The sequence below is a fragment of the Podarcis muralis genome, chromosome 10 (assembly GCF_964188315.1).
Source record: "Podarcis muralis chromosome 10, rPodMur119.hap1.1, whole genome shotgun sequence".
NCBI lineage: Eukaryota > Metazoa > Chordata > Lepidosauria > Squamata > Lacertidae > Podarcis > Podarcis muralis.
In genome coordinates this window covers 48,458,733-48,587,867 of record NC_135664.1, presented here as the reverse complement: position 1 = coordinate 48,587,867, position 129,135 = coordinate 48,458,733, and the positions used below count along the sequence as shown (strand labels likewise).

General features: G+C 45.7%; 2 protein-coding genes across 7 annotated transcripts; both read right to left on the bottom strand.

Annotated features, from left to right (window-relative positions):
- Positions 1-7,857: 7,857 nt before the first annotated feature.
- Positions 7,858-41,090, bottom strand: MFNG (MFNG O-fucosylpeptide 3-beta-N-acetylglucosaminyltransferase). 2 transcript variants are annotated; one of them, XM_028746910.2, is made up of 8 exons: positions 40,028-41,090; positions 29,883-29,931; positions 23,602-23,704; positions 22,720-22,873; positions 22,337-22,422; positions 13,614-13,779; positions 11,420-11,505; positions 7,858-10,928 (listed from the first exon to the last, which is right to left on the bottom strand). In XM_028746910.2, exons 1-8 carry the CDS (start codon positions 40,487-40,489, stop codon positions 10,862-10,864), a joined length of 1,173 nt encoding a protein of 390 aa, XP_028602743.2. In that variant the 5' UTR covers positions 40,490-41,090; the 3' UTR covers positions 7,858-10,861. The 2 variants fall into 2 exon arrangements, with proteins under 2 accessions (XP_028602743.2, XP_028602744.2); XM_028746911.2 differs by lacking the exons at positions 29,883-29,931; positions 40,028-41,090 and adding an exon at positions 28,219-29,035.
- An 11,424-nt stretch (positions 41,091-52,514) lies between these two features.
- CARD10 (caspase recruitment domain family member 10) lies at positions 52,515-101,561 on the bottom strand. 5 transcript variants are annotated; one of them, XM_028746153.2, is made up of 22 exons: positions 101,433-101,561; positions 99,753-99,889; positions 93,490-93,702; positions 92,608-92,745; positions 90,508-90,833; positions 85,196-85,378; positions 82,993-83,148; positions 82,012-82,137; positions 80,876-81,073; positions 79,726-79,872; positions 77,872-77,987; positions 76,717-76,757; positions 75,311-75,431; positions 74,599-74,779; positions 66,030-66,153; positions 63,605-63,845; positions 60,681-60,750; positions 59,187-59,280; positions 57,241-57,393; positions 55,667-55,788; positions 54,809-54,924; positions 52,515-53,212 (listed from the first exon to the last, which is right to left on the bottom strand). In XM_028746153.2, exons 2-22 carry the CDS (start codon positions 99,757-99,759, stop codon positions 53,005-53,007), a joined length of 3,081 nt encoding a protein of 1,026 aa, XP_028601986.2. In that variant the 5' UTR covers positions 99,760-99,889; positions 101,433-101,561; the 3' UTR covers positions 52,515-53,004. The 5 variants fall into 5 exon arrangements, with proteins under 5 accessions (XP_028601986.2, XP_028601983.2, XP_028601982.2 ...); XM_028746150.2 differs by lacking the exon at positions 101,433-101,561 and adding an exon at positions 101,044-101,426; XM_028746149.2 differs by lacking the exons at positions 99,753-99,889; positions 101,433-101,561 and adding an exon at positions 101,044-101,426.
- Between the last annotated feature and the right edge of the window lie 27,574 nt (positions 101,562-129,135).

The window sequence follows — 129,135 nt, the reverse complement described above, 5'->3', positions numbered from 1 at the left end:
TTACATAGGAAAGGTCCCAGGTTCAGTTCTTAGAATCTCCTGGTAGGACTGAGAAAGATGCCCTGAAAGTTCACTGCTTGACAGTGTAGTTAGTTACTGGGCTAGCTGGATGGACCAATGACCTGCCTTAGGTAGAGGAATCTGCCTTATACCATGTCCATGCCATACTCCCTCCCAGAAGGTCTATATTAATCTCTGATTTGAGTCCCTACCAGAGAAGAATGGTAGATTAAGTTGATGGACTATGCCAAATTGGCAAAAATGACCGGAAGAATCAGAAACCAGGAAGACCAAAATTTTAATAAGGAATGGGGAAAATATATAATTTACCTTAAAAACCATTTTAAACAATTAAAATTATTAGTAGGTTGGGAATAACACTTGTAGTTTAATGTTGAATTCTGGGTATAATGGAGATTTAAAAGATTCAGATTAATAGATAAGATGCAGGAGGGAAAGGTTAAAATAAGGACCCACAAAGGGGAGAAGTTCAGGAGATTCTTCGGAATTCTCTTTTTATGCTGATTGCTGGTGTCTCCTGGTAGGGCTGGAAGAAACTCCTTCTTCAAACCCTGGAGAGCCACTACCAGGCAATGTGGACAATACTGAGCTATATGTTCCTATATTCCTTTTACATCAGGCTGCTTGTGTTGCCATGTTGGCTGTAGAGGAGCTTCCTCTCCACCTAGCTACTAGCCTCTTAGCAGGCTAGTAAAATGATAATACTTTGCAGGCTAGTAACATCTGTGAGCTTATTTGCAAGGCTTGTACAGAGGCAGAGGCACCTGTTTATGTGAAAGTCAACAGAGGCAATCTATGCCTCAGAAACTGGAGCTAAATTTGCAAAGGTGTAAAGAGGCATTGTAAAGAGGCATTGGCCCTACTCAGATGGATGTTATCTGGATAACATGGGACACTCCCCATGTACACCAACCTGAAGTCCTTGGGGGCAGGGAAGGGAGGTTTCAATGTGAGAAAAGAGAAATTTCACCAATGCAAAATAGAGCCTCTAAGCTTAGGGTGTAAGTTTCCCACTGTGGTGATGGAATTGATGGGGCATGGAGAGAAACCCGGGGTAATGGCTCCTATCAAGCCTCTCCTGGGTGAACAGAACCCCATCTTTCCATTTGGAGAAAGAACCGAATCACACGGATTGGAGCTTTCCCCACCTCTGCTTGGCTTGCTCTTGGACTGGGCGATCCATCTTTGCGCGCCGGTTATGGTGCTCCTCTCGGGAGCTGTGGCAATAACGGAGCTAAGCTGATGGGTGTCGATACAGCGCAAGGCGTACGTGCTTTATCGAGCACAGCCATCCCTTCCCTGCTGCGAGACACACAGCCATTGCTGGGAAGGGGAATGTAAATAATGACAGCTCCAGCATGCGCAATTGCTCCCCAGAGCAAGAGAAACACAACATAAATCAGGCAGAGTGCAGGCCCAAGCGAGTAACCCAGCCCATGAGGAAGGAAGGAATCCAACTCGATGTGCCAAAGGAGAGCGGAGCATGGAAGCATTTTCTGGCCCCCGTGTCTGGCCAGGCCTCTCTTTTTCATGCCGTTCCCTGCTGCTTTCATACAGGAGAGGTTTGTGAAAGTGGGACCTACCTTCATCTAAGCTGAAGAAGGGAGCTGTTACATCCTTGCTGGCAAACAACATAGAAACAAAGGAACCGATCCACCAAATCAGCATTGCCTGCACTGTCCATGCCATACCCTTCAAGTGTCTCGATTTCCCCAGGACAGTCCCAGAATTACAGAAGCCATCCCAGCTTCTGATTTGATCCCAGAATGTCCCGTTTTACCTCTCCAGCACCGCCACCACAGAGCACATGTCAGGGACTGGACTGAAGGGGACGAGCTTGAGGAGGAATGGTGGAGATCGCCCCACCCCCCAGAAGCTTCCAGAGAAGAGGAAGGCAGTATTGAATTACAGCAGTGGTTTGAGGAAGGCCACAGCTCAGAGACAGGCGAACAGAAGAGTTGGGAGAAGAGAAGGCAGAGACAGAGCAGCCAGCTGACATGTTATCACTGGAGAGTAGTTCCGATCCCCCTTCTCCCAGAACACAGCATTCATTGAGGGTGCAAGAGCAAAGGACTCAGAGACAATTAGCCCCTGGCGGCCACTGTAAGGGGAAGTGCTGTACTAGGAAGGGAAGGGGGAGGAGCTCACTTGGAGCAGTGCCATTAAAGGGAGCCAGTGTGGTGTAGTGGTTAAGAGCGGGGGACTCGTAATCTGGGGAACCGGGTTCGCGTCTCCGCTCCTCCACATGCAGCTGCTGGGTGACCTTGGGCTAGTCACACTTCTCTGAAGTCTCTCAGCCCCACTCACCTCACAGAGTGTTTGTTGTGGGGGAGGAAGGGAAAGGAGATTGTTAGCCGCTTTGAGACTCCTTAGGGTAGTGATAAAGCGGGATATCAAATCCAAACTCCTCCTCCTCCTCCTCTTCTTCTTCTTCTTCTTCTTCTTCTTCTTCTTCTTCATCTCTCACTGTGATGATTGAATAAACTAATTAGTAAGAACTCTTCCTTGTTTTTCTCTGCTCCTTGCTGCCACCGAGGGAAGGGATGGACTTCCCTGAAGCCTAACAGCACAGGAGGAGGATGAGCCGCCATTTGCAGCCAGCACTTGTGCTTGCAGTGGAACCCTTGTGCGCTGGAGAGGCAGTTCCTGTGGCGGACATGCGCAGCACTCTTGCTGGCCCCTCTCTGCCACAGCCATAGCTGCCACCCTTGTCATAACAGCATGAGATGTGGGGTGGGCAGAGAAAGCGAGCGGGGAGGGAAGGGAGCATGCAGCTGCCAGGTAGGGGCTGTGGCACCGAAAGACCCACGATTTCCCAAATTCCATTTCAAGAATGTTGGAAGGTAAGATGTTCTGCTTCTGCCTTATGCTGAGGCCCACCTAGCTCAGCAGTGTCAGATTCAAACATTACGTTTCATGGGGACAAAGGTTCCAATGTGTGTGGAGCTCATCGCCAGTTACGGGAGGAACTAAGCTAGTCAACTTTATTGAAAGGGGTGAGTGGTGAAGACACCTTTGGGGCTTGGTGGATTAAACAATGGCTGCTCAGCTCAAAAGCTGCAGCATCTGGCGGGATGAGGAGGACCGTGTCTTACAGCTGCAAGAAAAGGTGAATGCTGCTGGGCCTTGGATGCAGCCAGAAGAGTTAATGCAGACACATGCTTCTCCTTTCCCAAGGTCTATTGCCGTAGAGACGTCAGTGTTCCAGCAGAAATAGAGGCAAGTTGTAAGAAGTCATGAACAAGACATTCAACTTAATTTGCCCAGAGAGTTTGTTAAATAACAAGCATCTGGTTGAAGAAGCACAAAATGATGTTTTACTGTGTTCAGTCTAAATATTTGACTAACTTCCATGACCTTGTTAAGTCCTGGGAAGCAATTTAAACATCAGAGATCAGCAGCTCAACAGACCTCAGGTCAGTAATTAATAACGCATCGTCTCAAACATGGAAATAAATTAGTTTTTTTGTAGGAGATTTCCCCTCCCTCCTGTCACTTGCAGGGGAGCGGGGCTGCGACAGGAACAGCCTTAAAGAGGCTCTGCTTATTTAGAACCACAATCCAGTTTTGAAAATATAAACTTGGCCTGCAGGGACTTGCACCTGAAAGTGCAGAAGGGAACCCACAAGTGAAAAAGATTGACAAAGGACAACAACACCTAGGCAGACAAGAAATGGGTGTCCAAAAAGACCAAGCAGCTGTAGGAACTACCCTATGAGGACAGGGGGCTTTCTAGTTTAGAAAACAATCAAATAAGGTGGAGGTGGAGGAGTATAAAAATGTGGTTGAGATTATTCAATGGCTGGCTGGGTGGTTGGATGCCTAAACAGCAGCACTCCATGCTGCAACATTTAGTTGCAGGTCCTAAATGGAACTTCGCATATAGCTCCCAGAGAATTCTTAATGGAAGTTCATAAGAAGTTATCACCACCTGTTGGATACTGATGGAATCGGCAGGCTATGTGCTTAATGAGCAACAGAGGGGCCTGTCACATCTCTACCCTCAAAGTGAAGATTAAAAACCTCTCCCATGGAGCATTGAAGCACTTTTGCCATAGATGACTTGCAACCATAAAGATCCCTTGCCTTTCCCCCCTGCATTATAAGAATACACTTCCCTTAACAATATTCATCTTTAAAACTAAAACGACTTGGTACTTTTACTGCAAGGATAAGGCCTGGGATTTGAACTCCTAAATATTCTTGAAATTCCCTTTTTTGAAGGCTGGCCAACTGGCCTAAAGGTAAACTAATTAGTTTCTGCTACCTGTACTTAAATCTGTACCTACCCAAGGACTTTAAAATCCTTCAGGGAGTGTGTTCATAATAAACCTGTGTTGTTGTTTTCGCAAAGAGAATTTATAACGGATGTGATTAAGTAAAGTTTGAGAACCTTGGCATTTCTGTAATTGCAGACTGTGTTGTTCTTGTATTTTAGGAACCACATTATTTCATGTACATGTTTTTGTAGCCTGATAATATTCACATTACCTTTATAATCCTTTTATTAAGCAAACATGTATATTTTTGATATTGAGCATCCGTCCATAGGTTTCCTGGCAATATGAAACAAATCTGTAAAGAACCCCTTCTGTGCAAAATAGCAGGACACTAATCTGGTTTTCCCAAATCTAGTTTGTTGACTTAAGGCTATATAACAACTGACGCCCAAGACATTGTCCTTTATTTATTACATCACTTCAACTTCAAAACCTTCCATGTCCTTGCCTGCTCACTTTATCTCTCCACCCTTATATCCTGACACATGACCTTCATTTGTTTTAACTTCACCATCTTTCTGCTTCCACAAGCAACTCCATCCTTTCTCCCTTGCTCCCCATTAGGCCTCAAGCAACCTTCCACAACCCCGTGAGGCAAACACCCTTACGTTCTTCTGACCTCTCCTCAAAACCCACCATGATAAGGACCCCTGGACGGTTACGGCCAGTCAAAGGCGACTAAGGAGTTGCAGCGCTCATCTCACTTTCAGGCCGAGGGAGCTGGCATTTGGCCAGACAGCTTTCCGAGTCATGTGGCCAGCGATGGAACACTGTGATGGAAACCAGAGTGCATGGAAACACTGTTTACCTTCCCGCCACAATGGTATCTATTTATCTACTTGCACTGGTATGCTTTTGAACTGCTGGGTTGGCAGAAGCTGGGACAGAGCAATGGGAGCTCACTCTGTCGTGGGGATTTGAACCGCCAACCTTCTGATCAGCAAGCCCAAGAGGCTCAGTAGTTTAAACCACAGTGTCACCTGCATGCGACCCCCACGCCATGTGTTGGACCGCCCAGCTCTAGTACTTCCAAGCTGAGGTCTTCTGAGTCAGAGGAGGGCTATAGAATGTCTTCAGGCTGGCGGGGGTGGGGGTGGGGAATGATGCCACAAGCTCTTGTTGTGGTTAGATGATTCTGAGGCTGGCCCTGAGAGCACTTCCCTCTCATGGCCTGAATCCCCAGCTTTATTCTCTAAGGAAGGGACAACTGTGTCCAGGGTCATTGCCTTTAGCTTGAACACAGCTGCTATACCACATGCTTGGAAATCATGCCCTGAGGGCGTAATTGGCACCCTGCCATAATCTTGGTGGCCAGGGGGTGCTCCAGCAGCTGTGGAGGGAAAGAAGAGGCGTATGAGCCCTAGCCCACAAACATGACCCCTGTTTTACTCAGAGAAACCAAGGTAGAATCTAGTGTCTCGTTCAATACCCAGAGCAGGAGATGAAAAATGCCCTCTGATAAGTCATTGTCTTGAGGGCTATGGCAAAGTCTTTTGGCTTCTTCTGTAACCAACACTTCTCTTTATTCATCTCCTCGTGTATTGGCATGAATCTACTGCTGCAACTGCTGCTAACTCACTCCTCAACCCTCAATCTTCATAGTCCCTGCTACCTCTTGGTCATGCTGGAAGATAGCCATGAGATGATTTGGCATATTTCATAGATAGATAGATAGATAGATAGATAGATAGATAGATAGTGAGATACTTAGGATTCTGAACAGGCTACCATATTCTGCAGCAAATTCTATATGCACGGAATAACCCAAGACAACCAATCTGGTCTACAGTGCTGGTACTTCCAATTAATTTGATCTTATCTTTCCCTCAGTGGACAACCGGGTGTTCTACATCATCTTTATGGTAGCATTTTAAAACCTGGTGAATGTTATATTCCCCATTTAATTTTCTTTTTCAAAGCCAAGTAATTTTCTAAGCCCAGATATTTTTTTCTATCTCTCTCCCTCCTACCTCATGCATTACAGACATTTTATACCCTCTTCTCAGGCTTTGCTACAATCAAGCCCTTCAGAATAGTTTTTTGGTCCTTATTCACAGCAAACGTTGTATTTCTAAGTCTTGTTCTGCTTATGATCTAAGTACAACATCCCCAAATCCTTCTTAATGGAAATATGTTTAGACAGTTATCCCCAACTGAGCTCTCTAGCTGGTTTGGAAATATCTTAACTATTTGGGGATACATGTTGAAAACATCATTAATGGGGAGCGGGGGTTCAGATTGGGGCAAATCAATGTTTTGCAATGGTGCAGTCGCCTTTTAGTTGAAATGGGACTATTATTGGTGTTCAATTGGCATGGTTATGTATTGTTTCTATGTCGAATTGCAACGATGAGAATTGAATCATTAGTGTTGTCCTAATGATGGGGCGGACGCGGGTGGCGCTGTGGGTAAAACCTCAGTGCCTAGGACTTGCTGATCGTATGGTCGGCGGTTCGAATCCCCGCGGCGGGGTAAGCTCCCGTCGTTCTGTCCCAGCTCTTGCCCACCTAGCAGTTCGAAAGCACCCCTAAGTGCAAGTAGATAAATAGGTACCGCTTTATAGCGGGAAGGTAAACGGCGTTTCCATGCGCTGCGCTGGTGCTGGCTCGCCAGAGCAGCTTTGTCACGCTGGCCACGTGACCCGGAAGTGTCTTCGGACGGCGCTGGCTCCCGGCCTCTTAAGCGAGATGAGCGTGCAACCCCAGAGTCAGCCACGACTGGCCCGTACGGGCAGGGGTACCTTTACCTTTACCTAATGATGGGGCATCTACATGATGCCCTCCCCATCCCAGCATCACCCCAGACCTTTCCTTTTAATTGCAGGGCTTCTCAATGCTTGGAAAATTCAGAATGACCAGGATTGGGAAAACCTACATTTAAAGGATGGGAGCGGGGCAGGGGGAGGTCCAGGACAACACTAAGATAAGGAAGACTTGCAGATGCACCCCCGCCTACATTAATGGGGAGACGGGCAGGTGCAAATCCACATTTTGCTTCAGTGTAGATAAGCCCCAAATGTAATCTATTATTGAGTTTGCCTAACCCAGTCCTAGTCCCTCGGGTAAGAGCCTTTTCATGTCAAACTTCAAGGAGAGATGCTGCCTTAAAGCTCAGCACAAAAATAATTCTTCCCAAATTATACAAATTTGAGAAAGACTACATTTAGCTGAAATGGAGTATTACTGGTATTTCATAGTAATTGGCATGTTTGTTTGTGTGGTATATTGCAGATACAATTTCTTGTTCTTTTCATTCTTGTGCATACGGACTTTCACTGTGGGCAGGTTGGTGGTCATTGATCTCCTTATCCTCAGTGCATGTCTTTTAGGGGGGAAATAGGTGCTGGTACTGCATACCCCTGAGTACCCCCATAAGAAAGGACTGCTTATCCTTCTTTTTGTTCTTCAGATAGAATGGTTCTTCTTAAAGTTTTGGAGCTCAAAGCATTGGACAGACTAAAGACAGGGACCTCCTTTTGAAGACTGTGGATTATTCTACAGAAGGTCTTAAGTTTCTGTCCTGATCAAAAAATAAAAAATGAATTCTCCACCATCCATTCACTCAAATTTATTTATTTATTTAAAAGGTTCATTTCGCACCAAGAGCTTCAGAACACACACTGATTCACATTTCATTGAAGTGCAGGCTTCGTTTTCCCAGGGCTTTTGATCAGTGCCCTGTTATTTGATTCACAAGCCTCTGTGTACTCAGAGGGAGGAATAGCTGGAAGTTACAAGGCCAGGATTGTCGCCAGGAACTTCTCAGATGAAAGAACAGGCTCCTTAGAGACAAAATGTTAAGGTGTAGAGTCACGTAGAATGTTAGAGTAAGGGCAGCCCTTTAAAAATCTGCTGCTTGAGAAGTTGGTAGGAAATGCCAAAGTTCCAGATCCCTAGAAAGTGGTTTAACAAAATCATCAGATTTGATTCACAAAGAGGCAGAGCTAGCCCTAAACAATCTGGTGCCTGAGGTGCAAAATCCAAATGGCACTAGTGTGGTTATGTCATTAAGGTGTCAAGTTCAAATTCTGGCAGAGTAATAATGCTCATTTTGGCCAGTTACCATCTCTCAGCCTAACCCTACCCCACGCAAAATTATAATTAATTATTGTTGCTACCAGTATTATTATTACTACCCCTAACTTTGCTTCTGCCAAAACCCAGTTCAGGATTTCTGAAGGATACTCAGACTTTAGCCTGATCCATCAGGCTTTCCATACGTCCTTGTGGCTTTATAAGTCAAGGCCAGAACCTTGAATTGTGCTATGTTGGGCACACGTGGACGTAACTGAGAAGGCTGCCTTAATTGGTAGAGAAACAAAAGTGCCTCCCATTACTTTTGCTACTGCAGATACAGCTAAGGGTGCCTTTTCAGATTTCAGTGAGAAGAGAATCATTCTTGGACATTTTATGTATTGATTAATTTTGCTCATCCGACACCTTCAACAAGTGTGCATTCCCAGAGTGACTCACAATAAAAACGGAACAATACAATCAAACATTAAATGCAATAATATTTGAACATCCAGTGAAAGATAAAAAGAGTAAAAACGTAGCAGATGAAAACACAACTTTCTCAGTGCCTTACAATGTCTGGCAAAGCCTAGGAAAACAAAGCTGGGTACCGGAATGGCAGGTGCGTTTCCATGGGGAGAGCATTCCAAAGGTGGGCACTGCAATATAGTGAGTCGACAGTGATGCTCCAAGGATTCAGACAGAAGTCTTTCTCAGGGCCTCCTGGAGATGTTGGGGATTGAACCTGGGACCTTCTGCATGTAAAGCAGAAGCTCTTCCACTGGCCTATGGCCCCAGAGACTCTCTCTAGTCACAACCTGCCTTAGGTCACCAGGAGGAAAGCAAAAATAGAGGACAACTGCACAAGAGACATGGTTCACATCTTTTTTTGCTCTTGGATTTTTCTTTGACTGTTATCAATCTTTGCAATTTGTACACCCAGAGAAGTCTCTGATGGTTATCTCAATGACAAGCAGGAGAGAGGGTGGTGGGGTGGTAACCACCCATCAGTCACATCATTGCTGCTTCCTGAGAGGCAGAGGAGGAGGGGCAAGTTGGCAGCAAAGTCCATGCAGTGCAAATGTTCTGGCACACCTGCTGGTGCATCTGCACTGCCCCAATCTCCCCACTGCCTCACATGTCCATCCCTGTAGGCTACAGTGGCACAACTGATGCTGTCAATGTCAGGGTAGAATGCCAATCTGACAAGACCCTAGTCCCTAAAGCATACAGAACAGTGTTCTTGAACCTTGGGTACCCACATACCACAGCCAGCTCAGCCAATGTCCATGGATGAAGGGATTTGTAGTCTGGCAACATCTGTGAACCCAAAGTTCAAAAGCAGTGGTGTGACACTTTCAGGAAAAACACCAGGCTTGCGTATTTCAACATATCTTCAGGCACACGTAGAGCATCACATGTGATGAACCAGGTCATCAGTGTGATACATCCATCAAAATGAAAAGCGATAGCATAGGCAAGGCATATGAACTGAGTCCCACATGAAAGTACATGTGGCATGTAAGGAGATATGATTCACAGCAGATGTTATGTGAGTTGGCCCAAGGGCAGTCACATTTGCAGTCTACTACCTCATTTGACCCTCTTCATGGATCACTGCCTTGCCATGGCGAAGGGGCTTGAATAACTCAGAGAAGCTATGAACAACACCGAGCAGGGCACCCAAGATGGACAGGTCATAGTGGAGAGTTTTGACCAAACGTGATCCACCTGGAGCAGGAACCGGCAAGCCACTCCAGTATCCCTGCCAAGAAAACTCCATGGACAAAGACAACAGACATATAAAAGTTATGACACTGGAAGATGAGCCCCTCAGGTCGGAAGGCGTCCAACATGCTACTGAGGAAGAGCGGAGGACAAGTACAAGTAGATTCAGAGCTGATGAAGCGGCTGGGCCAAAGCCGAAAGGTCGCTCAGTTGCGGATATGCATGGAAGCAAAAGGAAAGTCCAATGCTGTAAAGAAAAATATTGCATAGGAACCTGGAATGTAAGAACTACCAAACTGCGGGAGGCAGCGGAAGACAGGAGTGCCTGACTGTGCTCTGGGCCATGGGGTCACGAAGAGTCGGACACGACTAAACGACTAAACAACAACACCTCATTTGACATAACTTGAAGAGCAGCTCTCAATCCATCCTCTTGCCACACACTTTAACGTATCTCCCCTCTTGCCTTAGCTCTTCCTTCAGTAATCAATAAAGCCCTCAGCTAAGTCAACACACAGCTACTGTGGTCTCTGTTGAACAGGGATTTGGAATACTTGACAGCTTTACAGGGGGAATAAACAAATTTGTGACGGATGAGGCTATCAAGAGGTCCTAGCCATGATGGCTGTGAACTGCCTCATGCATCTCCATCAGTTGATGGAGATCAGGAGCAGTAGAGTTCTGTTTCATTGATGTCCTGCTTGTGGCCAGCCCCTGGGCCCCTTGGCCACTGTGAGAACAGAAGGCTGGGCTAGGTAAATCTTTGGTCTGGTCCAGCAGGGCTCTTCTCGTGTTCTTCTCCACCATTCTGAGCAGTTTTCACAGGATGACTGGCTGTGGACACCAGGAAGTGTCTGGATAAAGAAGGCAGTGAAGCGATCGAAACCTAGAAAGGAGGGGGGAGAGAGAGAAGGAATGTAAAGAGACGGCTCTTGCTGCAGATGGGGAAAGGGCTGCATGTGAGGAGTACATGCTCCCCAGTGCCCCATCCAACACCAGATGCTCTCACACTGCACTGCAGCGAAATGTCTAGATGGATGCTTCTCACCCTCTAATCCTGTGTAGATTTAATAGGCGCCTCAGCCAAAGTACGCCCTGCCCATCCCCTTGGGGCTGAATAACCTTGAATGTTTGGCTTCGGTTCCAGACTTTGCAATAAAGGCTGAGCTTAAAGGGTGATAAAAGAGAGCAAACCATGAGCAGCAGAAATGCTCGGCTCAGCTCTGGCCGTAGGACTGCAGGCTTCTGCTCCTCATCAGCATCGTCCCCACCCAAAGCTCTGCTGGTACCCCCGGTTTGGCTCTATTTTTTCCTTGTCCTTCAAGCCCTCTTAACATTGCCAGCATGTTGTGAAAGATCTGCTCTCATGGGAGATACCTGGAAGGGTCATCTTGTGGAGAAAAAGGACCAGAAAGCTTGATGACATTGAGCTTCTTCTCAAAAATGCCGTAGCTGAGAGTGACCTACAAGGAAATACCAGAAAGGAAGAAAGATGACTGAGGAATATACATGCCCTGTGGGCAACAAACTCCTTTTACGCATCACAGCCAAAGATACTTCTCAGCCGTACAAGTCTCCTGCCCTCTCCAATTTATTACACACACATGCATTCTGCTACCTGAAAACTATTCAAAGCCAAATTACAATGCCTGGGTAGTTTCTAGTAACCTCTGTTTTCTCCAGGTGCTCCAGACGTGTTGGAAACACAGGTTTAGCCATATTTCCCCAAGCTCTTCGCATCTCTTCTGCCTTCGAGCAACTGCCATGCAAGGGATCAGATTAAAGAGCTGAAGGACATAACCAGCAGAATCACATGGGGGCAGTTCTAGTTGGGATGGAGTACAAGTGGTGCCCCGCAAGACAAATGCCTCGCAAGACGAAAAACTCGCTAGACGAAAGGGTTTTCTGTTTTTTGAGTTGTTCCGCAAGACGAATTTCCCTATGGGCTTGCTTCGCAAGACGAAACGTCTTGCGAGTTCTTGCGAGTTTGTTTCCTTTTTCTTAAAGCCGCTAAGCCGTTAATAGCTGCTAAGCCGCTAAGCCGCTAATAGCCGTGCTTCGCAAGACGAAAAAAACGCAAGACGAAGAGACTCGCGGAACGGATTAATTTCGTCTTGCAAGGCACCACTGTATTCAAGATGAAACCTCTCTGCCGCCACCCCCCCCCAATGCTGTTGGTGTTTGGTTTTTTAAAAAACCAACATAGAAACCACTATACCAGGTATAATGGGGCACTTCTGAGAGAGTGTGTACTTAGCTTGTGCTAGAAACTGGGCTTTTAGTATCACAGCTCCAGCCCTCTGGAATCAATCACCTACCAAAATTAGACAGGTGCCTAATGTTTTGGTACTTACTGAACACGTTTTTGTTTAAGGTTTCCCGAAGGTCTGACCCAGTCATTTATGGAATATTAACAGCATAGTGGCAGAAATGGCTATGTTGTTGTATTGTTTTGTTTTATTGCTTTCAGAATTTGTTGCAATTATTTCATTGTTTTTAAGGCTTGCATTTTTGTGTTATTTTCTATCTTTATCTTATACAGTGCTTCAATGGCTTCATGCTATGAAGCAACTTATACATTTTTTAACAACAGCAACAACAGTAGAAGTGTTCCAACTTACCAAGCCTTTTCATTGGCTGCTAGGTGCTCCTCCCTTCACCTTTGACTATTGGCTGTGCTGAGGGGGACCAATAGGAACTGGAGTCCAACAACATCTGGAGGGCCACAAGTTCCCCGCCCCTGAACCATGTGGCCTACCCTCTGCATTCTAAACTGGTACAGTCCAGCAAGAGTTTCACTCTGTGATTCTGCTGATTGGGTCACACTGCCCTCATGGGAGAAGAGGGCAAGTTATTGGCACTAGGACTTCTATTCTTGAGTGGAAGGAGTTGCCTTTTCTTGGACTTTGACTGGCAGAAGTTTTATTGGCTAGTTAATTGCTTTTCCATCCCCTTGCCTATTATTGCAGAGAAGTGTCTGGGGAAGCATTTGTCAGGAAAGCCTCCTCTAAATAATGCATGATTGATTCAATCAGTGTCACAATTACTGAGGAGATGATGTGAATGACTGCTTTCCTGCCTGCTCCTCTCTCCTTCTCCTGACTCTCCTTCCCTCCCTCCCTCCCTCTCTCTCTCTCTCTCCCTCCCCCCCCCTCTCTCTCTCTCTTATCCAGACAACCCCAGCCGCATTTTGATAGTCTTGCGAATCCCCATTCAAAGACAATAGCAGGCTATCTGGTCACACATAATGGATGGGGAGATATCATGCCACAGGCGGTAGCGAAAAGTGTAAGGCTGGCCCCAGCAATCTCAGTAGCAATGGATGAGTTCATCTGGGGAAAGAATTATGTTACCCCCAGGTACAAAATACAACACATCCCAATTCGACTGAGAAAATGCTATATCACGGCGACCAATGTGCAACTTCAAGAGGAGATGATTGGATTCTGGGCAACAAATGCATAGCGGAGGGGCAATTTCATGCATCTGAACTGTCATTCAAAAACAGTTCATTTGGAAAGTGCCCACTCTCTCCAACAAGGGCAAGATGGTGTTTCCTGCATCATCTCACCTGCTTAGTAAGTTGGGGACCCTGGATGACGTGCAAGTTCTCCAGGTGAGAGTGGAACAGGTCACTAGGGACCAAGTGACCGGCTAGCTTACATTCAATGATATAGCCCACGGTGCAGTCATCAGGGAGGTGGATGAGCTCAGAGGTGATCAGGAAGTTGTTGCCACTGGAAAACAAAGCAGGCCAGATCCATTCATTTCATAAAATTAAGGAAAGGAATCTGACAGTGGGGAGGGTGGAAGACCCATGTTTCCCCAGGGAATGTGAATTATATCATGGTGGGCAGGTAGGGCTGAGAGGTGGCACACATACATAAACACCTGTGTAATTGTGGCTCAAGTTGTATGGCACTACAATCATAGCCATTTTCTTGGGTTTAAATACTATTTTTAATTAGCATCGCAGAATGATAATTGTGCACAACTCTGTTATTGAATTTCTTGAATGCAGTGGGTGAGAACAAGCCACTCCTGTGGTCCCCTACCTCCACCACACATTCTTCAAAGCCCTGCCAGCCCCTGGCACAGTCAGATGTCCTCCTGCATGGCTGCTCAAAGAGAAAGGGAAGGAATAGAAACACTTCTTTGATTCTTCCCACTCAAGAGAGGAGGGGGAAATGACATCACACAGAGCCCTCTCTACCAATTACATTTCTATGGTCTGAGTCTCTGCCTATCAGCAATACAGCTCTGGGGTCATTAGCTCCTAAGCTCACCAAGTAACAAGAATATGCACTGTTGGATTTGACAGCAATTTTCCCCAGGTAGAGCACTGCTTTTCATGCAGAGGGTTCCAGGTTCAATCCCCAGCATCTCCAGGTAGGATTGGGAGAAACCCCCATCGAAAATCCTGGATGGCTGCTGCCAGGCAGTGTAGACAATGCCTAGCTAGATAGACCAATGTCTGCCTCAGTACTAGTAATAATAAAGTGCCTACATTCCTGGCAGTAATATATAGCCATCATGACTTGGAGGTCAAGCTTTGTTCAATTCTTGTACATCTGCTAGTTTTGGCCCATCAGTGTTTGCTCAGAGAATCAAAGAGGAGGAAGCTTCTAGCTCAGGTTCTTAATAGTTGTTCTCTGGGATTAAAAAGGCTTCCCTTGTATTTATGCACACATCAATCCATTAGGGGGGAACTCTTGCAAAGCTACATAGCCCACCAACATGTGGAGGGCACCAGTCTGGGGAAAGCCAATGAATGATGCTAGCTTTGTAGTCCTCTAAACTGCAACCAGTTAATGGCCGAGCCTCTAGATTCAGCTGTCTTTTCACTCTTAGAATGCGTGCTCAACAAATCCACCCTATTCCTTTTGAACCCCGTTTGCCTGCAAATCAGATGTCTGAATCAATACTCTGTGTAAAGGAGACAAATGTGCTAATAAGTTCCTCAACAGGGCAGCTTCCTTTTCCTGGCCCACTTCCTGTGTAATATGAAAATTAATGAGTTCATTATTTGGTTTAAAACTTCAAAAAGAGAAGGGAAGCTGCTGGGGTTTTTTTCCCCTGCAAGAAATCCATATTTAGAAGTGGGAGGGATGGTAACTGAATGCAGAGAGAGAGAGAGAGAGAGAGAGAGAGGTAGCTGTGCTGAAAACTACTGTGGGGTAATACATTTATTGGGGGTAACTAAAATATCACAAATAGTAAGCAAAGTTTTGACTTCTCCAGAATGTCTCAGGCTGGATGTTCAGCAAAATGGGATGAGGGAGAGAAAGGAGGGAAAGTCCTGGCATGGCCATTGCTATTGGAGTTCAAAAATATGTAGTTTGTAATAGTCTTGGGTTGCAATCCTATGCACCTTTACCTGGGAGTAAGCACCACTGAATACAATGGGGCTCCTGAGAAAACACAAGCAGGCTTGCACTGTTAAGGCAGAGGTCAACAGAAGTTAGGCAGGCTGACAACACCATCATCTACATCAAGGTTAGCCAATGTGGTGCTCTTCAGATGTTGCTGGACTAGAACACTCATCATCTCTCACCATTGGCCTGAAATGAGCTGGGATCTGACAACATCTGGAGGCCCACAATTCAGTTCATTGGCCAACAGATGTTGGAGTGAAGTGTTATTATTCCAGAGTTTTGGAAAAGGTGACCCTCCAATTGTTGTTGGACTCCAACTCCCATCAGCCCCAGCCAACATGGCCAATGGACAGGGATGATAGGAGCTGAAGTCCAGAAACATCTGAAGGGCTGCAGGTTCCCCAACTCTGCTATATACTCTTTATTCAGAAACTGAATTCAATAAGTTGGTAGGTTAAGACTGCAACCTTAATTTCTTTGTTTTTTTGTTTGCTTATAACCTGGCCCTTTGTCTTGGTGGACCCCAGGGATTAGTTTCTGCTAGACACAAAAGAGATTGTCAGTGGCCCTGTATATTTTGGAAATACTGAATCTACAAAGTGCCTAAATCTGTCCCCAGTGCTGTTCATAACCAATTAACATGAAAGTTAGGAGCCATTTTTGCAGCCTGTTTTATTTAAAAAGGAGAGTAGCAATTGTTAAAAATACATGTCAAATTGGTCTTTTTTAAAAAAAGAAAAGAAATTATATTATTTTGCATATGAGAATAGACAATTTGTGAAAGGCACATATGTAGTAGATCAAAACAGCACCTTAGGATGCATTTATATATATAATTGTTGGTACAAAGGAGAGAGAGGGAATCCAGGACTGTTTCAATGCCTGCAAAATTTTGTTGAGGGCAAGATGATTGTAGGAAGGGATTGTAGTGGACTCTAGTTAGATAAATCCATTGAGTTTGGACAAATCAAGATGTGGTCTCTCTGGTTGGAATGTTTCCAGAAGTATTATGAAGAATCTAGACTCGAGAGCTTTTTTTAGCCTATTGATTCATGGAGGTGTTGTTATCCATTGACCTGAGACTGCATTACTCACATGTATATATTCATTTTGTCTCTTCACAGCGGGTGTTTTAGCACAAACAGTAGATGTTAAGGTAAGAGTCTCAGCTTTATGCAGATCTTGCGCCAATAACCATGTAATTGAAAGATGGACATACCATTTCGTTTCAGTCTTGGAAATTAAATACTCTATTGCTTAAGAATGTTACCAAGGGAAAAATTCAGCAGTATTTTAAACTAACACACATACAGACTATGGGTCATATCGTTATTTGGGATGGAGAGAAGTCAGTGGTGACAGGGCAGTTAATTAAACTTTCAGCTTATTTAAATAAACAAAAAAAAGAAATCAGCAAGCAGAAGGTTTGGTGTTTGTTGTTTTTTTTTAAAGAGAGCAAAAAGCTTGGGAAAATGTGTAGGAACTGATCCATTTAAAATAGGCATGATTCTCATAAGAGAACAGAATCACAGAGCCTTCAACAATCTGCAGAGATAGCGCAGGATAGTGTGCACCCCGGAAATGATCTCTTTCAGCTTCTGCCTTCTGGAAGAAGGTACGGGGTTATAAAGACTAGGACTAGCCACCTGAGAAACAGTTTCTACCCAAATGCGATTTTGGTTTTAAATGCAATATAAGGAGTCTCTATGGGAGTATATTGGGGACGCGGGTGGCGCTGTGGGTAAAAGTCTCAGCGCCTAGGACTTGCTGATCGCATGGTCGGCGGTTCGAATCCCTGCGGCGGGGTGCGCTCCCGTCGTTCGGTCCCAGCACCTGCCAACCTAACAGTTCGAAAGCACCCCCGGGTGCAAGTAGATAAATAGGGACCGCTTACCAGCGGGAAGGTAAACGGCGTTCTGTGTGCTGCGCTGGCTCGCCAGAGCAGCGATGTCACGCTGGCCACGTGACCCAGAAGTGTCTGTGGACAGCACTGGCTCCCGGCCTATAGAGTGAGATAAGCGCACAACCCTAGAATCTGGCAAGAATGGCCCGTACGGGCAGGGGTACCTTTACCTTTACCTTTTTTATGGGAGTATATTGTATTTAAAAATGGGGTATCAGAGTTTTTAGTGGGCTAACCAGGTTGGGATAGCTGGGATAGCAGGCTTGTTGGTTTTTGAATGTCTTATGTAGATTTTTCAATTTCGTTGTTCTGTATGGGACAATGACAATAAAGATCACCGTATCATATCATAATCTGATATGCTTCAGATGTTTTGAACCACAACTCCCATCAGCCCCAGCCAGCTGACTGGGGCTGATGCAAGTTGTAGTCTAAAACATCTGGAGAATACCCAGTTGGCAAAAACTGGTGTAGTATAGCCACACCATGGGAAAAGCTTTGAATGTATTGCAACAGAAGTGATTTTGGGTCAGTGTCCTTCACACAATTGTGATCACATGGAGGGAGAGAGTGGGGCTGTGCCACTGTCCTCTTGTCGTACCCCCCTCCCCCAACTGCTCACGAGTGAGGGAAGAAGCTGTAGAGGAGAGCCTATAGTATGTGCATAGGGTCTTTCTATGTTATGGGGTCCTCAATCATTGGAAGATTGGCTGTACGGAATTTGAGAAAGGCTGGCAAAAATCCTGGCAATCAAAGTAGCAAAGGAAATGACTCCTCGTCATGCAAACATGGAGAGGCTGTATGTGCAACATATCTGAAGCATTTGTTGAGGCTGCAATCCCAACCCAATTTAGCGGGAGAAAGCCCCATTTGTTTCAATAAGACTTACTTCTTAATAGGCTTGTTTAGACTTGTGCTCATAGTCTTCTAGACAATATATATGATATTTTAAGTAAAGTATTTCATTCCTGAAAATGCAATAGAACCAGAAGTCATTATTTACTAGAGGGAAAGTGATGAAAAATGCTAAAATTAATAAATCCTATGGACTGGACTGGATGGACTTTACTAGAGGAATGAAAATTCATTACAGTAACTTTGTCTGCTACTTCTTTCAATGAAGTATCTTGTTATAAGATCAGGGGTTTTTAAACCAAAATTCTGGTATTAAACACAGAGAAACAAATGAAAGTTGAAGCTCACCTCCTTTCTGAAATTTCCTGGAAAACCTATGTCATTAAATACCTGGAATATAGTCTTCCGATTGCTTGAATAGATTGTTTGAGGATAATTATGTTAACGTGGTTAAGGAAATGCAGAAGTTTCTGTTACGGGCTAATTTAAAGATTTAATGGTTTGGAACAATCTGTACAGTAAAGATAATAATTTTGTCAAACCATTATTTATGGTTCTTCCTATCTATACTGATAACTGTAAAGACCTGGCAACAATATATTACTAAGTTCATTCGGGCTAGAGGCAAAAAATGAGAATGAAACTGGCATGCGTCTTTGCCACATACAGTAGAGTTGGGAGCAGGCAATTAGCTGTATCAAATCTTTTTCTTTGCTACCTTTCATCACCCTTAGCAGCAGCAAGGGAATGTTTGGTACTGATAAAAGCACAGAATTGGGACACTAGGATGTAAAAATTCCCTTCCCCTGAACTATTTATTATATTATGCCATAAGACAGAATAGATTTTAAAGGAAATACACTGTCCTTTAGTACATATTAGTTGTATGGGAGACATGGAAGATTTATAAACCTAAACTGAGTCAAATGTCTCACCATTAGCATCTGTTCAATATTTATAAGGTCCTGCCTGATTTAGGACTGTTAGGAAATTTTAAATTGTTGAAGTGGTATAATTTAATTAGGAAGAATTGTGTATAATGGAAATGCACTGCCATAAAAAGAACATCTAGTGTAAGATCTTCTGGCTTTCCTCACCCCAGGATTTCCAGATATGGTATTTGTTAAGCACACAGCATTTTAGAGGGGCAAGCCATCAAACCAGTTTGAAGGAGGGATAAACCATCAAATCAATTTGTGGGAGGAAGTACATGGCAAGAGAAGCCCTGACTGCCTGACCTGGACATCGTTATCTTCTATTTTTCCTTTAGTGGGGAGGACTTCCTGAAGGACTTCCTCTTTAGTATGCATACCAGTGAGCCATAGCAAAGGGCAACACAAAAGGGCCTTGACCCTCTGACATTGTCTTCTAGTGTAGATATCAGGCATAGGGTGTGCAAGACTCTTAGTTTGCTCTGCAGTGGGAAAGGTAAATATCTCCTACTGAGACTAAAAACAAGTATTTGGTCATATATGATGAGGATGTTGATGATGAATATTTCTGTACTGCCCAACATCCAAGGATCAAAGGGTGGTTTACCAAATAGAAAGCAAAAATACATACCATAGTAAGTAAGAAAAACAGTACCCTCACAGACACAGTTTAAAAGGCTATAGATTGTTTAATTAGCCAAAGGCCTGGAAGAAGAGGAATGTTTTCTCTTGACACCTAAAGAAATGTAATGAAGGTGCCAGGCAAGCCTTCCTGGGGAGAGCATTCCACAAATGGGGAGCCACTGCAGAAAAGGCCCATTCTCGTGTTGCTCCTCACGTGGAGGGGGCAAACAGAGAAGGGTTCAAATGTTGATCATGGGGTCTGGGTTGGTTCATATGGGAAGAGGAAGGGAGAGTTGGTCCTTGAAGTATTGTGATCCAGAGCCATTTTAAGGCTTTATAGATCAAAACCAGCACTTTGAATTGGGCCCAGAAACAAACTGGTAGCCAGTGCAGTCGGGGCCATGATCGGTGTTGGATGTTAATCAAAACAAAATTCAGTGGTACCAAAAAAAATAGGGGAAAGATTTAAACATTCATAGAAAATGCATGGAATTAGATTTGGGACAATGTTCCTTCAAAATTATTTTCTGTGAACTTGAGAGAAAATGTATATAAAATTAAGGATCAGTGCAATCAAATCCTTTTTGAGCTACTTTAGGGTGTGTTTGTGTATCTGTGTGTTTTAGATTTCTAGTGGAGTGATTCCGCTCCAGCTGATTTTATTCATAATTGGTCATGTTGCCCCAAAATACAAATATATTGGCAGACAAGCAATAATTTAGGATAGTAAAATATGTTATAGATTACCAATTACCATTTGATTCACAAACGATTCTATCTTTTGTGATATACCTAGAAAGGTTGGGACACGTGATCTTGAATTTATTATTAACCTTTTGTGCACAATCAAGATTAATTTGGCAGCTAAGAAGAAAAGTGCAACCGCTTCCAAGTTTAACGACTATGAGGAAAAGATTGGGCAAATAGCCAAAATGACTGAACTGACATATTATATAAGGGTTTGGGAAAGATGCCAGTTAGATAACAAGTTTGTAGAACACTGGGCATTGTTTATTCATTACTGGAATGAAAAATTTAATGATAATGTTCAACCATATGTTTTGTTTTTGTAACTTTTTTGTTGTTGAAACAGCTGGTTTTATTTCTCCTTGGTATATTCCCTGCTTTCGTCTCCTATATATTTTGTCGATTTTTCTTCATCTTATGTAAACATTGTGCTTTGAGATCAAAAAGTAGTAATGCTAATACTACTAATAGCACAACTTTCAAATTACAGTGGAGATTGACCCATGTGCATTAATATCACTCTGCATCAGAGACTGAGACCCTTGGCTCTCCAAATCATTATTGGGATTTAACTCCCATCATACTTGACCACTGGCCATGCCGGCTGGGGTTAATGGAAGCTGGAGTCCAGCAACAACAACTTATAGGTCCACACGTGCCCCATCCCTGCCCTACAACAAATGACTTCTTCCCTAAATATATGGTTTTCAAACAAAGGTTGTCATCACCTTTGGCTGACCAACGTCATGCATATTCATTTGCCATTTAGAAAGTCTGCACCTGTTTTCAAATCAGTTTCCTTCTCTTTTTTTAACCACTGGAGAGTTCTAAGATAGTGCCAAAGGCCCAAAACATGTCATTCCTATTGTAACAGTCATAGAATCATAGAATTGTAGAGCTGGAAAGGACCCCAAGGTTCAACCGTCTGCAATGCAGGAATCTCAGCTGAAGCATCCATAACAGATGGCCATCCAACCTCTGCTTAAAAACATACAAGGAAGGAAAGTCCACAGTCTCATGAGGGAGACCATTCCACTGCCTAACAGCTCTTCCTGCCAGAAATTTCATCCTAATGTTTAGTCTGGGGGAGTACTCATTGATCCACCACTATCCCTAGAGGCCCAAGTGACCTCTGAGTCCAGGAGTGCTTTTGTAAGTTCTGGCTGGTACGCCATTTGCGACTAGTCCTGGACCACGACAGCCTGATCGCAGTCACCCATCCATTGGTGGCCTCAAAATGTGATTACTGTGAGACGCTTTATGTGGGGCTGCCCTTGTGTCTGGTCTAGCAGTAGCAAGGATTACAGAAGACAGCAGCCAACCTGCTCACAGGAACAGACTACCAACAGCCTGTTACTCTACTACTGAGAGACCTGCACTGGTTGCTGATTTGCCACAGGGCCAGGTTCAAGATTCTTGTGTTAATTCACAAGGCCCTAAGCAATTTGGGTCCAAAGTACCTTAAGGACTGTCTGATCCCTACAGCGTGCACATGCAAATGCCTTTGAAAGATACAGTGAGTGCACACTTCAGCAAATGTTCATCTTCATTTACATCTATTAGCCTCCCATCCAGGAGCATTGTTAAGGGATGGCTCAGGGGGTTAATTGTTAAAACTTCACTTGCAGAGCAGCTTTCCCTCAGACAGTTGGCTCAATGTGCCTCCATACATATAAATCAGCAGATGCAAACTTTACGCAAATCTGTATTGTCCCTGACCGCTGGCCATTCTGGCTGGAGCTGATGGGAGCTGGAGTTCAACAACATCTGGAGGGCCACAGGTTCCCCACCCCAGCCATTGCAGGAAGATGTGAAATGAGAGACATTCATACAAGATCTTTTAGTGGTCACTGCTCACCTTGCCCAGGGAGCCATCTTTCGGGCCAGCTTCCTGCTGATACAGAATCCAGCACCTCCAGTGGCAAACCAAAAATACACTGACTTCTGAAAGAAGGAAAAGTGGAGATGTTGGGTATTCAGCATACATGCTCTACCACTGAGCTATGCAGTCCCTTCCCTTATAGGCTAAGGGTGGAATGCAGAGGAGATTCAATGTTTTGTTGAAATTTATGATAGGAACCCAACATTTGCTCCTGAGATCAGCCTGGTATACATTCTTCTCTCTCCTCAAAGCAATTGTCCAGATGTTGTTATTGTTTGGGGTGCAGAAGCTCACCTAGCTGCCCTTAGAATTCCCAGCCAACCTGCTGTTTACTCCTGAAGTAAAGGGGTTGGACTTACTGTCTGATTTTTAGGCAAAGCTTCTGAGGCACGAATTGGCCTGTTCAAGCTGGGCTTCCCAATATACACATCTTGGTCCGGAGAATAGGAAGACAAGAGCTTGAGCAGAGCTTGTGGGTTCAGGTAGTTGTCATCATCAAGGTGGCAAAACCAGCTGGAGAAGGAGGAGAAATGCACAGCCGGCAGATTCAAGAGGAGAATATAATTTCAACTTGATTCCATAACAATGGTGGTTGCTGCCCATTGGGACTGGTAGGGTGGAAGGCAGGGAGAACAACAGTGAGTGGAGCCACAGCCAATAAGAGGCACCGGCGTGCAAGCACACACTCACACAAATTGTAAGAAAGAAGACAAGCAGTTGGTGGATGGCTGAGCACAGACTGAGTTGCTTGGGTTGTGTCCCATTTGCCCTAATGGACCAGACTGCCCCGTCAGTTAGCTGTTGAACAGTTTTTTGGCCTCTATCCCACCAGTTAAATCCAGGCGCCACTTGATTCATAGTTGGTATAACTGCACTTCTGTCACTGAGTCATTGTCGTACACAGTTTAATTTACTAACCTTGGCATTCACCACCTGGAGCAAGCAGACAATTGCTCTGTAGTGCATGTTGATCAGAGGCAGCTGACTCCTTATGCTACCTATGCTAAATGCCGTTTGCATTTCCTGAGTGATCTCAGATGGCTCCAATTAGTGGCTCCCTCCTAGGACAATTTTGCAGAGGCAAACTACAGTTTGAATGGAGCTTTGGATAACTAGACCACAAAAAGCCAACTATGGAGAACAAGTGTTTGCTTTTATTGACAATAAATAATCTCACTAAACTTGGACAGAAATGGACTCCATCCCATGTCACATCTCCCAACTCAAGTCCATTTGCTCACCTTAGGCCGCTAACCAAAAAAGCATCAAACTCCGCCGCCATTTTGCAAGAAAGTGCTGGATGACTGTACTCTGCAGAGCAGTTCGTGATGATCACGCGGTCACCTAATGGGAAAAGGAGAAACGCTTTCTGGATGGGTTCCTGGACCTGTTTTGATTTATTTAAAGCAACTTCAAACACAGACAAGCTTACACCCTCAACAAGACAAAGATGGGAGACCTTTCCCCAGTGCAAAGGGCATCTTTGTGCAGTACATCTCCAAGTCTTCCGTACCACAGCAATGCTCTGCAGCAGTTCAGTGTAGTGACCAGAGTGCCGGAAGAGAACTGAAGGAGACCTAGGTTCAAATCCCCACTCAGCCATGAAAGCTCCCCGGGTGACATTCAGCCTGTCACTTTCTCTCAGCTATCTACCTCACAGAGTCATTGTGCAGGGGTGGGGATGATATAATTAGAATAAGCCGGTCTGTATATTATTTTCATTAACCCACATTTCACCCTAAGGTCCCAGGGCACATCACAACAATTTAAAATGAACATTAAAAACAGTTTAAAAGAAACTACAGACACAAGAATAGGGTGGGTCGTAAAAGTATACACCTCAAGCATCAAAGGCCAGCATAAAGAGGTGCATCTTCAACATTCATTGAAAACTGTATAGTGAAGGTGCCAGAGATACCTCTATGGGGAGGAAAGTTCCACAACTTAGGGGCTGCCACAGAGAATGTCTTTTCTTCCCCCTGCCCCGCCCCCCACAGAGCACTTCCAAGTTGGCTGCCTCTGCCAGTCTCTTAACACCTAAGAGTGTTTGTAGAGAAGGAGGTGTTATTTCAGAGATTTGGGGTCTTGGGGCTTTAAATACTAACATGAGCACCTTGAGTTGCACCCCCAGAATGAACTGGCAACCAATGAAGCTGTTTTAAAACAAGGGGTATAGGAATTCTAAAGAGAATCCTAGCAGTAATCTGGCTGCTCCATTTTGGACTAGCTGAAGTTTCTTAGTCATCTTCAATGGCAGCCCCATTTAGGGCACATTGTGATAATCCAGCTGGGCTCCCCTACATTTTCAGGCCTTTGGGCACATTTGCAAATGAGAGAAACTGTTGCACCAAACATGCACTGAAGTTGCACATGCACTACAACAATGCACACACGTGTGTGCACAACAAAAGACTTCTTTCAAACCTCATTTCAGCAGAGAGGGGCTCAGGGGCAAGATCCTGCAGGGGCCAGGGAAGGCTTCTGTGGGCAAATGTGCTCCCATGGTGCTAGCCATGTTAGCAACCCATGATTTAGAGAGTGGGGTGGGAATAGCCTAGATGAGAGGAAAGCTCACCATGGTTTTAAATAAGCATGAGTACACAGTGAACAGAGGAAGGCTTGCTGCGATGACTGTCTTAAGTCTGCTGGCTCCAAAGAGTCACCATTTTAGTGAGAGGCAGTCAGAAACTCAGCCAGTGTTTATTGCTTGAAGCCACAGGCCATTGCAAATGGTAGCTTTTTTAAAAAAGTAAAATGTCTGGAAGGCAAAAAACCATGACCAATTGAGCTTCCCAATTCTCATTTAATGTAAAAGCCATTGCTAAAATAAATCCTTAATAAAGACTCTTAGCGATTACGCTTGACTTAGCTTACTCAAGTGAATCACCTTTTCAAATTCACTGGTGTTTCCTTCAAGATATTTGCTCAAATTTTCTTAGCTGCTGCACCAAATAATAAAACTAGATACAACCATGCTCAATGAGAAGTAAGAACGCTGGTATATCTTGAATTAGACACCCCATAAGTTGAGATACAGGGTAAGACAGACATTGCCCAGTTACCTGCTCTGTGTGGGGTTGGACTCCCTTTGAAATGAAAGATTCATAGTTTGGGAGTCTACAGGATGCATCTTTGTCACTGGAAGCTCAGAGAGCCTGGCTAGCAGTGCCTTTTACCAGCTATGACTAGTACAGAAACTACAGCCATTCTTGGACAGGGATCCTAATTCATGCATTGGGAATGTGAAGACTTTATTACTGCAGCACGCTCTTTGTGGGGCTACACTTGGGGCTGGTCTGGAAGCTCCAACCAGTGCAAAATGCTGGAGCTAGACTACTTGTGAGAGGACAGACTACCACCAGCAAATAACTCTGGTGATTAAAAGCATGCACTGGCTGCCCATATGGTACGAGTCCAATTTCAAGGTTCTTAATTTGCAAGGCCCTTAAGCACCTGGGTCCAGTGTGATTGGACTGCATGATTCCTAATGTCCCTGCCTGATCACGGAGGTCATGAGCAGAGTTGCTGTTAGTGGTCATCCACCGGTCAGTCGCACAGCTCGCAATGACCAGCAACCGTGCCTTGAGCATCATGGGCCCAACTCTGTGGACTTCCCTCCCGACTGAGATCAAGCAGGCCTGCCTCACTACTAAACTTAAGCTGCCTGGTGAAAACTTTTTTTTTTCAGCAGGCATTTTAAGTAAACTTTTCTGATTGTGTGGTTAATTTTACTGATTTCATCCTTTGTATCTCCTTTGTGACTTCATCGTACAACACGTCAAAACTACTGCATAAAGCAGTATATAAATTATTGAAATAAATAATAATAAATAAATGCAGCAGGGGTGCAGAAACTGGGGCCTTCCGGATACTGTTGAACTCCAGTTGCCATCGGCTCCAGCCAACAAAGGTCAGAGCTGATGAGACTTGTAATCTACCAACTTCTGGAAGGCCACTGATCCCTCACCCTGCTCTACAGGTGTTTAATATTGCCATGTTCTGGCCTGACAGATCTGTCCGTAATCCCCTAGTTGTGCACCAAGACTGAATCACTCCCTTTACCACCTCTTGATTTCGTGGAAGATACAGGTCTCTTCTGCTCTCTGCAGGAGTGCTGTGGATAGTTCTAGATTTAAAAACAAAACTATTTGTAGTATTTCCAGTGAAGCTTGTTTACCCTTGCCCAAGATCTCGGACCCACAATGCATTTGGGCAACAGCTTTCCCCAATACTGTAGTTTATCGGATGTCCTGCCAATTGCACCCCTAAGTAGGAGCTGAAAAGGCAGCTCTGCACAGCAGCTTGCAGGCACTGGCTGAGCGTGCCTGAGCTGGAATTGTAAAGTGAAGGGACTGACTTCCTTCCTTCCTTCCTTCCTTCCTTCCTTCCTTCCTTCCTTCCTTCCTTCCTTCCTGTTTCACTAGCTAGAAAGCACAGAGCGAAGTAGAATCAGTAGTTCAAAGTTGTATTAACTTCGTAAAAAAAAAGCAAAAACAACCTCACATTTCATTGCTGAACACCTAGTCAAATTATTGATAAGCAAAACCAGGCGAGGGAGTGCTCATCAAGCAAAGTCAGATAATGGCATTGGTTCGTTGATGGTCATTATTCTCCTCCCAGGCACTACCCAAGGGGGTGCTGACAAGAGTTGCCAATTACCTTCTGCATAGTAATCACATTAGCAATGATAGCGCTAGTCAGGGAACGGATCTCATTTTCTCAGCAACATGATATTGAGGCTCTGAGAGCTGGGGAAATGAGTTAGGACCTCCTTAACAGAAGCCTCATCTGGAGAGAAAATGGCGGCAACAAAAGAGCAACTACAATGGATTTATGGTACAAAAATAATAATAAATGCTGTACTTCCAATATTGTGATCTGACAGTTTAAAATCTACGAGTGGTATTCAGCTAAGCCCTATTCAGAGGAGACCAAGTGCAATTAATGAACCTACATTACTCATGTCCATTAACTTCAGTGAGTATACTCTGAGTAGGACTAGCAATGAATATCACCCTTTAAATAAATAAAAAAACTCTTTGGGGGGAATTCAAGGTCGCCGTCTTCTGATTTTATTTCAGCTTGCCAGACGAAATGATCTTCCTTCCTCTCCTCCTGTGTGCACTTCTTGGGGTTCTCTTGACCCCAGTTTGGGGGGCCTAAGGCATGGGAAGAGTTTGGATTTGAGTTTGGATTTGATATCCCGCTTTATCACTACCCGAAGGAGTCTCAAAGCGGCTAACATTCTCCTTTCCCTTCCTCCCCCACAACAAACACTCTGTGAGGTGACTGGGGCTGAGAGACTTCAAGGAAGTGTGACTGGCCCAAGGTCACCCAGCAGCTGCATGTGAAGGAGTGGAGATGCAAACCCGGTTCCCCAGATTACTAGTCTATCGCTCTTAACCACTACTCCACACTGGCTCTACACCGCACTGGCTCTTCCTGGGAGGAGGGAGGGAGGGACCCTCTTGCTTCAGTGGAAATCCTTGCACATGGCTTCTGATGACAGGACTCATTTGGTGAATCCCACCCGATAGCAGTGGTACACCTAGTTAACATCCCACAGAGTAATTCAAAGCCCTGGCCAATAGAGACAGAGTATTACCCAGTTTTCTCTAGTGCTTACCCAGTTTTCTCTAGTTCCTTTGTATCAAAACCTGTATGATCCATGCTTTTTTTTGTATTTAAAGGCTATTAATAAGAAAAAAATAAGAGAAGGCCCAGATCCAGCATGCTGTCAACACATGACAGCAGTAGGACCAGCTCAGGATCCAGCAGATCCTGTATAGACCCAGTCCAGCCCTTCCCCTGAAATGCTACTGGTAGCAGAGATACCACTGATGGTAGCTTCCACTTACTTGCCATTTGGGTGGTTCACTGAGCTGTTCCTCACTCCTGGGGCTTCCCTGCCATTGGTGGAGGTCAGCAGAGTCAAGTCAGGGCAGGGTATAGAGAGATACCTCCACTCCAACGCCTCTAAACTTCTTCCAGTGGATAGATTGGGGGTTTGGAATGCTCTGTTTGTTGTATTTACCAAACACAGATTGTTAGCTGGTGTTGCAGTTCAATACCTGCAGATTTTATGTCATATTTTTTGGCTCTGCCCATTAATTCAGTGTTTCTGGAGAACTGCACAAGCTGCGGTAAATGAAATTACTAATTACTTGATAGCTGAAGAGCCAAGCATAGCTGTATTTGACCTTGAGGACCTTGTCGATTAAGCGGATTTGGATTGGAACTGGTGATGCCAGAGCAAGTCTATGCATGTCTATGCAGAAGTAAGCCTTGGGTGGAGATTTCTGCATCACCAATGAAGAGGAAACACATTGGGGGAGGCGTAGAAGAGGTGCCAATTTGCATTAAATGTGCAGATATGTATACATGCAAATTTATAAATAAGTAGTATAATTTAAATAGAAACGCAGCACATCTCACCAAAGTGGAGAAGACTATGTCCAGGTTACCTGTGTGCCTGCTCAGTCTGTTCTCCAGGTGCTGATGGTTAATATGGCTCTTCATTCTCAGGGTTTTTTATCTTTACACCAGACTTGGAACAGACAGCCTTAAGTCATACTCAGAATAGATCCAGAATAGACTCAGTTATATTGATTTGTATATAATAATTATTATTTTATGTTGTGAGCTACCTTGTGATCTTTGGATGAAGGGTGGTATACAAACAGAAGGAGGAGGAGGAGGAGGAGGAGGAGAAGGAGAAGGAGAAGGAGAAGAAGAAGAAGAAGAAGAAGAAGAAGAAGAAGAAGAAGAAGAAGAAGAAGAAGATGATGATGATGATTGGGCATAGTCCAACAGACAGTCAAACTGACTGCCCCTCATCAGGTCTCCTCGTGAGTTCTATGGCTGAGCAGGGACTTGAACATGGGTCTCCCCAGTCTTAGGGCTCCTCCACATTTTCACTTCTCCTGTGCCTAGAATGCATGGGTCCAAGAAGTTTTCCTCCTGCCGTGCCACTTTTCCCAGAGAAAACCTGCAGTTTAGGGCTGAATCAAAACAAATAGCAATCAGGTTTTCCATACATTGCTGTTTGTTCCGATTTAGCACTAAAGAGTGAGTTTTCCAAGAGGGAGCAGTGGGGCAAAGGCAAAACCACTCAGGCCCATGTCTAGGCAGCATGGGACAAGTACATGTATGTATGAGCCCTGAGTCAAGACTGAGTTATCCCATCTATTACAGTATAGGCGTCCCCTCCCCCACTTTCACACGATCGCCTCACACACAACCGCATATACGCACAATACCAGGAAATAAATCATTTGATTCAACCCAGAAATAATGGGAGGAGCAACCACAACACACACACACCCCAAATGTTTTCCCCAGACCTCATTCAGAGATGCAAGACTGAACCTGGGACTTCTGCATGCAAGGCATGTGCCCTGTGGCTGAGCTATAACCCTTTCCCACGGTCAGCCGTGTAAGGATGCTATTACCCAAGCGCTCCTGACACACAGTTTACAGAAGTCAGTTTCCAGATCTTGCGCAACACTAAAGGCCGGATTACCCAGTTTTTCCCGTAGCTCATCATCTTCTTTATCAGTGAAGACATATGTCTGAGGAAAAAGAAGAGAGAAGGGTTATTCCAGGGCCTAAAATGTGCTGAGTTCCATACCTGCCATCCAGTGACAAGCCACATAACTCTCTCCACCGTGGCTATGCGTCATATGAGATTATTACTGAAGTAATGAATGTGAAATGCTTTGAACACTCAGAAAGTGTTTTATCTGTACAAATGGAATAATAATACCCCCATCTCACAGAGATGCGGCAAAATAGAGGTTGTAACAAGTTCTGATATTTTTTAAAGTGCTATATGATGATGGAAAGTAAGTATTTGACCCAGCTTCTTTGCAGAGAGAGAGAGAGAGACTCACGCTCCCCTTTGCTGATTAATTGATTAGCTGATAATCTTTTGAAATCCGGTCTTTGAATGCTTGTTTGTTCTGTGCTGAAAAAAAAATCAGATGGATCTGAAGCTGGTGTTTCCCGAAGGACCCTGCATGCTGCAGTTTTGAGAGGGTGTTGATCATTCAGTGAAACAGGTCACTAACGTCTTTGTAGAATGGCATTCACCCCGTCCCCACCACAGCAAGTGTTTTGGTGTTGAGTACCTCACCCATTGAGAAATTGCTTTTAAAACAAATACAACATAGATAGATCGTGGCCAGCTTCAGTTATGAAAAGGATTTCAGCAAAGTGTATTTTCGGGCACTTCCTCGGATGCATGTTCTTCTGGCAGTAGTTGTGGACAGCCATTTTCAATTTTCCACAGCGCCCCAGATCAGCATGACGTTTGGCCAGGGCAGGCACCAGCCTCTGTTAGTGTGGCCATGTGTCCTACTTTACCAAGGTCAGTCCTCTGTTTGAAAGGCGGTCAGCGCATAGTCCTCTATTTGAAGGAGCTCTCTTTTTGGAGGGCGGTCCAGTTCAAGTCCAGTTTAAAGCTAAAGAACCACCACAGGGGAGAGTAGGAGTTAGCACCTGTGGAGTGCAGATAGAAGAAGACTGGAAAATGCTCTGATTCAAGGCCCCATATAGATGCCTTCCCCCCTTATGCTAGATGGGGTGCCAGAGTATTGGAACCCACTGACATGTGTGATGGTACTGCCTCAAGGTTAAAGGGTTCTGGATGGAAGTATTTTCTGAGAATCCATTGATAACTGGACAAAATTCATCCCGCCCCTTGTCTTCTCTTTTGAATCTGTTTGCAGATTCGGATCAAGACCTGAATAACAAGGAACTGATTTTGCATCCTTTGACAGCAACCAGAGCCACAACTGCCAAGTTTTGCAGAACTTTTGATCTCAGTAATCTAGACTCTTGCTATTCCAAGACTTGGCAAATCACCCTTCTTGGAAAAAATATTGCATAACCTAAATGCGTCCAGGGTTCCCAAGTGTTCAAGATCGCAGCTTTGCCATTTGATCTAATTTTATTTTATATACAAGCACAGGAGTGTCAGATACCACAGGTCTATGCGGGTGTTTTGATGGAATACGTTTTATCATCTTTTTTGTATTAAAATTTCTAATTGTTTTGATTTAACCACAGAACTCATTGCAATTATAAACTACACATCTTTTTCCTTTCAGTACGTTTTATTATTGCACTGACTGTTTCCTGTATTTCTTTATTGGCAGTTGTGACAACTTATCTGTATTTATTTTTCCCTTCATTTCTTTTTTTCTGTCACCTGTTTGTCCTTATTAAAATTCAATAAAAAAATATGTGAGGGGGGAAACAGTTAGAACCTATACAGCAAACCGAACAGGCATGCACATACCCATAGCAGTAATCCCTGGTCTATTTAACTTATAGTTCTTCTAGATTTTGATCTATGGATATAAATTTGCATTGTGTGGGTTTTTGTTTTGGTTTTGCAAATGTATGTTCTCTTTTGACCTATTTTGGAGAGGGAGGTGTATTTCCTTTCGGGGGGCACAATGTGTAAGCGCCTACTGTAGCACCAGGGGGTTCTGCTAGGGCTCTGGAGCCCCAATAATATCTGATATAGGTATGAGTCATTGTTGTAGAACAGATGCTTTCGATATATAGGTTTCATTGTGCTGAGCCAGCTCACACTGAGCTTTTTAGTCACCAGCCTGGGGCTGGTCTGATCCAGCCTCCCTAAATAACTCATGAGCCCAAGGGGTGACCATCGAATAGGCTCAGGTTTGTCCCCAGAGAATCCTGCTGTGATGTTTGCAAGATATCTGACAGCAGATTAAACAGGAGCTTTGTAGTGAAAGGAAAGTTGAATTCAGAAAAGAACATCTGTTCGTGTGTAAAAGACCTATAAGCTCTCTGCTGTTTTCCCTACTCTCCTCCTCCTCCTCTTCCCCGCAGTCCCTCCCCGGCCCTCTCGACAACATCATGTGGCATGTTCTTCCATCCCAAGGGCAGAGTGGGGATCGCGTCCAGCAAAGAATACCTCCTCTCAAGCGGAAAATGGGCTTTCAAGAAGCCAAGGGGACTGAAAGAGAGAGACACAAGCCTTAAACAATCTCCCCACCAGCTGCCTGCAGGCTGGTTAAACAGTGTACTTGCATTATGTACTGAAATATGGACAAAGTCATTCAGACAGTCGCCCAGGCACGTGGGCCTCCCCTGGGCCTGGCGGTGGCGAGGCCTTTTCACAAATCCAGCCTGGGTTTTATTGTGAGCCTCTTGTCTCTGGAAGAATGAAGGAGCTGAGGGACAGCGATAAAGAAAAGGAACCAGGGGGACGAGGCAACCACAACAAAAAATATGAGGGAGGGGAGAAAAAACACGTTTGCTGGGAATATAGCAGGGCTGAATATGGCACATTCGCTCCTTAAATCACCAACTGGAGATGTGAATTTCTAAATGATATGTCAACAGAACTGTCCGCCCCTGAAAGAGCATTGGGTGCTGGTGTGGTGGCAAACTATCTGCGTACATTTTGCAAGGTCCTCAACATTTTGCTTTGTGTATGTATGAAAGAGGGACGTGGGTGGCGCTGTGGTCTAAACCACTGAGCCTAGGGCTTGCCGATCAGAAGGTTGGCGGTTCGAATCCCTGCAACGGGGTAAGCTCCCGTTGCTTGGTCTCAGCTCCTGCCAACCTAGCAGTTCAAAGGCACGTCAAAGTGCAAGTAGATAAATAGGTACCGCTCTGGCGGGAAGGTAAACGGCATTTTCGTGCTCTGCTCTGGTTTCGCCAGAAGCGGCTTAGTCATGCTGGCCACATGACCCAGAAAAACTGTCTACAGACAAACGTCGGCTCCCTCGGCCAGTAAAGCGAGATGAACGCCCCAACCCCAGAGTCGTTCGAGACTGTACTCAACTGTCAGGGGTCCTTTACCTTTTTTTATGTGTGTGAGAGAGATATATACCGTACTCAGTAATTTTTTTTCTGGGGGGGTCACAGGCATATGCATACCCTTAAACATTTTGTGAATCTAAGTTTGGCCTCATTGAGGAGCAGTATTTCAATATGAGTAGGAAAATGAGAGTACCCCTAAACATTTTTCTTAGAAAAAAAAGCACAGTATATACTCATACATAAACAAATGTATTAATTCCTAGGCCTGTTTCACACATTACATGAATGCAATCCTTTGTCTGCCTCAGAGTCAGCCAATTCTACTTTCCTCATGAGTGAAAACAGTATGAAATCTGCCTCACCAAATATGTTTTGCTCATTTACCTTTAACATGTGGAGAAGCTCATAAACAAGTGTTTTGGAAGGCCAGTGTTCCTAAGGCAGCTTAAAAAGCCCTGAGAGGCATTGGGGAGCTAGTTCAGGGACAACCTTTCCCACACACAGGAAGCATAGTTAGAACAGTTGGGCTGTGCATGCCTCTCCCAGATCAAATTCAGGGCTCGGTTGGGCACTTTGAAGAGGCACCAGTCCAACCTGAGACAAACTCAACTCGGCATCAGACTCTGAACCAATCTGAGGACCTTGCACAGTGTCTAATTGTCAGGGAACTGCCATCGGAAGGACAGGAGGTGCAAAGGCTCCCTCAGGTTGAAAGAGACGGAGCAGCTGAAGAGGGAACCAGTAGGGGGCGAGCAGGAACTTCCAGGGAAAGTGAGTCGGAGGGGTGGCTCAGAGACGTTTCCAGCGAAAACAGTGGAGAGGTCTCAGGACCTCCTATAGGGACACCCACGCCTCGCCGGAAACTGTCACGCAGAGAGTCCAGAAGACGTGTTTCCGTGAAAGAGCTTTTATGTTGGAAACGTTTCCGAAAGCAGCCACTTTCGGATTCTACTAGCGATTGACGCAGCCATGCCGGAGGGGCTCCGTCATAGGCAGAGGTTTGAAAACCTGATCAAACTCTGAGGGACTTGCATTTTACGCACAAGCAGCTCATCATCCCACCACAGCAATCCGAAAGTCCCTGAAAGCCAGCTTGTGCAAGCAGCGGCATCATGAGCGACCCAGCCGGAACCGGAGGAGCAGGAGCAGCTGGAGGAGGTCCAAGCCTGGAAGAAAGGTACAGGGCGTTGGAGATCCAGCTGGCCATGCAAACGGCGAGGCTTGAGGAGAGGAGGGCTCAGGATGCAGAAAAGGGAAAGGAGAAAACCACCTCGATAGCCAGAAAGGTGCCAGGATTGGTGCAGAAATTCGGGGGAGATCCCAGAAACTATCATGCCTTTAGAACTGAGATGCAATATGCTCTCAACCTGCAGTATGATGACTTCCCCGACGAGGAATCGCGAGTGGCTTTTGTAATTGGCCATCTCGAGGGGGGGGCGAAGGATTGGGTTCGACCCCTGATGGCAGTGAATAATGAGATACTAAAGGACACGAGGAAGTTTTTTCGTGCCATGGACCTGATGTTTTCCAGTGACATTGAGCAGGGGGTGGTACGAAGGCAGTTAATGGCTTGCAAACAGGGGAGCCGATCTGTCCGTGAGTACTGGACTGAGTTTACTATGCTGATTCATAAATTGGGGTGGGACCTATCGGCGGAACCCATCCAAATGCTTTTTGAAGAGGGGCTTTCTTCGGCCGTTAAAGATGAACTTTCCCGGGGGCCAAGGGCGGAGTCTATGGATCAGATGACCAAATCCGCGCTGGCCATAGGAGCGCGCCAGGAAGCGAGAGCTTTGGAAAGGCGGGAAGGGAAAGGAGAACGTTGGAGGGAACTGCGCATTCCGGACATTCCAGAGCCACCTTTCCCGCCGGCAGAGCCGATGGAAGTTGGAACAGCGCGGGCGCGCGCAGTTTCAAATCCCAGTGAAGGGCGGAAGAAGGAGGGAAAGAGCGCCAAGAAATGTTATCTCTGCCAACAGCCAGGGCACTTTGCCAGAGTCTGCCCACAAAGAAAGGAATGGCAAGGGATGGCAGGAGCTGTGGGGAAAAGGGAGGAGGAAAACAAGGAGCAAGTAAAAGCCAACGCCTGGCTGCCACCGTCGGGGCACAGCAGCCAGGCCAAAGAGCAGTGAAAGTGCCCACGCCAGAACCACCCAGACCTGCTTTAGTGATAGAAGTGTCACTAGAGCTGCCAAATGGACACCCCCTACAGGTCAAGGCGCTTTTGGATTCAGGCAGCTCCTGTAATTTTATGAGTAAGGAGTTTGCAGCTGAGCACCAGATACAGACCATCCCTTTAAGTAATCCCTTGCAGGTGACCACGATTGATGGCAGAGAGCTGTTGGGAGGAGAAGTTAGCCAACAGACTGTCCCGATGATAATGAGGGTGGCAAGGCACACCGAACGGATAGCGTTTAATGTGGCCACCTTGGGAGGAGCTCCCATCATTTTGGGGATGAGCTGGCTGGCGCTACACGATCCGCTAGTGGGCTGGCATCAGAGGGTGGTCTCCTTTGGGTCAGCGCATTGCCTAGAACACTGCAAGCAGGGGAAGGTTCAGGGCGGAGACAGAGTCACCCTAGCCGGGATGGAAGTAATGGGCAGAGGGAAGGTGCCCCCGCAATATGCAGATCTGAGCAACGTATTCAGCGAAAGGGAAGCAGACAAACTGCCGCCGCATAGACCCTTTGACTGTCAAATCAACCTACTCCCTGGGGCCCAACTCCCAGTGGGCAAGCTGTACGCCATGTCCGACAGGGAGATGCAGGAGCTGAGGGAGTTCATTGACAAAAACCTGAAGCGAGGTTTCATCAGAGAGTCCCGAGCGGTGGGGGGCAGCCCAGTGTTTTTTGTGGACAAAAAAAACACAGATAAGCCGAGACTTGTGTGTGACTTCAGGGCCTTGAATGCAGTGTCGGAACCCCTGGCTTTCCCTATGCCCCGAATTGATGACATTTTGACCAGGGTAAGGAAGGGAAAGATTTTTACAAAGCTGGACCTGCGGGGGGCGTACAATCTGATACGCATAAGGAAGGGAGATGAATGGAAGACCACCATGTTCACCCCTTTGGGAGCCTTTGAATACCTCGTTATGCCCTTCGGTCTACAAGGAGGCTCCGCGTGCTTTCAAGCGTTTATTAACCACGTTCTGGGGCCTTTGCTCTACAAGAACTGTGTGGCCTTTTTAGACGACGTGTTGGTGTATTCGGAGGATGAGGAGCAGCATGTGAGGGACGTTCGAGAAGTGTTGGGCAGGCTGCAAGCCAACCAGCTGTGGGTGAAACTGGAGAAGTGCCAGTTTCATACCAAGGAGGTGGAATTCCTGGGGTACCGCTTGTCAGACAAGGGATTGGCCATGGATCCAGGCAAGGTCCAAGCGGTACTGGAATGGAAGACACCGAAGACCAAGAAGGATGTGCAAAGATTCTTGGGGTTTGGGAACTTTTATCGGAAGTTCATCAAGAACTTTGCCCACTTGACGGCGCCCATCACCGACTGCCTCAGCAGCAAGAAGAAATTTGTTTGGACGGCGGAGGCGGAGCGAGCATTTGAAGAACTGAAAAGGGCTTTCGCCTCGGAAGAACAACTTCTGCATGTGGATTTACGAAAACCCATGAGAGTGGAAACCGATGCGTCCGACCGGGCGGTAGGGGCGGTACTTCTTCAACCGGGGAGGAGTATGTCAGAGTGGAGACCGTGTGCCTTCTTCTCGCGGAAGCTGAATAAATCCGAGAGGAACTACACGGTGTATGACAGGGAACTACTTGCCATTCACGAAGCGTTCCGGAGGTGGAGACATTTATTAATTGGGGCACAACACAAGGTGCAAGTGTGCACCGACCACAAGAATTTAGAGTATTGGAGAACAGCTCGAGTGCTCAACCAACGACAAGTGAGATGGGCACAGGAATTCTCTAAATTCAACTTTGAAATTTGTTATGTGCCAGGTCCAGAAAACGTCAGGGCGGACGCTCTCTCACGCAAACCAGAGTATTGGGAGGGGGAGGGGGCGATTGAAGAGAGACATGTCATCCCTGAGGACCGCTGGGTGTGTGGGGCGGCGCTGGTGGGGCAACGAGAACTGGTAGAGGAAACGGAAAATGATGAATATGCCCAGGATAAGCTCAGAGGACTCAGGGGGGAGGGCGAGAGCCCCGAAGGTTTTGAGGAAAGAAATGGGGCATTGTATTACAAAGGGGCACTGTATATACCCGAAGGGGAATTGAGGGGGAGAGTACTCAAGCAGTTGCACGATAGCCCCACGGCGGGACATTTTGGGCAACACAAGACCATGTGGTTGGTTACCAGGGAATTCTGGTGGCCCAAGGTGAGGGAAGATGTAAGGGAGTATGTAAGAGGGTGTGACCAATGTCAGCGAGCCAAAGGGGAAAGACGGGCGCCGGCAGGGTTATTAGAACCATTACCCACACCAGAACGGCCTTGGGAAGCGGTATCAATAGATTTTATGACGGATCTGCCGAAGTCCAAGGGGAAAACAGCCATCATGGTAGTAGTAGACCTGTTAACAAAGATGTGCCACTTTGTAGCATGCTCACATGCAGTCACAGCGGAAGAAACAGCGAAGTTGTTTGTAGAACACATCTTTAGGTTGCACGGGGCTCCCTTGAGGGTGATCTCAGACCGCGGCAAACAATTTACTTCCAGGTTCTGGAGGAAGCTCATGAGCTTGCTGCACGTGGAAGTCAATTTTTCAACAGCCCGGCACCCTGAAACCAACGGGCAGGCGGAAAGAGCAAATGGCATTCTTCAACAATATCTGAGGTGTTATGTCAATGACAGAGAGAACGATTGGGTCGAAAAGTTGGCGCTGGCAGAATTTGCCTACAATAATGCGGAGAATGTGTCCACAGGGATGAGCCCCTTTTTGGCTAATTACGGGTGTCACCCCAGGGCATTTCCAGGGGAGGGAGGGGAGAGATGGAGCGTTCCAGCGGCTGAACATTTTGTAGAAGAGATGGAAGCGATCCATCATCAGCTCCAGCTCAACTTAGAAAGGGCCAAGGCACAATATAAGAAGCAGGCAGACAAGAACAGAAGGGAAGGTGAAACCATAAGGGTGGGGGATCAAGTGTGGCTGTCAACCCAAGGGTTGCCGTTCAAAGGGGGTTGTAAGAAATTGAGGCCCAGAAGATTGGGACCCTTTGAGGTCATTCAGCAGGTCAACCCGGTGGCTTTCAAACTCCGGTTACCCAACCACATGAAATTGCACCCAGTGTTCCACAGGTCGTTACTGTCACCATACAGGGGGGGACGTGAAGGGGAGCACGTCAGGGGACCAGCCTTGGAAGAGAGGGAACGCAGCAACCATGTAGCGGAAATCCTCGATTCCAGGTGGAAGGGAAATCAGGTAGAGTATTTGGTGGCGTGGGAAGGGGAACCGGAGTCAGAAAACACCTGGGTGACTGCAGGGGAGGTCAATGACGAGGTTTTAACAGAAACGTTCCACCAAAGATTCCCTAGGAAACCACAGCCGGTAGAAAGGTTTAGGAGGGAGTACTTCGGCACCACCGACGAGGAACAGGAAATGGAAGGATTCACGGAGTCGGAGTTGGAAGAGGGAATAGACTCCGAAGACGAGGAGTATCGAGAGACGAGGGACAGTAGCAGGTGGAGGGAAGTGTTCGAAACTTCGGACGATGAGGAAGGTTCTTTCAGGGGTTTTACTTCCTCCCAGCCCGGAGGGGAGGAGACGGGAGGGGGTGAAGGGGGCCCTGGAGGGGAGGTGGATGTCAGGGAACTGCCATCGGAAGGACAGGAGGTGCAAAGGCTCCCTCAGGTTGAAAGAGACGGAGCAGCTGAAGAGGGAACCAGTAGGGGGCGAGCAGGAACTTCCAGGGAAAGTGAGTCGGAGGGGTGGCTCAGAGACGTTTCCAGCGAAAACAGTGGAGAGGTCTCAGGACCTCCTATAGGGACACCCACGCCTCGCCGGAAACTGTCACGCAGAGAGTCCAGAAGACGTGTTTCCGTGAAAGAGCTTTTATGTTGGAAACGTTTCCGAAAGCAGCCACTTTCGGATTCTACTAGCGATTGACGCAGCCATGCCGGAGGGGCTCCGTCATAGGCAGAGGTTTGAAAACCTGATCAAACTCTGAGGGACTTGCATTTTACGCACAAGCAGCTCATCATCCCACCACACTAATTAAGGTTTAAAACCCTATATATCTCCTCCTCCCCCCCCCCGCTACCACCAGATCCTGCACCCCTTTTGACAGCCCCAGATTGCTTCAGCTGGACCTGATCCAACCCAGAGTGACCAGGGGCTGCCTCCACCCAATATGGTGGAATCCTGGGTTGATCCAAACCAGCCTGATTTGATTCAGGACTCAGGTTTTGGCTGAGAAAAACACCACCATGCTCTGCTCTGCATCCCTCCCTCCCCCATTATCAGTCTCCTCCAAATCTATGCGGCTCGCTCCCTGGGCTTGCTTTGAAGTTCTCCGAGAGACACACTGATGTTACTTTTCTTGGGTAAAATAAAATGATGAATGAGACAGATGGCCATCAGCATAATGAACGGTGGAAAGACTAGAATCTGGTATAAGGCAGCTTCGTTGTAAAAACATACTCTTTTTTGTAAGTGCAACAGCAGGCACTTTTCTTATTTTTCTTTTTTACTATGCTTTGATTAAAAGCAGGCAACACCAGGGCTTGGGGCTAAATCAAATCACATCTGGGGACGTTTCCAGCCCTGAGGCTTCCAAATGACCAATCCTGGCTTAAGGCATCATTTGGTTCTAGGCAATGCGTGCGCATGAGTGCATATGAGAATCACACACAGGTTCATCCCTTAGGCATTCTGGTGTCAGCGGACCAGTCAACCCTCCCTCTCACCCTCATACCAACCTGTCCTTTAACCTGGGAGATCCAGGTCTCCAGCAGCAATCCCATCCTGGACTGGTGGAACTTCTGGGTTGTCTTGACAGCGATGAAAAGCTCTTCCAGCAAGAGGCCTTTTCCAGCAGCAGAATATGCCATACCATCATCGTGGCCGTTGAGTTGTTTTCCATGCTCAGTCTCCCTCCTGTTTCTCCAATCTGCCACACCCGCCAGCATCATCTCCCTCCATGCCCATCTGCCAGATATCCCTCCTGAAAGTCTCTGGTTGTCGACCGCTTCCTGGATGCCGGAACGCCTCGTGGAAAGGAGCACCATGCTCACAAGAAAGAGAACAACTCCAGAGGAGGCCTGGAGGAGACGCCGGCGCATGGCTTTCGATCCCGCAGCGAGGAGATGGGCGAGGTTCAAAGCTTGAAGTGCAAATCCTGCTCTAGCCTGTGTGCTTTCCCACAAAGTTGAGAATGGCATAGATCAAGGATAGGCCAAGGCCTGTCTAATAAATACCCCGGGAATGCAAGAGGAAGGGGCCAGTGAGTGGGGTTGTGTGGCTCTTCAGGAAAGCAGAAATTACCAAAGAGGTCTCCCCCGCTCTTTTCTCTCCCGCTCACACCTCAGGGGATGAGGAAGCCTGGAGGGCAGAGGCATGGGATCTAGGGAGACCTGATTTTCCAGATATCAAAGAGAGCAGGTGACAGAGGCTGTTAGGTAGGAGGTAAGAGCAGGACCCTGTCACCTGAGCCTAGGTAACCAAAAAGGCATGACCCTGGGTCACACAGGATGAACCTCAGCTATCAAGTCAAGACTCCATGGACAAATGCCCATCCCAAGGGCAGGGAAGAAAGTGCCCACTTTTCCATAGTGAAGATTCCCAAATAACAGCCTCTCTTTCCCAGCTAGAACACAGAGCTTCTAACCTAAAAGGCAAGGCAGGTTTTTGCCTTTTTTGATCGCCTCCTTTTTGTCTCCCAGCAATTACAGGCTTAGAGCCAGGGCTGCAAAGGAAACTGCCTTTCTCCAGTCCCACCAGCTGTCTGCTGCCCTCCCTCTCCCAGCTCCATTTTTTGGCTGCAAGGAGGCAAACTCCGCCCAGTCCCTTTTATGGCTTTTATGGGTTCACGGCTAGGCAGGTCCCCCGTGTCTCCGGGGAAATCTTCCCATCTGAACAGCCGCCTGCCTGCCCTCCCAGCTGCTGCCCTTTTGACCGGCTTTGTCAGGCAGTGAAAAGCACCCCCTTCCCAATGGAGAATTTATCTTCTCAGTAAAGGAAATGGCACGCATATTGCAAACATTGATTTCTCAGGCCGGCTCACTAGTAAATAAGGGTGCGCAAGCAAAGATCACCTGGTGGAAATTAGTTTCCCTTCACACCTGATAACCTGTGGGTTGCAGGCAATTAAGGAGGTAAAAAGGAGCAATTCCTTTGCTCTTTGCATTACAGAGCTGGGCTGAGTTTGTTTGAGAGGACAGAAACCAGAATACGTTAGTTTATCAGGAATAATTCCTGGTACATCTCAAATATTAAGGGGCAGCAACACAATGGGTGCACATTGTCAGGGCAGGATTTGGGTTTGATGAGGCCCTAAGCTACTGAAGGTAATGGGGCCCTTTATATGCGATATTTTAGGGAGTAGGATAGCAGGCGGGGCCCATTACTTACATCATAGGAGCCTACACAACACAAAACACTGTTGCTGTAGGTAGGTTTTATTTTATTTTTTATCTTATATTTTGGAAATGTACATCCAGTTTTTTCACCTTTAATTTTTTGGTGGGGCCCAAGAGAGTGGGGCCCCAAGCTATAGCTTGTTTAGCTTATACATAAATCCGGCACTTCACATTGTACTTATAAGGCACATTTTGAGTACATGGCTTTCCCTCAGAAAATCCTGGGACCTGTAGTTTAAGGTTGCTGGGAACTGTAGCTCTGTGAAGTGTAAACAACCATTCCCAGGATTCATTGGAAAAAGTGATATGCTTTAAATACATACATACATACATACATACATACATACATACATACATATACATACATACATACATACATACATTTGTTTTGCATGCCACATTTTCATAGTTAAAACCATGCACAAGGCAGGTTTCAACATGAAAAGGTACATATTTAAAACATAACAAAATTAGTCATAAACAATAAAAAACATCAAAAAGTACACAACCAAATTAAACAATTAAGCAATTTCCAAATTAAATACACGGTGTGTATGCAGCCACTGCTACCCCTGGCAAGAACAGCTGTATGATAATCTTTGCAAATGCCTGACTCTCCCCCCTTACTGCGCTTCCATGCTTAGGCATACATTAAAAACATCTAGGAGAAGAATTACGGCTTAATTCTTACAAACAAGAGTCAAGGTAGCAAACTTGCCTCTTGAAATGTAACAAACTAGCTGTAAGGTATTTCGTTTTTGTTTTAGTCTTCTACAGTGTGCAATAACGATGGAAGGGGATGCTGGGGTCAGAGTACAATTCTTGGTTTGAGAATAGATGCTACTAAAGGTAAATGGAAAGGGACCCCTGTCCATTAGGTCCAGTCGTGGCCAACTCTATTTATCTACTTGCACTTTGACATGCTTTCGAACTGCTAGGTTGGCAGGAGCAGGGACCGAGCAACAGGAGCTCCCCGCATTATGGGGATTTGAACCGCCGACCTTCTGATCAGCAAGCCCTCAGTGCCACCCACGTCTACTAGTCAGTGCTATTTTTCTATGAAAAAAAGGGTGTACCAGAAGAACTCACCAGGAATGCCCTCCTTGTTCTCTTATCGTGGCAATAGCGCCTACCTGAGAGGTGCCAGAACTGAGTTCTGGTGAGTTTCAGCTGAAAAAAAAGCCCTTCTACTAGCATGTTTCAATGGTCTTCTGTGAAAGGTACAAGAACATATCAGGCAAAGGGCCATGTTTGTGCACTGGGATGGAGACTTCCCTGACTCCACAGCCAACCCACAACCATGGAGAGAAAGATCTTTGACCCAGGATTCTTGCGGGGGGGGGGGGGTGATGCAAGAATGCTTTAAATGCATGATGAGGATGGTTCTTACGTGCAGCAATGCACTCTGCCATCTACAGATGGAGGAATGCCAAGGCCATTAAACCTGGAGTCTGAAGATTGCCAAACCATCTTTGACTCACTGCTGAGGCTGCAAATGCAGAGTCCAAGGGCTTGCTGCTTTCAATACTCACAGGTAGTTTCAGCTGAGAAAGATCCTTTGCAGTAGGCTGCCAGGACCACGATTTCAAAAAAGAGTCATATGGTCTGCCGCTTCATGGAATTGTAGCATTTTGAATAACAATACAGGAGCAGTTCGCCGGCCACATTTTCTGCTTCTGTGAATGATGTTCCTGCAATACGGAACAGAAAACCAGAGCATCTGGCGATCCTAGTTTGGCAAGGAATGAAAAAATGCTCATGTGAGTTAAACTCAGACACATTTGCGTGCACACACACACACACACACACACACACAAAATGTACATTTCTATTTTTACATGCTTGCCTTTATAGGCTGGCTGCTGGGAGCTGACCTCCTCCTTACTTTTGAGAAGGGAAACTGATAATTTCCCCCTTTCCCCCACCCACATCTCTGTTCCTAAAGACCTTCCCATAAGGGACAGTCATTCATTCCAAGTAGATCATGCTGCTCTGGATTTCATGCACATTCTTCTCTTTGTTACATGCTTTGATGAGCAGTGACCTAATTAAAACATGTTGCCTTTTAGAATATTATCAATGGCATCTTGAAGGGAAGATATGCACATCTAGTCTTTTTGACCTAGATTTTTAGATTCCCTTCCAGCTTTCAAATCCCTTCCGGCTCCCCCAGCTGCAATAGTGCCCAACCATGCAAGCTTACCAATCTATCAATTCTGGTCCATGTTCCCCCAGACCACCTGTTGGGATGGTGCGTTAGCTCACATCTTGCGGGATTTTTGCCTTAGGGTGCTTTGAGATGGCCGGATGGGGGATTCTAAATTATGAAAATTCTAAATTATGAAAATTATTATTATTATTATTATTATTATTATTATTATTCCAGACACACCATTCTTGCTCCCACAAGAGCCCAGAGTGGCTAACAGCAATCACACAAAAAAGAACTTTTAAATACAAATGCTAAAACAACAATCTGAAATAAAATAAACTATACAGTGGTACCTTGGGTTACAGACGCTTCAGGTTACAGACTCTGCTAACCCAGAAATAGTACCTGGGGTTAAGAACTTTGCTTCAGGATGAGAAAAGAAATTGTGCAGTGGCAGCGCAGCGGCAGCGGGAAGCCCCATTAGCTAAAGTGGTGCTTCAGGTTAAGAACAGTTTCAGGTTAAGAACAGACCTCCAGAACGAATTAAGTTCTTAACCTGAGGTACCACTGTACAGCATAACAATCAGTGACAGAATATTCCGTAAGGAGCCCCAATTCTTAGAATCATAGTTGGAAGGGGCCACAAGGATTGTCTACTCAGTGACGTAGCTTGGTTTGCCGGTGCCCCGGGTGTTTGTCCCAGGCAGGGGCGGGGCAAGGAGGGTGAACGGAGTCTGCCTTGTCAGCCCAGACTTCGCCGCAGACACCGCCGGAGTGACTCCCTACCAGAGCCACACTGTGCTGCCTGCCTGTCCACCTGTGGAGGGTGGAGCCTGGCTGGCCGATGCAGCCCTTGGCAGGACAGGCCCCCCCCCGATGCCCACAGAGAGGAAGCCGAGCCGAGCCACACTGGGGTCGCCCCTTGCCTGCCGCACTCCATCCACACCCACTCAGAGGACTCAGATCTGCATATGCTATTTCATATGTAGAAATGGAAATGTAGGAGTAAAGGTAAAGGTAAAGGGACCCCTGACCATTACGTCCAGTCGTGGCTGACTCTGGGGTTGCGCCGCTCATCTTGCTTTATTGGCCAAGGGAGCCGGCATACAGCTTCTGAGTCATGTAGCCAACACAACTAAGCCGCTTCTGGCAAACCAGAGCAGTGCACGGAAACGCCGTTTACCTTCCCACTGGAGTGGTACCTATTTATCTACTTGCAGTTTGACGTGCTTTCGAACTGCTAGGTTGGCAGGAGCTGGGACTGAGCAATGGGAGCACACCCCGTGGCGGGGATTCGAACTGCCAACCTTCTGATCGGCATGTCCTAGGCTCTGTGGTTTAACCCACAGCGCCACCTGCGTCCCAAATTTAGGATTACTATGATTTAAATAGAAATACATCTTAATGGATTGAGGAATGCCTGAATAACCTTTGTGCCTGCTCAGTCTGCTGCCCAATTGCAAACTGGAAGAGCATCTTCGAGGCCCCTGCCTCTCTTCCTTCTTAATGTTCTTTTTCTTTAAACCAGACTTGGGCTGGACTCAGGCAGCCCTTCAAACAGAGGACTGTCCTCTTTAAGGCAGGGCACGTGGCCACCTTCCAACTTATGAAACTATGCTCCTTTCCAGCTTACGAAACTCTATTTCCCAACATACTCCCAGGGCTCATAATGTAGTGCTGTTACTTGCAGTCACTTTTACGATTCAGCAATCAATAGCTGCTTAAGTGAGTACTGCTGCTTACAGCAAGCTGAGCTACCCCTCCCCAAGTTCAGTTGCAGATGGAGTTAACCCTCCGATCCGATTCCTTCCTCTAGGAGACCCATATTTCACAGCTTTGTGGGTGCTAACAATCCCACAGAAAGACACAAGTGGACCAAAAATTGGTTGTGGGTGGCTAAAGGTCTTGGCTTACATTTTTGTAAAAAAAAAGCAGGCATCTAGGTCTTATTGCTTTGAATGTATATTTAAAGTGTTAGACGAAGTCTGCTGAACTCTTGGAAGTCAAAGGAGCAGATGAATAAGATGTCCAGTGGTTGAAAATGGAGCACTAGCTTGTTTGGCCAAGATTTTTTCCTCTTCCCTTGATTAGTTCTATTTTTGAAAAACAAAGCACCACAGAATAAATTATTCAAAAGAATAAACATAATAGATGATAAACAATTATGCAAAACAAGTCAAATTATGCAAATCTGCTCTATTTGCATAATTTATATAGGTTGCAGAATTCAGTATTTTGGGAACAGTGTTAGGAACTGCTGACCACTGCCCCATGTGGTGAAATGTTTAACTGCAGCCTTTCATTGAAGAACAACAGGAAGGAGTGTAAAACATATTCCTGTCTCAGCAGTGATTTGCTTGGCCAACAGAGGCTGCATGAACTGTGGCAAACCCAGTCTTGTTGGTCCTGGTTGGCTCTTTGATCTTGATTTCTGTTTGGTCCCAACTCCTAGTCCCAGGCTCACCCCAGATCATATTCCTGACACAGAGTTGACTTTTTCTCCAACGGGATTTTATTTTCTCTTTTGTTGCTGTTGTTCAAAGATCATACACTGCACTGCTCCTATTTCCAGGAGGCCCTGTTGGTGGTGCTGTTGCAGGATACAGCCCATTTGACCCAGGGCAGGACCTTCTCAGTGGCAGATCCCCATTTCTGGAATGCCCCCATTATTAACTTCTAGGAAGCATTTAAGACATTTCTGTTGACCCAGGCAATTGATAGCTGAAAAACACTGTTCTTGGCAACCTTGAAATTACTGGCTGTGAGAGTTATGTGTTTTCAGACATTTCAATTGTTTTAAAATGTTTTTTAAACAATATTTGTAATTGCATTGCATTATCACAGATGTCCTGGGCTCCTTTGGGATGACGAATGGGATATAAAATTAATAACTAAAATGTATAGTGAAATAATACTTGAACAGCTTCGTTTTAGCCATAGCTGAGCGCTTACCTCTTCAGAAAGGCACAGTATTCTATCTGCCACATATTTTTCAAAGAACTCCAGGCAGCTTTCCATTTCTTTGGTGCTCCCCTGATATTTTAATATATAAATGTATATATTATTTTTAGATTCCCTTTGAACATCAGCATGTTCTTTCACTGACTTATTGGGAACAACATGCCTTAGGCCCCGAGATGCGAAGGTGATAGGCACTCGTTGGAACCGCCGTGGCCTGATAAACTTCACATTTGCAAAGCTCCAGCACTTTGCATGGGTCAAACTGGCAACCCCAGAGAAACAAATCCTTGGAGGTGTTCCACTGACATGAGAGCATAGGAAGAACCAATGTTCTCTCTCTCTCTCTCTCTCTCTCTATATATATATATATATATATTAACAATTTCAACATAAAAAATTATCAAAACAAATCATCTTTATTATTTCCCCCCCCATTTTTCCCCTCCCCAACAAACCCTCCCTCCCTCCCCCCTAAGACTTCCCTCAGCTCCTCTCTGATTTCTCAACCCATGTTAACTTCTGCATATTGTAAAATTGTATACATCCTTATATTATCTGTCTACTATGTTAACCCTCAATAAATTTGTGTATGTTTCTTCAAAACCTGCCAAGGAGTCCAGTTCATTTTGTTGTCTTTTTCAATAATTTGTAAAAGGCTCCCATTCTTCTTTAAAGTCACAGTTGTCCTTGTCTCACAATCTGCATGTCAGTTTCGCCAGTTCTGCATAGTTCATCAATTTCTCTTGCCACTCATTCTTCCATCCTTGTGCAATCAAGACTCTTGCCACTGTTGTAACATACATAAATAAATTCTTTATTTTCCTTGACAGGTCTTGTCCTACAATCCCTAATAAAAATGCTTCTGGGTTTTTAAAAAATAAATGTCATTTTAAACATTTTCTTCAACGCATTGTATATCATTTCCCAATTTTTAAAAAATTCTCTGCATTCCCACCACATATGGTAAAAGGTCCCTTCCTTTGCTTTACATTTCCAACATATGTTTGACCCAGTTTTATACAAGGAAGAACTGATGTTCTCAAAGTGGTCAGGCAGACGCCTGTGGGAAACCCGCAAGCAGGGCTGAAACACAATAGCACTCTCCCCTCCTGCGGTTGTCGGCAACTGGTACTCAAAAGCATTACTTCCTCCATCTGTGGAAGCAGAGCACAGCCATCATGACTGGTACCCATTGATAGCCTTCTTCAACAATCTGTCCAGTCCTCTTTTGAAGCCATCCAAGTTGGTGGTGTCACTGCCTCCTGTGGCAATGAGTTCCATAGTCCATAGCATTTTCCTGAATCCTCTTAACATTCAACTTCATTGGATGTCCACAGGTTCTAGCGTTATATGAGAGGAAAATTTGCCTTGGCCGCATACCATGGCTGCACAGATGTTGTTGTTTTTATAATAATTTTTATTAGTTTTACATATAATCACATTGTGTAGCATCGTATCCTCTTATTAAATCTCTTTGGCTCAACTGAGCCTAATGACTTCCCGCCCACCCGCCTGCCTAATGGTTTACAAACTTAAATTTTGCATCTTGCATTTCACTTCCTTCCTATTCTTGTTATATCCTTACCTAAGTTATTACATTACTCATCCTGAATAGGTAGCAATTTCATCTTACAAATCTTCAGATAACCCTGCTAGTGATGTTCCCGAAGGCTGCTGGTGGCTGCACAGATGTTATTGGCCCAGAGATGGAAAGAAGATACAGTTCCTACCACAGAAGAATGAAGTGGATGGACGATGCTGAAATGGGTAAAATAACCGGAAGAGGCAGAAATCATTTAGGCCAAAATTTTATTAAGGAATGGGGAAAATTTGTAACTTATCTTAAGGAGAGTTAAAATCGTTAGTAGGATTGGAATATCACTTGTAGTTTAAGGGTGAATTCTGGACACAATGGAGATGTAAAAGATTTGAATCATCATAAAAGATGCAGGAGGAAATGATTAATATCAGAGAATGGAAGTCCAGGAGATTCCTTAGAATCTTGTTTTTATGATTTATGTTTGAGATATCTCTGTAAAATTTTAATTTGAAAAACCAAATAAATAAATAAATAATTTAAAAGGAGAGGAAGATGTTCCTCTACTGATTTCTCCATGCCATGCGTAATTTTATCGTGTCACCTCTTACTTCCTTTTCTGCTAACTAAATTGTCTCGAATGCCGCAACCTTTCCTCGCAGGGGGGTCGATTTGCCCCCCTCATTCGTTTCACATGCAGTTTTCTGACCCAAAGCAGCTAAAGAGAAACATTGACAGATCCCTGGAGCGCCCAGTGTGACAGGAGACTCCCAGAATGATGTAGAGAACCATACATGGTAGCCCTCAACCCTCTTAAGGTTTGGACCCAGACAAAATGGTGGGATGTCCCTGCTGCCTCCAGTGGAATTTGCAGCTGTTATGCTGCTTTGAGACTGCTTGAGGCCAGCAGCCTGCTCAAGTCTGCCATCAGTGTTACTCCGATGATAATTTACCATGTCTGCCCCGCATTTGATTTACAGACACTGAGCCTGTTGGCAGAGCCATTTGTTTTATTGTTCTTCATTGATTGTACAGCACCTAGTTGTTTAGGTGCTTAATAAATTATTATTATATTACTCTCCCGGCACAAAATCATCTGGCCTCCTCTCTCTTACTGCTTCAGTTAATACCCTTCCAACCCGCCCACTAAGGCTCTGGCTACCATCATTCATGTTTCTGTATCTTTAAAGATGGGCTGCCAGGAGACACTTTTCATGGAGCAACCCTTGGAGGCTGTCTGGCAGGGCCAATTTGTGCAGCATGTCAGAGCCCAACTCCTCACAAGGTGAATGACACATGTGAGAGTGTTCAGCCTGATCAGTTGCACAAGTTACCTATTAACATCCAGGTAAAATTCAACGTGTTGGCTTTTGAAAAGGCTCTGGAATACATGGGCACTGCAGGAGCCTCCCTACCCTTCAACAGCTGTGGAAGAGGAGACACATAAAGCCCCTTTGCTACAGGTGCTAAGCTCAGTTGGAAAAAAGCAATACCCTTTCTTCTATATCCCCGGCACTAGTTTTCCCACAGTCCAATCCTGTCGACTTTTAAAAGATGTTCCTTTTCCGCTGGGCTTTTAAAGGATTTGTTTTATAATCCAATAAGTTCATTTGTTCCTTATCCAGCCTGCATTTTTACTCAACGCTGAGATGTTTTTACCGACGTTTTTATTTGTACTATTTCTTAGCCACCTAATTAAAAAAAGAGGGATATTTATATTTTAAACAGATGAACAAAATAAAAAATAAGTGCTGCTCTCAATCTGCCAACCAAGGCGTTGAAAATGAGGGAATCCAGAACAGCCAAGGTCAGATGTGTTCAACACAAGCAGCAGGCAAGCAACCTTTCCCCCCTTCCTATCCAGCAATTTGTATCCCAATATATTGGGGTTCTTGAACCTATGAAACGGACTGGCTATAAGCCTGAAAGGCCCGTCTGTACAAGAGTGTTAGAAAGTCATAGTCCGCAGTCCAAACATAAATCTAATCCCTGTTCTCAGAACACCCATATCTTTGGGTTCGATTCTAAATCGATAATTCGGAGAAACTGCAATGGTCTATAAGGCTACAACTGAGATGAATTATGATTAGGAATATTAAAAGATGCCTTACAACAAGTCATGCATAGGACTGTGTTATGTTAATGCTTATCTTAGCCTTGCTGCCGTTTTTCATCTTTTGGTGGTGTTTTTGTTGATATTCTCCTCCTTTTGTTTTATGGCTTTACAGAGCAACCCCCCCGCTTTGTACCTTCCCAAATGCAGCTGCATTAAATGACTCTTTACACGACTTCTACAAGGTATTTACTACCCTTCTAATAGCTGCCTGAGGAGGCAAATGGCATTCCTCTGCTAACATGCCTGTAGCTGCCCTTGCTCTGCGGCAGGCCAAATTAACTTGCAGGGTTAATATTTACCCAAGACTCCTTTAACCCAGCTCTACCCACACAGGGAACCAGGCCGCTGGCGCGAAAGGAACTGGTAAAGTACAAATGCAGAAGTAGCCACCGCAAGTGGGCCCCAGAAGAAATTGTGGGCATCAGAAACAGGTTCCAAAACAAACACAGGGAAGAGAAACAGTGTGGGGTGATTCCTGCAGTGAAACACGGCTGCCAAAAAATGTCTTGAGTTTCTTCAGGCCAGGAACAAGGTGCTGGTAAAAGCTTGGAGAGACCATATTGGAGAGCCACTGCCAGCCAGTGTATAGACAGCATTGAGCTAAAAGGGCCAATGTCTTGACTCAGGAAGAGCCTAAGGAGCTGTTCTATACCAGCTTTCCACAGCCCTCCTTTACAAACCCTTGCCAGACTTTTGTGGCATCTTGCACATGTCAGTGGGCCCCTAGAAGCAACAGAAGACAAGCTCTGGGAGCAGACCATCTCTCTCTCTCTCTCTTTTTCTCTAAGTCACATCCTCTCCAGAACACAACTCAGAAGGTAAGCCAAGAGCTCTGTTATGTACCAAAAGCCAGCTGGGGCTGACTTCTGCATGGTAGCTCTTAACTCTCTCTTAACTCTGCATTTCATTTACTGCACTTCACCCTCTTCCGCTCCACCCCATTCTTGGCCCCCATGTCCATGGGGAAAAGATAAGATGGAAGAGTTCAAGGCCGAGTGATCTTAGCAAGTCATCCTACATCAAGGGGCAGCCAACATGGCATTATTGCACTCCAACTCCCCATCAGTCTAGGGCAGAACAGCCAATGGTCAGGGATGATGGGAGCTATAATTGGAGGGCACCCTGTTGGCAACCCCAGCTCATGGGATTTAAGTTAAGACAGCCTCTGTTGAATAAGTGCAACAGCTGACTTTCTGGAGGCTCTTGTGGACCCAACCTCTTGTTTCTGACAAAGCACTACAGCTGTTCCTCGGCCGACAACCTTGGGACTGAGAGGGAATGAATCAAAGAGGAACAGGAAGTTGCCCAGGAATAGAAGTGACAGCCACTCTTTCCTAGAAGGGGCCATGGGTCACTGGTAAAGTATCTGCTTTGCGAGCAGATCCCAGCTTCAATCTTCAGCTTCTCCAGGTAAGGCTGGAAGTGACCCCTGCCTGAAACTCTGTAGAATCACCACCAGTCAGTGCAGACAACACTGCAAGTCCGACTTGGTATAAGGCAGATTCCTACTTACAGTTTGTGCCTTTAGCCACACAAGAGGCAGCAGGTGGACGGCAAAGAGGCACAATTCAAGAATTGTGCACAATTCCAAGCACAATTCAAAGTGTTGGTGCTGACCTTTAAAGCCCTAAACGGCCTCAGCCCAGTATACCTGAAGGAGCGTCTCCATCCCCATCATTCAGCCGGACACCAAGGCCCAGCTCCGAAGGTCTTCTGGTGGTTGCCTCATTGTGAGAAGTGAGGTTACAGGGAACCAGGCCTTCTTGGTAATGGTGCCCTCCCATCAGATGTCAAGGAAATAAACAACTATCTGACTTTTAGAAGACACCTGAAGGCAGCCCTGTTTAGGGAAGTTTTTAATGTTTAATGTTTTACAGTGTTTTTAATATTCTGTTGGGAGCCGCACAGAGTGACTGGGGAAACCCAGCCAGATGGGTGGGGTATAAATAATAAATTATTACTACTAGGCAAAAAGGAAGGAGTGGAGACAGAGGCAGGCAACTAGGAACAAGTTGGAAATGTGCTTCCTTCCCAGCGAACTCAAGAAGTAGCCAGTCGTTCATTTCCATTGTTAATGCTGTTTAATTCTCTTTCCATATTCTGGTCTTCGATAAAAAGGGTCCATCAATAATTTAGGCACAATAAAGCAGCGGGTGCAGAGGGTGTCTCTCCTGCCCGCTCACAGTCCCTCTGGCTGAGGGGACACTCTATGTCCATGTGCGTGCGTGCAAAGGCACCCCACCCCCCCCACCCCCAATGCACACACATACTTCCATCAGGTAGTGAATGGAGATAGAGACAACAGCCGCAGAGAACACAGGAAACGAGGAAGGGCCTGGGAGAGTGGAGTCGATACTGGAGGCAGTGAAATGCAGAGGCACATTTCTCCCGTTCTCAGACTAATTGAGGGAAAGACTGGACCACAAAGGAAATGGGCTGTGTCTGTAGGATATCTGGAGTGAATCACAGATCCAGAACATCAGCAGCAGGTCACGGATCGAAGCCTCTGTCCTGCAGAGGCTTTTCTGCTTGCAGACACCTCCAGACACCCATCACAAATCCCTCTCCTCGACCCACACAATCCTGGTCTGTTCCTGGAAGACGTGGGCCCGCACCACCTTCACCAGCTCCTCCGCACTGCCCCAGGCGTGAGGATCCACCCAGGCCCCCAAGCACGGCAAAGTGTGCAGAGTCCACTTGGCCTTCTGGCACTGCTTCAGCACCTCCGAGTCACGAAGCCCCGGCTTCCCCAGCCAGCTCCTAGGAGGGAAGAGCACAGCAGAGAAGCATGCCATCAGTAGACTCCTCGAGACGCTATGAATAATGCATTCGCCGAGATGGGTTAAGTCAAGCATGTTAGCTTAAGCATGTTGAAGTCTAATGGTCTGATCCCAAGAACTGATGGACCGCCAAGCAAACGCTCCAGTTGGGAGCTTCCTCCGCCCCCTGCGCCAGGACGATGTCACAAATCACAGTCCACGTGCGTTCCCATCTGAAGCAAAATATTCAGGATTTTAGCAGAAGGAGCTTAAAAAAATTCAGCAGATGCTGTAACCGCCCAAAGGAGAGTTTGGGCAACCGGTGAAACCTTATGGTCCACAGCGTATTTGGGGATGGAGCGCAGTTCAGTGGTAGGGCACTCGTTTCACGTGCAGAAGGTCCCCAAGGCCAGGAAAAGCTGCATGTCCGAAACTGTGAAGAGCCACTGCCAATCCATATAGAGAAAACCAAGATGGGTGCAACTACCTATATGGCTTCTAATGTGGTGGTTTTTAAAAGCTTTCTGCATCAGCACTGCTTGTGAAGGAGTTGCAGGAAAATACTGAAGCAATGAAGGTGCAGGTTTTTAACCAGAGGTTGGATGGCCACCTGTCACGGATGCTTCCGTTGAGATTCCTGCATTGTAGGGGGTTGAACTAGATGGTCCCTTCCAACTCTGCAATTCTATGGTCCCCCGAGTTAGTTGATTCAGAATATTGGCTCAGCCTACTGGGTCTTATTGTCCTCTTGCACAGAATGAGAATAGTTCCCTAAAAACACTTCCTTGAGGCTACGGAGTTTGGGAGAGGACCAACAAAGATAGGGAAATTGTCTTTCAGGGAAACTTGTCAGCTGTTCTACTCATCTTCTCACTGCGAGACACCTGTGTTCTAGGGTGGTCAGCTGCCAAAGCAAGAAAGAGGACATGGCTCCTGCAGTTTTGATTGCAGCGCAGAAGAGGAAATTTCAACAAGCATAGCTTGCTACATCTCCTTAGACAGTTCAATGCCCCAGTCCGCTGCCTTATATTCATAGAATCATAAAATTGTAGAGTTGGAAGGGACCACAGGTGCCACCCCCTGTGATGAAGGAATCTTTTGCCCAACGTGGGGCTCAAACACATGACGCTGAGATTAAGAGCCTCATCCTCTACTGAGCGAGCTGGACCAGGCCATTTGTCCATTTAGCTCGGTCTACACTGACTGGCAGCAGCTTCCCAGGATTTCAGACAGGGCTATCTCACAGCCCTACTTGGAAATGCCAAGGACTGAACCTGGGAGACTGTGCATGCAACACGGATTTCAGACAGGGTCTCTCCTAGTAGCAGGTGCTAGAGGGTGAACCTGGGACATGCTACATGCAAAGAAGATGCTCTTCCACTGAGCTATTGCCCTTCTCCAGGCGGTAATTCAGTAGGGCGTGGAGCTGGGTCTAAGTACAATGGAAAGGTTAGTGCTTCTTCCAGCAGGCTCAGCTAGAGGAAGAAGGGCTCTCATCTGGAGCAAAGCAGGGGCGCCGGACTGCCTATACCATCTGAAGCCAGCTCTTCCCATCTGCATTGCAACCCGTGTCGATCCTGAGAAGGGCTTTTCATACCTGACTCCCCTGACGTTCTTCTCTGTGACCTCGACATGGATAACGATGGGGTATATTTCACTTTTAATTAGTTCCCTCGCCACCTGGACCTCCAGCTCCAGCAGGCAGTGTTTGTTCTGCAAGGAAATCCAACAGATTTACTGATTTAAATGGAAAAGAAATAACCCGTCCCTGACAAGTTACATTAAATCAAACCCTACACTGTGAAATATCATTGCTTTTCCAATAGTAATTCCATTAAAGGATGGGATTTACAACCAAACCAGTGAGGAAAAGAGAGAATTGAAGGGCAGGGTCAGTTGATATACAGCACGCTGGGTGTCCGATACGTCTGGGTGGGAGGAGATCTCGACACTCACCTTCAGGGACACTCGGTCTCCCATGCTAGTCAAGGAGAGCATCACCCCACAGACCTGCAGAGCCCACCAGCTTGCAGATCTGCACTCAGAAGACCCTCTTCTCTGGAGAAGGAGGACAAATGGGATGTGAACAGCTATTATGCAAAATGGCAGTCATGGAGCTTACATAGGAAGTTGTGGAGACAGCTTATTGGGACTGGTTTGAAGCAGAGGAAGACAATTTGGATTCCCCTTCCCTGGAAACAGGGCCAAAGTGTAGCCATTACATTTCCCATAACCCCAGATGGCCGCTAGTACACTCCCTGCTCTAAGAGGAATTTTAATAGTCTAGTAATTGGGAGTAGCAGTGTAGAGGCTCTCTCCACAAAGAGTTGCCTGGGTAGTGTTACAATAAAAGGGGAATCTAATTTGTCTCGAGTTTTTCCATAAGGCGTATTTAGCATAACCGTTCGTCTCGCCCTGCCTCTCAGCCCTGAAATTGCAGTGCTATAGTCCTCACCTTTCCAATAGCCTCCTTGATGATGCGCATCTTCCCACAGTTCCTCTGGCTTTCAGAGATCCCATCAGCAATAAGAATATTCTTGGAGGAGGCAGAGGAGAGTCTTTGGTCAGGAGGGGCATCTGTGAATGCAGGGAGCAAAAACCACAAAAGGATGGGTCTTGGAGGAGATGTGCCAATAAGCATGAGTTATCATGGGGGGGTGGAGGGATGCTTTCAAAGCCTAGGCCAGGGGTAGGCAACCTAAGGCCCGTGGGCCAGATGCGGCCCAATCGCCTTCTCAATCCGGCCCACAGACGGTCTGGGAATCTGCATGTTTTTACATGAGTAGAATGTGTCCTTTTATTTAAAATGCATCTCTGGGTTATTTGTGGGGCATAGGAATTCGTTTATTCCCCCCCCCCCAAAAAAAAATATATAGTCCAGCCCACCACATGGTCTGAGGGACGGTGGACCGGCCCATGGCTGAAAAAGACTAAGGCGGGCACCTTTAATCTGAAATTCTCTTTAATCAAAATTAAGTCCCAGTGAATTCAGCTACATTTACTTTCAGTTAAGAGTGCAGGGAATGGAAGCCTAAGGCTAACCTGTGAGTCAAACCCATTGAACACACTGGGAGATATTTCTGAATAAACATGCATTGGATGACACTGTAAATCATGCAAGTTGCAATGCAGAACTTTTCCCCAAAAAATTGCCCTATTTTTTCTTTTGCAAGGGAAGGAAAACAGAAGCAAGGTCTTTTGTTTTTATGACCTTAGCACTGTAGTTCCCAGTAGTTTTGTTGAGGGGATCGACCAATGGAGTTTTTTTTCTAGATCCATCTATTGGCTCTGACCTCGTTTTCCACACCACACGGTACAAGAATCATAGCACAATCTCAAGGTCCCACGTTTCACTGCATTAGGAGGCATTAATCTCGTATCAGCAAACCTTCTTTGCAGCAACACTATGGGCCATGAACATGGGTCAGTGGAGGGTTTTCTTCTTTACATCATGGGTGGGGGACCTGTGGCCTTCTAGATGTTGTTGGACTCCAACTCCCATCATCCCTGGCCACGGCTACATTGGCTGGGGCTGATGGGAGTTGGAGTCCAACAATATCAGGAAGGCCATAGGTCTCCCATCTCTGCTTTCCATAGAGATCCTCAGAGTTCTGTTTCCTGCACCCAAAGTGTGGAACCTACCTTTGTGGGGCTCAGGTAGGGAAGGGGAAAAGGCAGAAAGTCTTGTCAAAAGTCACCCCCCACCCACTTCAAGATGCAGAAGGAAGATCCTTGCTGAAAGCAAGGGTGGAGAACATGTGATCCTTCAGGTGTGGTTGGGCTACATCTCCCATGATGGGAAGTTGCAACCTCTGCAAGGGCTGGATCACCCCAACTCTGAGCTAGAGGCATGAAAAGGAGACTTTCAATGCTTACTCCTGTAGGAGTAAAGATTATTAAACCAGAGACTCATTTCCTAGCATGGTCTCAAGGTGCAAGTCCAGAGCTAGGATAAAGGACATAGACCCACTTGGCGTTTCCGGCTTCACCACCGGCCCATTGTCAAATCACTCAGCCTCTCCTGCTTACCAGATGGGCACGAGCAAAAGTCCTGATGGGAGGAAGGGAGAGCCAGAAGGTTCTTAATGAGACGGGATGCTAAGCATGCAGGTGAGAGCATGACAGGACGACGGGTCTGAACCACGAGAGGGCATACTGGGCTGTAGGGCTTTTCAGTTCCACCTGCACGTAAAAAGGCAGTGTCAATGAGCAAGTGAAGCGAGGGCAGGCTTGCTGGCTTCAGTGATTCCTTATATGTCTTTAATATGGTGATGGTTGGGAGTTGTGTGGGCCTTTGAGGTCCCCATTCCTTGACCCCTGCAAGCTGTGCTCAGCCCTCTTCTGGCTGGAGAGGGCCTGCTTATTTATTTTCCAAGTGGAACAAGGAGTCCTGTGACCCAACACGAAGCAGGGATTGAAAACCTGTTGCTCTCCAGGCGCTGCTGGACTGCAGCTCCCATAATTCCTGAGCACTGGCCATGCTGGTCAAGGCTGATGGGAATTTGAGTCCAATAGCAACCAGGAGGGCCACAGCTTCCCCATCCCTACCACCCGACCATAAAGACTAGCAAATAAGACCAGCGAATAAAGCACAAGCTTTATTCAAGTGCCTATCACCATCATCTATGATTTACTGGAAGGTAGGGAACCTCAGTCCTGGAGGCCACATGCAGCTCTCCATTTGGCCCTCGATGAGACTGTGCCAGGCCACATACCCCTCCCACAGGCGATACCCTCCTCAAATGATTTTGCCAGGCTGTGATGTAACCTAATCAGCAAAGGCAAGAATCACATCCATTGTTCTGCCCACTTTGGCATCTACTCCTGACCCTCGGAAGGCTGCCCTTGAAGGAATGGGGTCCTTGGGTTGAAAGGGGCCCCCACCCCTGCTCTGTAGTTATCTTGGGGAAAACGAGAGGGAAGGAATGAGATTCCCATGGTTCCCACTTCTTTGGCAGGCACACGATGCCAACATAATCCAACTCTAAGGTTATCATCAGAGTGCTTTCTCCAAGATCAACATGTGGTTAACAAAGTAAGGGCCTTTTCAGTGATGGCACTGTGGCAATGGAGTGTTCTCCCGAGAGAAAGGCTCACCTGGAGCCCACTCAAATGCGTCATCAGTGCCTAGCTAAAAGCTTTTCTTTCTTTCTTTTAACATTTGTTGATCTATTTAATCCTGGCCCATTTTTATGATTTTCAAGATTGGTTGTTATTCTTTATTTTTAAGTATATTTTATTGAAAGCCACCCTGATTGCATAATTAAAGGGTGGAGTATCCACAAATTAGTGAATGAATAAATAAATTCACCGGGGCCAAACAGTCAGAGCATATAACGCCAATCCTGGCCTGGCTGCCAATTAGTTTCTGGGCCCAGTTCAAAGTGCTGGTTTTGACCTCTAAAGCCTTAAGCAGCGCAGCACCGCAGTACCTCAACAACTGCCTCTCTCCATATGAACTAATCCAGACCCTGTGATAATAATCTGAGGCCCTTCTTCATGTGTTTCCTTCACAAGAGGTTCATAGGGGCCTTTTCTGCAGCAGCCCCCCCCCCCCAAATTGTGGAATGCCCTTCCAATAGAGGCTCGCCTGGCGCCTTCATTACATATCTTTAGGCACCAGGTGAATATGTTTCTCTACAACCAGGCCTTCAACTGATTAACATTCTATGTCTTTTAAAAATGTGTTTGAGGGGAGGAAGGTGTTATTGGTTTGCTTTTGTTCTCCTTTCTATTTTGGGTTCTTACTTTGTATTTTTATGTTGTGAGCCACCCTATGATCTTTGGATGGTGTTTTGCATATTGAATAAATCAAGCAAATCCTCATGAATATGCAAAACACACACACAGAGAAACACTGCCCCTGTGTAGAGAGCCCTCACACCACAGGAGGTAGACCATTCGTGGGAGCTACTTATCCGATGTTAACTCGAGAGCAACTCTTTTCTGTTGGGAGCAGAGGTTTGCAAATTCACCTGGGGAAAGCTCTTGCCAAGGGGCCTCCTCACTCTGCCCCCCTTGCTGCTTATGTTTCACCAGGCGAAGCTGGTCCAGGGCCCGTTTCTTCAGCTGGAAAGAACAAAGAGAAAGGGAGGGGAGGGGAGGGGGGGGAGGAGACAGACAGAACAAAGCATGCATCACTCAGGCGCTTGCAAAATGACAGCTACATGTTTATTATTGGAAGTTAAATAGGCTGTGCCTTGAGATACAACTCCCCGAGTGAGGCAGGGCATAGCAGCAATTAAGAGCCTTCCTCTCTCACAAGCTCTGGTCCTTCGAGAAAACAGCTCAAGATAACAATGCAAGGCATTTCTCTGCATCTCCCATAAGGGAAGGCTGTCCCTAAGAAAACGCTGCCCCAGCAGAGACAACAGCTACCACACAGGGAAGTGTAGCACTTTTCGCCTAGGCTGTGTGTCAGAGAGAGAAAGGCAGCAAGAAACCAGCTACCCATTCACACACTCCATCCAAGAAACCAGACACTGAGGCCAGGAAGTAGGACCCGAGGACTGCTCCAAGCTTTGCAGCCTGTGGGCAAGGGAAGAGGCTTAGACCAGGATGGGGTTTTCTCTCTTCATCTTTTCCTTCCCCCTGGATTTTGCCATGGTGAGCCTCCCAAAGTCAAGAGCTGCGATGATTTCCTAAAATGCAGAACCCTTCTGCCTATAAACTGGCCTAAAACATCACAATCCTGCATCTTCAGCCACTCATGGTTGCTTATGACCGCCAGACTTTTCATGGCAATTCCAGATGGGTGCGACTTGATCACTCCACAGCTGAGATAAAAGTACTTCCTGCATGTTCAAAAGCACTCCCTCCTTGACAGTACGTCACACGTTGCAGGAAAGAACCTTCTTATTACTATTAGCAAAGATTCATATTCAGCCCTTCATCCCAGGGACGCATGTTTAGTAGGCTAGCCTGGAGAGAGACTGACTGGCCTGAGGTTGCCCATTGTGTTTTGTAGCTGAGTGGGGATTTGAACTCAGGTCTCTGAGGTCCAAGCCCTTCATTCTATCTGCTGCACGACACTGGCTGCACCATATCATTTTGTGTTTTTATACTGTAAAAGTGATCTTCGGTTGAAGGGCAGTTACTGATTGATTGACTGATTTGCAGGTTCCAGGACTGAGTCTAGACAATTCCTCTTGTGCAAAGCTTACAAATGTGAGCCTCCTCTCTCAACAACTTTGGCATAACAGCCAAGGAGTTATACCAAAATCACCAATGAGCAGCAACCATTCTATCTGCTTTTTCCCCTCTGCTCCCTCTCAATCCCTTTTCCTTTTGGATTGCAACCCTGAGGATAGGGACTCCCTTACTAGTGCAAGCTGTTCTGGAAGTCTTTTGGAGAAGGGGGCTTTCCAAGAGTGGAATCAAAGAACTTTTATGATTAACAATAATAATACCACCACCGGTCCTTTCTTACCAACCCACACATACCCCCTGTTCTCTCACCTCCAGCTTACCTTAGTCTTGCAGCCTTTTTGCTGGGCTGCCACTTGACTTTTCTCCTGTATCTTCAAGAGCTGATGAGCCCTGAAAGATGACAGCAATTGAAAACCAGCTTGCTGGGAGCACACACACACACACACACACACACACACACACAGAGAGAGAGAGAGAGAGAGAGAGAGAGAGAAGCAGAACCGTGTGGCCAGCTGCTCTCAAGAGGCACAGGAATTGATTATTCCCAATGCCCTTTTTAGTGAAGAAGGCATATTGAGATATCTCTCATCCTCACAAACAGCCAGGTTGGTGAGCCTCAGCTCCTGTTTTGCTTAGCAAGGCATGGAGACACAGAGGTACACTGTCATTGCTTCCAAACAGTCAGCGTTTTGCAGGATTCAAGCGCACATCAGAACTTTAGGTCTGTGCAACTAAAGTGGATTAAGGGACTCTGTCGGCCTAGCAAAACAAATCCAGTTTAACAAAAACAATGCAATTTGGAAAGTGATGGGGAATTCAGTGTAGAATTCAACACTGGAAAGAGGGAGGAGCAACTGGGCTTTCATTAAGGAAAGTAAATTAATCAAATGGATTTTTTTAAAAAATCAAATGTGCATAAATGTGCATACAATTACAACAATAGCTTATGTAAGTGAGGGGAGGCATGGTGATGGAAGTGCTTATGCTTCAGCAAGGGCCATCTGTGAAGAAAGTGATGTGGGGTTGTGCCACTTCTAAGATTTGCCTGCCACCTTCAGTTTTTGCAAGTGTTTAGGGTAAACTCACATTTAACTTTTAAAAAAATAAAAAATAAAAACTTAGCACCCAATCAAACCAGAGATGCTTTTTTTTAGTCTATTAAAATGGCCCTAACCAATTAATTTAAATTATTAAAGGTTGCAGCCTGAGCTTTTATATACACATCATTACTTCCAGAGGGGCAGCCGTGTTAAGTCTTTTGCAGCAAGAACCATTTATTATGGCAAATTCCGTTAGCCTTTAAGATGCCACATGACTGTGTGGTCATTACTTATTTCCACTCTGTTCCAAGTGCTTTAACACAATTCTCTTCTCATTCATCTCTAATGATACTGGAGGTGAGCTCAGCACACAGATCCTAACCAGGAAAGGCCACATGGATATTCCAGAGCTTGAACCCAGTTCTCCCAAATCCCAGCTCACATCCACTGATTCACCAGTTCCCTACAGCTCCCAGGCAGCCTCTGCAACAGCAGCGTGGCCGCGTCTCCCCCTGGTTGCCCCCCACCAAATTTCTGCCTCTGTTGCCTTACCCAGCACTGCCTGCCATCCACTCAGCCTTCTCTAAAAATCCAATGGAAACACAAGAAAAAGCACAGCACCAAATAAAACTCAATTAGCACTCCAAAACCCTAGTCCATCTAAAATTAATCCAATAACGCTACATAAATATTACAAGATACCTTTAAAAACCTAGTTTAAACAAGGATGCTTTTGCAGATCCTGCTAAAAACCTGCAGACTAGACTTGGGCAATTCTCAGGGGGCAGAATGTTCTACAAAGCTCTTGTGCTGTTCTCCAACTGCTAGGATTCCTCAAAGGGGGAAGGGTTTACCAGAAGAAATTAAATGGGGGCGGGGAGGCACTCACTAACAACCTCCCCTCCCCCCAGTTGTGGGTTCCCCTATAAACCCTTCTCCTACAGCACCCACATATCATAGTGGTGCTTAGATCTATGGGTTACAACTCACCGTACCTTGTGCTAGTCAAGTGCTGAACTACAAAAAAATAGAGGGGAGTCTTAAGAAGCTGCCTTATGCCATCTCTTGGTATTAGTTGCTCTCTAGATCTCTGTGATGGTCTCTATTTTGCCCAGCAACTGTTCTCCAGGTTCTGCTGCCCAAAGAGCACGACTGCATCTCAATGTGCTTAAGTTACAGGAAGGGAGTTTTCCACGGAGCATCAGGAGAAAAGTCTTGAATGGTGATATGAAGGGTTGTAGTGCAGGGCTTTGAATGCTGAAGGCCCCACGTTCAATTCCCATCATCTCCCGGTAACGCTGGAAATGTCCGCTACTTGAAGCCCTGGAGAGATGCTGCCAGTCAATGTAGACGCAGCCAGATGTTCCAGTGGGCCTGACTTCTTATAACTTCCCTGTGCTCCTAAGAGCAGCTTAGAAGGCAGCCAATGACCAAAGCAGGGTGGAGATCTTTAGGCAAAAGCTGGGCAGCCATCAAGCATTTGGAACGCTTGAATTCTATGGATTCCCAGACTCAAGCACAGGATTGCACTAGGTGACCCCTTGACCCTTCTCTCCCTCCCTCCAGTTTTAAAATTCTGTCTTGGGCAAATCTCGGCTGCATCACCTGCTGCTGCTGTCCTTTCCCCCATTTTTAACTAGAGATACCAGGCATTGACCTTGATTGCTTCCAGACAACCCGCTTACTGATCATTCATCCCAATTTGTTCGCAGGGAGATTAGATGACAGGTGGCTGTTTACTGAGCATCCATTCTGATTTGCTTGCTGGGAGGTTAGAGGATGTTGCCTCAGGTGTTATCCCACATTTTCCATTCCATTTTCCAGTTTCTTTCCTCGTTGCAAGAAGTATGATTGGGGCAGGGCAGGGCAAGGTGGGGGGAATGTGGTGGTTGCATAAGGCCTCCCTTGCCTAAAGGATAACTTACTTAGTAGAGCATGAGATTCTTAATGTCAAGGTCATAGGTTCGAGCCCCATGTTGGGGCAAGGATTCCTACATTGCAAGGGGTTGGACTAGATGACCCCCATGGTCCCTTCCAGCTCTACAATTCCATGATTCTCTCATTCGGCTATAACTGCACAGCCTGAATTTGCCAGTATGACTGAATCCCACCCTTGGAAGCATCCCTTTGCACATGCAAAGCAGCCCTCTGCCCACTTAAGTTCTTGTGCATTAAATCACACCCAAGGGACAGAGGCCCATTACCTGCTGTAGTTAGGTACCGTGCCACTGTCCAAGTCCTGGAGGGTGAAGGGATCCACGCGGGCACAGTACCACTCCAGCCGCCCCTTGTACAAAGTGTCCGTGACGTGAAGGATCTCCCGGTGCTTCACGCACAAGGCGTAAGGGTCGGCAAGCTCCAGGAGGCTCAGGTTGGCCCGCACGTAAAAGGAGTCGCCAGGAACCTTCTTCCCAGCATCCAGTGCTTCTTTGAGAGGCTGGTATCCTGGTAAAGAGAAGAGGATGCAAATGAGAAGGGCCCTGCAGGATCAGGCCAAAGGTCCATCTAGTCCAGCTTCCTGTCTCCTGCATTTGCCAACCAGGTAGCTCACAAGCCAGGCATGGAAGCAGCAGCTCTCTCTTGTTGTTGCTGCTCCCCCCTCCACCACCAGTACAGCCTCTAGCATGCAGAAGAGACAGCAAATAGCAGTTGAGAGACGCAAATAAATGCATTCGTTTTTGATCCAAAGCATGGTTTACCATCCTCTTCAGGAAAACAAAAGGAGAAGCTCACAAACATCAATACAGTCCCTGCCTTCAGGCTTACAATCTAAATGACACAGCACCAAAGGAAAAGTGACAGGGAGGGAGGAGGAGGAAAAAAGCAAAATCAGGCACGGTTTTGTAACAAAGGGCCCCTCCACACTTGGTTTTTGTTTGGGTTTTGCAGATAAGGAACAAGTTGTTGTGAGGAAGCTCTTGTAATGACCAGCTAGAATGAAAAGAGTTCCAAGGAGAGGAGGAGGAGCCATGAGTTGCTGGTCTCTCGGCAGAGCAGATGGATGGAGTGCCCTGCTTCCTTTCCCTCCAACAGCTGGAGCTCAGTGGAGCGGATGTCTCCAAGTTATTGTTGATGGAGGAAGGAACCTGATGGAGCTCATCGCGATGATGCATTATGTAAAGTGCACAGAAAAAGTCACACGAGAGAGGGCAATGATAGATAGAGGTCTTCAAATTCTGTGTAACCGGAAAAATGTTCCACATAAAATTAGGAACTTGCAGGAGCTCCAAAGGAAAAAAGGGGGGGAAAGATGGGAGATCTAGAAGCCTCATGTATCCCTCTCCAACATCAGATAAGCAGGTGTGACTTAGGAGGCCCAATAAGTGGCCCCTCTACTCCTCCTACCCCTCCTGTGAACATGGTGTTCAAAAAAGCATTTGAGAGAGAACTTCTGTATCCTGTTACTGATCAGCATGAGAGCAGGACAACACTGCCTTACTCCAAAAAATGAGCAACAGGAAGAATCAGTGGCTGGTCCCCTCTCCTTGCTCTTTTGCACGGGACTCTGCAATTCCAGCATTGTGACAAGGCTGCTTGGAGAAGTCCTCTAAAGTGAGGTATGTAAAAGAAGCACTAGTTTAAAGATGCTGATTATAAAGAGAGAGCTGATTATGGAGAGGGGGCTCCATAACGGCCCTGCTACTCAAAGGGAAGAGAGGCATCTGGGCTTCCAACCCAAACTGCCCCCCAGGCACTAACTCCCATGATCTGAATCCAAGCTAGTGGGGAGTCTGGCTTGAGCTGGCCAGATTTTGGACAAGTTCCATCTGGGTGACTTAAATTAAAACCAGGGGCTCTTATCACTGCAAGGGTAATCCTTAAAGCTGTACATGCAAATTAAAAAGCCATGGGATACCAGAGACTCGCAGCAGCAATGGGAAATCTGTCCCAGCATGGCAACCTATAAAGTAAAGGTACCCCTGCCCGTACAGGCCAGTCGTGTCCGACTCTAGGGTTGTGTGCCCATCTCACTTAAGAGGCCGGGGGCCAGCGCTGTCCGGAGAACCTTCCGGGTCAGGTGGCCAGCGTGACAAAGCTGCATCTGGCGAGCCAGCGCAGCACACACGGAAACGCCGTTTACCTTCCCACCAGTAAGCAGTCCCTATTTATCTACTTGCACCCGGGAGTGCTTTCGAGCTGCTAGGTTGGCAGGCACTGGGACCGAGCAACGGGAGCGCACCCCGCCGCGGGGATTCGAACCGCCGACCTTTCGATCGGCAAGTCCTAGGCACTGAGGCTTTTACCCACAGCGCCACCCGCGTCCCTTATGGCAACCTATATGACACCCTAAATGAACGGTGTGGTATATACTTCAAGTATTGCAAAAGAAAAGCATAGAGCTACAACAGGGGCACTGCACTGAACTGCCACTCTTGGCTAACTGCAGGTCTCGTGTGATCTAATGGTTCTAAGATATCATTCCATAGCCACAGGGACTAGAAACTTGGTTTGTGCTTACTTCTTCTAAATAAATCAAAACTTGAAAAGTGGCAGCACCCTAGGCCAGATATTTAGCTAAAATGTTTCTGCAGCAGCATCACAGCTGTGCAACAGACCCACAGCCTTGACTGTCCAGATTAGTTAAGGACAGAACAATCACATATGCAGGATTGGGTAAAAGTGGCTTACCTCTCATATCAGGGAGGAAAAGCAGAGCAGATGGATCATCCCAGTGCAGCAGACTCAGGTAAGCTACTTCCAGGGTGCAGTTCTCCAGAGAGAGCACTTCCCCGTTTAGCTGCGGACCCCTAAGCTGCCGCAGAAACACACACAGAGTAGAGATGCAGGGATCAGTTGCAATTAGCTTTGTAAAAAAATAATAATAATCTGGGCTTTAAAAAAAGAAAAAGAACCGTGCTGCTACCTCTCCATCCATCCCCTCTGCAATCTTTAAAACAAAACAAGCAAGCAAGCAAGCTGTAGGCTGTTAATGCACGCTTGATAGCAGGTTTCCCGGGGACAGGAGATCTGAAAAAACAGGCTGCTGTTCAACTTCCGGTTCAGCGCGATTCCGACGCAGGCGGGGATTTCTTCACTGCGGAGAATCCCGAACTTTCTGGAGGAAAATAGGGGTGCCACAGGGCGCAGTGGCCCCCTGAAAAGTGTCTGGTGGGCGTCCAGACACATTGGATCCCACGCAGCCGAACGTGGCCTTCCTGGCCGTCAGGTAACTCCAGCTTGCTGGAGCGAAGAGTACGGCGGGGGGGAGAAACAGGCTGAGGGAAGCCATAACTGCCTCCGGAAAAGTGAAGCCCCGAGCTTGCAGGAGAAACGCTGGATTCTCCGGGAAAATAGATTCGAGTCTAAATAAGAGTGGGGACTATTTGAGAAAAGTACTTAAGGAAAGACTTGAAAAGAAGGAAGTTAATTAAGAGCTCAACTCTTTATCGGGAGTCATTAAGGACGCAGGAAACTAAACAAGGCGGAGTAACGTATGTGGGACGCTGGCGGTGAATGGTCTACTCCCTCTCCATTAGGTTTGCCGTTTGCTGCTGCTTGCTGCTATTTACAGCGGGGAGTTAAACTAATTGGCAAAGGAGAAAGGTGGAGGGGAGCAAAGCGACAATATTGAGTTATCCTTTTTGAGTTTCCCAAACCTTCGTTGGATGGTAGAGAGGAGCTCAACTGCATTTCAGTTTGGACTGTGGAAGTTCCGCGTCAGATCTCATTAAGCCAACGCCCGGTCTCCATTACGGAGAGCATTATTTAGCCGCAGTTGATGTGTTTTGGAGGAAGAAGAAGAAGGTGTTTTGGAGGAAGAAAAAGAAATTATTTGGTATTTGGCTCTGTTTTTTCTGTTAGTGACTTTTGAGCCTTCGTTCCTTCCTATCTTGGAAGGGATTGGGGAAACTTTGGAAACGTTGGAAAACTTTCCCTAATTAAAATTTAGAAACTAATTGGATATTAAGTTTGTCACGTGCCGGGGACGGACCCCTGGTGGAAAGGGGTGAAACTACAGTTTGTTTGTTTTTCTTTTTGCCTCTTTCTCTTTTGCTTCCTCTTGCTATTGTGACATTTTTAGACTGATTTGAGAATTTCGGAAATCCTGGGGATCTAGCCCGAGAGTGGGCAAGAAGACCAAGAGAATGCTGATTGCATAGACAAATTCACAAGGAATAGCCCAACTGGGGCAAGAAGAATTAAGAATCATCTATTGGGTCAAATAGGATATTGGAACATTACAACCAAATAATTGACTATTGTATAGATTAAGACTGCTGGGGGGCTCTCGGGATTTTTGGTAAAAATTTTAGGATCCACCGAGGTTGGGGCTCTGTGATGTTTGAAGATTATAATTTAATTTAGAAAAGTGTCCAGAGAAGAATTATAACTCAATCACCCAATTCTAGCTTTCTGTTAACCCCTCCTTTTCTCTTTTTGATTTAGTGGAGGAAAGGGGGATTTCGTACAGGCTACCAATATATTATTATTATTCTATTGAGTTGGGGAAACAAGATATTGTAGTCTAAAATGTCCCATGTGCCAAAAAAAGGGGGGAATGGGGGGACTCCGGCAGAGAGAAAGGGGTCAAAGCAAGAATCGGATTTTAGATCAGAGATATTAAGGATGTTCGCAGATATCAGACAAAGTGAAAAGAATTTGGAAACAAAGATAGAGCAGGTTGAGTTAAAGATCGGGAATGTGGATAAGAAAATAGATGAGACAGTAAACGAACTGAAGGGACAAATTAAAGAAGTATCCAAAAGAACCCATGTGTTAGAGGAAGGAATGAAAAGGACGAAACTGGATTTGAAAGATTTGAAGCGAGAAGAGGACAAAATTAGGGCAGGTTTATTGGAAACTAATAGGGTTCAGGAAGAATTGTGGGATGCCATCTCCATGAACGAACTCCGGCAACGGGAAGTTAACTTAAGGTTAAGGGGGATAGTAGAGAATCAAGGAGAAAACATTAGGCAAAAGGTGGTGGACGAATTAGCACAATGGCTGGAGCTTCAAGTAGAGGAAGTGGCAAATACTGTACAGAATGTTTTCAGAATGAAAGTGAGGACAACTAAACCAAAGAAATATCCAGGGGATTGTCTTATAACATTTAAGGATAGGGATATGAGAAATTTGGTACTTCAAAAAAATAGAGAAAAAAGATTATCTATTGATGGAAGTTATATAATTATATTCAAAGACATTCCAGTCAGATTATTAAAACGGAGAGACCCTTACAAAAGACAGGCACAGATTCTTAAAAAGAATAATATAGAGTTCAGATGGGAGTTCCCGGAAGGGATATCTTTCACTTACAAAAATAAAAGACACAGACTGACCAGCACGGAAGAAATAGGTAAATTTCAAAGGAAATATAAAGAACTATTGACAGAGGGGGAGGAGGAAATTAAAGGTGCAACGGGGGGAGTGGAAGTAAAAGGACAACAGGCTGGGAGACAGTGGAGAAAAGTTGGAGAAGAATTGGATGAGGAAGAGGAAGAAGAGGAGGAGGAGGATAGGGAGGAAGAAGAGGGAAGACTATAAATCAAATAATTAAAAACTGGAAAGAGATATTTTATTAACAAGAAGCAAAATGACACTAAAACTATGGAGTTGGAATATTAACGGACTGAACGATAAAAAAAAACGGAATAAGGTGGAACAGTTTCTAAAGAGGAAAAAGTTAGACGTAATCTGCTTGCAGGAGACACACGTGGCAAGGAGGCATAGGAAGATCTTGATAAACAAAAGACTGGGGAATGAATTTATTTCCTCAGATAAGGATAAGAAAAGGGGGGTGATTATGTATATAAAAAGTAATTTAGAAACTCAACAAATGTTTAAAGATGAAGAAGGGAGAATTTTGGGGGTTCAGATAAATTGGCAAGGTGAAAAAATAATAATTGTTGGGATTTACGCCCCCAATGGAAATAAAACTGAGTTCTATGAAAACTTGGAAGAGAGACTGTTGGAATATGCGGACCAAAAGATAATTTTGATGGGGGATATGAACGGGGTAGTTTCATTAGAAATGGATAGATTAAGGGAGGGTGGAGTAAAAGAAGGGAAACTACCTAAAACATTTTTCGAGTTGGTCAAGAGTTGCAATTTAATAGATATCTGGAGGTTAAGAAACCCACTGGGTAAACAATTTACATTTTATTCTGACCCGAACGAGTCGTTATCAAGAATTGATCAAATCTGGGTTTCAGGTGAACTGGTTCCAAGAACTCTCCAGGTGGAAATTGAACCAAAAGTAATTTCAGACCATAATCCGATTAGACTAGAAATTAAAGGTTTTGTAGAAAAAACATTTAGATGGAGATTAAATGATTATCTATTTGATGATCAAAAATTTACACAGGAAGCCCAGAAAAAGCTGAGTGAATACTTTATGGACAACTGCAATAAGGGGACGAGAATAAGTACAGTGTGGGATGCAGGGAAGGCGGTAATGAGAGGGTTTTGTATTCAACAAAACTCAATAAAAAAAAAGAATAGGGAGAAAACTAAGAACGAAATTTTAAAACAAATTATGGAATACGAACAGAAACTAATTAAGAAACCAAACAACTTAAAAATTAGACAGAGTATAAAGGCCCTGCAAACACAATTTGCAATGATAATTAATAAGGAGATAGAATGGCACATTAAAAATCTAAAACAGAAGAGTTTTGAATTTGCAAATAAATCAGGAAAATGGCTTGCGTGGCAAATTAAGAAGAGGAAAGAACAAAGGATGATATATAAAATTAAAGTAAAAGAAGAAGAAATAATTAGCCCAAAAGGTATAAGAAAAGGATTTCTGGACTTTTATAGTCAACTATATAGAAACAAGGAAAAGAATAATCTGAGGAAAATAGAGAGGTATCTGAAGGAGAAAGAGGTACAAAAGATCTCGGTGGAAGCAAGGGGGAGCTTGAATGCTCCGATTGAGAGTGAAGAGATTAAGGTGGTGATAAACGATTTGAAGAATGGGAAAGCGCCGGGCCCAGATGGTTTCACAGCAAGGTATTATAAAGAGTTAAGACAAACGCTGACGCTTCCGTTAAAAGAAGTAATGAATAAGATATTAAAAGAGAAAGAGCTACCAGAGACCTGGAAGGAAGCATTTATAACCTTTATCCCAAAAGAGGAGGCAGACCCAACACAGGTGAAGAATTATAGACCGATTTCTTTACTGAATGTAGACTACAAAATTTTTACAGGGGTAATGGCTAGGAGATTAAAAAAGGTCTTACAGGAAATCATACATGAGGACCAAGCAGGCTTCCTTCCTGGCAGGCAGATGAGAGATAATATGAGAAAAATAATAAATATTCTAGAACTTCTGTCAGCTAGGAATGAGAAGCGAGCAATGCTAATGTTTGTGGATGCCGAAAAGGCATTTGACAACATAATATGGGACTTCATGTTGAAAAATTTGGAATATATGGAGATGGGGAATGACTTCCTCAATGGTATAAAGGCGATATATAAAGATCAAAGAGCAAAGTTGATAATAAATAATGTAATAACGGAGGAGATTAAAATATCAAAAGGCACAAGACAGGGCTGTCCCCTCTCACCTCTGTTGTTTATAATGGTCTTAGAAACTCTTTTGAACTCAATTAGGAATAATGAAAGAATAAAAGGAGTGAGAGTGGGTAGAAATGAATATAAGATCAAAGCCTTTGCCGATGATGTGGTAATAACGGTGGAAGATCCATTGAGTAATGCAGCGGAAGTGCTAAAAGAAATTGAAGCATTTGGCGAGGTGGCGGGTTTGGTTCTAAATAAGAAGAAAACTAAGATTTTAACCAAAAACATGGATCAAAGAATGATGGAGGTGTTACAACAGGATTTAGGAATAGAAATCGTTAAAAAGGTTAAATATTTGGGAGTGTGGCTAACATCAAAGAACATTGATCTGTTCCAGAATAATTATGTCCCGGTATGGAATAGAATTAAAAAAGATTTAGAAGGATGGAGTAGGTTAAAACTATCCTTCTGGGGCAGAATAGCAATGATTAAGATGTGCGTACTACCGCGGATGTTATTCTTATTTCAGATGATCCCAGTATTAAGAGGTGTTAAAAACTTTAAAGAATGGCAAAGAGCGATATCGAGATATATCTGGCAGGGCAAAAAACCGAGGATTAAACATAAGTTGTTAATAGACACAAAAGAAAGAGGGGGATTTGCCCTGCCAGATATGAAAATATACTACGAGGCATCATGTCTCTGTTGGATAAGAGATTGGGTGAAACTCAAAAATACGAAATTACTGGATCTAGAAGGATTTGATTTAGGATTCGGGTGGCACGCTTACTTATGGCAAGAGAAGAAGAAAGGGCATAAATCATTTGAAAATCATATATTTCGAAAATCGTTAATTGAGGTATGGGACAGATATAAGAATATATTGGAAAGGGGTGTACCACATTGGTTATCTCCATTAGAGGCTATAGGAGTAAAGAAAATTAATATGAGAAGTAATTGGATTACTTATGGAGAGTTGGTGATGAAGGAAGGGGAGAATTGGAAAGTAAAGCCATATGAACAGGTAAAAGAACACGTGTATGATTGGTTGCATTACCATCAGATATCGAATATGTTTAAAAAAGAGCTGAAGGAAAACGGATATAATGAAAGAGAGTCGAAGTTTCAAACAGAGGTGGTTAACAACGATTGTAAAATCATATCCAAGATGTATAAAATGTTACTAGAATGGCATACGATGGATGAGGAAGTGAAGGAGGTAATGATCCATTGGGCGAGAGACCTAGGATACAACATAGAATTGGAAGAGTGGTATAAGATATGGAATGAAAATTTGAGGTACACAGCATGTATTACACTGAAAGAAAATACCATGAAAATGGTATATAGATGGTACCTAACGCCGGTTAAACTGGCAAAGATGTATAAGATCTGTAATAAATGCTGGAGATGCAGAGAGAGAGAGGGTACGTTTATGCATATGTGGTGGGAATGCAAAATAGTGAAGGGGTTTTGGGAAAAAATATATAATGAATTAAAAAAAATGTTAAGGTATAGTTTTGTAAAGAGACCAGAGACCTTTTTACTAGGCATAACTAAAAAGGAGATAAACAGAAAGGACTTTAAGCTCTTTCAATACGCTATAACAGCAGCGAGGATGTTGATAGCTCAACGGTGGAAACAAGAACAAATACCGACTTTGGAAGACTGGAGAACAAAATTAACGGAATATTCGGAACTGGACAAACTAACTGGAAAAATTAGATTTCAAAAAGATCATAAGTTTTTGGAGGATTGGGGAAAATTTAGAGAGTATTTGAAAACTGTATGTGAGGAGAATACAACGCTAGTATGTTTCAAAGAGGCTTTGTGAAAAAAAATGAATATCACAAGAAGATAAATGAGGAATTAATAGATATTGAAGGGTGATAGAGAAATCAAGAAATGTGTAGCTAAGAAAACAATTATGGAAGACTTCAGACGAGTTGAGGGGAGTTCGACAAATTGAATATGTGATTTGAAAATGATGAATGGAAAACCTATGGAAAAATTTTATTTTTTTTCTTTCCCCTTTTTTTTTTTTCTTGTCTTTTTTTTTCTATATCAATAAAAATTATATGGCAAAAAAAAAAGAAAAAACAGGCTGCTGTTGGATTCTTTGATCTTTCTTCAAAGAAGGGGTGCAGGGAATTGGGAGATCCTAAACTGAAGAAGAACTTTCCAGAGCTACTGAAACAGGCTCCAGGCCGCTCTGTTCAGAGGTGGACTTGTGGCCTATGCACATTCACCCCAATGCCCATGTAAATGCTGGGGAACAGCACAACTTCTGGGGAGAATCAGGAATAAAGGAAGCTAGCTGTTGCAGCCTAGAGGAATATCAGCCACTACAGTAGCACATGGACTGACATCAAGAGCAGCAATAGAAGAAAGGGGGGAAACCCTAGGCCTAGCTTGGCCCTTGAGACTCTCCCCAGTCACACCCTCCTTGAGCATTTTTGCCTGGCTGGAATATGTCCGTTAACTCTGCTAATGCCTCTTGCTTGCTTGCCTGGATGGAGGATAGATCAGAGCTGCGTGAAACTAGCCTGTCTAACAAAAGTAAAATCTGCATATATTGCTCCGCCTGCTTTGCCTCTGGCCCCTCCCACCACGAGCACATGGCCCATGGAAGGTTGCGCAGAGGGAAATGCAACCTTTGCACTGAAAAAGGCTCCCCAGCATTGCTAGGGCAGGCGATGGGAGTCGGGCATTTAAGTGGGCACAGGTGTGCAAATCAGATTCAGAAACTAAGAAGGATGCCCAATCTTTTGGTAGTTGGTGAAGCCTGGTGGGTAAAAGACTTAAGAGCTGGGACTCAGGATATCCTAGGTTTGAATCTTGCCTCTACCATGAACTTGTTAGGCAAGCCTCTCTTTCAGATTTCTATCTGCAAAATGGGAACAACAGCAATACTTGACAGCAACTACCCAGCTGTTGCAAGAAGGACAAAGAGGTAATGTATATGAAGTGTTTTGGGAACACTGAATGCCGCCTTGTACCTAGTCAGACCGTCGCTCCACCTGGCTCAGTATTCCCTACACTAAAGATATCGCTGGACTACAATTCCCACAATCCCTGAGCATCACTCTGCTGGCTAGGGCTGATGGGAGCTGGAATCCATTGACACCTGGAGCACCATGCCACAGGCTCCCCACCTGTCAGTGGGGCTTGCACAAACTTTCATTGGTTCTCCAGGGTTTCAGACAGGAATATTTCCCAGTCCTGTCTGAAGATACTGAGAATCGAACCTGGAACTTTTTTCCATGGAAAGCATGTCTCTGTCACCAAGTTACATCCCTCCCTAACCACCTTGATTGCTTGAAAAGGTTAAATTAGATGTGAAGTATAATTAGTATAGTCTTGAAAAGGACCAAGCCCACATCCACATATCAGCACCATCCTCCATGGGAGGGGGGGATTTATGCAAATAAACCACTAATGACCTGGTGCCAGGTTTAGTTACACATGGGTGTAAATGACATCTCCATTGCAGGACTTGTGCAAAAGTATGAGGGGACCCGTGCAAAAGTAACTAGGCAGCCGCTTAATGTCTGAAGTAAGACATTTGCAATAAAGAATTCAGCCACTAGGTGTCATTCTGCATTGTACATCTGACTAACCGAGAGACAAACAAGGGGAGTCACCTTTTGGTTTATTACTGCAGTCCCCCCCATGCCACTTCCTTATAACTCTTCCCACTCCGACATTATCTGCAATTCCAAACACTCATTCATACCTCTAGGAGTCGGCATCCCTCTCTGAGCCCCACGCGCTCCGCTTCTGAGCCTGGCCTCACCCACTGGACATAAATCCCAGTTGTGTTTCCTCCAAGGATGGAGATGTCCCCAGACAGTCCGCTGCTCTGGGGCGCTGGGACATCCATGGGCCCTGTGTGAGGCAGATGCACCACAACAGACCTGCATGGGGAAGGAAGACAGCACGGACTTAGACTCTGGTACCTCTCATTCTGTTTTGCTGAGCAGGATATGCAGCTGGGATGGACCTGTGGCCCTCTAGATGTTGCTTGGACTACAAATCCCATAATCTCTGTCTTACTGGCCATTCTAGCTCATTGGAATTGGGAGTCCAACAACTTTTGGAAGAACCACAGCTTCTGGTTGAGAACAGTATGCTGGACTTGGGCTCTTCATGCGATAGAACTCAGAGCAGGCACTGGTGGAGTAGATGGACCAACAAGTCTATAAAAGGCAGCTTTACATGTTCCTGTCTTCACAACCAGGTGAAGCGGTGGAAGAAGCAGCAATGGTTGAAGGACCCAGTAGCAGGGAGGGGAGATGAGTCCTGGAAACGGATGCCATTCAACTGCGAGCATAGACCTCACAGAGTTCCCCAGCGTGGCTGCCCCACCTAGGATGCCTGCATTCATAGGGCTGCCTCTCCAAACCATCAGGGAGGCAGGAGTGTTTGTTTGAGAAAGGGAAACAGACCTCCTGGAGAAGTCCTGCTTGACAGAGGTTCTAGACAAGCAGATTTCTGACTTTGCCCTGGTGTAGGCACTGCTGGAAGAGGAACGGGATCTGGCAGATGAAGGAGTGTTGATGGCACTTCCTGAGAGAGAGAGAGAGAGAGAGAGAGAGAGAGAGAGAGAGAGAGAGAGAACAACAACAAGTTACCATGGGCAACATGCAAGGATTCATAAGTACATTTCATCTGAAAGGCATTGAAGTCATTGGGCTGGGGAAACCCCAAGCTCCAGAGCCGCATTTAAATGATCCAGCTACATGGGCAGCTGGCCATGTAGGTTAGGATTCACACAACCCCGTCCTCAACAAAGTTATTAGGTCACTTAACACCAGCTCAGTTGCGCAACGGACAGCTGCGGAGAAAAGCAAATCCCAGACAGCTAGAGTAAGGGCAGTGAAAGCTCAGGATAGGGGCTGCATGCCTCCCTCTCCGACCCTCAGGACTCTTCCTAGGCCACACCTCCTTTGCAAGCCACACCCCCTTGGTGGCCCTGTTGCACACCCTCCTTTCGCCTGGCTGGAATGTGTCCCCAAACTGTGGTTATGTATCCAAGCTTGCCTGAATGGAGAACTGGGGGAACCTCTGGCTTTTCTGTGTTGTGAATGTTAACCTACATTCAGTGCTTTGCCTCTGGTCCTGTGCCTCTTTCTTCATGCAGTTCTTGGGCTGAAAAAAGCTCCCCCCACAAACACACACCTGAGCTAGAGTAATCTCAGAAGAGACCTTTCCGTATATAAGTTCTGGAGAGCAGTGTATCAAGCAGAGTGGTAGGCAGGCGAAAGAATGGTCAGCTGTACTCCACCAATACCTAGATTGGATTCTTCCAAATGCCCATAAAAGGAGGCACCAGGGCAAATCCAGGAGTGGATTCCCCGAGTATGTTGGAGTGGACTCTGGGCAAATCTCCCCACTTTCCAAAGCCTCCAACTGCAGAAGCCAGACACTCTTTGCACACGGGCCAATTGCCCCAAGGAGTGGCGTTGGTAGAAAACTCCACAATCTAGCCAAGGCCTGAGATATACAGTGGGACAGGCGTTGGGAGATTTACAGCCTGTCACCAAGAACCGATAACAGCCTGAAGCTGAAGCATTTATCTCTTCCGGTTCCCACTCCTCTGAAACTGAATCAAATTCACTGTCAGACAAAAACCCGCTGTAAATTAAACACACCAGACCGGAATAGCCTCAGAACGATGTGCTGGCGAGACCCTGGAGGTGGATCCCAGGAGCTGGCAGGGGAAGTGTGGGGCAAGGGTGCCCCCTCGTGGGCACACGGGCAAGCAGCTGATTTGGCAGGGGGGAGCCCACAGCTCTCAAGAAGAGAGGCTCTGTAACGCGGGGGGTGGGGGCAGGAGAAGGATTGCCAATACCTGTTAAGTCTTCCAAGCTGCCAAAGGACCCACAGGACCAACTAAAAGCACAAAGGAACCACAGAAGGGATTAATTCAAAAGCATACAAACATCAAAACCATCCCTCCACCTTTCTCCAGTTTTCTCTAGATGTCTTTTGTTGCATTTGGATCGTTCCCTGTCTCCAAACAGCTCAGGGTGGTTTGCACGAGGTTCCTGAACAGTCAGCCGTCCCAAGTACTGGCCTAGGGCAAAACAGGCTTAGCTACATTAGGTGGGACTGCCTGCAGCACCATCAAGCCACTTCCAGGGCTGTTCATTGCAGAGATGCTCATAGATGCAGCCCTAGAGCCAGCTGTTGCATCCCTTCTCATAAATGACAGCTGCTCATCCATCCTCCGGCACACAGACATCATCTGGTCCTACCCAAAAAGATGCCCCACTTTCTCTGGAGAGGGCATATTCAATTCACCCCACCTTTCCTCCCTTGCAGTCAGTCATTTATCCCTGCGATCTACTGTAACGGTGCACCCGTATCTCTACCTAGCTGCAATGAAAACCTCTTAGGTCTTCCACATTTGCTGCCTGCCACCCCCTTGCACCCTACAGCATGCACAGACCACAAGGTCTCAGGTCCTGCCCTTTTTCTTTCTACCTGCCTGTCAGTTCCTGTCCCACGTAGACATGGGGAGGGGAAAGTTTGAAAGGGAATCTTCTCCTGCTGAAAGAAGGCTAGCTGCATTTGGAGTCAGATCCACCCCTTTTCAAGCTGCACTCAACTCAAAATGGGGTTTGTCCCTCTCCCCCCCCTTCATTGCCTCCTTGCTCTCCATACCAGCCCCACCTTTAAAAAAAGCTTTATGTCCAGGAACCAGGACAGTGGGAGAGCAGAAAAGGGATAAGAGTCTGGGATCCGTGATGGGAAACTATGAAAAGAGCATCATCACATCCAATGAAAAGCCCTATATGGCTGCTCTCCTGCCCTCCTACACAGATTCTACCTCCCTCCTTCTCCCCCACCCCCTTAGGAAGCTGGAGACTTGGAGAAGGGGAAGAACTGGGATTTTAAAGCATTCAAGTTCAATGCTTTAAAAAAATCCCTTGAGGCTTTGCCTGAGGCTGAAGACACCAACATGTAAGAGAGAGTCCCATTGCGCTGGGATTCCAAGTGTCACCTCTTGATGGGGGTGGGCCCGTCCTCACGCTGCCGCCGAAGAATGGAGCCAGTGCAGGGGGGGAAGGGGAAGATGGAAAGGCGGTTTATTTCTCTCTCGCGCTCTGGAGTCACTTCCTAAGGAGAGGGGAGAAAAGACCTGAAAGCCAAAACGCCACACACACCACAAACTTCCTTGTCTCACTGTTCATCATCGAGATTAAAACCTAGTAAACTGTAAATCAAGTGTGTGTACAGTCATACCTCGGGTTACTGCCACTTCAGGTTGCGTTTTTTTGGGTTGCGGACTGCCGAAACCCAGAAGTACCAGAAAAGGTTACTTCCAGGTTTCGGTGGTCGCGCATGCACAGAAGCGCCAAATCGCAACCGCGCATGCGCAGACGCGGGTTGCAAACGTGCATCCCGCACGGATCACGTTCACAACCTGAGGATCCACTGTATAAGTTTGTGTATGAGGAGAAAGCCTATTGGGGGGGGGGGGGTTGGATGGGGGTGCATGTTAGAACAGGTAGCATGAAGGGCAGAGTTGCACCACCATTTGGGTTGTGGGTTGAAGAGTCTGAATCATAGAATTGTAGAGCTGGAAGGGACCCCAAGGATCATCTAGTCCAACCCCCTGCAATGCAGGAGTTCTAGCAGGGGCAGGGAACCTCAGGCCCAGGGGCCGAATGCAGCCGTCCAAGCCTTCCTGCCTGGCCCTTGAGACTCTTCTCAGACCATATAAACTTCCCAGCTGCTGCTTCACACTCTCATTTAGTGTTTTTCAGCCTGACTGGAATATGTTCTTGAACTCTGGATAAACAAGGGAGTGTGCAGAAACTAGCCTAGCGTACAAAGGTTACATCCACACCCACTGCTCTGCAAAACAGTGAAACAGCTGCCTAAACTCTTAGGAACAGAGGAAAATTGCCTCATTCCAAGTCAGATCATTGGCCCAGCTAGGACTGCGTTGTCTCCTCAGACTGACCACAGCTCTCTGGGGTCCCAGGGAGGGGTCTTTCCCACCAGGACTTAGGACTGGGCAACATCTGGTTTTCAACATCGTGATATATCACCAGCTACATACCAATATATCACAGTGTCTGAAATGAGGATGGTTAGCTTCATGTTTTCCCCTGCATAGTGATTTTTGCCAGCGCCTGCTCTTGTGATTCGCTGGCCCCTACAGGAGGCGGGGGAGAGCTGAGCTGGCTAAGTTAAAGGGGCTGCAGGAATTGAGAGAAACTTTGGCTAGCTTCACGGTGTTCCGCACATTGTAATTTTTGCATAGCACACATACACATCAAGATTCAAAATATATTGCCAGGTCAAAAATAATGAAACCGATTATCACAATATGGACTTTCAAACAGCTTTTGGATGATGTATTGATATATTGTCCAGCCCTACCAAGATTAAAGGTGAAGGAACCCCTGACCATTATGTTCAGTCGTGGCTGACTCTGGGGTTGCGGCGCTCATCTCGCTTTCTTGGCCGAGGGAGCCAGCGTACAGCTTCCAGGTCATGTGGCCAGCATGACTAAGCCGCTTCTGGCAAACCAGAGCAGCGCACGGAAACACCATTTACCTTCCCACCGGAGCGGTACCTATTTATCTACTTGCAATTTGCACTTTCGAACTGCTAGGTTGGTAGGAGCAGGGACCGAGCAACAGGAGCTCACCCCATCCCGGGGATTCGAACCACCGACCTTCTGATTGGCAAGTCCTAGGCTCTGTGGTTTAACCCACAGCGCCACCCGCATCCCTAGACTACTTGATTCTTTTTAACTGGAGATGCCAGAGATTGAATCTGGGAAACTTCTACATGCAAGGCATGAGTTCTACTACATTCTGGCTTTATCCAACCCCCCTCTTACCCCGTTCTGGCTTATACAGTCATCAGGGAAGACAACGTCCAAGACACCTGGCGTATCGACCACTCCACCCTCCAGCGATGGAGGCTTCTCTACCATGCTCCAAGTGCTGCTTAGGATGGAGCAGAGCGAATGGGAGGAGGAACACATCTGCAGGGTGGAAAAGCAAAAGACGTCTCAGGGGTCAGCTCCTCAACGAGAGAGGTGGTGCTGTTGAAACTTGGCTAGAAGCTGCCCTCTCCAAGCTGCACTTCCTGCAGTGATTCTAGCAGGGGACAGAGGACAGGCCATTAGATAAGGCCACAACACCTCTGACCATGAGCCACTTCAAAGGTTAACTGCACCACAAGACTGCACAACTGAAGTTGACCAACACAAAGGCTGCACTCCTATGCTCATTTACTTAGCAGTAAGCCCTAATGAAAACAATTGGGCTTACTTCTGAGTGAACACACACAGGCTTGTGTGGTTTAAAAATATATGTTCAAAAATATTGTGTGGTTCAAAAATATATGGTTCAAAAATATTACCACAGGTAATGAGGCTCCCTGCAATCACACCATCTTCAATAAAAAGGTAAAGGTACCCCTGCCCATACTCTTGAGCTATTGTTTGTCTATCTTGGGCAGGTGGAGCTGCAAGCAGAGCTATTATGTTACTGAATGGTAGGAAAGCTTCCACTATAGATGTACACGGCACATACTCATGGCCTACTTTATTATGACATGTGCTTCACAACACAGCAGGGTCCCTCCCAGGTTGTGGCATGAAGGTGCATGATTCAGCTACCTTGCTGAAGCAAAGCAGGTGTGGCTCGAGTTAAGGCCTGGATGGGAGACCACCTTGGAAACCCAGGCCTGCCAGATCAAGCTCCATAGAAGAAAAGCAGGAAAGACCCACTTGAATTTGAAGATGGACAGCTGGTAAAACTGCAAGTTTGCAGCTGAGGGCCTAAGTAACAAACCAAGAGCTTGATGAATTCTCGGCTGCTAGTTTACCTTCAGCCCATCCCCTTAACGTGCAAGGAATTCTGTCCTTCCCTCCTAACTTTCTTCCACTCAAGTCTAAGCTGCCGCGCCTTCCCTCCTTCCAAAATATCCACCTTCTCCCCTTCCTTTCTGCCCAAAGGCTTTCTCCTCTTTTCAAAACGCACCTTCTTGCCTAGGCCCCTGGTGCAATGGCATCGCTGCACCTGAGCCTCAAGGGTGCCAATCTTGCCCTCGGCCTCTGTGAGTCTGCCCAGCAGCTCGTCCCTCTCTTCCTCCAAGGCCCGGACACGCCTGCGGTACTGGTCCTTCTCAATGAGGATTTGGGAGTATTGCAGCTGAACGCCATCTCGGCTCTGGATTGCCTGAAACAAAACACATTCCAGGTGGGGGGTGGTTGACATACCTTGGGAAGGTGGGATTGCATGCAGACAGACGCTTTCTTCTGATTTTGTTTTTTGTATACTGTAATGGAGTATACAAATTAAGCAACTCTGCATGCCTCTGTTTATCTTGCACAGCTTATCGGTTCTGCTTTCCATAGCCAAGGGACGGGGTCAATGAGTTACCAGGAACAATAATGTCCCACCCTTGGCTACCACAAGGTCCTCTTCTGCCAACCAGGTGCCATCTGTATGTGTTAGTGTCTTAAGGACTAGAGACCCTGCTTTCTAGAGAAATTTTGGGTTTCCCCAGATGCTGAGCTGTGGAGCTTAGTATCATATCCCACACTTACAGACTACAAATCGCAGACAGGTACGGCAAGGCTCACACTTGGCAGGTAGGGTACAAATCCTCAACTCCCTGCAGCTTCAGGAATGGGGGGGGGGGGCGTCCTCCGCATGACAGCTTCTAATGGGAGCACCTTCTCACTGGACACTGCTGCCCTAAAGATACTGGTGGACTCCCAATTCCCATCAGCCACAACCAGCATGGCCAATAGTTAAGAATGATAGGAGCTGGAGTTCAACAACAGGTGGGCCACAGGTTCTCTCCACTGTGGCCCAATGCAGTGAGGAGCTTTTCAGCCACTGCCTTATATGGTGACATAGGACTAAGGAGACAAGGAAGCCACCAAAAAGGTATCCATCTCGGTTGACCTCCTCTGCTTCCAAATACTTTTCTTAGCATGCTTGCTCTCTTGACTAGGTCCATTCCTTCCATTTTGGCTTCTTGATTCTCATGACTAACTACATCCGTACCACTCGTCCTCACCTAGCAACCCAGAATGACAGTAGAGGGATTCTATCAGGGACCCTTGCTTCTAGCATAAGGGGGAGACTGTCTTAAAGAAGCAGCTCACCTGATCTCTTTCCTTCTCGATCTCCTCTAACTGAGCCAGCACGGTATTCATTCTGTGTTTGTACAGGTCACAGTTCTTCTGCAGAGTTTGGTGCTTCAGCTGGAGATCTTCCTTATCTTGCAGATACTGGAGAGGTGGGATGGGGGAGGTGAGAGAATCCAGAGGGTTACATTTTCAAGGAATATATTTAGGGCTTAAAACTGCTGCAGGTTTAGACCTGCAACCTGTGCAACCAGATCTGTAACACATCAAGTGGAAAAAAAGAAGGATGCATGTGCAAATATTTATTGTCACCTCTTTGCAAGCACACACAGCTCAACATACACCAGCTAATGGGATAGAGAGCCTGGCTTCGTGGTAGTAGCTTTGAACAGGGCCAATGTCAGCAGTCAGCATTGATGGGCAGCTGCCAAGAGCCATACCCGGTGTCAGCACTTTGGTCCTGTTCCTCTTCTTCCTGGCTACCTCTGCTTGTTCACCTTCCCCTCTCCAAGCAAGTGAGCAGCGGCAAGAGCAAAGGAAGGGGCGGTCAGCAGCATCCACTCATCTTGCCCTCTCCTTCCGGGCAGTGAAGCCCAAGAAGGGCCATGGCACAGGGGCAGAAGATCAGCTTTGCATGCAGATGGTCCCAGGTTCAATCTCAAGCATCTCTGGTACAGCTGACGATGAGACCCCTGTCTGAAACCCTGCAGAGCTGCTGCCACTATGGACAACACTGAGCTAGATGATGCTATGGCCTGTCTTGGTATCAGGCAGCTCCTGATGTTTCTGTGAAGCAGATTGGGCTGGGGCCGGAGTGAAGGGGAAGCAAAAGAGCCATAGCGAGGAGGGGACCCACTTAGAGAACGGTGACTCTTGAGAGCAACTTGGTGAAGGGCCCTGCGAAATCTGGCTGAGACATTATTAACAACTGAATGCATTCAGACCACAACTGCATCAAAGCTTCCCCCAAAACAGATGCCCAGGGAAGGGGCAACTGACCTTATCTCTCAGCTCCTCGGCCCACTGCAGCTCATTTTGCACAGAGTCCAGTTTCTGGCACAGTTCCTGCCGGTCTGCTTGCGCTTCCTTCCAGTCGTGCTCCAGAATGTCTAGAAGGATCCTCTCAGAGCCTGGGACTGGACCTTCACCTGCTACCTAAGCGACAGAAACGCACAATCACCTGTCTGGTGGGATGAGCAGAATTAGGGACAGCATGATGGACAGAGAGAGAAACAGCAGTCAACACTTGCAGGGTGGCTGTTTTCAGTATCCCCCACTGGGGAATATATGTCATCTATATATCCTTTTTTTGTTTTATAATTTCCCCCACCACAAACTGCAGGCGCCTCTTACAATACAAACTCCACACCATTTTTTATGCAGGATGCTGGCCTAGATCTGGCAGGCTCTTCTTATGTTCTCAATGCTGGGAATTCTAGTTTGGTGACTCCCTATCCACCCCCTCACAGAACTACAACTCCCAAGGTTTCCTGGGGTAAGGAATGATGGGAGGTCTGCAGGGTGGATGTGCCCTAACAGCTGGTTCACATGCTAGCTCTGTTTGCACGTAACATGCCAGTAGGGATATCCAAGATACTGAATGGAAAATATACCCTCCATCTCAAACTAAAGAACCAAACTGTGAATGATTGAAGCTGTAATGTCAAAATGTCATAACTAAGCAATGCTTTACGGTTCATTAGGAACACGGAAAGATGGGGTCACGTCTTCCAAGATAAGAACCTTATAATTTCATGCTTTATGGGCCCTGTTCTTAAACCACTCCAAGTTTAAATTACACAGTTTTAAATGGCAATATCAACATTTTGCTGAGCATGTAATAGATTTATATAACGAACTGATTCTATCCAGATGCTGCCTCCTCACCAATCAATTTATTTTCACATCCCCAAGTTAAATTATGTCCTCTCCTGGTTAAACCTTTCTTCTTTGGGGGCTGGGGGATTGGAAATAATCTCAAACTGAAAATGTGTTTTAAACATTTTTCTCCAGGTTTTGCAAATAAGCTGTGTATCGTGATATAAGGTCGTACAAACAGCATTTAGGGTGGAGAGATAAGAGGTCTGTGATGCAGGATACCTTTTTTTAAACAAAACAGGGGGAAACGGTAAAATAATGTGTTCACATACTATCCGTGGGTTAAGATTTTGTAACCCAGATATCAACAGGCAGCTTTCATCTCCTAAACAGTCACAGCTGTTGAAACCGCCCATTGGTATTCTACCTACATCTCTAAGCCAACACTAGACGCCTTTCTTTTAAATAGATTTTATTCCTCTTAGTATTTTACCAGCGCTAGAGCCGTGATCTAGCAACAGGGGCACTGAGCTCCATCCTCCATGAGAAGCATTGTGGTCGCCTTGGATGCAGCGTCAGGGACCAGCCTTGCTGCAGGAGATTTGTCAGTTCAGCACATTTTCTCTTTCGAAACGAATCGTGGGTGGTGCAAGCTCCAGCAACACAAAGGTGAAATTAGGAGCTTTGAAAATGGTTTATTTGGGGCAGGGGAAAACAAAGGTTCACAAAAAGGCAAGGCACCGCAGCAATGAGAATAGGGCAGCCTTGCTGGTGTCCAACCCTTCGCTTGTTGGAGGGCCACACTTAAAATCAAACATCTAGCTAGATAGCAGAGAGAGGTAGAGGCAACAGAGATGAGGCTAAAGCACTGTGATGGGCAGCTGTCTTGAACCAGACCTCCCAGCAGCCTGCATCCCACAAACATATACCTTCTGCACCACCTCCAGGTGTTGTTAAGACTCCAGCTCCCATCAGCCACAGCCAACATGGCCAAAGGTCAGGGATGATGGGAGCTGTAGTCCAGCAACTGTTTTTGCCCATCCTGAACTATACCAACTGTCCCAGGCCCTTTTGATCTTCAGGTTGCCCTCAGGTCCTGCTGGAAGGCTTCTTGCAGGCATCTGGTTGGCCACTGGGAGAACCAGATGATCCAGCAGGGCTGCGTATTTTAATTTTCCTGGGAACTTCCACATTCAAACCATATGCTCTGCCTTTGAGGTATCCCCGTCAGACTGGAGAAGACATTGCTGGACCGAGAAGAACTTCCTGCACGCAGAGGCTGGCTCTTACCATCCAGGAGAAGCTCAAGTTTCAGCGGTGAGACATTAGATGCAATTCAGTACAGCCCCTCCACAGGTTAGCATTAAACATTTTCAGCAAGTACCTGCAGCCTGCTCTGCAGCTCCTGAAGCGAAGCTATCAGTCTCTGGTTCTCTGCTCGCAACTCACAAATAGTGTCAGCAAGGCCACGATCCTCCACTTCTCTCTGGGGAGCTGCCGATGCCTGCTTCCTAAGTAGGGCGCATTCTTCTTCCAGGCTGCTGACCTTGCATTTCATCTGGTCTACCTGAAATATAGGAAACAAAGGCCACAGCCGCTCAATCCCCTTTTCTTTTCTTTTCTTTTCTTTTCTTTTCTTTTCTTTTCTTTTCTTACTGATTTGATTGGTTTGATTGATTGATTGATTGATTGGCAAGCTGCCTTTGAAGGATTATACTTCTTCAAAGTGGTTCACAACACTTTGAAAACATAAAACGATGTAATTACAAATTATAAAGCCGCAGTCTAAAACCCTCAAACCTATCAAGTGATAATAAAGACAAGGGGATGAACTAAGCATGAATGAATCTGAGCAAAGTGAGCTTCTCTCCCCATAACCCATCCTACGATTCTGGGGACCGGGATCAGAGCTTCCAGATCAAAACAGAAGGATGACAAAACAACCACCTCTCTTTTTAGGACATGCACTCAATATCTCTGATTAAGAAGAAAAAATGCCAAGAATTAGATAGAAATTGGGGCTGATCAGCTATTCCTAATAGCCTTGGACCAGTCTACTGGAGTAAAAATCAGGGTCCTATAAGGATGGCCTTCTCCCCGTTCCCAACCCCCGGCCTTCTTTTCATGTTCAATGGCTCTGTCTTTCCCCTTTCCCAAACTGGGGGAGGAGTAGAGTCTTGCCAGATGCCTGGACAGCCTCAGATGCAAAGCAGAAGACCAAGGTTGATCTGTCAAAGTAGGTTTGCAATTTTTTCTTGATTTTATCTTTTGTAAACTGCTTTGAGGTTTTTTAACAAGCAAGTGGTGCATAAATTTTTATGAAATATGTAATATATTTTGGAAAAGGGGCTTGCAAAAACAGGAGGGGGTTTGCTCCTTTGTAAATGAAATTAATATGAAAACAGAAATACTCCAACTTAGGCAGGATCAATCAAGTTATTCTCTCTCTCTCTCTCTCTCTCTCTCTCTCTCTCTCTCTCTCTCCTTCTCTCGGCATGGGGCAGTCAGTGCGGCAGTTGTTGCTGAACTACAACTCCCACCATCCATGACCATTGTTCCAAGTTGGCTGGATTGACTGTAGTTGTATTTTGACAACTGGAAGATGACCCCATTGGCTATCTCTGCACTAGACCCACATTCCACATTGTTTTCCATAGTGCTGTGACAGAAAGTGCAGAGGTGGTGCAAGATAAACAGGAAAGAGTACAGGATACAGGTAAACAGGGAGGAGCAGTTTAAGTAAACCCAGGAATGAAGATGAAGATGATACCGCAGGGCAACAGTGAGTAAGAGCTCTGTGGCAAGAATCCCAGGAACCAGAAGACTAAAGCAGCACTGCGGTTATTCCAGATAAGTAAAATCAGATCAGAACAGATTAGCTCATAGTGAAACTCTCCTGTCTCGGAGAGAGGAAAGAGGTATGTCAGTTGCTCAAGGTGAAAGCCAGGTGACCAAGCTGCAGCCCCATAAACTCCTTCAGGTATTTGGAGTGATAAGACTCCTTAGGATGTGGCTTTATCACCCAACCGTTTAAGCTTCCACTTTCTAACCAGCATCTCCTAAGTGGCCTTACAAGGTCAATTAAAGGCCCATTCATGTTTTTATCTCACTGGAGTACCTACAAATTTCCTGATGAGTCATCAGCTGGGAAGTGATTGGGAGCACAAAAAACAATCAGATGACACACCTACATTCTAAGCAACAAGGGGGAAATCCTAAGCTTGCCTTGCATGCAAGCACACAAGCACACAAGAAACGTGCTATCCTTAAACCACAGTACACCAAACTCTTTATCTGATTAAAACAAATGTGGAAAAGATCAACGTTCTGTCCCATGAATCACAAGAAGGGCAAATAAAGAAGTTTTCATTTCTCTCGTGAGCACACACACACACACACTAAACCATTTCACATGAACACACGTTTTAGCAACAGCAAATAAGCGTGAGGCTTTCTTTAACTGCTGCGGCCACCTCATGAGAAGAGAAGACTCCCGGAAAAGACTCTGATGTTGGGAAAGATGGAGGGCACAAGGAGAAGGGGATGACGGAGAACAAGATGGTTGGACAGTGTTCTTGAAGCTACCAGCGTGAGTTTGACCAAACTGCGGGAGGCAGTGGAAGACAGGAGTGCCTGGCGTGCTCTGGTGCATGGGGTCACGAAGAGTCGGACACAACTAAACAACAACAACAACACTGATATTGCAGATCTGGGCTGGTTTTGCTAGGCTCATATCCTGACTCTGCCATGAGCTCAGCAGAGGGCCTGGGGCAAATTCCTCTCTCCAGCCTCAGCCTCCACTTCTGTAAAATGGGGTGACAAGTGGGGCTTGCAATAAAATGTTGCAGTGCAAAAATGCTTCTTCTTCTTCAGGGTTCAACACTTCATTCTGTTCCCCACATCCACCTGGTTTTCTTTATTTCCCACTAGACAGTCATCATTTGAAGACCACTGATGCAGCTCAGGTCCTGTTTTGCAGCTGCCGGTAGATTTCAGAGCTTTTTAATGCTGGCACCTTTTTTGGTCACCACACCCCATTCAAAAGGTACAGAATTACAGCTAGAAACATAGAATCAGGAGTGCACTTACAGCGATTTTCCTTTGCAGCCGCAGCTTGAAGTCAAGACACGGCTACAAAGGACGGCTCTTTTCAGACGCAGCTTGAATTAAAGAGGCTGCAAAGGAAGCATCTTCTTGAAAGCTACAGGTTTAAAGTTGGAACACCTGACATCATATCATGTCAGCTGATTGACAGGTGAGTAGCCCTGCCCAGCTGCCAAAGTGGCCCTTAGAAGGTGAAGGAATTCTGGGTCCAACCTGTCGATCTGATCCAGTTCCCTACCCATGGTATATTTGATAAAACCAACCTTACCCAACTGGGGAGTTTTAAGGGAATTACTGATATAATAATAATTTTTTTAACACCCATCTGGCTGGGTTTCCCCAGCCACTCTGGACGGCTTCCAACAAAAGATACATTCAAACATCAGTCATTAAAAACTTCCCTAAACAGGGCTGCCTTCAGATGTCTTCTGAAAGTCAGTTGTTTATTTCCTTGACATCTGCTGGGAGGGCATTCCACAGGGTGGGTGCCACTACCGAGAAGGCCCTCTGCCTGGTTCCCAATAACAATAATTTATTATTTTACATGAAGCATTTTGAATACTGTGAGCCACTATAAAAAATGTCAAATATCGTAATTTAAATTGCTGTTGGCATCCTATACTGAACCTTTAGGGACAGAGTGGGAAATGTGGAAATAATAAAAATAATCTACAAGAAGAATGGCATGTTATATACATCTTCCATTGCGAATAAGTGAAGGCAGACATACACGAACGTACCCTAGAGGCAGCCCCTCACTTTCTGATACTTGCATCCTACATGAAAAGATGCTCTGCTATAAACACAAACGAAGCCCCTTTTCAGTTCACTAAAGAGAAGATTAAGAAGTGCCTTAGCCATGGTCTGCGTATTAATGCCTTCCTGGAGCAAATGTGAAAGTAACTACAGGGCTCAGATCTAACCAAGGAAGGCGAGGACTGCCGCCATCAATCATTTTTACGGCGTCATCAATATGCATAGGGCTTTACGGAGCAAAATAGCAGACAGTTGCTTACTCCACAGTGGCCGTGCCCTACAGGGGGACAAGTGGGAGAGATAATAAAAGGGAGGGGAGGACAAGAGGGGAGGGATACAAACACAAGAGAAACCACAAGACAGAAAGCAAACAGGGTGTATACATATGCCTAAATTAACTGAAGGGGGAGTGGGGGAGAGAGCTTTGAGAGGAGCCCAAGAGAATACAAAACTCCCAAGGAGGGACTTGGAAGGTGAGAAAAAGCTGGCTGGGAATATTTGGAACATCAGGAAATGCTATACCTGGTAAGACATATGCCTTGCATGCAGAAGGAAGAAGGTTCAATCGCAGGTGCCTCCAGTTCAAAGGATCAGGTGAGGTGATGGAACAGGCATAAGCAAACTCAGCCCTCCAGATGTTTTGGGACTACAACTCCCATGATCCCTAGCTAACAGGACCAGTGGTCAGGGATGATGGGAATTGTAGTCCCCAAACAGCGGGAGGGCCGAGTTTGCCTATGCCTGTGATAGACCCTTGGCCTGGAGAGCTGCTGCCAGCCAGATCAGACACAATGGGTTGTATCCAACTCAGTTATACTCAAGGTAAACACATAGAAATCAGTGAGTTAGTCATTTAGCAACGTCAATGGGTCTACTCTGAGTAGGGCAAGCAAGGGCTACATCCCAAAAATGTCCAAGACTGACAAATAATCTGACTGGGTATCAGACCTCTCCCTACCCCAGTAAACATCAGCTTAAGAATTATCGTGTTATGAGACTTGCCGGAGAACACAGCTACTTCTCTATAATTCAGAACCTTTTATTTGTACCTGGGGCTTTTCCTAAAGTATATGCATGCTCTGGCCTTCATGCAAAAACAGCAGCCTGGATATTCTCTTATGACACCAGTCCTCCAAAACTGACTGCATGATGAAAGTTCACACACCCTATAACATAGTGTCATTTGGAAAATATAAGGCGTTCCCTTTCCTGGTACAGTGGTACCTCGGGTTAAGAACTTAATTCGTTCCAGAGGTCCGTTCTTAACCTGAAACTGTTCTTAACCTGAGGTACCACTTTAGCTAATGGGGCCTCCCACTGCCGCCACGCCATGATTTCTGTTCTCATCGTGAAGCAAAGTTCTTAACCCGAGGTACTATTTCTGGGTTAGCAGTCTGTAACCTTAAGTATCTGTAACCTGAAGCGTCTGTAACCCAAGGTACCACTGTACCTTGGTAACACTCCTGTGTTTCTGAGAATCCACTGGTGGTGCCATTCATTCCAAATTGCTGCATTCCTTTGCCTAATTTCCTCAAGCACTACTATGGGGAAACTTTTTTAAACCTTCAAATATGAGACAACAGTCAAGCAACTCGCTGGCCAGCCTTCAGACACCTTTCCCCTATTTCCCTATAAAGGAGTGGCTAGCAGGCCGGGGCCAATGAAACCAAAGCACCTACATCCAGGCAGGCAGTACATCATTAACACAGTGATTCCTGGCACACGGAAGCAGCCATGGTTTATCTTGGGTGTGTACACCCGTTTCCATTGCCCTGTTGACACCTGCATGCATTCACCAATACATCCCACCTCTCTCTTCTCCCCTGCTCTCCATACCCCCAGCTGCAGGTCCCGGCTTCGGAGAACAGCAGCGTTCTTCTCCTCGCACAGGTGGGTGTAGCGCATGGCCAGCATGTAGTTGTCCTCCTTCAGCTTCAGCAGCTCCATGCTGTGGGAGTCCCACTCCTCCTGGAACCTCTGGTAACGTTCCTGCACCTTCTGCAGCTTCTGGAGCTGCTGCTTCAGCTGGGCGCCCTCCTCCTCCAAGGCCCGGTTCTTTGCCTGGAGCCCGTGTTCCTTTTCCAACTGCGCTCTCCGCTGAGCCCTCATCTTCTTCACCTCCATGATCAGGAACTGAGTCAGGCCTTCATGGCCCTCCTCATCTGGAAAGCAAGAGGATGCTCAGCAAACTGGGCACATGGGGGTTACAGCCAACCAAGTTTCCACTCACAGTAGACCCACTGAAATTAATGGGCCTATGTTAGTTAGTGGGTCTACTCTAGGACTCGCTTTGCAGATCACCCATGGACTCTCAAGGGCCATAGCTCAGTAGCAGAGGGCCTGTCTTGTCTGCAAAAAAATTCCCAGAGTCAATGTTCAGCATATGCAGGTAGCACTGGGATGAGCCTCCAGCCCAAAAATCAGTATTTACCAACCTTGGGTCTCCAGCTGTTTTTGGACTACAGTTCCCATCATTCCTGACCCCTGGTCTTGCTAGCTAGGGAGGATGGGAGTTGTAGTCCAAAATCAGCTGGCAACCCAAGGTTGGGAAACACTGGTGTAGATCAAGAGTGGCCAACCTGAGAGTCTCCAGAGGTTGTGAACTACAACTCCCATCAGCCCCAGCCAGCACGTCCAAAGGTTATGGGAGTTGTAGTTAACATCTGGGAGTTGTAGTTAACATCTGACTGGTAGTCATGTTGGCTACCAATCACATAGACCAGGGGTTCACAAATTGTGATCCGTAAGCTTCATACAGGTGGCCCATGGTGTGTCTGTGAAGAACAGGGGGAGCAGCAGATGTGAACAGCGGGCACAGTGCATTTAATATCCATATGGATTTTTATTTTATGTTGTATTTATGGAATTCACACTGTAATACAATACAACATATGAAATAAAAGCAGCAATAACAATGCAATTAAAAATCATGCCGCATCTGTCACAGCACATCACAACTACTGCAACAGGCAGGAGAATCATTAAGTGGTCCACCAAGATCCTCAGCAATTTGCAAGCAGACCACGGGGTGGAGGGAAGTTTAGGAATAATAATTAATAATAATTTATTATTTATACCCCACCCATCCGGCTGGGTTTCCGCATCCACTCTGGGTGGTCCCCAACAGAATAGTAAAAGCACAATAAAACATTAGACATTAAAAACTTCCCTAAACAGGGCTGCCTTCAGATGTCTTCTAAATGTCAGATAGTTGTTTATTTCCTTGACATCTGATGGGAGGGCGCCACTACCGAGAAGGCCCTCTGCCTGGTTCCCTGCAACCTCACTTCTCACAGGGAGGAAACAGCCAGAAGGCCCTTGGAGCTGGACCTCAGTGTCCAGGCTGAACAATTGGGGTGGAGAAACTCCTTCAGCTATACTAGGCCGATGCCATTTAAGGCTTTAAAGGTCAGCACCAACACTTTGAATTGTGTACCAGGCCAAATGGAGCAACGCTCCAGCTCGGTGTACAGCAGCTTGCTATGTTTCTAACCAAGGGCAGTCAAATCACACATTAACAGGACGAACATGTTCACCACACATTGGCTGGCATTTGCAGCAGCAGACAATGCCACATGTGGAGATGTTTCTTTATAAACATACACTGGGCATGTGCCAGGAAGATGCAGTCCAACCGAAGCACCCCACTGCGAGTACACAAACACACATCTCTGCTTCACACTTTGCGGCCGTCACAGAGTGGGAGTTGGGGTGCTGCTCCTGCCCTGCCTTCCCAGATGTGGCACCACTGCTGCTTGTCAAGAATGGGATGGGGCAGGGAGAGGTGGTGGCGAAGGCAGCGGAAGCACCAGGTTGGCCACCACATGCCCATTCACCCTGCATGTGATTCCCAGGCACTGACCCGACCCTGACCTGCTTAACATAAGCAAGCTGTTGGTCTCCTTTGCAAAGGAGAAGACTTCCACAACTTCTTACCCAGGATCATTGAGCAACGCTGAACTGGCTGCTTCCCCGTCAGCTGGGTGAAATGCTCAGGGTAATAGAACTCCAGGGATTCTAGGAATGCTTCGTAGCCTCTTTTCCCTCGGTTTCGCAAGATATCCATGAGGAGTCCTGCGGAGGAAGACAATAAATAACAACAATAGAATAGAGAGCCAGTTTGGTGTAGTGGTTAAGAGCGGTAGTCTCATAATCTGGGAAACCGGGTTCGAGTCTCCGCTCCTCCACATGCAGCTGCTGGGTGACCTTGGGCCAGTCACACTTCTTTGAAGTCTCTCAGCCCCACTCACCTCACAGAGTGTTTGTTGTGGGGGAGGAAGAGAAAGGAGAATGTTAGCCGCTTTGAGACTCCTTAAAGGGAGTGAAAGGCGGGATATCAAATCCAAACTCTTCTTCTTCTTCAAATGTGTGCCACACGATCAGCAGCGAGCCGAACCAAAAACCAAGCAGCTTCAAGTATCCAAAGATACTACTCCAACCTTCTCCCGCTGTCCCAAAAACCATGCAGAAGCTGCTGGATCCGGAAGGCTTGAGCCCTATTTCATTTCAGTCTCCGTCTCCCTGCGTGAGTCTTAAGCCCCATTTTGTAAAATGGGAACAACAAGAGCATAAATCATAGTGATTGTTGCGTGGGTAAGGCAGAGGGGGGGGGGAGAGAAGGAAAGGGAGAGAGAGAAGCTCTTTTCATATTAAAATGCATTGTGAAGCCATGATAAATAAAAGCAATAAGCCAGGACTGTAGAGACATGTGTCTGGGATCCATTCCTAGATTAGGGCTTTGGGCCACGACTGCTTTATACAAAGCAAGCCTCCACCCCCAGCGCTGTACCTTCCATGCGAGTTCTTAACTTCTCTCACCGGTCCGATTGCTCTTGCATGGAAACTGATGGGGACTCAGCACCATCTCTTCATCCTGCTCATCAATCACACGGCACTGGCGGAGGTATGGAGTCAGTTTGGCTGGGTTCAGAGAGCGGGTCAGCTTGTGCCGGACACTCTCAATCTTTTCCCACAATGCATCTTCTTCCTCTCCTGCCTCCGAGAGGCTTTCGTTTACTATCTCCTTAGGCCCTAGGGGTGCACAGACAGGGTCATTAAATTTGAACTCGTTTCGTCAAACATATGTTGGAAATGTAAAGAAAAAGAGGGGACTTTTTACCATATGTGGAGGGAATGTAGAGAAGTTTTAAAAAATTGGGAATAGATATACAATGAATTGAAAAAAATGTTTAAAATGACATTTGTAAAAAAAAAAGCATTTTTGTTAGGGATTGTAGGACAAGACCTGCCAAGAAAAACAAAGAATCTATTTATGTATGCTACAACAGCGGCAAGAGTCTTGATAGCACAAGGATGGAAGAATGAGGAAATCCCAATGAAAGAGCAGTGGCAAGAAAAATTGATGAGCTATGCAGAACTGGCTAAATTGACATAAACTGCAGGACAGGGACAACTGTGACTTTAAGGAAGAATGGGAACTTTTTACAAATTATCTAAAAAGACAACAGAATGAATTGGACTCCTTGGCATGTTTTGAATAAATATACACAAATTTATTGGTTGATAACATGATAGATAGACAACACAAGGATATGTATAATTTCATAACATGCAGAGAAATCAGAGAGAGGAGCTGAGGGAAGTCCCTGGTGGGGGGCAGGAGGGATGGAAGGGAGGTGGAAAACAGGGGGGAAATAATGTGTGTGATTATATGGTTTGATAATTTGTTATGTTGAAATTGCTTAATAAAAATATTTTTTTAAAAAAAATGAACCCGTTTCCCCTTGATGAGCTTTCAGCCAGTCTTTCGTACTCACAATCAGGATGCCTATTTCCCACCCTTTCAGAGCACGCTCCTGGGTGAATGGAGAATGCCAGCCTTAGGACAACATGGAAGCACATGTCTGTTTGTTGTTCTCCTTTCATTTACAGGGAGAGCAGTGATGTGCTCTTATGTATGCAATATAGAAAAAGTATGGGCATGGATAATGAAGGAATTGGCATTGGACATGACACCAGTTCTTGGGGTTCTTCCAGGCAGCCAATTTACCAAGCATTCATTGTTACTTGCTAGCACAGAGGTTAAATGTTGCTGCATCAAAGCGAATAATATTCCATGTTTTCCAGAGCATTCACTCATCACCTTCCTTACTGGGGGGGGGGGGGAGTCTGACCTTTTGGGGAACCGCAACTACACAACCTGAATTTGCTGGTATGTGGACTGAATCTCACCTGAAAATAGTGACAGCCTCCAAGCAACATTTGACTGCAAAACCAAACCCAAAGGAAGAAGCAACAAAGCTGTTGCTGCTGCTGCTGTAGTGACCAGATGCTCCTCCAGACAAACCAGTTTATTCAGCATTCATCCCAACTTGCTTGCTGTTTATTGAGCATGAGGTCCAATTTGTTTGTGGGGTGGTTATACCACAGCGAGTATTCATTCTGACTTCCTTGGAATCATTTAACTCGCACTTCTTAGTGTTTTTTCTCATCAGTTTCCTAATTGCAAGACATCTGGGTTTTTTATTTGTTTTTAAGTAGATTTGTTGCACCACTTTAATTACAAAAACCTAAATTTCCAGCATCTGACTGATTTCCTCCTACACACTATTGATGGTCTGGAAGTTGCCCAGAAGCAACAGAGATAATCTCCCTGCCAAAAGGACTTTACAATGTCTCCTCTTTAGCATCTTTCAAGTCCCTTCTCAAAGCCCACAAAGAAGGCAACCATCTCCAACCTGGTGCCATAGAGCCAAAAACTCCCATTGTGTTATGTGTCCAAAACATCTGGAGGGATCAGGTTGAGGGAAGGCTGGGTTAACCCTTTTGTTCTCATTTCCACCTGAGAACTAAACAGAAAGAACTGCATTTGCTCCCATTCATCTTTGTTACTATTGCCTACGGTGGCCATCTGCCCTAATTTCCAAAAGACAATCCTCTATCTGAAGGGCGATCAGAGGACAAGTCCAGTGGGAAAACAATGAATTATAAGGGAGAGCAGAACCTTGAAATTGCCCATCAGCAACAGGGAGCACCTGAGTGGCAGACCAAACAGGCACACAGGACACCTGGCCACAATCTTCCTCACTATGGCGAGATGTATAGCTCAGTCGGTAGAGCATGAGACTTTTAATCCCAGGATTGTGGGTTTCAGCCCCGTGTTCGGCAAAAGATCCCTGCATTGCAGGGGACTGGACTAGATAACCCCCATGGTCCCTTCCAACTCAACATGACACCATGAAATTATAGTAAATGATTACTAAATTTGTATCTATATAAATCAGGGTGCCCAAACTTTTTTTTAAAGAGGGCCAGATTTGATGAAGTGAACATGCCTGAAGACTTTGGACATGCCTGATATAAATAGATTAGCATATCCTTGTTTATCCTCTTCAGGTGCTGATGCATTTCATATTTTCCCCTTTTTTGCCATGCATTGACATTTAATTACTAAAAGGACACCCTGCTCTTCCTCCTCTGCACACTTATGGAAATTTTTTTAAGCAGGTGTCTCAATTTTAGTCTATAAACCACCATGTGTATTGATAATGCTACGTAACAGATAAAAACATGCTGAGACCATAAGGAGAGCCCTGCTGGATCAGGGCCAATGGCCCACCTGGTCCAGCATCCTGCTCTCACAGAGGCCACACCCTGATGCTTATGGGATGTCAGACCTGATTGCATGAACACTCTCCTCCCCAGGTGTGACTCCAAGCAGCTGGCATTCACAAAAGTGGACCTTGTGCAGAAGAAGCAGGAGCCTCGCCTTCTCTGGCACTGCCCACCTTAAGGCAAACCAGAGCACTGTTGCCATCAACTGGCAAGCCAAACCAGCAGGAATGTGAGAGCATTTAAAGCCCCCCCCCAAAGGAACCAAGTTGATAAATCTGATCGCTCAAGGACAAGTAGACATCCCCAACTGTTTGGTAATACGGACACACACAAAACACCTTCCCACAAAGTGTTGCCTCCACTCCCTCCCTCCAAAGCTCAAAAATGGCAATCTTTACATGGGCAAAGTCAGCACCCTCCAGGGAACAAAACTGCCATCACGCCATCAAACAGGAGCAAATCCCCAACCTCAGGGCCGCCAAAGCAGCCCAGTATCAACATTGCTCATAATAGCAGGCCTGAACCTGACCTGCAGCTCCCTGGAGCTCCATTTCCCCTGCCTTTTCTAAGAAATTGAAGATTAGAACAAATACGTAATGCAGAGCCCCAGAGTCAAATGTTTGCTTTCCCACGGAAACCTCTTTCAGCAAACACCAGTGTTGTCTGCAAGAACAAGAAACCAAGCCTTTAGTGTTATCAGTCCAATCCTGAGGAATGCTCTCCCCATAGAGATCCAGCAGCCGCCTTCTGTTTCAATCTTTAAATGCCTCCTGAAAACTTTTTGATACCACCAGGCTTATGCAGATGATCAGGAAAGCACCTTCCCATAACTGGAAACTGATGATCTCCAATTACAATTTTTAATGTGGTTCTTTAATATATATTGATATTGCTGTAAAGGTCTTTGATATTTTTATGCTATAGAGGTACAGTGGTACCTCGGCTTAAAAACAGCCCTGTTTACGAACGATTCAGTTTACAAACGTCGCAAAACTGGAAGTAGTGTCCTGGTTTACAAACTTTACCTTGGTCTAAGAATGGAATCCGAACAGTGGAAGGACACCGGTGGCGGGAGGCCTCATTAGGTAAAGCGCACCTTGGTTTAAGAATGGTTTCGGATTAAGAATGGACTTCCAGAACAGATTAAGTTCGTAAACCAAGGTACCACTGTATATGAATATTTTTATAAATAAATAAAATGGACATATGGTACCCAGTAGGCTCCAAGTCATGAACAGAGCTGAATTCCTTAAGTAACTTAAAAGGGAACTTTTACACAACTTATTGTTTGACTTAAAGGCCTAGCTGACCTGTCTGCAAACTTAATATTGGTTTTATAGCACTTTTCATTGTCACAGTTTCTTCCGAGGATCAAGGGATTGAGCTACTGAGAATTTTGTTAAGAAATGTCTTTGCTGCCACTACTAGTACTCTGCAATTCCTAAGAGTGTCTCCACCCCCAGAGTTCAGCTCGGAGACTGAGATCCAGCTCCAAGAGCCTTCTGGCATTTCTCTTGTTGCAAGAAGTAAAGTTACAGGGAACCAGGCAGAGGGCCTTCTCGGTAGTGGCACCCACCCTGTGGATCACTCTCCCATCAGAAGTCAAAGAAATGAACAAACAAACGACTTTCCGAAGACACCTGAAGGCGGGAATGTATTGGGAAGTTTTAAAATTTTGATATCTCACTGTGTTTTTATATTATGTTGGAAGCCATGAAGAGGGGCTGGGACAACCCAGTCAGATGGGTGGAGTGCAAGTAATTTATTTCTATTTTTATTATGTTTCCCAGGAAAGAGGAAATGATTGTGAAAGGAATTTATATTCAGCAATACGGCTAGGTCTGCAGTCTTCTTACAATGAGGGCCAGTCCATGACATTTTGTTTCCTGAGGTGAAGCACAAGACGGGGTCCCCTTTTATATCCCATGATCAGAGCCAATTGGACAGGCATCTGAATCATACTTCAACACTGGTGATGGGACAGCATCTTCTGTAGCACCAGAGGGCAGCAGGATAGCTTAGGGGTGGCAAGCAAAGCATGTGAAACATACAGCGCTGTCCACAGGAGAAGCAGACTGGGTGGTTTCCACTGCTGACTGGGGACGCACCCCAAGTTTCGCTGACTAAGGCAGCAGGAAAGCCAGAGCTCAGAGAGGATGGACTATATAGTTTTTTTTGTACAGCATCTGCTTTGCATGCAGAAAGCCTCAGGTTCAATCTCTGGTGTCTCCAGTTTGTGCTGGGAATGTTCGCTGTCTGAAATCCCAGACAGCAGCATGTAGTCAGTGTGTAAACAACACTGAGCCAGGTGACTCAACTCAATATAAAGGCAACTTCCTATGCTCCTCTCTCTGCCTAACGGTAGGGCTGGCCCTCCATACAATATTACTGAATACAGTGGTACCTCTGGTTGCGAACGGGATCCATTCTGGAGGCCCATTCGCAACATGAAAAGCCCGGAACCTGAAGCACTGTATCTGCGCAGGTGTGTAGCGCAATTTGGCACTTGTGCGCATGCGCGAAGGGCGATTTAGTGCTTGTGCGCATGCGCAAGCGGCGAAACACAGAAGTAACCCTTTCTGGTACTTCCAGGTCGCCGCGGGACGCAACCTGAAAAAACGTAACATGAAGCAAACGTAACATGAGGTATGACTGTATCTAGACAAAACAGGGATAATGGATTGGGGGGGCGGGGTGAACAGCGACTGGTGGGGAGAATTCTAGGCTGCATTCACATGAACACAAGACAGGAGCATTTATTATTTCACCACGAACAATTCAAGGTACTGTATTGTCAACATTGCAATCTTTTAAGAGCCAGATGAGGTGCTGTGGAAAATAGGATGCTGGACCCGAAAGGTTCTTGGTCTGATTCAGGAGGGTCTTATTATGGAACAATGTTCTGAGTAATACAACTTTTTACATCCATTCATTAAGGTCAGCATTCACTCCTTTGTTCTAACATCTCAATAAGCCCATTGGCGGTTGATAAAGATAAGCTAAAGAGATGGCACTGACTGATCCTAGACACACATTCTGTGGTATTAATAGCTGCACAATAGGCTGGCAGCTATTGAGCACCAAAGCTTCCCTTTGAAGCTAAAGAAAGCTGACAAACTACAGTTTGCCTGTGACAGTAAAAGGGGGGAATCCCATCCCTCCTTGAACTAAATGCGAATAAGTGTAGCTCTGTTTCTCCCCATCCCGGCTGATTAAGCAGGGCAGGGCCATTCCAAGGATGAGTCATCAATCTCAGACACACAAATGACCTGCTGAGTCATCAGTCGCAGGTCTTGCCTCTTCCCCCCCCAGGGCAGGTATTTCCTACAGTGGCTTCTCTGCCATAAATCCCAAGTGACTTATGGGGTTATATATTTAAGAGAGGGAGGGAGAGGAAGGATGTCTCTCTGAGCCACACATACACAACTTCCATGCAGAACTTCAATCTCAAAATAAGCCAATCAGCTCTGCAGCCCGTTGCACCTCCACTGACCCTACTGGCTTACCTGTCATGCTGAAGAATCACAGGTAGCACCAGCCCAGGATAAAAACTTCAACTTTGGCGACTGCTTCTGATTTCTCCCTTTTAGTTATGATATGCATCTGTGGGCCATCTCACTTTCCGGGAAGGGTGGATTATCAGCTGGCAACAGAACAACAAAAGCCTGTGTTATTTTCTAGAGCAAGCTCCTTCCCTTCTGTTTCATTAACTAATTCTTAATGACATGAAGAATGGTTCTTTTCATCTCCACACATGCAGGCTCCCCCCCCCCCCCCGCTCCCTTTTTCTCTTGCTCCCTTTTTCTCTTGCTCCGTCCTCACGCATCTCTCTCCCTGGGATTCCTGTGTGTCCAAAGTACACACAGTAGAATCGCTGCTGCCAGCCCACCACAAATCTCTGAGTTGATCAAAGGGAGGAGAAAACTGTTTTGAAAGTGGCACAGTGATTTTCAATTTTTACCACCTCCTTAAGTAATGCCACTGCTCAAATATTCAGTATGGCCAGATGCAGCTCAGCGTGGGCTATTGGAGGGATCTGAGGTGGCAAAAGCAGTTTACAGGATTCAATCAATCTTAATTTAAGCCAGGGGTCTATAGGACTTGCTGCACAATTTAGGGCTCTGCACACACACACACCCCTCTTATTTTGCATCCAGTGCACTCCCATGGCTGGTTTTGAAAAGCAGTATACGCACAACATTAGCCACAATCCATATCTATTCTGTCTGTATCCTGTCATTTCTTATGACATACGGCATTTTAATGCCTTTCATTCCAAACTGGCTTTGATCCAAACTGAGAAAAAAAGAACAACCTAGCTGCATTTTAAGCTGGCAACGTGTGCGCAGCCTAGATTCAACACTGGGAGAATTTAAAATGAGCATACATCTGACCATGTGCAGACATGCTCCTCCTTCACAAAAATCAATTACAGGTGGCTTCCCACGCACATACTACTAGCACCGATATTGAGGAAGGTGGAGAGTTCAAGCTCTCAGGGCAAGGGGAGTGCCATTCCAAGCAATCTTGGGCCTCACTGCAGAAATTAAATACCACTCACATCACTGTAGATCTATAACTGCACGCACAATTACTTAAATAACACTATCTCTATGCAGGGGTGTTAGCAAAAATTCTCTATGCAAAAATCTCTATGCAGGGGTGTTAGCCGTTTCTCTGTTCCCAGGGGTTTACAATCTAGAAACAGGCAGAAGGGGGGGGGGCAACGGAGGGAAATAAGAGGCAGGGTTGAAAAAGAAGGAAGGAAACGCGAATATTTCCGATTTACATACTTACATGTAGGATACTTTGCAGTAGGACTTGGGACCATCAGCCACACACACTCACCCAGGAATGTTTCCTGAGACCCTTATTGTATCACACACAAAGTGTACCTGCAGGCCCGGTCCCGCACACTCATTCACCGGCTTCCTCTGTGCACCATGAGGACTATCACCTTGAGCCTTTGAGCTGAGCGGCTCATTAATTCCACAAGGAATCGGGCATCCCAAGGAGCAAGCTCCCGATCCGGAAGGAGCAGCCGGGGGAGTTGGTCCACTTTCCCCGCTCCACGCGCGCCCTTTGCCTCCCTCCGCGCCTTCTTCCGTCTTAGCCCCGCACCCGGCCCGCCTCTCGCCCCTGCATACTCTCGCCTACTCATCCCTTGCACACACACGCACGCACACCTGGCGGGAGCAGTCACCAGTCACCAGCCTGGTCCCGGGCCGGAAAGGGGGCCGGGCTATAGGCAGGCAAGGGCAGATTTGCACACTGGCGTTTGAATGGAGGAATTCGCCCTCTGAGCCAAAAACAAGTCCCAGCAGCCCCTCCGCCGGCTCAGGAATGCGCGCCGTGTGGATGCCATTCCCCGGGGAGAGACAGCCGCTCGCCCGGGGGGCGGGGAGGACGGCGGCGAAAGGGAGCGAGGGACCCCGAAGCCAAGAGGGTCCGAAGGGATCGGTCCACAAGATCCCTTAGGGAACACATGTGCTTCCTCCCTGCTCGGCCGGTGGCGCGAAGGGGCATTTAGCCATCACTTAACAATGCCTAAATGTTTCACATCTTGTATTATCCTGTAGAGGAGGTCCGTGTTGTTGTTATTCCTTTCTGTGGATTTTTTTATTTTTATTTTTATTTTATTTTTGCGACCTCTTGGCACCGGCAGCGTTCTAGCAAGGGGATTTGTCGCTCAACAGGCCCGTCGGATTATAGGAGCAGGCTGCATTTGGTCGTGGTTTTTTTATTTTTTATCCCTCCCATCAGCCCAAAAATGTTTTCAGAGCAGCCCACGGATCTGCCGGGAAGCTTACAATCTTAAAAGACGCCACGCGAAAGGCAAATACAGTAGGTTGGAAGGGAGGAGGAAATAAGCGAAGCGAAGTGCAAGGTCTTAGTTACAAGTGCTGTTAGTATTTGTTTATATATATAATAACAAAGTTTGCCAAAACAAAAAGAAAACCAAAACCCAAAGAAAAATATAAAAATAGGGGTGAGAGAAAAGCAGAAAAAAACCATCCGTTCACATTAAAAAGGCAGTCATCAATATGTCCATCTTAATGTAAACATATTAAGCAGTATGTGCTATGCAAATGTCCACACAAAGTTGGCAGTTATAAGAAATCTGTTCAAATGTGCACATCAAATGCACAGTTAAAGCATATGACTCCCCCTCCCCCCTCCGGGGAAATAAGAATCCTGCGAACTTTAGTTTTTCGTTCATGGAGATACAGTTCCTAGCTGCCTTGAACTACAGTTCCCAGGATTCCTTTGGGGGAAACCATGTGCTTTAAGTGTGTGTTGGGTGTGCTTTAAATGCATGGTGTAGATCTGCCTTATATAGGTGCAATAGTTAAATGTTCTTCTAATGACAAGCTGGGGTGGGAAAAGTCAAGAACAGGAGCCAAAAGTTGCTCAAATGAAGTGGCCTCGCATCCTTTCTCATCCTTCCTCTGTTACAACCTGATGTCTTGGCTGTTGCCTGGGTTACAAGAAAGTTATGTGTGATCCAAGAGGTCAGGTGTACTCCCAGGTGTTTGTGGGTGTCACACCTGCCCAGGATCCAGAGTTGCTTTGCAATATTGCAAAGGGATCCTCCGGGTCTTGAGTTGTGATGTGTAGCTCAACCCAATATGTGCACGGCTGCTGTGAAAAAAAGGCAAATTCCATGTTGGGGATCATTAGGAAACATAAAGTCAAATAAATAAAACTGCCAATATTACAATGCCCTTTTATGCCAATCTTTGATGCAAACACACTTTGAATACTTTGCAAACTTCCAGACATCACATCTCAAAAAGAATATTGAAAAGTCGCAGAAAAGGGCAACCAGAATGATCAAGGGGCTGGAGCAATTCAATTGCAAGGAAAGGTTACGGTGTTTGGGACTCTTTATCTCAGAAAAAAGGCAAGTAAAGGAGGACAGTAAAAGAGCTGTACAAAATTATGCATGGTTGAGGGAAAGTAGATCTCATAATAGTAACACCTGGAGTCATCCAATTAAGCAGAATATCGGGAGATTCAGGACAGTCGAAAGGACCTACTTGTTTGTACAAAAGGTTGTTAGAACTATAGAATTCTCTACTACAAGATGCTCTGGATTGCTTTAAGAGAGTAAGAATGGCTACTATGATCACACATTATTTCTAGTATCAGAGGCAGTATACTCTTAAATATCAGTTGCAGGAGAAGACTACAATGCTCACTTCCTACTTTGGGGCTTCCCATTATCTAATGGCTCACTACTGGTAAAATGGCAGCAGTCTAGAATATACCTTTGGACTGATCATGCAAGACATTTCTTAGGTCCTTATTGCTATGGAGTTGTGGGTGCCCTGACTCCTCCAGGTTTCTGGGTGCCCTGACCCCCTAGATTCCTGGGTGCTGGGGTTTAATCAGTGTGTTGAGAATTATGGTGAGCTGTGTCCTTTTGCAGGAGGTTTTTGGAAAAAGCAAGAAAGGTGGGGCAGAATGCCATGCAGACTGGCAGGGAGAGGCTGCACCCAGAGACCAGGGACCATAGCTGACTTCTTCTCTGGACACAAGCTTTGCTGAAGCTACGAGAGAGGGAACAAGAGACACTCTTGAAGTGTAAAGTTCTGCATTCCCTCCATCAAGGCGCTGGTGTGGGTGGGTGTGTAAAGAAAACCATATATCTTAAAGACACTACAGTCTGCGCTGTGCCTCATTTCAAAGGAAACATGAACCCTGGTTAAGTGCCAAGACCCCTGGAATTTTGCACCACTTGGCAAAGACTGAGGTGGCCTGTAGCGTCTTTTCTCAAGAGATGTGGTGCAGAACTTTTCCCTGGCCTCTTCCCTTTCTGCCTGCTGATTGCTGAAGAAGGCAAGCAATTTCTCCAGAGCACCGATTTGGATTGTTGGATGCACTTTTGTAGAGCCGCCAACTTGAAACCTTGGAAAGAAAGAAATCATGGGCATGGGGCGAAGGAGATCTGTTTTTCTTCAAGCACTAGTGCCAAGTGAATGATGTTACCTGAAAGGTCGCCTGCCCCTGTATAGACCTGAAAGATCGCTTGTCTTAGATCATTTGGGGAAATTCTACCACACCCTACTGCCGAGCTTTCCAAACTTTTCACATTGGTGACACACTTTTTAGACGTGCATCACTTCGCGACACAGTAATTCAGTTTTACTGTCAAGCCGGAGGTTAAACTAACTCCTTGTAGGAGATATGAACACATATTGCGTGACATACCTACACACTGCAGCCAACACACCAACGTGTCGCAACACACAGTTTGGAAAGCTCTGCCCTGCAAAATACCATAGGTGCTGACCTGAAAACAGGCATTTTCTGCTACTGCGCCTGCACTATGGAATGCCCTTCCCTCTGTCATACGTGAAGCAGCAGCCACTAGTTGCTTCAGACATCATGTAAAGGCATATATTTTTGAGCAGACTTTCCCTGGCACACAGAACTGGACTGTGGTGGTGCTGTTTTTCTCCATCTGTATTTCATGTATATTTGTTTCTATATGCTTTTATGCAGCTGTTTTGTGTAGCATTTTTGTTTTAATGATACTGATTGTTGTTTTCATGTGGCGCTATGCTTAAAGATAAATATTAAGCAGCTTATAAACACTTTTCAATAAATAAATGAATAAGCAAAGGTTATGTGTTTCTGAAACCATACATTTTCTGAAGAGCTAATATTGGCTGACAGTTAGTAATGGCTGTAAATATCCCCGCTGCCTTTTTTTTCTTATGAAAGACAAATAAAGACTCCTGAAGTCCTTTCAAATCTACTGCTATTAACAAAAGATGCAAACTCCAGAAACGAAGCAGAATTACCAGCTTGGCATGAGGAAAGGGGTGGGTAGCTAGGTGGAGGAACGAATCTAAAATGGCTGCCACTGAAGACTCACACAAATGCAGGTAGCCAAGGCAGCCCAAAATACTGTGCTGCCTATGGCAAAATAAAATACAACTAGTGGTGCCCCTGGTGATAAAATAATTATGATAATAAATTAATGATATATTAATGATATATTTTTGACCTTTCATAATGCCTCCAAAGAAATCTACCGCCTGAAGCATGTGTGTTGAAATTTACCGTATTTTTTGCACCATAACACTCACTTTTTTCCTCCTAGAAAGTAAGGGGAAATGTCTGTGCGTGTTATGGAGGGAATGCCTACAGGTGGCATGCCTACGGATTTTCCTCCTCTAAAAACTTGTTGTTGTTGTCGTTTAGTCGTGTCCGACTCTTCGTGACCCCATGGACCAGAGCACGCCAGGCACCTCTGTCTTCCACTACCTCCCGCAGTTTGGTCAAACTCATGCTGGTAACCTTGAAAACACTATCCAACCATCTTGTCCTCTGTCGCCCCCTTCTCCTTGTGCCCTCCATCTTTCCCAGCATCAGTGTCTTCTCCAGGGAGTCTTCTCTTCTCATGAGGTGTCCAAAGTATTGGAGCCTCAGCTTCAGGATCTGTCCTTCCAGTGAGCACTCAGGGCTGATTTCCTTAAGAATGGATGTGTTTGATCTTCTTGCAGTCCATGGGACTCTCAAGAGTCTTCTCCAGCACCTCTAAAAGTACGTGCGTGTTATAGAGCGAAAAATACGGTATTTTGGCTGGGAGTGGGGGATGGGGTGACTCAAGCAGGCAATACAAAAGCGCTTGCTATTTGCTATTTGTTTTTTATTTTAGGAATTGTGTTGAGGCAAGCATCCAAGGTAACCTAAAAGGGATTTAAAAAGCAATAAAACCAATTTAAAATATGAAACTGGCAACAACACCCAGCAACATTAACTATTTACAACATTTTAAACACACACACACACACACACACACACACACACACACAAATAAATACATTAAAAGCCCAGCAGCAGTATAAAGTATTAAAAGCATTTGAAAACAGGAAAGTATGAAACTGGCACCTCAAGGAAACAGGGAAGGTCTGATGAGCTTGCAGGAGAAAAGAAGTTGCAGAAAACCAGGAAGACAGAGATGGAGAAAATGAGGAAGAGTAGCAAAAATAAGAAGCAAATCCCATATTGAAGATTAGGGTTAAAGGTAGGGCCTGGGTGCAGAATAATCCTGCTTTAGATGTAGAGATTCTGGATTTTTTTAAAGTAAAATAATAATAATAGATGTAGATATTCTTGTCTGATCTACAGTGGCGTTTGAGTGGAGGAGAAAATTTTTTGCCTCATTAGGGTTGCTAACCAATCAAGGAGTGCTCCAAAAATAAATTAGGCAGTGGATTTTTGGGGGGAGGCCTAGGCAGGAGACCTTCAATGTGGCCCCATTCCCTCAGTTAGCCTACCCTCCTCACTGCCATTGTTGCTGGCTACTCTTGTGCCTCACAATGGCTTGCAAGACAGAGCCAATGAACAAGGAGGTAGGATTCCACCTTCCACCCAAAACGACAACAGTTGCATTTTCTTGTAAGTAAAGAAGTGTTTATCACTGCAGACTAGTGATACAAACTTGTCGTGAGGGAAAGAACAGAAAATAGCCAAGGCAAAGGCGTAGCCACAATAAGCCCAGTTCAGATTCAAGGCCAAGGGGCAGTAACAGGGTTTCAAGACTCCAAAGGAGCTGTGAAATTGTCCCAACAAGTTTGCCTGCCTCCCCACAAGCTTTTAAGCGGAGGTGAAAAGCGCCCAGCTACTTGTGAGAATCCCTGTGCCAGTGGGAATTCCTGGCCTTATGGAAGGAATTATTAATATTTATCAGTCACCTTCCCCACATGTCTCAAGTTGATGTACAAAACACAATAAAACAGTCAAGAGCAACGCAGAAATTGATGGTAGTTATACTTAAAAACGGGACGCGGGTGGCGCTGTGGGTAAAAGCCTCAGTGCCTAGGGCTTGCCGATCGAAAGGTCTGCGGTTCGAATCCCCACGGCGGGGTGCGCTCCCGTTGTTTGGTCCCAGCGCCTGCCAACCTAGCAGTTTGAAAGCACTCCCGGGTGCAAGTAGATAAATAGGGACTGCTTACTAGCAGGAAAGTAAACGGCGTTTCCGTGTGCGGCTCTGGCTCGCCAGAGCAGCGATGTCACGCTGGCCACGTGACCCGGAAGTGTCTCCGGACAGCGCTGGCCCCCGGCCTCTTGAGTGAGATGGGCGCACAACCCTAGAGTCTGTCAAGACTCGCCCGTACGGGCAGGAGTACCTTTACCTTTATACTTAAAAACAATACAGAGTAGATACTGGAGATGGCAGGTTTGAAGGTGTTGTTGTTGTTTAGTCGTGTCCGACTCTTCGTGACCCCATGGACCAGATCACGCCAGGCACTCCTGTCTCCCACTGCCTCCCGAGGTTAGTCAAACTCATGCTGGTAGCTTCGAGAACACTGTCCAACCATCTCGTCCTCTGTCGTCCCCTTCTCCTTGTGCCCTCCATCTTTCCCAACATCAGGGTCTTTTCCAGGGAGTCTTCTCTTCTCATGAGGTGGCCAAAGTATTGGAGCCTCAGCTTCAGGATTTGTCCTTCCAGTGAGCACTCAGGACTGATTTCCTTCAGAATGGATAGGTTTGAAGGTAGATTTCACTAAAACTGAAGTATTCAACATACCTCCACTGATACAAACTCACTTACTTGCATAGGTGGGTAACTCACTTGGTTAGAGTGTGCTGCTAAAAATACCATGGTTGCAGGTTTGATCCCCTTAAGGAGCAACTGCATATAAAGGTGGGGGGGATACATGGCAGATACTTATTCATCAGATACCATTTTTCTCTCTTTCCAGCCCCTTCCTTTCTCTCCCCCCCCCCCAATCCCACTATTCCTCTTTGTCCAGCATATCGGAAGGAACAGGTCGCTTCTGCCAGAGATCTGAACTGATCACTGAGGGCTCTCCTTCCACATTCATTATTCCAACCTTCCCCATTTTCCCCCTTCCAGACTCCACCCCATTTGCAAGAAATCAGACTGAGGACCACATGAAATTAGGCCAAGGACCTCATATTACCCATCCCCGTCTGATGTGACAGGTCACCTCCATCCCCTTTTACTTGACCTAAACTCACAAGGACAAGCTTTATTTCATGTCACTATGTATTTACAATCATTTGCCATATAATTATAGAATTGTAGAGTTGGGAGGTCCTCTAGTTCAACCCCCTGCAATGCAGGAATCTCAACTAAAGAATCCTTGCAGTTGGTGCTAATAATAGCAATACCTGGGCTTTAAAAATGGCATTCTTCCTGGGTTTTCCAGTTTCATTATCTTACTTCTAATCCTAGCAACGGCTCTGTAAGTTAGGGAGATATAGCAACCACATACCGGTAATAAGCAAGGTTGATTAGCCAGTCATCTTAATGACATACCCTCCAAGTGTCCCAATTTTCAGTCCCGGAATTACAAAAGCCATCTTGGCTTCTGATTTTACATTGGAACGTCCCTATTTCCCCCGCCAGTTCCATTGCTGCTGAGCTCAGGGAGGAGGATGAGCAGGTCCTTGTCCCAAGCGATGGTGGCAGGAGCATCCCATTGCCTCTCCATTGGCGGCCTCCTCCCTTGGGCAGCTCGTTGTGGCATCTATCTGGAGAGCGGGCGAGGAGGAGGAGAGAGGCTGCAGCCGCAGAGGCCCAGCCCTGTGTGACATGAGGGCTCTGAGGGGCAGGCAGGCATGCTTTGTGCATCCGCATCTAATCTTGCCCCTTTCTAAAAAAATTTGGTGTTTGTTTTTCTTTTTGTAAATCGGCCAAAGCATAAAAGCAAATACAATTGGGATTAAGGGGTTTTCTTAGGATGGTGGAGGGTGGGTGTGCTGTGTCCTGTTGGTAGATTGGTTGGTATATTGGTGTACGCTTCCAAGAGGTCCAAAGTTTAACCTCAGAGGATGCTGAGCCATGATTTAATGCCATGAAGGCTGAACTTGATTCCTTAGACAGAAACAAGACATGGGAACTAGTTCCAGGCCTAGCCAGGCCACAAAAGATTTACAAAGTCCAGTTACTGCAAAAGTTTTTCAGTGTTAATTTTATACATTTTTCAAAATCACCATGATATTTAACAATACAATATCTTATGTCCTTTAGACGAGAAATTGTGATTTGTAGAATTTTAAATAACTGTCGTCATCCTTGGCTTCACTCAATTTTGTTTATAACACTCTTCCATTTTCTTCCAGTTGTGAGGGTGGGGGATGGGGAGGGGCCTCACAAATGGAGCAGCCTAGGGCCTCTCTTCATCTAAATTCGGCCCTGCCTAGCTGCACAGGGGTCAGCAAACTTTTTCAGCAGGGGACCGGTCCACTGCCCCTTTGACCTTGTGGGGGGCCGGACTATATTTTGAAATAAATAAATAACGAATTCCTATGCCCCACACATAACCCAGAGATGCATTTTAAATAAAAGGACACATTCTACTCATGTAAAAACACGCTGATTCCCGGACCGTCCGCAGGCCGGATTTAGAAGGCTATTGGGCAGGATCCGGCCTCCGGGCCTTAGTTTGCCTACCCATGGCTTAGCAGCTCATAGCTCCTCCAGCTCAGGACTCAGAAAATCATTATTCCTTAGCCCCCCTCAAACCCTGAAAAACAATTATGTTCTACCAGTTCATAGAATCATAGAATCATAGAGTTGGAAGAGACCACAAGGGCCATCGAGTCCAACCCCCTGCCAAGCAGTTATGGATGCCTGTGCAGATGCAACCTCTGTTGGGCTCAGTGGGGCTTGCTCCCAGGCAAGTGGGGTGTAGGATTGTAGCCTTAGTTACATTGTTAAAGCAGTCAGCGATTCAGGGAAGTTGTTATACTGAATTAAAAGGGGGAGACACAGACAGCTCGTTCTGCTGTGTATGCTTGGATTAAACAATAATTTACAGTAAAGGTTTTCGTGGACTAACACATATATATTTACCAGTGACTTGGCTATTGATCACTGTGATAAAAGATAAAATACATATTATAACAGGAGCAGAGAACAAGTAAAAATAAACAGCAAAGATAGCTGGGTAAAATAATCCCATAAATAGTGTGACTCGCTATAAAAGTCTTCATAAAACACTTAATGGAATAATAAAACATTTACAGCAAAACCATCCATATATTACATTAGATTTATGACTTAATTTCTTCCACCCACCATCCACCATATTTGTTCAGACTCCACCAAACCTGAATTTTACCAACCAGCATTAGAGAAGATAATAGCATCCATCTGTGGAGGTTATTTTGCATCTCCAGATAATGCTGTCCATTCATTGACATTTGTGTGTGTTGTGCAGTGCAATACCAATGTATGTTTACTCCTATCATGTTCAATGATACTCCAGAATCATGAGAGGGATTGCAGCATTACAGTACAATCCACTACTCATATCTACTCAGAAGTAAATTCAAACTGTTTAATTCAAGGGGACTTACTCATATCTCTCATTTTGGGGTGATTATCTCCTGATAGCCAGCTATAACCCTTTGAAGATTCCTTACATTAAAGATAGACTCTCCCATTTAGTGTATTTCATCTTTCCTCTGAGGATCTCCTGGAAATATTAATGATTTCACTTATTTCCCCTGTAAATTAGGTTAGACTGAGAGATGGTGACTAGCCCAATAGCACCTACTACATTTTGTGGGTTTGATCCTGAGTCTCCTGAGTCCAGCAACTGTTACAAACTGGTTAAATGACCAGAATTTACCGTATTTTTCGCTCTATAACACGCACCCGACCATAACACGCACGTAGTTTTTAGAGGAGGGAAATCCGTAGGCATGCCACCCGTAGGCCTTCCCTCCATAACACGCACAGACATTTCCCCTTACTTTCTAGGAGGAAAAAAGTGAATGTTATGGTGCAAAAAATACGGTACATGGTGTTCATGTGTATCCAAAGTTATCACATACATTATCTGACTAATTCAGAAAACACTTCTATAAGTAGGTCAGCATTAATATTTCCTTATTGTTGATCAGAGCCCAGAACACAGTGACTTGTCTAACAAAGCAATTCAGTCATTGCAATACTGAGATCTGAATTACAAGCATGGTGGTTTAATCACTTAGGTTACAATCCTAACCCCCATTTACCTGGGAATATGCCCCACTGAATTCAATAGGACTTACTTCTGAATAGACTTGATTAGGTTTGTGCTGCAAGCCACTATGCTACAGTGGCTTTCTCTATGTGTGCTTCCTCCCTCTCTGTATTGTATACCCGTCCACTGCTTATTTGTTTTACAGATAAATATGTAAGAACAGACACACACTCCATCCCCTACAAATACCCATAGTTTGCTACAATTTCCAAAGGGGTCGCCTAGATCAGGCTATGCAAGAAGTACTTCCCTTCTTCTTCTCTTTCCATGGTTCATTTTGCATATCATAAATCCCTGCATATTTTACAAAAATGATACCATTCAGTATTCCATTATTACATCCATCAAAACTGATTTACACTGTTGAGTTTATCTTAATGCTGCCAGCGTTTTCAGCTGTACACAGTTATTTCCCATATATTCAATACAGTGGTACCTCAGGTTACATACGCTTCAGGTTACATATGCTTCAGGTTACAGACTCCGCTAACCCAGAAATAGTGCTTCAGGTTAAGAACTTTGCTTCAGGATGAGAACAGAAATCGTGCTCCGGCACCGCGGCAGCAGCAGGAGGCCCCATTAGCTAAAGTGGTGCTTCAGGTTAAGAACAGTTTCAGGTTAAGAACGGACCTCCGGAACGAATTAAGTACTTAACCCAAGGTACCACTGTAAACGTTTTCTAATCTTCTCTAAATGTGTGTTCTTCTGGTTCTCTTATTCTATATGTTAAGTCTGCAAGCTGCACATCTTCTGTCAATTTAATTATCCATTCTTCTTTGGTTGGGACCTCGCTCATTTTCCATTTTGGAGCTAACAAAACATGGGTCTCAGTAGTACATAAGCATAAATATTTATTTATGTATTTCATAAATAATCATACATAAATAACCTTTTTTTTTGAAACCTGGGAATTTCAGTCTGAATTATCCCCAACAGAAAGGACTCTGTGTGTTTGGGTGGGGGGGGGAATACTTTTGAACTTTTTTTTTCAATTCATTATGTATCATTTCCCAATACTCTTTTACCCTTGAAGAAGTTTGCTTTCTAACCACACAGCTGTTCAACTCACATCAGTACCAAGCACCATGACGGATGGCTAGGGATGATGGGAGTTGTAGTGTTGCATCATTTCTAGGACCATATAACAGGCATGTAAGCACTACTGTATGAAAGAAACCTACTATGCGCACTGACACACTTCTTTGACCTTTCACCCGAAACATACCACCAAACCCATTGTCTACAGCCAAGCCCTACAGCAGGGGTAGGCAACCTAAGGCCCGTGGGCCAGATGCAGCCCAATCGCCTTCTCAGTCCGGCCTGCGGACGGTCTGGGAATCACCGTGTTTTTACATGAGTAGAATGTATCCTTTTATTTAAAATGCACTTCTGGACTATTTGTGGGGCCTGCTTGGTGTTGAGTAGAATGTGTGCTGCTATTTAAAATGCATCTCTGGGTTATTTGTGGGGCATAGGAATTCATTCATTCTCCCCCCCCCCAAAAAAAAATAGTCCGGCCCCCCACATGGTCTGAGGGACGGTGGACTAGCCCACGGCTGAAAAAGGTTGCTGATCCCTGCCCTACAGCCACAACTGTTCAAACTTTTTAGGTGGAAATTACCAACTTAAACATTTACATCAGGCAATCCTCAGGCAACGATATCCACCCAACTGTATGATAATGTAATGATTACCATCTCATCTGTACTTTTCTGCATTTCATTTCCTCCTTATCTCTTATCTTATCATGTGTATGACAATTCATGTATCTGATGAAATGGACTCTCGTCTACCAAAAGGTTATGCTCTCACAAACTGAATGAACGAAACTTTTATTGTTCAAAGCCGCCCCCATATAACCAGAACAAACTGGGTAGGCTTTAAAGCATGCGTAGGCAAACTAAGGCCTGGGGGCCGGATCTGGCCCAAACGCCTTCTAAATCCGGCCCACGGACGGTCCGGGAATCAGTGTGTTCTTACATGAGTAGTTTGTGTCCTTTTATTTAAAATGTGTCTCTGAATTATTTGTGGGGCCTGCCTGGTGTTTTTACATGAGTAGAATGTGTGCTTTTATTTAAAATGCATCTCTGGATTATTTGTGGGGCATAGGAATTTGTTCATTCCCCCCCAAAAAAATATATATATATAGTCCAGTCCCACACAAGGTCTGAGGGACAGTGGACCGCCCCCCTGCTGAAAAAGTTTGCTGACCCCTGCTTTAAGGTGCCACAAGACTCTTTGTTGCCCTAAGTCTGTTGCAAGTACAAATAAAGAGGATGCAGTAAGAGACTTTGTAACATGTCCAGAAGATACTGTGAAGTTTCCACAATTGCTGGAGAATATTAACAGAAAAAATTGGAAGGATGCCTATGATGGTAAAGAAAAATACTGTGGTAAGGGATGAGAATGAGCAAGATAAAGCACTAGATGAGGTACATCTTGATAGTTAAGAAACAAGCACTGCTGCAAGCTTGCTATCTCCTAACTTTTGCACTTAATAATACTGGAAGTAGAGCACTGATCAAAACCGACTGCAAAAATTAAGTGCTGGCTTCCCAAGCCATTCACAATATTTCCAGGTACAAATTGCACTGAGAAACCAGCTAATTTAGACAGACCCTCCGGTTTAGTATCAAAAAGCACAAAGAGGAACTTTGAGCATTTCCTCTGCTCCTCTCCCCCCGCCCCAACCCTCTTCCCTCTGTTTCTTTGTTGTCCCTAATTGCCTGCACTAATGTTTCTATAATTAAATGGAAGAGAAAAGGCTGTAGCAGATATCTCAGAGTTGTTCCCTTTGGTAATAATAACACATATCGGGGTCAGTCTTGCCAACATTTCTCTTTGCCCACAGGTTTTTGCAAATTAATGTTAAGCTTTTTAAAAAAGGAAAAAAGGGAAAAAAGAGCAAAGCTGTACATTTGAGCTTCTGAAAGAAGGAGGGATGTTCCATTGCAGAGGGTGGGCAACTTGTTCATCACTAGGGCCACAGGTGATTTCCATATTTGAAATGATCATCACATTAGCAGGATTTACATAAATGGGCTCAGTCATGGAGCTACAACTGGTGGACCTGGGGACTTGTTCCATAAAGCAATTTATGCAACTTACAGTGCAATACTAGAAGAGGCAGTTCTTCAAAAGTCTAGCGGATGCCTATTAGTTAATTAGGAGCTCAATTTACACTTGCAGAGATTCAGCAAAGAATGGGTTTCCGTTCCTCCTTGCAAAATGTGCACGGTTGCCAGGAGAGGAAGCACATTTTAAGGGGAAAGACTCAGCATGTCGGAAAAGCTGAGAAGCCTTCTTGTATGAACTGGCAGCCATTGAAAATGGGGAGGGCAGAGGTTTGTGGCAACACTGGATCATAATACAGTGTCTATAGGACTGGGAAAGACTGGGGGCAGGGAATACATTCTCCTTATCCAACTTTAGATGAGTGATCAGTTTCCCACCTTTCCCAAACAAACCCGATCTTTCTGGAGGAAACAGACACCACAGGCACATCAACGTCCAGCAATAATTGTTACAGTCTCAGCTAATAAACATCTATTTCTGTACATATGCAAGCCAATCACATACATATTCCCAGAAGTAAATCCATCCAGATCAATACAGCCTCTTTAATTATTCAAATAGTTTCAGCTAGCAACCTGAGCTAAAAATCTGACTTTTTGGTTCAAATCCATATCTGGAATTTTAAGCGCAGGACCAAGAGCTGGCCCAAGCGTTGGTGCCCCTAGCAGCTCCTGTATTCCTTCAGCGTGCAGTCCTGTTCTACAGACTTTGCAGAGACACACCTGTGGCCTCCATCCTCTACCGTTTAAAAAGTGCAGCCTTTAATCTGCTGTGCTGTGTGTGTAATGGAGAGCCTTTGCGAACAAGCAGAATTCAGCATTTGCATTTCCTCTGCTCCATTAAGCTCCAGTTAACACAGCCGGGTGTTAACTCTGCTGCTGACTCATCTTTGGGAAGGGAAATTTTGGTGGAGTGGCAGAGTTTCACAGAGGTGGGGGTATGTTCAAGGCAGCTCCTGTCTTCTCCCTGCCAGTCACCGCACATCTATTGTGCACTCTCTCTTTCTCCCTCTCGGATGCAGCTGTAAAAGAGAGAATGAGAGAGAGAGAGAGAGAACTCAACCCAAGGCCTCTAGTCAGCGTTAAATTCCAGTCTCGCTTCTTTGCCTCCAGTCAGAAGAATCAATTCGCCAGTTTCAAATGAATGATCAGAAGCCAGTACAAGCTGTACTGTCTTCAGTGAACTGAGACCAAATGGAGCTTTGGCAATTGTTGCTGCTAGTTATTCCACAGCAGCCAACCAGAATGACTCTCCCGCAGAATGACTATTTATTCCCTCTGCTTTTTTTATTTTAACAAGATCTCTTGCACAAGGATCACGGGGGCATGTGGCAAAAAAACGTTCAAAGCTTAAAGCAAAAAGGAATGATAGCTTCCCCTGAAAAGGGATGATATTGCACAGGGCTGAGGAACCTTTTGGACCCCCACTATGTGCCAGATTCTTAAGGTCAGATTTGACTGGTCAGGAGGGTTGCCCACAGGGAATTTACTCACACAGTCAAACTGAGCAGGATTTAAACTCCCCATCATCGTGGAGCAGGGGTGGGGGTTGATAATCCTGCAGGGAAGTGGCACATGCACCCACCCCATCAGTTGACACCACTGGCCCATCATAGTCGATTGACAGTTTTGCATGAATTTTATTTTTTAAGGTCTTGAAGGCCAAACAGCCCAAGATCAACACATGGGCCAGATTTTCCTCACTCCTAGTATAGCATTATCCCACCAAAATGGAAATAAGCGCACAGACCTGATTGTTTCAATCTTCACTAGGAATCTATGATACTTTCACCATTCTTGACCTATACTGTATCTATTTGATAAAAAGGACCTGGGATCAGATCTGAGACCAGAAAACATACACGAAAGGATTGTCAATGCATTGGATATTTGTCTCCGGTCAAGGTCAAGATAACAATTTGGGAAGCTGGCACTGACAGTAAGTCTTGCTTCTGGTTTTTCCAAAGTGAACTTAACCACACACTCCTCATCTGATTCCTTGCTTCCCTAAGCCCTGTTCAGACACTATGTTGGAGGTCAGTTCATGCTGGGCATGCACATGTAGATGCCACCATAAGAAAGAGTGTGCATGACATGTGGGAGAACCCAAGTATACCAGGGACCGATCACACATTCCTTTGTATATGTGCGCAATGCGTGGTAAAGTCTTGTGCATGTGTACATCTCATGGCAACTTCATAGCTGTATACATAGTTGTGATCAAATTCACAGAGGCAGCAATAGAGAGTAGGACAATTTGTCTACCCAGCATACGTTGTTGTTAGAATACCTCAGTTTTAGTTTCATGATAGATACAATACAGCAGTGGCGAGAAGCCCTGCAGCCCTCAGTATATCATTGGTCTCTCTGCTCCCTACTGTATAGGTTCAGGGCAGTGGGGTGGGGAGGAGGAGTCCCCCTCTTGCACTTACACTGCCCGAGGCAAATGCTTCACCCTGCGATATGGGGCAGGCCGCCTCCGGTTGAAGGTTTTATGGTTCAGGCACCAATCAGTTTTGCACCCTCTAAACTTGTCGGAATTGTAACTTTGCATTTGTCCTCCTGTAATATCCGCAGCTCTGTGTGAGATTAAGGGTCAGTAGGGCGAGGGATTATGCAAATCCATCAAGAGCGCTGGGTCGGGGTGGGCTTTGTGTACAAATTAATTCAGCGATCTGAAGCGAGCTTACTCAAATGTCACAAATAAGCCCCCCACAAGATAACAGCTGCGAGGCGTCACGCTTAAATCAGCTTTCTGCATTCCCTGTGTCTGTAACTGAAATGCAAAGCGCATATTGACTAGAACAGATGGGGAACCTTTATGGGAAGTGTACCATGAAGTCAAGGCCAATGCATTATATAATGCCACTCTGTTGAACAACACAAAACTTTCCCTGCCCTCCTCCATTTTACTGAAGCAACAAGCACCCAAAAGTCTAAGTCATGGATGAGGACCCTTTGATTCTTCGGGTATCAATGGACTACAGTTCCCATCCTCTCTGACCATTGGCCATTTCCCTCCAAAGACACTTTGGGTTTTTATCCAGCATTTAAAAGTTGTACATTCCAGATTAAAGGGCGTGCTTAACATCTCTTGCAGGGGGTGGGGGGACATCTGAATGTCTAAACATGAGCAAATGAAGAATTATCCTACTTACGCACCAGATAGTCAAGTACCCAGGTAATTTCCCCACTGGGCTGTCCCTAAGAGAGTAGGAGACTGATACCCATTTAAGGTATTCCAAACAGATCTCCTGACTCCCAGAATTAGCATCTTATTTGCTTGTTCCTCTCTCCATCCCTCAAACAGGCTTGTTCTGAGGGCTGATCTCAATTGTTGGCATCCATCTCTCTCAAGAGACAATGGGGGGTGAAGTCAAACTGCTGTGATTCTAGATTCAGGTAGGTAGCCATGTTGGTCTGACGCAGTCAAAATAATTTAAAAAATTATCCAGTAGCACCTTAGAGACCAACTAAGTTTGTTCTGGGTATAATTTTTTAATTTATTCAAACTGCTGTGTTAGCAGCACCAAAGTGACCTCCTCAGGTCACACTGAGGGCCAGTGTGGTGCAGTGGTTAAAAGTGGTGGACTCGCAATCTGGTGAACCGGGTTCACTTCCCTGCTCCTCCACCTGCAGCTGCTGGGTGACCTTGGGCTAGTCACACTTCTCTGAAGTCTCTCAGCCCCACTCACCTCACAGAGTGTTTGTTGTGGGGGAGGAAGGGAAAGGAGAATGTTAGCCGCTTTGAGACTCCTTTGGGTAGTGATAAAGTGGGATATCAAATCCAAACTCCTCCTCCTCCTCCTCTTCTTCTTCTTCTTCTTCTTCTTCTTCTTCTTCTCAGGGCACAAGCCTGGGAAGTGTGTTTGGGGGTCCTGGGTTGCCCAGATGTTGACCCTCCTCTCGGCCTCACTGATGTAGTCCAAAGGAAAGCAGAGCAATATGTTTGGCACCAGGTTGGCTGCAGGGGTTGCTAGAAGGAGGCATACAAGGCCTCATCCAACCATCTTAGAGACTTCACTCCAGATTTGTGTAGGGTTTTCTTCTCCCAAAGATATCCTGCAAGGCAGCTGAGGACTGAAAAGTTCAAAGTGATGGGGATGACTTTCTCCCTGCCCACCTGGGGTTGGGTGACTCCAGACAGCCCCAAAGCTACAACCTTTACTGGTTTGTTTTCAAGATCTCTTTTCAGCTTCTGCTAACCAAGGCAGTGCATACAAAGCAGTCACATGAAATGCTGTAAAATGCTGCATTAAAACGAACATCAACACTTAAAAAATATATGAAAGCATATGATAAGGTTAATTTCCCTATTCCTTACTTCACTACACGTGTTAATTAGCTTAGCAATGCTAGGACGGTTTTAACAAGTTCCAGACGAGTGGCCAGCATGTTAGTCTATTGCAGCAAAGAGTCTTACCTTAAAGGCAAACAACTTTATTATGGCACAAGGACTTTCATGAACGAGAGTCCACTTCATCCGGTACTAGGGAACCTTTGGTCCTCCAGATGCTGCATAACTACAACTCCCAACAGCTCTAGCAAGCATGGCCAACGATTGGGGATGATGGGAGTTGTAGTGCAGCAAAGGTTCCCTTCTGCTCAGATACATACTGCAGAGCCACACCAAATGTTTAAAGCACATTCAACACACATTTAAGGTGCATGACTTCTCCCAAAGAGAGCTACACTTCTCTGCACCCTTAACAAACTGCAGTTCCAAGTGTTTTCCTGAGTTGCTGGTATACACATGGTTGGGTGGGAAGGGGCAAACAGAGAGGTCAGAGGGAAATAAAATTCACAAAGTACTTGATAAAACACACTATCCTGATTTAAGCCAGAAGTGATGGAAGCGATTCTCTTGATAATTTCTAAACTGGTAGCTTCTAAGCAGCAATCTCTAATTTCTATACATTTTAAGCTTTACTTGAATTGCTGCAGGCTGCACATTTTGCATTTCATTGCCATTGGGTCCTCCTGTTATGTTGGGTAGTGTGGCTTGCAGCTGTTCACAGGTTCGCACTGGTGAGCTGACGGCGGGGCAGCCAACACAGTTATCTCCAGGTATTGGACTACAACCTCCATCATCTCTACCTATTGGCTGCTTGGGAGTTGTGGTTCAGCATCTAGAGGGCACCATATTAGCTACTCTTGGCCTACAGCAGGCATGGCCAAACTTGGCCCTCCATATATTTTTGGGACTACAACTCCCATCATCCCTAGCTAACAGGTCCAGTGGTCAGGGATGATGGGAACTGTAGTCCCAAAACATCTGGCTGGCCAAGTTTGGCTATGCCTGGAGGGAAGGTCTAATTATGCTGGCAAGGGAGATTTCTTGCACAATGTGCTAACCCTGTTTGATTTGATTTGATTTTTATTTATTTTATTTCTATGCCACTTTTCATTCAAATGAATATCAAAGCGGCTTACAATCAATCAATAACAGCAACATAACAAAACAGAACAGAACATCGCATGAATCTTATAAAATAATTAACAAATCATCAATAAAACACTACTAACAAAACAGCAACTAAAAAATAAGCTGAACGTCACAATTACAGCAAAAATCATACTATATGATTAAAAAATCAATACGGCATTTATAACCTATAAAACATTATTAGCGACATTAGCAAAACAGTAACTTTAAAAAAAAGCTAAGCACAGTTAACGTCATATAACACTCTCCACACACCCAAGTCCAGTGCTTTTTTTCTGTGGGGACACATTCCCCTAAACATTTTGTGAATCTTTCTACTTTTGTCCATTTTTTTATTATTATTATTATTATTATTATTATTATTATTATTATTATTATTATTCCCCCCCCAATTAGAACCATAAAATGATGATTTTCTTGAGTCAAAATGAGAGTAGCCCTAAACATTTTTTGAGGAAAAAAGCACTTTCCAAATCTGTACCTGGTAGGAGTGTGGGACAGATACCATTTTCTGCTCTACCGGAATATGCAAAATATGCCTGAGTTCTTAGGGGGGGGGATGCAAAATGTTTTTTAAAAAAATGGCTGTAAGAGTAGCATATCCCTCTTAAACCAGAAGTACTCCAGCTACAAAAAAGTTTAGGGAACACAGTTCAACTTAATGGCTTTACTTGCCCTTAAGTAACAACAGGGTTCCAAACTAGACGCGCAGCTTCGTATCTAACTGTATTTCCCGCCCCCCGCCCCCGAATACATCACACTGGTCTGCATGCAGGCAGCCGAATTAGATGACCTCCACGTCTTTTATAGGCCTACGATTCGCCAGTCCCCAGGGAGAAAAGGATTGGTATGAACCCCTTACTAGATTATGGCCAGTTTCCTCCTGTGTTCATTAGAACCGCAGGCCATGTGCCGGGGCAAAGGAAAGCAGGGCTTGAGCGCCTGCAGCAAAAGCAAATCTTAGATACGGTCTTTTAAATGGAATCCATTTTTCATAACTGAATCATTTCTCAGTGCAAAGCTCGGCCCATCCTTCAGCCAGTGATGAATAAGCCTGAATCAGAATTAAACCATAAATCTCCATCTTCAGATAGGTATACCCCTGGCTCTGCTTCCGAATTGTCTTCTTATTAAAATACTGACTTCTTATTAAAATACTGTTGTGTTTGCAAAAAATAAAATAAAATAGCCGATTTTCTCTCTCCCTCCTTCTCTCTCTCTCACACACACACACAAACACACACACACCTACACATACTTTCAAACCATACTTTAGTCCAGGGGTCAGCAAACCTTTTCACAGGGGGCCGGTCCACTGTCCCTCAGACCTTGTGGGGGACCGGACTATATTTTGAAAAAAATAATGAACAAATTCCTATGCCCTACAAATCACCCAGAGATGCATTTTAAATAAAAGGACACATTCTACTCATGTAAAAACAAGCTGATTCCCGGACCATCCATGGGCCGGATTTAGGAAGCGATTGGGCTGGATCCAGCCCCTGGACCTTAGTTTGCCTACCCATGCTTTAGTCCCTGGTCCCAAAGCATTCAGAAGCGTGTGTATTATTGAAGCTGATTAGGATGCTATGGGGAAACCTGTGGCCCGCAGATGTCATAGGAGAAGGATCTAGACACATCAAAGAAGCGTTTCAGTGAAACGCGTTGCAAACTGTATGAGAAATCGGGTAAGCAAACACGGAACTCCACAGCGCCATCTGGTGTGACAGTGTTAGAATGCATAAACAATGCATATAAAGCGTTCTTTCTTTGCCATTGTTGCAGAGTCCAGGCTATAGCTCAGTAATAGAACATCAGACTTGGATGGGAAGGTCTCAGGTTCAATCCCCGGCATCGAGCCGCTGCCAGTCAGTGCAGACAATACTGAGACTGGATAGACCGAACATCCAATTCATTGTAAGGAACATTCCTATGTTCCTGCTTTCACCAGCCGCAGTCAGCCTGGCTAATGGTCAGGGAAGGTGGTCATCGTAGCCCAATGGCATGTGGTGGGCTCATTGCTCCTGGAATAGCAGGTGTTCAAGGCTTTCAATTGCCCCTCTTCTGCCCCATAGCTCCCTCTTCCTGACAGTAAGAGCTGGACAGTGGAATGGTCTCCCGCAGGAGGTTGTGAACTCTCCTTCCTTGGAGGTTTCTAAGCAGAGGTTGGATAGCCATCTGCCATAGATGCTTGAGCTGAGATTCCTACATTGTAGGAGGAAGGACTAGATATGGCCCTTGGGGTCCCTTCCAGCCCCACAAATCTAGGATTCTATGTATATCTCATCCTCTCTTGTGGTATAGTGGTTAAGAGTGGTGGACTCGTAATCTGGTGAACCGGGTTCGCGTCTCCGCTCCTCCACATGCAGCTGCTAGGTGACCTTGGGCTAGTCACACTTCTCTGAAGGCTCTCAGCCTCACTCACCTCACAGAGTGTTTGTTGTGGGGGAGGAAGGGAAAGGAGAAGGTTAGCCGCTTTGAGACTCCTTTGGGTAGTGATAAAGCGGGATATCAAATCCAAACTCTCTACTATCATACAAGATAATCCTGAATACAACTTTTGTCAGGTCAGACTATTCATCCTTCTAGCTCCCTATTTCCTGCTCCTATTCGCTGGAAATTTTCAGGATCTCAGACAGCGCCCCCCCCCCACTTGATCATTTCTTTGAGACTGAACCTGGGTGCTTCTGCATGAGAATCCTGTGCACTCCCCCTGAATCATGATCCTTCCCACACCGCTGCCCAAATTTTTATAATACTGCATTTATTGCACCGGGGATCTATAATGCCAACTTGAAATTAAGAGCCTGAGAAGTTGCTCCGAGTTTTTCTTTTGTTTTGTTCACTGGCAGAACAAAGAACAACACGTAGCCCTGTGTGCCAGATGAAGGCAAACAAAACAAGTGATCAAAGAAATTAACAATTTAATCCAGTTTAAACACCCTTTCTCTCTGCTCTCCGGCTCCCCTAAGCAACAGTTCAGAGACTGTGCATCAGCTTAATCGAAAAGCTTTCCCATTTCTATTAGCAAATACATAAGAGCTTGATTCTTCACTGTCTGGCTTTGAAACAGCAAGGAGCTAGAATCCTCCCTGTAGACTCGAAGCACAAATTGGAATTACACGTTGGCTGTTGATTGCAACAACGCCCACACCCACATTGCACTCAAAGGTAGCTGGCTAACAGAAGGCCAAAACTGGAGGTGTCCATTGCTTAAAGGGAACAAGCTAAAGTTACAGGACGGATAAAATATTGAAAGGGAGTATTAAGGCTGCGGGATGGAGCGTGGCTTTCTTTCGTCAGTGTGAGGTCTAGCTACTCCAATGTTACGGAAAAATCTAGGTGTGAGGCTGCTCAGCCACCCAGCTCGTCGGGCAGAGCCCGTGGGTCCCTGCGGAATAAAGGAAGGATTCCAGCCACCAACCGGAGCAAATAGCTGTAGACCAAAGTTTATTGCGCAATAGGTTCAAAGAGGAAATTTGAACCCCGAGGATGGGGTGACAAAGACTTTTAAAACTTTCCCACCATATCCCAGAATACAGTTCATACAGCATCATTGCTACATCATTGCTACATAACTGACATGTTACAAAAGGGGAGGGGTTAACCTTGGCAAACATTTTCCAGACAAGTCCTTGGTACAAGATTAGCATAAGCAGACATGGCAGGGCAAGACTCAGGTATAAGATTAGCAAAGACGAATATGTCTTAAGTACCCACCACCCAAAAGTACAATAGAACTTCCTTGGAATGTCTGGAGCCTGAGGCAAGTCAGGTGATGAGATTTGGCTTCCCTTGGCTAACAATGAGCCCAGCAATTTCCACCTCTGGGAACTTCCTGGAGTCCTTTTTCGAGGGGAAAATAGCTTTGGAATGGAGGAAACTGGCAAAGGAGATGATTTTATATTATTTTTAAAGCTAGGTAACTTCCCTGAGCTGTCAAGTTGAGAGGATACATTCAGGCATAATATTTGTAACATTTAACTTTAAATTTCTGTAACACCTTCTATGTTCAATGTGCAGATGTGGGGGGGGGGGGTATGGCTTAATTAACCAAAATGGTAGCCTTCATGCACAAGAGAAAGGGAGGCATCTGCACAGTCAGCTGTGGGGGGGGGGGGCGTGGAGAAACAGAGGTTTGTAAAAGTTAAAAAAAAACCCTCAAGGAAGGGTAGATATGCTAAAAAAAATAGCCATATAGCCATTAGGGGACTGAACATGCACAGTGACCATGGAGTGCTGACCAACTATGGGGTGGGTAGGGGAAATCTGGAGGGTGGAGCAATGGAATAATTGTTTGTTTGTTTGTTTATACATACATACATACATACATACATACATACATACATACATACACCGCCCATCTGGCTGGGTTTCCCCAGCTACTCTGGGTGGCTCCAAATAGAATATTAAAAACACGATAAATACATCAATCCTTAAAAACCTCCCTAAACAGGGCTGCCTTCAGAAGTTTTCTAAAAGTCAGGTAGTTATTTATTTCCTTGACATCTGATGGGCAGGGCAGGTGCCACTACCAAGAAGGCCCTCTGCCTGGAATGACACAGCTGCAGTCCTGAGTGACAGCTCCAAATTTGTGTAGGGTTTACTCCTTAGCCTTTTCTTCTCCCAAAGACATGCCGCCAGTTAGTGGAGGTTTTGGACCAGAGTTTCCCTTCTTCCAGATGGATTACCTTCCCAGGTTTACCAGCTCCCATCTACCCCCGCAGGGAGGGAGGGAGCCCTCTGAAATGCACACAGTTCAGCAACTGCAATGTAAATGAAGCAAAAAGAGTGAGATGATCTGTTGGGCTCTGGGGCTAATCCTGCTCCACTTTGCTCCGTAGGAGGTTTGCTGCTGACTCTGCACTTCCATCGACAGCTCCCCAACCAACAGCTTGTATGAATTCATTGAGAGATTTTGGTTCTATTTGCGATTCTCCCACACCGCACAGTCGCCCACTAATGACTGCCGCATTTCGGATGCATGTTGGCATCCTCCGAGGCCCAAAATAAATATTTAACGTCCCCCAGCTGGATGTGTAAATTCAGAAAGATATTGTTTTCTTCCCTCTCTTTCTGGAGCAGCGGGGAGTTCAGTGCTGCCTTCCCAAGGTCAGTTCTTTTCAAAGAAGAGTACACTGAAGCCTTACAGAGTGTTTGTAAAAAAATCAAATAATCAGGTTATTGCCACCATCACAGGTAAGGAGGGAAGACATGGGATGTGGAAGTCCATGCCAGAAGGATTGCCAGCCCCAAGGCAGAAACTGTGCAGGCCTAGGGTGGCTACGAAGGATGCTTCCAGACTGTCACTATTTTGGGGTGGGATTCAATCATTGTTGTTGGCCTCTGTCTGTCTCGAGAGACAATGGAGTGTGCTTCCAGGGGTGAAGTCAAACCACTGTGTTAGCAGCTCTGAAGTGACCTCGCTGGGGCACAAGCCTGGGCAGTGGACATGGAGGTCTGGGGCTGCCCAGATGACAAGACCCCCCCCCCTCGGTCCATCTTTTGACAAGCAGGGCCCATGGCCACACTGCACAGGCCTCAGAGGCCAAAGCAACTCAGAACACTGGCTCTAGGCCAGGTGTGGAGAACCTTTATCCTTCCAGATGTTGTTGAACTACAATTCCCATCGCCCATGGCTGTTGGCCCTGCTTACTAAGATGGATGAGAGTTGTCATTCAGTTTCATCTGGCGGGCCAAAGGCTCTCCACACCCGGCCTAAGCAAAAAGTGCCTCAGATAAGGACCTAGCTGCAAACTGCCACTATTTATCCTCCCGTTTCAAAGCAAACAAAATTTGGCCAGGAATGTCAGGGGTTCCTGTGGGGCATAGTTAAAAGCCAGTGTATTAATTACTAAATTATTTACTGAAGGCTTAAAAGGAACATTTTGGAAAGGAAAACTAATTTCTCTCCTGCATGCACCACCTGTGTCTATGCTAAAAAACAATAATCACGATAACCCACATAACCGCCAACTTTTCACCGATGAAAATAGGGGTGTCCAGTGTTATTTTTCCAGGGAAAGAGGTGCCAGAACTCACAGTGAACCTCATTCTCTTAGAATGGCAATGGTGCCCTCCTGAGAGGCGCCAGAACTGAGTTCCAGGTGAAATAAAGACCTGGAGACGTCCTATTCCTCCACCCCACCAACATTTCTCTGATGAAAATAGGGACGACCTAAGGATAAGCAAGACTTTCTGGGATCAAATCCGAAACCAAGATAGCTCCTGTAAATCCAGGACTTTCTCTGGGAAATAGGGGCAACTGGAGGGTCTGTTCCCATTCAGCACCTCCGGGGGGGGGGAGGCAGGACCCCTCTGAACACTTGTTGCCTTCAAGTCCTGCTTGAGGACTTATCAGGAGCCTTTGCTTGGCCACGATAAGAAGCAAGACCTTTGCTCCAATCCTGCAGAGCTCAGATTAGGTTCCTCTGTTACATGAAAGACCACCTTCTACCACTTAAGGCGGCCCAATCCTGGTTGCTGGGGTTGGGGGGCCTTTCTCCATCATCCCCTGCCTTCTGGCCAGAGAGGTGTGTCTCTCAATTATGGCACCCCATTTGTGGAATAACAATTATGGCACCCCATTTGTGGAATAACAGGTGTCCCTGCCTGCTATCATTTTTGTGCCAGAGAAGGACCTATTACTTTGCCAGAGTTTTGTGTATGCTGGTTGTAAGTTTATTTCCCCCTTTTTATTTGTAAGTTCTCTTTTCCTTTTATTAGTTCCGAGTAAAGTTGGGGGGGGGCTGGTGTTTCCGCTGCTTCTAGCAGGAGTTTCCCTGGAGTCTTACTGAAGAAAATCAGAAAATGAAATATTAGAGGCTATTTAAGCATTTGTGGTGGGCGGACGGGTAGGGAGAAGAGGAAATAAAGCTCCTAGATCAGATTGTTTTACTTCACGTTATTACAAAACCTTCTCAGCTGTACTGGTAAATCTATTGCGGTGGGGGAACAATGGATAGAATACTGACGATCAATAAACCACCATAACCATAGCAGGATCCAACCATAACAGTAATAGGCAAAGATTCAGCAATAGGTTCATACAGACCTATGTCTATTTCACACACTTTTTATTTTTTTATGTATTTTATGTATTTTTTATGTATTTATGTATTCTCAGCTGGGAGATTAATTAGCACCATATGCAAATATATAAATCAGGACTCATCAGGCTTCTTTTGCCAAGAGAGATAATTTATCATTTATATATTATACTCCCAGCACAGATAAGCAACCTTTGATGAAGAAAAGGCTGTTTGACAAATATTGACAACAATATATTTGACACTCTTTCGGGATTACAAATTGACAGCTCCAGTCTCCTGCAGGGGGAGGGGGGGGGAAGCAGCACTTGCACTGCCATAAACAGTCACAAGGTGTCTCTCTCTCACTCTCTACTCCGGTATTGGCTTCCCAGGGATTGAGGGGAGGAGAAAATACATTTCACGAAGTTGCGGAGGCAAGAATATCCAGGACTGGCCAAAATGGTCACATTTTTCCCTTTTAAGGGAAGAGTGTGAATTTTCATCAAATTCCAAGCCCCCGAAAAAGCAGGGAATGTGATCTAATATTTGACACAATTGGCAGTGCACCTAATCTGAGCCAACATTGCCCTCTGCTGTTCAAAGGGGTAACTGTTAGTCTGTGTTAAACAACAAGGGCTTCTCCAGACAACTTGTTTCCTGAGTGTTTGCCGTGATTTACCTGCTCCAGGGCCAGCCCACCCATGAGGCAAGGTGAGGCAACTGCCTCAGGCGGCAGGATCCACGGGGGCAGCAGATCAGACCTCCAAGGAAGGCATCGCCCACTGCTGCTGTGGCACAATCCTTGGAGGCCGGCGTTGTCACTTGGCATGTCGGAGGCTCTGCTGGTCTCTTCCAACCCCGAGGGAGGGAATGGCAGGGGGTGCTCTCTGGGGTCTCCGAGGCTCAGTCTGCACCCACCTGGTGTGTCTCGGAGCAGGCTCTTTCCTTCCCCAGCCCCTGATTTGATGTGCTGGGAGGAACTGCATGGTGCCTCAGCCAGGGCCGTCACTGTGGGACAACCCTGAGATGGGCTCCACATTTTGTAGTTTGCTAAGGGTGCTGGGAACTGCAGCTCTGTGAGGGGCAAGCTACAGTTTCCCAAGATTCTTTGTGGGGATACATGTGCTTTAAAAGTGTGTTGGGTGTGTTTTAAATGTATGTTGCGGCTCTCCCCAGTTGGAGGCAGCAATGTTTATGAATGCCAGTTGCTGGAAACCACAGAAAGGGAGAGAGTGCCCTTGTGTTCTGTGTTCTGCTCGCTGGTTTCCCACTGTGAAAACAGGATACGGGACTGTGGCGATCACACAGGGTCCCCGGACGTTTGACGGTCTATTGATCCCTGTGCCACCACTGTGATTGCTTTCCCGCTGCCACCAACCCGTTTCTCTCGGGTACACACAGAGTCCAGACAGTTGTTAACATTAAATCAAATAAGCAAGTTTATTTTATAAGCCTTAACAAGTTTATGGTTTCAGATAATTTTTCTTGTCAGTTTCTTAATCTAATTTCTATACCGGCCTATACCTTTCCTAATAACTGCTAACTGATTATCCCAACTGTCTATCTGACTCCTCCTATCAGTTTCTTTCACTCTCTCACAACACAACTCGACCAACCCACAGACTTATCCTCCCTCTTCCTTCTCCAATTCCCAACTGACCTCCAAACAACTCCAACTCTAACTCTAACTCCTCCCCTTGGGTTCCCACTGGCCAATCACTTCACACCCATTTAACCCTTTCCTTATGACCCAGCATGATGTCACCTAGGAGGGCAAACGCCACAGGGACTAGATGGGCCATTGTCCTGATCCAGCCCTTCTTATGTTCTTCACTGGCCCTGTTCACAGCCCCTCCCACATCAGAGTGGTTTGCCATTTATAGGAGCAGCAACCGATCTCCAACCCCAGAAGATGCTGCAAGACCTATTCCATTCCACTTCAGCTTTATCCTTCTGTGGTTCTAGGTCTTTCATTCTTAAATGCACACATAGTGCACACATGAAGGCGTGCGTGGGTGCTCATGTGCATGCACACACACACACGCACACACACACACACACACACACACACACTCCATTCTTCTTTTTAAGTCTCCAGATACACACACACACCCCGTATATATTGGCCACTCTAGCTGTGCCTTTGACAGCTTAATGCGCAGTCAATAGATTGTGGTTGGCTCCATGCTGCAAACAGCTTCCCCTGCTGATTTCTGCACTTCAGGCTGCTGTTAAACTCAGAAGAGCAAGATAAGCTGCTCTCACACCCACCCGGCTTAGTTGGCCCCCCTCCCTCAATCAACACCACCCCCACCCCCGCA

Bases quoted from the DNA above. Each gene is read 5' to 3' on its own strand.
- MFNG (XM_028746910.2), bottom strand. From the start codon at position 40,489: ATGCCATTCTCAACTTTGTGGGAAAGCACACAGGCTAGAGCAGGATTT. The intron at 23,705-29,882 runs GTAATCCGGCCT...TTTTCCCATTAG, and splicing joins TGAGCTACGGGAAAAACTGG to GTGACCGCGTGATCATCACG. The intron at 22,874-23,601 runs GTGAGCAAATGG...CTCCTTCTCCAG, and splicing joins TTTTTGGTTAGCGGCCTAAG to CTGGTTTTGCCACCTTGATG.
- CARD10 (XM_028746149.2), bottom strand. From the start codon at position 101,077: ATGGTCCCAAGTCCTACTGCAAAGTATCCTACAT. The intron at 90,834-92,607 runs GTAAGAAGTTGT...CTTGCTTTCCAG, and splicing joins GCGTTGCTCAATGATCCTGG to ATGAGGAGGGCCATGAAGGC. The intron at 53,213-54,808 runs GTATGAAAAGCC...CTTCCCTCCTAG, and splicing joins AAGAACGTCAGGGGAGTCAG to GAGCTGGCTGGGGAAGCCGG.